The sequence below is a fragment of the Homo sapiens genome, chromosome 6 (assembly GCF_000001405.40).
Source record: "Homo sapiens chromosome 6, GRCh38.p14 Primary Assembly".
Taxonomy (NCBI): domain Eukaryota; kingdom Metazoa; phylum Chordata; class Mammalia; order Primates; family Hominidae; genus Homo; species Homo sapiens.
In genome coordinates this window covers 150,137,492-150,262,136 of record NC_000006.12, presented here as the reverse complement: position 1 = coordinate 150,262,136, position 124,645 = coordinate 150,137,492, and the positions used below count along the sequence as shown (strand labels likewise).

General features: G+C 44.0%; 1 protein-coding gene and 1 non-coding gene across 2 annotated transcripts, besides 8 other annotated features; both read right to left on the bottom strand.

Annotated features, from left to right (window-relative positions):
* Positions 1-11,744: 11,744 nt before the first annotated feature.
* On the bottom strand, positions 11,745-119,093 carry PPP1R14C (protein phosphatase 1 regulatory inhibitor subunit 14C). The gene is made up of 4 exons (NM_030949.3): positions 118,639-119,093; positions 47,310-47,393; positions 45,281-45,313; positions 11,745-13,391 (listed from the first exon to the last, which is right to left on the bottom strand). Exons 1-4 carry the CDS (start codon positions 118,942-118,944, stop codon positions 13,317-13,319), a joined length of 498 nt encoding a protein of 165 aa, NP_112211.1. The 5' UTR covers positions 118,945-119,093; the 3' UTR covers positions 11,745-13,316.
* Positions 32,050-32,344: a silencer, noted in NCBI's record as "tiled region #12981; K562 Repressive DNase matched - State 8:EnhW". NCBI's record gives its function as "represses a minimal TATA promoter and a strong SV40 promoter by Sharpr-MPRA in K562 cells {active_cell/tissue: K562}" and the evidence as "EXISTENCE:reporter gene assay evidence [ECO:0000049][PMID:27701403]".
* Positions 35,709-36,691: an enhancer, noted in NCBI's record as "NANOG hESC enhancer chr6:150546582-150547564 (GRCh37/hg19 assembly coordinates)". NCBI's record gives its function as "activates a minimal SCP1, AML or CMV promoter by ChIP-STARR-seq in primed H9 embryonic stem cells {active_cell/tissue: H9 hESC(primed)}" and the evidence as "EXISTENCE:reporter gene assay evidence [ECO:0000049][PMID:30033119]".
* Positions 36,869-37,370: an enhancer, noted in NCBI's record as "NANOG hESC enhancer chr6:150545903-150546404 (GRCh37/hg19 assembly coordinates)". NCBI's record gives its function as "activates a minimal SCP1, AML or CMV promoter by ChIP-STARR-seq in primed H9 embryonic stem cells {active_cell/tissue: H9 hESC(primed)}" and the evidence as "EXISTENCE:reporter gene assay evidence [ECO:0000049][PMID:30033119]".
* Positions 64,690-64,984: a silencer, noted in NCBI's record as "tiled region #9319; HepG2 Repressive non-DNase unmatched - State 20:ReprD, and K562 Repressive non-DNase unmatched - State 19:H4K20". NCBI's record gives its function as "represses a minimal TATA promoter and a strong SV40 promoter by Sharpr-MPRA in HepG2 and K562 cells {active_cell/tissue: HepG2 | K562}" and the evidence as "EXISTENCE:reporter gene assay evidence [ECO:0000049][PMID:27701403]".
* Positions 72,181-72,386: a silencer, noted in NCBI's record as "fragment chr6:150510887-150511092 (GRCh37/hg19 assembly coordinates)". NCBI's record gives its function as "represses an EF-1alpha promoter that drives an FKBP-Casp9 reporter gene in an ReSE screen in both phorbol 12-myristate 13-acetate-treated (for megakaryocytic differentiation) and untreated K562 erythroleukemia cells {active_cell/tissue: K562 | K562(+PMA)}" and the evidence as "EXISTENCE:reporter gene assay evidence [ECO:0000049][PMID:32094911]".
* Positions 83,672-86,590: an enhancer, noted in NCBI's record as "VISTA enhancer hs1922". NCBI's record gives its function as "enhancer in: heart[11/13]" and the evidence as "EXISTENCE:transgenic organism evidence [ECO:0001131][PMID:17130149]".
* Positions 91,868-93,067: an enhancer, noted in NCBI's record as "CDK7 strongly-dependent group 2 enhancer chr6:150490206-150491405 (GRCh37/hg19 assembly coordinates)". NCBI's record gives its function as "activates an origin of replication core promoter dependent on BRD2, BRD4, P300/CBP, MED14 and CDK7 cofactors, with strong dependence on CDK7, by STARR-seq in HCT116 cells {active_cell/tissue: HCT116}" and the evidence as "EXISTENCE:reporter gene assay evidence [ECO:0000049][PMID:35650434]".
* Positions 93,718-93,767: a silencer, noted in NCBI's record as "silent region_17676". NCBI's record gives its function as "represses an Ori minimal core promoter by ATAC-STARR-seq in GM12878 lymphoblastoid cells {active_cell/tissue: GM12878}" and the evidence as "EXISTENCE:reporter gene assay evidence [ECO:0000049][PMID:35858748]".
* On the bottom strand, positions 97,451-97,553 carry LOC124901527 (small nucleolar RNA U13). Its single transcript, XR_007059958.1, has one exon. It is a non-coding gene; the product is annotated as a small nucleolar RNA U13 (small nucleolar RNA).
* Positions 119,094-124,645: the final 5,552 nt, after the last annotated feature.

Below are 124,645 nucleotides of genomic sequence, written 5' to 3'. Positions count from 1 at the left end.
GGCCCATCCTAGCATTGTGTCAGGAGACGCCAACGCATCCATCCGGGAGAGATTAGGCCTCTCCCTTAGAACAGAGAAGGTGGTCACAATGTTCAATACAGAAGACTCACATGTAAAAAGCAAGGTGCTCAGGCACATAAAGTATGATACTATTTTATGAAGTTTCAAATGCATAGGTGTGGACCCTTCAGAAGGAGTAAAAAAAAAAAAAAAAAAATGCATGGTAAGGATTCATATCAACTTCAGGTTAATAGTTACCTCTATGGAGAGAGAGGAAAGGGTCAGGGACAGGTACCAAGAGGTTTCTGTCTCATCTATAATGTTTCATTTCTTAAGTGAAATGTCAAGTAGAGAGAAATAGAGACATCTTTCAATATTATTTCCTAGATTTTTCTGTACATCAAAAATATTTTATTATAATAATTTTTAAAAAATTATTGCTTGCAGGCACAATGGCTGTAGTCCCAGCACTTTGAGAAGCTGAGGTGGGAGGACTGCTGGAGCCTAGGAGTTCGAGACCAGCCTGGGCAACATAGCCAGACCTAATCTCTAAAGAAACATTTTTTAAATTAGCCAGGTGTGGTAACACGTGCCTGTAGTCCCAGCTACTCAGGAGGCTGAGTGGGGAGAATTGCTTGAGCTCAGGAGTTTGAGGCTACAGCGAGCCATGATCATACCACTGCACTCTGGGCAAAAGACCAAGACCCTATCTCTAAAAAAAAAATTACTGAGTAATTTTTAGCTCTTAATTGCAGGAAGCTGGAGTCTTTTAGGGATAATATGTGGATTGCTGGAAAGAAGCTCCACATTTTCTGGTGTCTTTTTAAATGATTATGCATAAAGTGATGAAGTTTTTTAAAATCAACTGACTTTTGCTAATTGATTTGGAGGAAGGGTCAACAGGGGGGAAGCATCCTCTATCTCTTCTGCAAGACCTCCTCTTATATTATAGGAGGGAACATCACTTCCATAAGGTCTGGAGGACCGGGAAATGCCAGTCAGCATCTTTATTAAATACCATGGACAGGTGGAGGCAGATTCAGGGGAAAGGTAGAATATCCAGGGGTGGTGAGAAGCAGGCGGTGGTGATTTAAGAGAGAAAGCAGACTCTGCACCTAGTAGCAATCTCAACAACAAAGACACATCAAGAAAGGAAAAAAATATGCACCCTGAGACAGCATGGGAAGAAACAGTAGAGCAGGTGCTTCCAGACAAAATGAGCAGATTATAGCTAACAAAGAATGGTGAGACCTGCAAATAAAGCCTCAGGGCCAGGAGCAAGAATTCTGCTAATTGGAATACAGAATTTAAGAGGTGAACACAGCACACAGCCCCAAAGGGACTGACTACAGGTTTAATTAAAGATGATCTTCCATAACCTTGTCCTTGATTTAACAAACAGTGTCTCTGAGAAATGCTTGAAAAAAAAAAACATGTGTGCCTCCGTAGGTGGGTTTCTTGTCCTCTGAATCTTAGATATGGTGGGCCATTTTCCCACCTATAATTTGGCCCTCTGGGATGGCTATTGGATTTAGGATTCTTGCTCAACTACCACTCCCACTCCCTGGCCAAATATGACCCCAAGAGGGAGAAACAATAAAAACACATTTCAATATCAAAAAGTAGAAAGTGTAACACAGAGACGACAAAGATACTTTAAAATTTTTTATTTTTCCAGATCCTTCAAACTCTTGACTATGGAATGTGAGAGCTTGAGAATTCTGGGGTACAGACACTTGTCCTAGGGGACAGATGCTCTATTCCTGCTTCTAGAGACATCTAATCATGGCGTCACAGACTTAAGGTGTGCCGTCAGCTTCACTGAACTTCTGCTGGTTTCACACTCATGGTTTATCAGATCAGATGAATGATAGAAACAGCCCCAGAAGGACGAACAGGAGAAAAAGGAAGAAGGTCCTTAGTGGTCATTACTTTTCAAACTGGATATGAGCAAGAAAAGTATTCTAAGTAACTGCATGCAGGATCTTCCTAATTAGGTAAGAGTAGTAAGGTGCTTTATGTATCTATGCACTTATATACACATGAACTCTAATCTTGCTGTTGTTTACATTTTACAGACGAAGAAAACAAGGGGCAGATACCTAAGTCAGCACTGGGAACCACATAGAAAGTAAAAGCAGAGCTGGAGCTAGATTCAGATTTTTTTTTTTTAAAGATAGAGTCTTACTCTGTTGCCCAGGCTGGAGGGCAATGGCATGATCTCAGCTCACTGCAACTTCCACCTTCTGAGCTCAAGTGATTCTCCTGACTTAGCCTCCCCAGTAGCTGGAACTGCAGCTGTGTGCCATGGTACCTGGCTAATTTTTGTATTTTTGGTAGAGATGGGGTTTCACCATGTTGCCCAGGCTGGTCTCAAACTCCTGACCTCAGGTGATCCACCTAACTCAGCCTCCCAAAGTGCTGGGATTACAGGTGTGAGCTACCTCATCCAGCCCTAGATTCAGATTTCAAGATCACTGCTCTTGACTGACTGACTGATCGACGGATTCATTGATTGGCACCACATCTTTGTAGCTACTTAAGTTTCCAGACTAATGAACATGACCTTTCCCCTGTATGTGTTCACACTGTGCCAAACCTTTTCACATTAATTGCTCATTTGAGCCCTTCTACTCTGTGGAATTGTCAGGGTAAGTGTTCTTAAGTTTATAGATAAAGAGAATCCCAAGAAGGCCAGACAGATTAAATCACTTGCTCAGACACCAGGCTGGGCTATAATAGGCCCAAGTATTCTTTTCACTCTGTCAGTCTCCCGTAGTCCACTAGAGCCCCACAGAAAATCACAATGAAGACCATACCCTACTCCCCTGCCCCTAACCCCCTTGCAATGTGTTCTGGGCAAGACCCTTCCCTGCAATATATTTGCATGGTTTGATTAATGTGTTCTGTGGAGGAAATATTCAGATCAGTGTACCTGAACCACAGACTGCTTAATCTAGCACCTAATTTAGGGCTTACCTTAATACATATATGATATATGGTTTGGCTGTGTCCCCACCTAAATCTCATCTTGAATTCCCACGTGTTGTGGGAGGGACCTGGTGGGAGGTAACTGAATCATAGAAGCAGGTCTTTACTGTGCTGTTATCGTGATAGTGAATAAGTCCCATGTGCTCTGATGGTTCTATAAGGGGGAGTTTCCCTGCACAAGCTCTCTCTTTGCCTGCTGACATCCACATAAGATGTGACTTGCTCTTCCTTCCCTTCTGCCACGATTGTGAGGCTTCTCCAGCCATGTGGAACTGTAAGTCCATTAAACCCTTTTTCTGTATAAATTACCTGGTCTCAGGTATGTCTTTCTCAGCAGCATGAAAACAGACTAATACAATATACAAGATAAAATAAGAGGCAAAAGACATGATCACCCATGCCTCCCTATCCCAGGTAACAGTCTAACTTGGAGTCTAAGTTCCATGTATAAGCACTAGCTATACACAGTTTAGCAGAATTGGCTTTGTAATCAGATCACTGGCCTTGAAATAGAAGCTTTATCATCTACTGAATGTATGACCTTACAGTACTTACTCTCTCCAAGCCTCAGTTTCCTTATCTATATAATGGGAAAGACAATCCCCTCCTGAGGCAAGTGTAACTATGAAGATTCTGTGGACAATAAACTCAAGTGCACGGTACGTGGCACGGTAAGCGCTCAATAAAAGGTAGCTGATGGCCCCATTACTTGCGGTTTGAGCTTGCAGATTCTTTTCTTTTCCTTTCTCTTTCTTTTCTTCTTCTTCTTTTTTTTTTTTTTTTTTTTTTTTTTGACAGGCTCTCACTCTCTCACGCAGGCTGGAGTGCAGTGGCGCGATCACAGCTCACTGCAGCCTCAACCGCCGGGCTGAGTGATCCTCCTAGCACAGCCTCCCAGGTAGCTGGGATTATAGACACACACCACCATGCTGCTTAATATTTCATATTTTTTTTGTAGAGAAGAGGTCTTGCCATGTTGCCCAGGCTGGTCTCAAATTCCTGAGCTCAAGCAATCTGCCCACCTCGGCCTCCCAAAGTGTGGGACTATAGGCGTAAACCACTGCCCCCGGCTGGGAAGAGATTCTTGATTAAACCTGTGTGTAGTCATGTGAGCTGGACAGGCTGAATGGGTGCTGCATGGGGTCATCCAAAATTAATAGTAAGAGGGAGACTCCAGCTCTTCCTGGGCCTGTTCTTGCCACAACTGCTTTGGACCATTCTGCAGAGAAAAACTAAACCCGGCCCTTTTGTCAATATATTACAGAGGGAAGCCAATTCCACCCCGGCCCCTCATTCTTCAACATATTTTTATGGGTGTATTTACCACTCCACACTGTCAAGGGCCACCCTAATCCTTCCTGCTGGGGCTAGATAGTATTTTTGTCCAATTTTTTCACATTCCCCAGAGCCACCCTTGTAGATCAAGAGATTGGGTTCCCAGAGGCTGCACCTCAAGCCCTGTGGCTACTAAAACCTCATCCTGTGGGGGCCTGCTGACTTCATCACTTCTAATAACCTGAGCTCATTTCCTCAATGAGGAAAATCACTGGCACTACAGCTTGGCCTTGGGACCACAATTTAAGAAGAGTCGGGGCCAGCACTTTGGGAGGCCAAGGCAGGCAGGATTGCCTGAGTCCAAGAGTGAGACCAGTCTGGGCAACATGGTGAAACCCTGTCTCTACAAAAAATAGAAAAATTAGCCAGCATAGTGGTGCACGCCTGTAGTCCCAGCTACTCAGGAGGCTGAGGTGGGAGGATTGCCTGAACCTGGGAGGCAGAGGTTGCAGTGAGCCATGATTGCACATTTGCACTCCAGCCTGGGTGACAGAATGAGACTCCATCTCAAGAAAATAAAATAAAATAAAATAAAAGTCGGGAGAAAGATGGGGCTGCCACAGCATTATTACAAAAACCTGGAATGCGGCATCGTGGGCAAGCTTCATCCATCTCCTTGAGGAGACTCCTCTCTGACAGCTACAGGTAATTTGAAAGCTTTTATGAAGCCTTGGCTGGAAAACCAATGAAGCTTCCAAACTCAGGCAATGCAACAGAAGCGTCTAAACAGTTAGTCATAAAACATTCTTTCCTAATCCACAGAAGACATTAACATTTATTTTTCCAATTACCAATGAATAATCCTCAAGGGCTTTTCCCTAAAACTGACAACACAAAAATAATTACTCTCTTAGTAATGAAGTGGGTATCCAAGGGAGATGGTTGGGTTGATGAATGATGATCATTTTAAAGCTCCTTCATTTCTGCATGGTTTTTGCCGGATTAATCGTCATTGAAGGAACACTGAGTTTATTTGTTGTTGGCAACAAAATGGGAAATTCAGCTCTTGAAGGGTTTCTGCCTTCAGGCTCTGGCCTCATTAGAAACATGGCTTTCTCTGTTTCATCATATGGTTGAGTCATTCTTCATCTCAGGTGGTGAAAGGGTGAGCGGTACTTAAGCAACAGCAGTTTCTGTTCCTAAGGTTAAATGTGCAACCTACTTTCTCTGTACAATATCCCTAAGAAGTATCGTTAGTGTTTCTTCCAAATAAAAAGCGTAAGTTAAGGAGCAGTATCTTGGATCAAATGACTCTCATGATAAGACACGAGGAAAAAGAGCAACTGCCTTCCTTCTAAAAGTTATATTTTAAAGATTTTACATTTCCAGCCCAAATAAAATGCAATAGCTTTGTTTCCTTGCACAGCTATGACACAATAAAGAATGCACAAAGTGTTTTGTTAAGGAACAGGGCATCATTCTTACTCTTCCCGCCTTCATTTCTTCCTGGAGATAAGACGACAAAATATGGACTTTCCTCCCATCCATTGCTCTGTATTGCATGGCAGTATTCACATGTCTGTCTTAATTTGTTTGTCTGATAGCCTAAACAAGATGATGGAAGCATAAGGGAGTGGGTTAGGGCATTGGCAATTGAAGTTGACGTGATGCTGAACGGGTTGGAGGCAAAGTTACACCAAGGGCTTGTAAGCATGAGAACCCACAGGCGAAGCAACCCAACATGGAGTGCAGGGAGGAAGAAGAGAGCTGGAACCCACCTCCTGAACAAGCCAGTGTGTGCCTGTGAGCGGGTGGGGATGGGCCCGTGCAAGGCTCGCTGCCAGGCAGGCTGTTACTTGCTGCTGGGGCGGTGTCCTGGGGAGAAGTGATCATCTATGGAAGGAATTCAGCAGAGTGGATGATGTGGGAATGAAGGAGACCAGGAAATCCGATCAAGGTGAAGGCTGAGCCTGAGGATGGGAGGCAGAGCTTGACCCTGGCTATTCCTGGGACACCCGAGCCCTGGCTCCCTGGGTGGCTGCAGTCTCCTGTGGGCCTGGGCTCCAAGGCTCTGGGTCCTGGCTCTTCACCTGTTCGAGGTATGGACACTTTGAGACCCCAATGTGGCATGGACCCTCCCACACATGCTCATGCCTGTCTGCTACTCTCTGGCTCTCTTCATTCCAGCATCCTGTCTTGGGATCACCATCTCTCTCTGTTGCTCTATGTGTGGCTCACCTCAATCTGTCTCTCCTTTCTAAGTTCCATCTCCTACACAGTTTCAGAGATTATGAGGACCTCACTAAGTCCACATGAACTATAATTTTAAGACATCCTAGATTAAAGATTTAAGTAGCGAGTTTCCCAGCTCTCAAATAAGCACAGATGTTTCAGATAGAAAATAAGATTAGGAGAAAAAAAAACTATGCATTTTTTTTAAATCAGTTTGAGAGGTTTTGGTTAATTCTCTCATTACCAATTACAGAAAGAGGTGATTCTCTATGGCTCTGGGGTATTCCGTGAGGATGAAACACTATAGATTACACATACTGATTCCCCATGTTGAGATTACAGCCAAAAAGAGCAAGGTGCTACCCTAAGTGCTGTAGAAGGATATTTAAGAAAAGACAAATAAGCTTATTTGTCCCTTATCCATGAGCTATCAGAAAGGAGGTCTGAGTTAGAAATGTTCCCTTTTAAAAATCTAATCAACACCAAAGGAGTAATTTTGTGCTACTAATAACAGAAAACCAAATAGTAAATCACTCACCCTCAAGCATCTTGTGACCCGGAGGGTGTGTTGGGTTACACTTTATGTGAATCATTTAGCGACCTGAATAGAATCAATCTGGTAGCCTCAGATATTCCCTGACTTCAATTTCTATTTTTGGTAACCACTGGGTGGGCCGTGATACTGCAAGTAAGTTCACAAAACTGCTTCTAGAGATTAACTGGGGAATTTCAAAATTGCCAGTGATGATGCACCACTCATATTATGTAGATACATATTTTAAACAGAAAGATTCGAGGCAAGAATCTTTGCTTGTCTTCTCTGCCTCACTCTACTGGGTAATTTTGCTGTAAACTCCCAGGACAGTCCATCTCTCCATCTCTCTTTCATGAGTCTTTTCACCCCAGGCAACATTCGCTTCACGTTACCAACAACGAGGAAAAGAAAAGGTGGCTTTTGTGAAATTAAATTCCTTCCACAGAACAACCACTTCCAGGCATGAAATCTCTTTAAAGGAAACTTCCGACCCTATGCATTTGAAAATGATTAATCAATCAGAGTCTAAATATAAGAAAATGTCTATTAATGACAAAAATGATTCAAGTCCTATTGAAAGAGACCAAGACAACTGACCATTGTCAAGACTTGTATAGGGTCTAAGGTTTTACATTACTGTAAGCTAACAAATTAGCCTGTCAGTTTCATAGATGCTGGTAGAAGATGCTACATTCCTGAGTCAGAGAGGAAGGACAGTTACAGCAATAGCAGTGGCTAGAGTAGTGGCACTTCTCGAGCCCCAGTTCTCCTAGGGTGTTGCAAAGAAGGACAGATGACGCCCGTGCATGCAGTGGGTCGCATCCCAGGAAAGGGGCTCGACACTTAGGGAACCCATATCTTTTATAATAGACAGCTTTGCTCTGCATGGAGACACTATCTCTAACTTCCAAGACTGTTTGCTATACATATAAACGTTCTTGAAAAAAGGGTCTGGAACAAAGGCAGTCTCACTCACAAGACATGCAGAAACATGAGAACCATGTAGAAATGTCTCCTAACAACTTGAACACTGAATTACAATTAAGTCTATACAGCGCCTATGTTTAGAATGCACTCTTCTTTACCCCCTGTGCTTGCTGGAACTAATTACCTCCTAGAATCCACTGGAACAAGGTGAGCCCAAAGAAGCCCACCCCGCTAGTTTCATTTACACCCCACCAAGGAGACTGAGCATGAAGAAAACACACACCAGACACTAATCTGCCCTTATTTATCCAATTGACTCAATAAAACAACAGAAAAGCAGGTTTCTCAAGGACTTCGTTTGTAGCTGTTCTAGTATCAGTCTTATTGAAATGTCTGCTAATGTGTTGTGATGGGAACACCCACAGAGACACGGGAGGCAGAGAACAATCCAGTCTTAAAAGAACAATCCATCCCCAGGCAAGATGTTCCAGTCAGCAAGAGAGAACTGGTTGGCCTTCATGGCCGCACAAGAAGGCTATTAGTGAAGCATTTCCAGCATTTGTTTCTGAGTGGGGTTGGGTGGGAACTCCATGAAGCCTGCACTGTTCTTTCTCACTCATAGAAGACTGAGAAGCCACTCCATTTTCACAGGCAAATTACAAACACACAGTGGGTTGTACCCCAAGCCCTCAAGGAAATGAGACTAGTTCTGAGGAATAATTCTCCAGGACTATTTGGGTTAAAATTAATTCAAGCAAAGAGAAACCAGTAGGGGAAAATAGTGGTATGCTTGTGTCCAATTTGAAAATGGCTTTCAGAAAGTTCCAACTACCCGATAGGAGTTTTGTTTTCTTAGACAACAGACAAGGGTCCCTGCCACCCACAGCACTTCTCTCTTAGGCTATGCAGCAGCACTGAAGCGTGCTGACTCCTTGACTCTGAGCACCCAAAGACAAGAGTCAAAGGAAGTAGATAGGGGCCATAGAGGGACAGATATGACTCATGACTACACAGGCTCACTCTCAAAGTGGCTAGATTCCAGGAAAGGTTCCCAGGAAGCAGAGGGAAGCCCCAGAACCTTTCACTCAGAGGCAAAAATAGGGTGGCTGAGTAGGGATGGGGATGTGTCCAGTAGCTGTGGACCTGCCACTCTCTTGCTAAACAGCAGTCATGTCAAAAACAGCTTAGGTTTCCAAAAGCTGATTTTGCACAGCACACAATCTTTTATGGAGACTTTAGGTGATTGTCTTAGGCTGTTTGTGTTACTATAAAGAAGTACTTGAGGGCAGGCAATTTATACAGAAAAGAGGTTTATTTGGCTCGTGCTTCTGCAGACTGTATAGGAAGCATGGCACCAGCATCTTCTTTTGGTGAGGACCTCAGAAGTTTCCAATCACGGCAGAAGGAGAGCCGGCTTGTTACATGGCAAGAGAGGACGTAAGACAGAGAGGGGAGGAGGTGCCAGGCTCTTTTTAACAACCAGATCTAGAGGGAACTAAGAGTAAGTACTCACTCAATCCCAGGAGAATGGCACCAAGCCATTCATGAGGGGTCTGCCCCCATGACCCAAACACCTCTCACCTCCAACACTGGAGATCAAATTTCAAAATGGGATTTGGAGAGGACAAATATCCAAACTATGTCAGTGATAAATAAGTAAAAACCTGTTTAATTCCTGTGTTTCAGGAATTGAAAATCACCTTGTCCTGAGCTGCTCTTTCTCAGGAAACTGATGGCTGGATACTCCTTGCTCAGCTGCTAAGCCCAAGTCCAGGAGCTTTATGTTATGGGGAAAAGGCAAGAGGACTCTGGATAAGGAGGGCCAGCATCACAGGGCCTGGCTGCACTGCAGATGGGGAGCAGGGAGTCCCTCAGTTCCCAGGAGTGAGGAAGAGCCCCACAGGTGGCTGGGATCTCCTCCATCCACAAGGCCTCCTCCCCTACCCTGCCAGCTCAGGGACCTGGCTCACTTTAAATGTGGCTTCTGGGGTTCACTCTTGTGAGTGGGACTAAGAGTAATTCCCTAAGAGTGGCAAGAAAGTCTAATGGTTATGGGACTTTGGAGCCAAATAGGTTTGGGTTTGAATCTCAGTGTTGTAGCTGTGTGGACTTAGGTAAGCTGCTAAGCCTGAGTTTATTTTCTTATCTGTAAAATGAGAATGCCACCTGCCTCATAAGGTTAAGGTCAGGATTAAATGAGATAAAGCATGCACTTAGCACAGTGCTTTTATTATGATCGTTATAAATGGAAGCCACTCCATGAAGTTTACATTGAGATTTCCCAATGTTCAAGTGAGCGCGGCACTAGAAGTTGGATAATTTGGAGCCATTGCCCTAGTGAGAAGACTCTGTATGAGAAATAGTGAGTGTGCTAATACCACAGCTGCCACCTGCTGTAATAGCATAAACATGGAGAGCTGAGGTCAGGCTAATGCATCTGGCCATCCAATGGCACAAGAGTGACCCAATGGCCCAGCGATGCGCAAGCTGGAGAGCTTGAAAACAAACACCCCAGCTCTTGTCCTGGAGACGCTGATTTAACTGGTCAGAATTGACTGAGGCCTAGGCTTCCATTGTTTTTAAAGCTTCCCAGTGATTCAAATGTACACTCAGATCTAAGAACCACAACTCTAGCTGGGAAGAAAACAGTGGAGTTTTCTTGAATCTTTTGTCATTTTCATTCAACTGGCAAACACACAATCTCTTTGATGGGCCAAGCCTAGGACCAGATGCTTGGTGAAGTCCAGATTCCCAGCCTCGAGGATCCCAGATTCTAACAGAAGACACCAACAAATGGATAGGCAATAATGATACTGTGGATGCGTCTATGACAGAGTATAGGCTGGAGCTGAGGGGGAACACACCTAGGAGGGGGTCTAACCCAGCTCTCTGGATACAGCCTGTTGGCAGAGGGGGCGTTCTGGGCCAAGGCAACAGATTTTACAAAGCACCAGAGAAGAAAATACATAGAACACGCCAGAAACTCCAAGGAATTTGGCAGAACTGGGCATGAGCACAAGGCCAAAAGATGAGGTGGGAGAGGCAGAGACAACATTTCTCATAAGGCATGCAGAGGGTTCGGGTTTCAAGCAGGGGGTGGAGTCGTCAGACTATTCTAGCAACTGGGTGGAGGATGGATCAGAGGGAGACAAGCCTGGACATGGAGAATCTGTTCCCAAGGTGGTGGCAGCAATCCAGGAAAGTTGGACATGGGATAGGTTTGAGAAGTATTCACAGAGGACAAGCTGGGTGACTGGGAGCATACTGGGGAGTCAAGGAAGAGGCCCAAACTTCTTGCTGAAGCACTCACGGGGATCAGGGCAGGAGGGAAGGTGGGGAGGAAGTGTGTGGTGGGAGCAGAGGCCTTTGGAGGAAAAGTCAATTCTTACTTCATCTGAGACCATCACATGGGCTGGTCAATTAAGCCTAACAGAAATCCTGCCCATTCTGTATTTTTCCGACTTCCATGGTGCAAGGCATTCTAACAAGTGGAATAGTTTACTAATTTGAAATGTTTTTGAGGGTTCTTGTAAGATGGCAAAGAGGAGTTTTAATTAAATGAAAGGAGCATGGCCTAGGACAGTGCCAGGCTGAGCACACAGAGCTCGTCTTCTTTCTCAGCCCAAGAATGTGGCCCAGCTCCTTTGCTTTCACCACCTGATCTGAAGATGCCTGAGGAGAGGGCCAGGATTACATGCCTAGAAATCCTTGAAAATGAAATGAAACGAGGTGAGGTGCTTGGTCCTCACCTCTGCAGAGAAACTGACACAGCAAAACCATCATGTTAACGTGTTGTGCAAGCCACACATGTCAACAGGCTTGTAAGCAGCTCCATTTATTTGAGTAAATATCTTGTAAATAAATCATTGGTAAACAATACAAAATTAAATACATTTTCAAAAGCTTGCCAGTATACGCAAAATTCACAAACATAGTTTTTTTAAAAAATAAAATATGTTCAGAGCACCCTTGATATAAAATGCCTGACCCCCATCCTTGGACAAGGCCACCTGAAGACATCTTATGGTAGGTGGGTTTCTGTGGGAGTCAGCGGGGGCCTCCTGGAGGGAAGGGTTTCTACTCTCACCTATTACCCATCCCACATTCCATCTGAATTTTGATCCTTCTCCAAAGAGCTGGTAACTGAGAGGGCTAGAGCACGCCACCAGGCCTAGCTCCAAGCACGGGGATCAGGGTGCACAATTAGGGCCAGGAGCACCCAGAGTCCTCAACACAAGCCATTGAGAGAAGCCAGAAATGCAATCTCCACACTTCCAAACCAGCAACTCAGCTCCTAGAGCAACTGTCTTGAGAGAATGTGAGGCTTTCTCACCTTGACACTTAACACTCGGTTTACTCCCACTGGTCTGATACTACCCAGGCACAGAAGCTACCAGAACCTATTTCTAAGGAAGAAGACACTCGATCTGCTAACTTTCTTTTGATCTGCTTTCCTGGAGAGAGAATAAACACAGTACTCGGTGGAAAGCAGACAATTCACTGCTACACAGTGCTTCCTTTTTCCAATGCAAAATACCACTGAGATAGTGTGGATATTTCTCTAGAAATCAAGTTAGTTCTTCAAATTAAGGGTTCATACAACTTTAAAAGACTACAAAATGAGACAATAAGCACATGACCTGGCAAAGCATCCCAACCAATGAAATAATAGAAATTCCATAAATTAAGCCCTTGACCAACTTAACATTTCTGTGGTGTAGTGCATTAAAATAACGGATACACTGAATTCTTTCACTTTGGTGCATAAAGTGAACGTTGAAGTCAGCAGCACTCAGTGAAGAATGCCTAGTGGCCTCTTGAAAACACATGTGCTGGGACCTCCAGTTAAAGGACAACCACAAGTTTATTCCATCCATGTGAAATAAAACTCACATCAACATTTTAACTTAGTTGTGTGTAGATATATACAAGTGTGAGAAATTTGACAGCTGAGTCAAATGTACAACTTAAGAAAAAAAATATTACCAAACTACTTGTAAGAAAACTATCTTCCCTGTATCATAAGGTACTGAACATCTGAGTCCTTGCAGGAAACGCAGCCTGGCGTGGCCCTTCCTTGAGTGTCCACCTCCTTTGATAATCCTTGGTTAGGCTGTGGCTAGAGTCATGATATCTTTGCTATTAAAATATTACATTAACAAAAACCTTTAAAACCAAAAAAAGAACGCTCTTGAATAAATGTCTAATAGACCCCCCCACCTTCACACCAAAAAAGAAAAAAAAAAAAACAAAAACGTTGTTCATAAGGACACCTATTCTTTCACAAAAGTCTTCATGAAGTACAAATCCCAGGACTCTTTCTTCGTCTCTGGGAGAGTTTCACCCTGTTCCAGAATCATACACTCTTCTTCTGCGGAGGGCTCAGTTTCCTCATGCCTCTTATCCGAGAAAGCAGCTCTTTGATAAATTCCTAAAAGAGATCAGAAGAAGTTAATATGAGGGTCACTATTAAAATTCTGTGTTTAAAAATCTGCTTAAAGTAATTGATGTCAACTGCAGTTAACCTTAGTTGATGAATTTGGTTGAATGTGTTAACCCCCACTGGTATAATACAGGATTTTTAAAAACAAATCAAGAATACTAAAACTTCACACCACAATGCCTTCTTATTGTTCTACTTTCTTTACGGGGGAAACCAGGCTACTTTCACTACTGACATGACCTACTTGGCCCCTGAGGCATTTGTGTTGAGATCAGAGCTATTTAACATTACCATGCAAATAAATTAACTGGTGATCTCACAGATTCTGAGTGAGCCTGTCCAGGTTGGGGTCTGAGATTCTGCATTTCCAACTAGCTCACAGGTGATGCCAGTGTTAGTCCTTGAACCTCACCAAGAATGGCAAGGCTGGACTAGTGTGCCTCAAATTTGAGTGTGCATCAGAATCACCAGGGGGACTGCTATGGTTTGAATGTGTCCTCCAAATTTCATGTATTGGAAACTTAATCCTCAAATTAATATGTTGATGGCATTTGGAGGTAGGGCCTTTGGGAGGTAGTTCGGATTAGATAAGGTCATCAGAGTAGGGCCCCCAAGATGGGACTGGTGACTTTATAAGAAGAAGAAAGTCCTGAGCTGGCACACACTTGTCCTCTCACCATGTGACAACCTCCACCATGACATGACGCAGCAAAAAGGCCCTCTCCAGATGCCAGTGCCATGCTCTTGGACTTCCCAGCCTCCAGAACTGTGAGCTAAATAAACCTCTATTATAATAAAATACCCAGCCTGTGATATTCTCTTACAGCAACAGAAAATTGACTACTAAGACAGGGACTCATTAAGGACCACACAGTGCTGGGACCCACCACTAGTGTTTGTGATTCAGTAGATCTGGGTGGGGCCCAATAAGGTACATTTCTGACAAGCTCCCAGGTGACACTGATGCTACTTATCACTGGAGAATACTGCACACCACTGGTGTAGATCACACTAAGAGTCTTTGAAGTTTTTTGACAGCAAACTATAGATAAAAAAACCACACCAAAACAAAAACACACTTTATGTTACAATCCGGTACCTACAAACACACATCTGAAATTAAAACTTACAGGATACTTACTACATGCCATGCACTCTGGTATTTCTATTCTACTCTAATTTCATTTACAAAGTAATGCTAGGGAAGACTCACTAAAAGGATTTCATGACCTGTAAATCGATCAGAACCTAAAGACTGAAAAATGATCCAGAATGGTTCCCACTTTACACAATCAGGAATCTCTCATTGTTGCCTCCTGTTTTAAAATGTTTGGCCACCAGATAAGTCATATTTATTAGGTAACAACTACCTGGTCTTCCTGTTTTATATTTGTCAAATACAAAGCTAACAGCCAATCAGACTTTCTGATCAGCAAGCGACAGTCAGTAAGTGACAGAACTGAGCACATCAGGGACTATCTGAGAGCAAAAACACCGAGGAACTTTGCTGTCCATGGAGCCATCTGAAAAACAGCTCTCAATCTCCCTTATCAATTATAATCCTCACTCATGAGCTCCCAGACTAAATGAGCCCTGCACTACTCTCTGGCTATAAAGCACAGTAACCCTAAATATTTAATATTATATTAGCACCAAAATTTATTTTATGAATAATCTTTTCCCTATTATAAAAGTAATATGTGTTTTTTCTAGAAAACCTGGAAAATACAACCAGCAACAATGCAGTCCTCAGAATTAACTGCTATTAATATATTTTCTTCTATGGATATTGAAGAAAATATATTGTTTTCACCTAATTAAGATCATACCATATAAATATATCCTTTTTCTTCACCTAGCATTATGTCAGATGCTTTTTCCCACATTAAACAATCTTCCTAAAAATTAATGTTAGTGGTTATATAATCTTTTTGTAAGGATGTTATACAATCTGCTTAATTCCTCCCACCACTGGATATTTGGATGGCTCCTGACTTTTCAAAATTATAAAAAATGCCATAACTAATGTCTTTGTACATAAATTTTTGTCTGTAGCTTGGATTATTCCCTTTGGAGAGCTATCCCAGAAGAATGTAAAGTGACTTAAATATTTTAATCACCACCATTTCTGAACTTGTACAGAATGAAATACAAGTGAAGTAAAATGGAGGCCTTATTTTAATTTTCTGAACACTGTCTATTCTGATTTAAATAATTTTCTAGGATAAAATCATGCCACATTTTCCTATTTATATTCAATTTTCATTTTGCAAATGTAAATGCATTTCCTATTGCCTCCTGTGTTATGTGGTTTAACCAATACATAGTATTCTGCACATACAGTTTCAATTCTGTTGTTTTTGGAATCTGTTATGCATATGACTACTACAAAAAGTTTCAGTATTTGAATGTAAGCTTGTTTTTTTTTTAAAGCAAAGGTCAAAAATCACAAACCCTATAATTTATTTTGTTAATAACTGGTAATTTTTCTGCACTATTTTAATAACACATTTTCAAAAGTAAAGACTAAAATTACATAAGGAATAATCGACCCTACAGACCCTTTCTCTTCATGACAATCAAATTTAAATTTGGATAATTGAAATCAAATTTGGTAACCTAAATCAAATTCAAACTTTCTCACAAAGCTAACCATGATGTACATAAATTTCAGAGATTAAAAAGTTTAAATAAATGCTATTTGCCTTGTGCATATGATATATTCACATTAATGAAATACTCTCATTTTAAATTTTATATTAACATAATTTATACATCTATATCTTAATACACTATGTTGTGCATAATATGCATATTTTAAACTGCTCATTAAATTTGCATAATGGGGTGCTCAGTCGAGTAAGTTAAAAAATAGCAAGACCAATATTTATTCTCCATACAGAAACTTGGCAGTATCACTTGCACAGAAGGATTTTGTTGATTACAGATGATTTGCAAAGAAAATTCAAGGATCTCTAGTCAAGAATACTTTGATGGCTCTTGGCTCCTATTACTCAAAAGCACTCTATTTCAGTAACAATGTATCTCATTTACTCCTAAAATACTATCACTCCAACTTGGGTTACAGACACTGATTTAGTCAGAGAAGTGCTGCTCCTTTGAGGAAATCACCTCTGAGTTAAGACGAATTAACAGAGAGGGGCCATCTTGGGAAGATCTGGCGGGCCTAGGTCACAGCACATGTGCAGAGCCCTGAAGATAAATAAGCAAGGAAGTGGAAGTCCCTGGCACAGAATGGACAGGGTGACTGTGGCGGAGGGCTGGGCCCAGTCACCAGGGCCTCATAGGCACAGTAAGGTGACAACAGAGCATCACGGTGGAAAGCTCTTGGAGGCTCTGGAGTAGGGCAGCAGCAGCATCTGATTTATGGCTTTGGAAGATTCCTTTGGCCACTGTGGGTCTTATGAAGATAACAGTGAATCACAGACCAGTTTAAAGCTACAGCAGTACTCCAGGCAAGAGATGCCATGGGCTTAGAGTATGTTGATAGAAACCCAGATGGAAACAAGTGGGTAGACCCGGGACCCATTTAGGAGGCAGAGCCAGTAGACCTTGCTGCTGGACTGAGTGTGGGAGTAGGGTGTGGCGGGGAGGGGGAACAGGAAAGCAGAAAATTAAGGTCACTGTTCCGCATCAACTGGAGGAAAAGATAGTGCCATTTGCTGAGGTGTGGGAAAACTGGAGGGAAAAACACCAGGCTTACAGATTTGTGATGAGATGTCAGGATGACAAATATGACTTTGGGCCTCAGCTCATGGTTGAAAACATTAACATGGACATTACTGGCATCTAGATCAGTGCCTTTCAACTTACATACAAAACCAAACCAAAAAAACAACTATGTGTGAGCCCTGGAGATACCAGCCTGAAACAAATATTTTGTGAAAAATAGAATTTATTTTATTCTGAAAAAATAAAAGTCAAGACCAGCAAATGTGTTCCCACCCACAGTTTGTAAACATACAGTGATCTAGACCTGGACTATTCAATACGGTAGCCACTAACCATATGTGGCTATTTAAATTGAAATTAAATAAAATAAATAAAATTTGAAATTCATTTGTTAGTCACGCTAGCCACATTTCAAGTACTCCATAGCCACAGATGGCTAGTGGCTGCCATGTGGACAATGCCGATAGGGACTCTTTCTATTATCCCAGAAAATTCTGTTGGGATGTACAGATGCTGCTGCTTTAAATTGCAGGACTAGGTGGGATAACGTTGGAGCTGAGTAGAGTATAAATAGAGAGGAAGATAGGGTCAAAGGTGACCCTAACAAATGAGGTTTGCTAGAGGACTTGGAGCCACAAGAGCTAGGGGAAAAACCCAAGAGAATGTGCTGTTCAGAAGCCAAGAAGGAAAAGTGTTTCTAGCAGAAAGAGGTGCTCACCTAAGTCAAGTGCAATGAGAAGTTAAGTAAATCAAGGACAGAGACAAATATAATGGATCGGGCAAGAAAGGGCCAGTGTGTCTTAGATGAGAGAAGTTTGAGTAGAATGGTTGGGAAAGAGGCTACAAGGTTCCCAGTGAGTTTTTTTTTTTTTAGCAGCTTTATTAAGGCATAATTGAAATGCCATAAGCTGAACGTATTTAAGGCAGACAACAACCACAAGCATACTATCTGCATGATCTAACATCATGGAAACATCCAACACCTCCAAAAGTTTCTTCTTCATGCTTCTGTGCAATCTCCCTCCTCCCATTCCCAGGAAAAAATTGACCTGTTTTCTGTCACTCCAGATTAGTTTTCCTTCTCCAGAGTTTTACATAAATGGAATCATAACACTGTACTTTTTAGTGTGGCTTCTTTCACTCTGCACTATTATTTGGAGATTCAGCTACACTGCTGCATGGATTAATAGTTCATTCCTTTTCTGTTGCTGAGTAGCATCCATCATAAAGATGTACCACAATTTATCCATCCACCTGTTGGTAGAAATGTGGGTTGTTTCCAGTTTGGGGCTATTATAAATAAAGTTGTTTAAAACATTCATGTACAAATCTTTGTATGGAATATGCTTCCATTTCTTTTGTGTAAATATCTCTGAGTGGAATGGCTGAATCACTGATCTATTTATTTGTCTATGTTTATACCCATACCATATTGTCTTAAAAAGTACAGATTTATTTATAGTAAATCCTGAAATCAGGTAATGTTAGTCTGCCAACTTTGTTGATCTTTCTCAAAATTGTTTTGGCTATTCTAGGTCCTTTAAATTTCCTTAAGAGCTTTAGGGCTGGGTGCCGTGGCTCATGCCTGTAATCCCAACACTTTGGGAGGCCGAGGTGGTTCAATCGCCTGAGGTCAGGAGTTCAAGACCCGCCTGGACAACATGGTGAAACCCTGTCTCTACTAAAAAAATACAAAAATTAGCCAGGCATGGTGGCAGGTGCCTGTAATCCCAGCTTCTCAGGAGGCTGAGGCAGGAGAATTGCTTGAACCCGGGAGGCGGAGGTTGCAGTGAGCCAAGATTGTGCCATTGCACTCCGGCCTGGGTGACAGAGTGAGACTCCATCTCAAAAAAAAAAAAAAAAAAAGGAATTTTAGAATCAGCTTGTAAATTTCCCTGTTGGGGTTTTGACTGAGATTGCCTTAAATCTGTAGATCAATTTGGGGAGAACTGACATCTCAACACTAATGAATCCTCTCACCCATGGACATGATTTATCTCTACTCTCAGTTAAGAACTAACTTATCTCAGCAATGGTTTATAATTTCCAGTGTACAAATATTGTTCATCTTTTGTCAGATATATTCCTATTTAATATTGTTGATGTTATTGTAAACAGTATATTTTTATTTCCAATTGTTGCTGGTATAGAGAAATACAATAGATTTTCATATATTTATCTTGTATCCTGCAAGCTTGCTGAACTCATATTAGTTCTAGGAGATTTTTTTGTAGATTCTATTGAATTTTCTACACAGTCACATTGTCTATCAATAAAAACAATTTTACTTCTTCCTATTTAGAAGCCTTGTATTTCTTTTTGGCCTAACTGTACTGGCTAAAAGCTGCAATACTGTGTTGAATAAAAGTGGTGAAAGTGAATACCCTGACCATGTTACTGATCTTAGGGGGAAGCATTCAGTCCTTCACCAGCAAGTATGTTACCTGTAGGTTTTTTGCAGATATTTTTTATCAACTTAAGGAGGCTCACTTCTATTTCTAGTGTGCTGTTTGTATCAGCAATAGAGGCTGGGTTTTGCCTAATGCTTTTCCATTACTGACATGATTAGAGGGGTTTTTCCCCCTCCTAGTTTTTTAAAGTGGTGAATTACATTGATTTTCGAATGTTAAACTAATCTTGCATTCCTGGGATAAACCACACTTGATCATAATGGCTTTTTTACATATTGTTGAATTCAATACTTGTCTGTACATTTCTTTTCTTGTAATATCTTTATCTTTAGTATCAGGGTATTGCCAGCTTCATAGCATGAGTTGGGAAGTATTCCTTCCTTTTCAAGTTTCTGGAAGAGTTTATGTAGAGTTGGTAGAATTTCTTTCTTAAATGTCTGGTAAAATTCCCCACTGAAGCCATCTGGGCCTAGAGGGTTTTTGTTGTTGTTGTTGTTGTTTTGTTTTGTTTTGTTTTGTTGTGTGTTTGAGGGGAGGTTTTGAAAGGTTATACCTATTAAGAAATTTTCCTGTATGAGACAGCAAAAACAAAACTCTCTTTCCTACTCCCACACTCAACACAGAATACCTCATGTCACCAAAATGTGGGTGGGGGGTTTCCCCACATATCAAGTAATTCTCCAGAAGACATCAACAGAGTGTCCTACGATTCAATTCAATTCTGACACTTTTTTTTTCTTTTGAGACAAGAGTCTCACTCTGTCACCCAGGCTGGAGTGCAATGGCATGATCTCGGCTCATTGCAACCTCCGCCTCCCGGGTTCAAGCGATTCTTGTGCCTCAGCTTCCTAAGTAGCTGGGATTACAAGCATGTGCCACCATGCCCAGCTAATTTTTGTATTTTTAGTAGAGATGGGGTTTCGCCATGTTGGCTAGGCTGGTCTCGAACTCCTGGCCTCAAGTGATCCGCCCACCTCGGCCTCCCAAAATGCTGAGATTACAAGCGTGAGCCACTGTGCCTGGCTGATTCTGACACTATTTACCTGGAGCTGGCGTTAGAGTTAGATGCTACGGGTTAAAGTCTCAGGCCCACAAGCCTGACTCCAGCTTCAGATGCCAATTCTAGGTTCCAGGTTGTCAACCTATACTTCTGGCTGACCAGCTATGAATTGAGGTTCTCATGACCCTCTCTGAGGGTACAATAATTTGCTAGAGCAACTCCCAGAACTCAGGGAAACACTTATATTTACTTATTACATTAATAAAGGATGTGATAAAGGATACAGATGAACAGCAGATGAAGAGACACACAGGTCAGGGCTTGAGGGAAGGAGCATGGAGCTCTCGTGCCCTCTCTGGGCCCCTCTCCCAGCACATACATATGCTCAGCAACCCAGAAGCTCTCTGAACCCCACAGTTCTTCAGGGATTTTTATGTGGGCTTTATCATATAGGCATGATCAATTATTAACCCTATGTCCAGCCCCCTTCCTCTTTTTGGAGGATGGGGGTAGGGCTGAAAGTTCCAAGTTTCTAACTGTGGCTTGGTCTTTCTGGTGACCAGCACCCACTTAGGTGCCCACCAAGACATGCCTCATTAGAACAAAAGACACTCCTATCACCCAGGAAATTCCAACAGATTAGGAGATCTGGGTCAAGAACTGCGGTCAAAGATGAAATATTATAACAAAAGATGTACATAGCAACTGATTGCTCAGGAAATTGTAAGAGTTTTAGGAGTTCTGTGCCAAGGACCTGGAGCAGAGAGCAAATATGTATTTCTTATTATATTACAATGTTAAGGCAGGAGAATAGGGTCTGGAGGCAGGGAAACTAAGGCTGGTTTGCACAGACTGACTAGAAGTGAATCAAAAGGAAAACCCTAACTTTCCACACTCAGGTAACAAAAGGATCAGAGGCTGTTCTCTTTCCAACCCTCCTCACTTTCTGCATTGCAGATGAAAAATGGAAAGTACTTCTGATAGGTCCTCTCCCGCAAACAATCAGACTGGTCACAGGCCTAGCCTTCATCTGCACAGGGGTGTAACTTTGAAAATTCACTTCAGCCTCTGATTGGTCACCTTCTGCAACCAATCAGACTGGTTGCAGGCCACTACTTCATTTACATAGGGTCTAACCAAGTAACCAATGGGAAACCCCTAGAGGTTTCTGTAACCAGCACTCTTGAGCCACTTGCTCCAGCCCACTCCCAGTCTGTGGGGCGTACCTTCGTTTCAGCAAATCTGTGCTTTCATTGCTTCATTCTTTCATTGCTTTGTGTGTTTTGTCCAATTCTTTGTTCAAAACGCGAAGAACCTGGACATTCTCCACTGGTAACAATATCAGGCCTATTTCAACTAAGTTGTTGGATTTACTGGCACAAGCTTGTGCATAATATCTATAGAATCTGTAGTGATGTCACCTCTCTCATTCCTAATGTTAGTAATGTGTCTTCTCTCCTTATTTCCATTTATCATTATGGCTACAAGTTTATCAATTGTATTGACCTTTTCAAAGAATCGGCTTTTGTTTCACTGATTTTCTTTATTGGTTTTCTTTTTTTTATCTTCTTTTTTTGAGATGGAGTCTCACTCTGTCACCCAGGCTGGAGTGCAGTGGCACAATCTCGGCTCACTGCAACCTTCACCTCCCAGGTTCAAGTGATTCTCCTCCCTCAGCCTCCCGAGTAGCTGGGATTACAGGCATGCACCACCACGCCCAGCTAATTTTTTATATTTTTTGTAGAGACGGGGTTTCACCATGTTGGCCAGGCTGGTCTTAAACTCCTGACCCCAAGTGATCCACCCGCCTTGGCCTCCCAAAGTGCTGGGATTACAGGCGTGTAATTACACTGTGCCCAGCATGTTTTTCTGTTTTCTATTTCACTGATTTCTGCTTTTATCTTTATTATTTCCTTTCTCCACCTTGCTTTGGGTTTAATTTGCTCTTCTTTTCCTGGTTCCTAAGGTGGAAGCTCAGGCCATTGCTTTGAGACCTTTCCTGATGCAGACATTTACTGCTATATGTTCCCCCACCCCCAGCAGCACTAAGCATTGCTTTAGTGGCATCTCACACATTTTGATATGATGGGCTTTTATTTTCATTCAGTTTAAAATAGCTTCTAATTTCCCTTTTAATTTCTTCTTTGGACTGTGGGTTAGAAATGTGTCATTTAGTTTCTAAGGATTTGGAGATTTTCCAGATAATCTTTCTGTTACTTATTTCTAATGTAATTCCACTGTAATCAAAGAACACACTTTGTATGGCTTGAATCTTTTTAAATTTGAAAATTGCTTTCTGTCCCAGAATATGTCTGTCTTCATAAAAGTTCTGTGTACATCTTATTAAAAACCAGGCTGCCTCCAAGCTGATGTTTCACCACTACCTTTATACAGCCTCCTCCCATGTAACTTGTACGTATATTGGACATGCTGAAAGAAAGGATGAACACGAGTGTTCCCCTGTTGCAGGATATTCAAGTGAAAATGATATGTTATTTAAGGCAATTCTTTAACCACAACAGACATGATCTTTTGCAATATTCTAAAAAGGGAATCCATTCTTTTTTGAAGTTTCAGTCCCTGGCTAATAGGATGGGTGAGGATCAATGAGGAACTCCCTGGTGGATGTGGTTTCTGTATGGGGATCTGACACTGCTTACGCTCGACCGCCAAAAAAAAAAGAAGGAAACCCTGATTGAAGGCCTCCTCTATGTGGCCTCTTTACATGGTCCCGTATTTAATCCAATGTAGTAGAGGTTTTACAGTTCAAAAATACTGATATTCTAGTTCATTACAAGTCACTGCCTACGATCACCAAGCAAATGTTTGAATCCAGGCTTCTTGATGCCAACTGAATTTGATAAGTATGTACTGAGCCCATGCTCTAATCTAAGTAGAGTCTATGCCAGACTCTACTCAAGTGCTGAGATGCAGAGCAGAAGGTGGCAGAGGCCCTGCCTTCCAGGAGCTCCCAGGCCAGCTGGGAAAGAAGACACAGAAACACAGGCCCTGCCAACATATGGCATGAGCTGCAGCTGGGGGTGAACGGGTGCCCTGCGGGCAAAGGACAGCCCCTGTCAGGCCAGTTCAGGCTCCTCCCATGCTGCCTCCCACAGCCAAAGACTGGAGAAGGCAGCCAGAGCTCTGAGAGGCCTCGAAAGACCTCTGTGTTCACTGAAAGGCCACAGAATCCGGAAATGACTGCTCTGGAAGGGCCAGCTCCCTCCCTTTCCTTCCTCCCACCCTCTCCTCTCTCCTTCCCCCATCACTCCTTCCGGGGAAATTTTTATTAACTGACTGCCTCTCCACCAGTTTCTAAGATCTGGCCATTCTAGTTTCCTAGCAGTTGAAATACAATTTCAGCTAACTGCCATAATTTTTAAAAGACAAACAAACATTTGCCTTGACCTAGCTTTCAAGACAAGCAGTATCTATTTTCTACACTGCCTCAGTAGCTTTTGTCCAAATATGTCTCAAAATACTACCTAAGAGATCCTGGGTCCACACCTTAGAATCTACCTCTCAGCAGAAGCATTCTCTGTGGGCTGTTGTGCTCAGCCCTGGGCAGGGACAGAACAGCAGGTGGACAAATTGTCGCATGTACTGCTTGTGATGAGGCTGGGGCCGTGTGTCCTGAGGACTATGGATCGTATAATGATGCAAGAAGGAGAGAAACAGAAGAAAAAGGTTTGGCTTACAAATATAGAAGAACCCTTTGAAACAGATGCCTAAAAAAAACCTAATGGGCTTGTTCCTGCCAGAAAGGAGTCACCCAATACATACCACACATGGTAAGAAGCAGTGTAGCCACATGCCTACGAGAGGGACTCTAGAGTCAGATGACTTGGGTTCAAATCCTTCTGCACCACTTAGAAATGAATCATTTTCTCCATGCCTCAGTTTTCCTCACCTATAAATAGGAGCAATGACAATAAGACCTCACCTCAAGGATGCTGTAAGGATTAAATGATGAGATGAATTACTGTATGTTACATGTTTGGAAAAGTGCTTAAAGAGTAGTAAGTGCTGTACAAGTGCTTGATACTGTCATCATCGTTATCATCATCATCATCAGACTACACTGAACTTTCCAGTCTACAAATTCAAATCAAGAATATGCTACTCTGGGCCAGGCATGGTGGCTCACGCCTGTAATCCCAGCACTGTGGGAGGCCGAGGCAAGCAGATCACCTGAGGTTGGGAGTTCGAGACCATCGTGACCAATATGGTGAAACCCTGTCTCTACTAAAAACACAAAATTAGCAGGGCATGGTGGCACATGCCTGTAATCCCAGCTACTCCGGAGGCTGAAGCAGGAGAATCACTTGAACCCAGGAGGTGGAGGTTGCAGTGAGCTGAGATCACACCATTGCACTCCAGCCTGGGTAACAGAGCAACACTCCGTTTCAAACAACAAAAAAAAAGAATATGCTACTCTGACCACACTAAGAAAAATGTAGCTTATATCCCCCCTGCCCCACCCCCGCCCATTTTCGCCATGGGAAAGGTTTGACATTGAAGACAGAGGAGAAGTATGTTGTGTGACACCAAGTGAGACCATGGGTGCTCAGGCTGGGGCATGGATGTCAGGCTGGGCGCAGCACACATGTGTTTCTTCTGAGGAAGCTGTCAGTGTTCCACCAGTGTTTCTCCCTCAGTGATGGTCAGTTTTCCCAGCTTAGACAACAGAGACTCTAACCGCTGAGAAAATCCACAGCAGGCTCTCCGTCCTGCCTGGCCAAGGGCCACAGTCCCTGTAGCTCCTTCCTCAGATTCCTGCCTGGGACCGCTCCTCCCCACAGCCTGAGCAACAGCCCAGGACCAAAATCAGCCACTCCAGAGCCACCCAGACTGTGCGACCTCCCGTCTCAAGGGACTACAAAGGAGATCGTATTTATTCTTCACATCATGAAGTGCTAGAATTGCACTTGAAAACATTCCTTAGGTGGCATTTCCCAACAGCTCCCTCCTGGCTAAACACACACACGCGCACACACACACACACACACACACACAGTGGCACCAACCACCTCCCTCCGCTTTCAGCTCCTCCTCCTCATGCTGGCTCCTCTGAGTCTTTGGATGTGGCCGCTGTCACACTGCAGGTGAAGTTTTACCCTCTCACGGAAAACAATGAAAAGGTCCTGTCTTCAGTAAACTCCTGGGCCCCTACCTCTCATCTCAGTCCTGGGCACTATTTTGGGATCTGAGAATGCACCGCATGGACCTTTTTAATGCATTCACTCACCCGAGACTATTCTTTCCTATGTGTGTGCATTTCTAGTTTGCTTGGCACAGTACCGTGCTCTCGCGGGTACTGAGTATCTGTCAGGGACTCAGATACAGCACATACTTACTGGGCACCTTTCATGTGACAGCCACTCTGTTTATTTTCACATACTGTCTCATTTGATCATTACAAGTATTATAAACCAGGCTCACAAGGGTTTAGCGGTTTGTCTGAGGTCACACAGCAGCTCAATGGTCAGACCAAGATTCAAACCGTAGGTTAATATAAAGGCCAAAGGGACCTGGGATGATCACCACCCTGGGGTGGAGGGCACAATTCCCTTTGCACCATGCTGCCTGGGGTGAGAAGTCTTTATTATTAAGCAACCGGGTTAGGTAATTATAGTCTAATTACAAACTAAACTAAAATGACCAAAAATGTGTTATGATAAACACAACAATCCTTTCATTTTCCAGTATGGGAGGAGGGACGAAAGACATGCAAAGGTCAGTGTCCACAGCTAGACTGGAAATTCTCCCCTGAGTACGACGAACCTTTTCCTCCAGTTCTGCCCGTAGCCTCTTCCCAAGGGGACAATAAAAATCTCCAGAGCCCTCAGTATCTCCCTCCTATTCTAGCTGTCTTATAAATTAGAAAAGAAGAATTTAAGAAGGAGGCAAAGCAGGGAAAAAAAGAAGAAAGAGGAGGGGAAGGAGGAAAGGAAGAATAGAGTGCGTGGAATGCTGACTTTTCTGCCCACTGAAATTCTACCCAGGCAGCCCTCAGAATCATCAAGACTCTCCTCATTGGCACGTCCAGTGCCCCCAGCCAGGTCCCTTGACACTGCTAAGGACCCCTATTTTTCCTTTTCTCTTTAAGTTATCAACTTCATTGAGGAATAAGTTAAGAACAATAAACTGCATCTATTTCAAGTGTATCACTGATCAGTGGTGACAATTGGTTACACCCAGGAAACCACCATGACTATCAAGATGCAGCACATTTCCGTCAGCTGGGTGTAGTGCCTCACACCTGCAATCCCAGCATTTTGGGAGGCTGAGGCAGAAGGATCACTTGAGGCCAGGAATTCGAGACCAGCCCAGGTAATAAAGCGAGATCCCATCTCTACAAAAAATTTAAAACATTGGCTGGGTGTGGTGGTGCGCACCTATAGTCCTAGCTACTCAGGAGACTGAGGCAGGAGGATCATTTGAGCCCAAGGATTTCGAGGCTGCAGTGAGCTATGATCGTGCTCCTGCACTCCAGCATGGACAACAAAATGAGATCCTGCCTATTAAAACACAACAAAGAAAAAACATTTCCATCACCACCAAAGATGTCTTATTCCCATTTAGAGCTCATCTGGTCCCAAACCCAGTTAATCTGTCACTATAAATTAGTTTGCATTTTATGTAAATGAAATCATTCCTCTTATGTATTCTTTTTTACTTGGCTTCTTTCACTCAATATTTCTGAGATTCACCAATATTAGATACTATTGTGTGCGTCCGCAGTTTGATTCCTTTTTTTTTTTTTTTTTTTTTTTTTTTTGAGACAGAGTCTCACTTTGTCGCCCAGGTTGGAGTTCAGTGGCGCAATTTCAGCTCACTGCAACCTCTGCCTCCCAGGTTCAAGCGATTCTCTTGCCTCAGCCTCCTGAGTAGCTGGGACTACAGGTGTGCACCACCATGCCCAGCTAATTTTTGTATTTTTAGTAGAGACAGGGTTTCACCATGTTGGTCAGGTTGGTCTCAAACTCCCGACCTAAAGTGATCTGCCTGCCTTGGCCTCTCAAAGTGCTGGGATTACAGCATGAGCCACCATGCCCAGCTGGCTTGATCCTTTATATTGCTGAGTAGTACTCTACTGTATAGCTAGACTGCTATTTGTTTATCCATTCATCTGCTGATAAATGTTTGGGGTTCTCGTCATTGCAAATAAAGTTGTTACGAATAAATTGCACAAGTAATTTTATGGTCTTTTTTTTGTTGTTTGTTTCTTTTGAGCCCATATTCAGTAATGCAATGGCTGAGTTGTGGAATGTGTATGCTCAACTTTTTCTAAACCGCCCCCCTCCCCACAGTTTTCTAAAGTGATTGTACCATTTTACACTCCCACCAGTGGGGTACGAGAATTTCAGTTCTTCCACATCTTTCCCAACACTTGGTGTTGTCAGTATTTTTCATATTAGTCATTCTAGTGAGTGTATAGCAGTACAATTTTGGGGGGAGTTTTTCAAGGAGCTTGCCTACTTCCCTCTGCAGCAGGGCCTCCAAGAACATTGGTTTGTTCCACATTGTTTTGACATAAGGTTGGGGAAAAAAAATAGACTCCCCCACAGAGCCACTGTCTGCGTGGGAATTCGCACACTCTCCCCATGTCTGCCTGAGTGTTTTACCAGTCCTCTGGCTTCCTCCCACATCCCAAAGCTGTGTGTGTTACGTGAACTGCCATAGCTACAACGTTCCAGTGTGAGTGAATGTGGGTGCAGGTGTGAGCATGCCCTGCAATGGGGTGCCTTCCTTTGCAGGGCTGGTTCCTGCCTGGTGCGTGCTCTGAGCTGTCAGGATGAGCTCCAGCCACTAGCCACACTGAACTGGAAAAAGAGGGGTGGAAAATAAATGAATACAAATTATTATAAAACAAAAATCATAAAGAATATGATGATCACTCAAAGGCATGGCAATCAACAATGCAGTCCGAAAGTGCCTGGCCAGTCTCCCACACTGGTTACTGATTATTTTGGAACCATGTGATGGGAGGGGGGCGCTCCTTACAATTTTCACTTTGCACACATTTGTTCCTGGATTTAACCCACTGCCACTATGATCACTATCACTCACAGATTCACCACAAACGGGGTGACTAATTATCAAATTTGATTTTATTAGTCTTTCTTAAATGTCTATATAGCTCACATTTATTTCAATGTTTAATATTAGAAGTGTTTGGGGGTCTTTATTTAGAAGTTTGGAAATGTTTTTGAGACCAGAAATATGCCGTAGGAACTTAACTCTCGTGTATATCAATTAGCCTATGGTCAAATTGGTTTTGTTTATATGTAGTTTCATTTAAAATCTCAGTTTCCAGGAACCTACCAATGATGTGAAGTGAAGATTTGCTGTACTTTCTCCACCTGGGTCTCTAACCGCCCCTCCTCACTCCCCTTTTTGCACTCCCACCCACCACCTGCTGATTAAATGCTGGCCTCCAAAGCTCTGTTCCCAGGCCCCTTGGGGCACTCTCTTTTACCAGCCACACTAGTGACTCAGATCTCATCTTTAGCTCTGGTTTCACCCTGAGATCCAGACCCACATTTTCTGGGGCTACCAAAGATCTCCATGAGATGTCCCATGGGCAGATCAGTCTCAAATGACCAAAAGTGAACTAACTCACTGTTACCCATCTGTTCCTACAACCTGTCCCTGCCCTTCAGGAAGTTACAGTGTCCATTTTTGTGTGCCCTGAACAAATCATCATCGAGATCTCTTCTCTGGCCAAATTAACCTATAAATTTAATGCAATTCTAGTCAAATACAAATATTCAAGAATAGTTAAGACACTTTGAATAAGGAATTGTAGACTTATTGGACCTTTATTAAGAACTTATTCTAAAGCCCTAGTAATTGAGACAAAATGCAGGGGTAGACAAATAGCCAGAAGTAGTCCCTACTTATAAGGAAACTTGACATACAACAGAAGTGGATTACAGAGCAGTGAGGGTACACTGAACTGACTGCCCAATAAATGGGACTGGGACAATAGGCCAAAACATAATTAGATCCCTACCTTACACCATATACAAAGACAAATTCAAGAGGGTTTGAATACCTAGGTGTAAAAAGTGAAAGTGAAAGCTTTCAAAGCCAAATACAAGGAAGACTGTATTTAAGACCTTACAGTCACGAAAGATTTCTTAAACAAGCCTTTTTTTAAAAAGCACAAGCCAAAGATGTCATTAATAAATTTGGCTTCAATTAAAATTTAAAACTTCTGTACACAAAAGATAACACAAGTGAAAATAAGCTCCACAGTTTGGGAAAATAACTTTGCAACCTATATCAAGGTCAAAGGATTGTCATCTAGAATATATAAATAACTCTTAAAAATCAACAAGAAAAACACCAACAACTCAAAAGAAAAGTGGGCAAAGATTTCAAAATGGAAATTCCCAGAGAAGGAAACATGAACACCCAATAAGCAAGTAGGAAAAAAAAAATGTCTCAACCTTACTAGCAGTCAGGAAAAATTTTGTTGAAACAATGAAATAGCATCAGTTGGCAAAATTTTTAACACTTAGCAATACCAGGTGTAGAAATCATGAGTTCAATAGGGAATTCTTATATCCTGTTGGTGGGCATGCATGCTGGTGCAAACATTTAAAAGCAACTCCATTTCTTATATATTCTTGGAGAAAGTCTTGTACACAAGGAAGGCAACAGGCCAATAATAGTTATTTTATTGCACCACTGTTCATAATAATGAAAAACTGAATACAGCCTGAGTATCAACAGAAGAATGGATAAATACATTACAGTGTATGAACAGAAAGAAATACTATACAGTAATAAAAATGAATGAACGACAGCTTTCTGTATTAACAAGGATAAGTGTCCGACACCTAATGTTGGGCAAAATACACAAGCTGAGAAAGAAAATTTGCAAAATATTCTTCACACAGTTACAATGCATACAAAATAATCCATGTGCATACTTGTCACCCCCACATGATTCCAAAAGTCTTACTCATCTTTGTCTTCCTAGCATAGTGAGTGCATAAGAAATAAGAGGAGCTGCTCAAAGTTTTGCAGAGTAAAGGATTGTACAAATGAACTGATTAATTCCTGTAACTCTGGCATAAAAGTGAAGAAAAAGAGAGAGGAGACACTGAAATCTTTAAATGTCAACTGAGTGAGGAAAAAACTAGACAAAGTGTCAACCGGCCCAGGAACTATGAAGGCTCCAGACATGCCCCTTCGAGCACTGGAAGCTAGCCAGACTTGGGGTGTGACGGAAGACACAGAGCATTAGGGGAAGGGTGGGCCTTGGATGTTCCTTTATACTCACACATACTAATACAGAGGAGACATCGAAGAGGCAATAGAAAGACAAGCAACATTTCCAGGGAGCTTGGAAAACTGACTTTATACAACATGCTGCTGAGAGACTTCTAAGAAAGAAAGAAGTCCAAACACGTTTCGGAGGGGATGCGGCAGCGGCCATGAAAACACAAGGTCCTTTCTCTCCCCCTGGAGTTTCTACCACATGGCTCTGTCACAGGGGCGTGGTATCACAGTGGCCACCCTCTACTCTGAGCTCTGCGCCCTGCACTAGTCCGTCTTGGGGCCCATGACTTTCATATTCCACCCTCAGCGCCCCACCTGCTCTAGCCAGTACCAGCAGCAGCAGATGGACACACATTTTGTAATTATCACCACAGCCAACTATCTGGTAGCCTTCCCTAGTCATTCAAAGTAATTCATCTGTTCCTCTCATTGATGATAATGTGCTGCTTTAAAAAGATGGGCCCGTTGGCAAGTAGGAAAAGGGGAAACTACAGTATCACTGCAAATCCCTGTTCTGTGCATTACCTATACTTATGTCCTTCTTTTAAGCATTTTGAGCCATTTAAAAAGCTAAACGAGATAAATGGATATTATGCAGTGGCCCTTGGATTGGAAATATTTCCTGACAAAAGAAGAAATGCTTAAAATCCCTGCTCAGGAAACAGTCTCACCAATGGCAGTGATTGTATACATTACGCAAGCTCTAATAAAGGGTGCCCAGAAGAACTGCGGATGCTCACCCAGCTTTTCCAAAAACAGACAAACAAACAACAACAACAACAAAAAAAGACCCATCCATTCCCTACGCAGAGGGTGGGGGGACGGGAGAGAAACAGCAGATGAGGATTCCAAAGGCTGGGATCCACATGGGCCATGCAACTCCCCACGTGTTGCCTCCTCTTTGTGCCCCTGATCAGTTACTTCCTTCAAGGTGCACATTCACAGGAGCCATCTGCCCTGGGCCTGGGGGCTGGCTGCCAACTTACAGCAAATTGAGTCAACTCCATGGTGAGTTTCCTGTGAAGCAGCTACCCGACACTTCTTCCAAAAAGCCTGACATTAGCAGATGGGTGGGAAGCAGGCAAAGTGTGAAGCGGGTGGTGGGAAGGGAAGAATTTCCAGATGCCCAAAGTTTAGATGAGTGAGGAAAATGGGCAGGTGGTGTGTGCCTCTTGGAAAAGGTGAGGATAACACCTGCAAATTGTTCCAAATGGCAAAATGTCCTCACCCAAAGAACCAGCTAGGCATTTAAAAATCACACTGAAAACTCCTGGATGAGGGCAAACAGGCAGGCAGTTGAATCAGTACTGATGAGCTCAGCTTTGGGGTGTTCCCCAACTCAGTGTGACACGGGGATTTGCTCCTGGAAGTTACAGGCATGAATCAGCTCCACAGCAAGCCCTCTCGCCCACCATCACTCACCACTGACACATTTAATTTCCCCCTTCTTTTTGGGGGGCAGGGGTTGTTTTTATCTTTCGAGAGGTTCATTTGCTGGCATGGCGCACCAGAACTGATCCTATTTTTCATTATCTGAAAGGAGGCTTATGGATCTGTTATGGGTAAGGGTTTGTGGCTGCTGTTGTTAAAATGACTTCTGTCAACATAAATTCCTGAAGGTCTTAACTACATCCTGTTTTTTCCCCCTCCTTTAACTTAAAACCACTGACACGATGTTTGTCCACTTATTTTCTAGACTATCTGCCTTTAAATAGTAATTTGTTCCACTGTGAGCGAAGTCCCATTAATCTATTTTATAGATTCAGTCCATTGTTCTTGGGCTAATTTATTTTTTTACCCAAATCCCAACCTCTATTTGTATGCAGCAGAACAGTTCATTAACCCTCCCCTAGATTCAATCTTACAGCATTTAATTCTCCCCTCACTTACTAACTGGTGTCTCAGAATCTTTACATTTTCAATTTGGGCAATGTAAAATAAAATTCACATATATCATCCAGTCACAGTAAATAATCAATAGAGTAAATTTGGCAAAATTATAATCTCCGACTTTAAAATCACTGAGGAACTAAAGTATAAATAACTTCACCAAGATTCTCATTCATTGTCAATGAGGGAGTGTATTATTTGCTACAAATAACTGAATTTTGCCTAAATAAAAGAAACCCATTTCCGGGCTTTTGGGGACTTTTGATTATAACTATCTCTGTTATAGACATAGAAATTAAAGTCATGTGTCACATTGTCTTTATTTTATATTCTTTCTTTTGTCTAGATAAGTCTAAGCATAGGAAGAGAGTGTAGAGCTGTTTCTAATACAGGGTTGGCCATTCTCAGTTTAATGAATAAGAAAAGGCCATAAAATCACAGTCAATCATTTGAAAATGCTAATCGGGTCCACTGCCCTTTAAAGCTTGTGCCTCCTCTATCGTGTCTCTTATAAAAATAACAATTATTAATTATCAAGAGAAAGAAGGCACCCAAAAGCAAGGCCCACGTGGCTTTTCCTACACTGCCATCTAATTTCTTCTGATCACTATTATTATTATTGTTATCATCACCATCTCATGGTCATCCTGCTTCTAAGAGTGTATAGTGAAAAATTTAACCTGCCCTCACCTCCTGAGAGGTGAGCTCTAAGCCCTTAGAATATCTGCCTGAAAAAAAAGCATCTTCGTATACTTGGGGTACGGTGCCAAGATAGATAGTCTAACGATGTGATTTAGAGTAGACGCTTTGAGTCATGTGGTATCAGCTGGAGACAAGGTCAGCCACATGGGTAGTCAACTATGTCTATGTGATTAAGCCCCAGTAAAAACTCTGGACTCCCAGGCTCAGGTTAGCTTCTCAGATTGCCAATACTTCCTGCATATTGTCACACATCACTGCTAAGAGAATGCTGTCCATTCCACAGGGAGGAGACAAGTGGAAGCTTCACATTTGCCACTTTCCTGGACTCTGTCCCCTGTGTCTCTTCCCTTGACTATAGCCTTTCCCTGTAATAAACCAGAACCATGAGTATAAAATATTTGAATTCTTCTTGCAAATTATCAAAGCTGAAGTTGGTTTTGAGGACGTGTGAACTTGTGATTGGTGCCAGAAGTGACAGCAGTCTTTTGGACAGTTCCCTAACTTTACAAAGAGTGCTGAATGAAGTCCAGGAAATAAATGCAGAGTTTTGCTTCATGACTGCATGTCTTCAGCAAGCTTACCTAACATTTCTGGGTTGATTTTCCTCAATTTATAAATCTTAATCAGCTTTATAAATATTCTAAAGTAGAGCTTGTGCTCAATTCATAAAAATTCAGGAAAAGGCAGTGAAGAGTTGACAGAGCATAGGATTTGGACTCAAATGTGGGTCCTATTCCAGCTCCAGCACGTACGGCTCTTTTACCTGGGGCAGATGAGGTCTGGTGCATAGAATCCTAATGAAAGTATGTGAGCAATTGTAATAATGGGACCAAAATCCTTTGGGCTATTAAGTAAAGCTACACATGTTTCTGGCTAATAAACCCCAATCCTTTAATACTTGCCTGCCCAATGACACTAAAACATTATAAGGCTTTTGTAGCCAGTGGCTACAGCCACTAAAATGTAGTTTTCATCTGATTCTGGTCTGTCCTTCTCAATTCCTTCTCTATTCAGAAACATTGTTCTAAACGTGACAACTTTTTAAAGGTGTCTTTTCAACTCACCAATCTAGCATTCAAGCTCTGTTCCTCATCCCAGCCCAAGATTGCCGTCTTTTTCGAGGAAACCCCATGACAGCCAGATGAAAAGGGTCTGACATAAGAAAGGAGTTCCCTGCCTATGGACACACACTCAGACCCATTGAAATGAATAATGTGACTGCTTCCTCTAGCAAGTGCAGATGCCCTAAAAAGCACATTCTGTCAAGCAATTTGGTTTCTAACTTAGAGAACCATCGAATAAGCTCACAGCCTGACATTTCTGTCCTTTCATTCCTAAATGTTCTTTGAACATTTAAATTTCCACCATAGTTTACTGTGGCCTTCCAAGAGGTTGCTTTAAAAATGGATGTAGAAGTTCCCTGCCAGGTCTCAGTTCCTAGATTAGTTACAGGCACACAGATATTCGATACACATTTGTTGAGCAAATGAATAAAGAAAAGATTGTAAAACACCAAGCTGTGTCTCTTTCAGTCATCACATGGTTTTCCTGTATTGTAAATACCACTTATATTCTCTCTACACTGTAAACAGCTCAATGCAGAAGGAATGTACTTCCATGTATCCATAAACTGAACAATGATTTTAAAAGATCAGTTTAAATGCTAAATAAATGATTGACAATGGCCATCACCAAAGCTAGTCTGAAAGTCAGTTACCATGAAATCATGGTAGAAGGAAACTCTGCCTTCTTACTGCCAATATGAGAAGAACAGCAGAGCAGGCCTGCCTTTTAGAAAACACTGCTCGATTTCTACTCACAAACCAGATCACACATGGCTTTCTGGTACCAGTGTGTGTCCATGACATTTCCATTACCTGGTAGATTACTGGAACCCAGAAATGCCTTTTGCCACCTACTCTCGGACTTAGTTATCCTGGATGAATGGATGCCTATCAATGTATAGGCTTTGATATCATTGTATAATTTGATACAATGATAGGTTCTATCAAAACCTCTAGTTCAAAAAAAAAATAAATGCATGGAAAGAAAAACCTGATGTTTATCAAAGAGCAATGGCATAGGTATCTTCAGCTATAAAAAGAGATTTTTTTAAAAAAGCTCATTGACTAGACAACTCCCCTAACAGACGGTAAGGCAGATGCCCTCAAGCCCACATTAAATGCATTTTCTGTTCATCCTCCCAGTACAATGGAGGTTCTATTTTGTAATCCCAAAATTGGAAACTGTGCAAAGATAGTGAGAAAAAGGAGAAGCAGCTCCTCCTAAGTCTGGCTAGCAGGCTTCCAGACCCCCATCTCTGATTTTTACCATGTCCACTAGGCTAACACTACTGATCATGCAAATACAAGTAATATCCAAAATAAAATTACTTTTGCCTCTTGCATTATATGGAAACATCCTTTTGCTACCTGTAAGTCAGATCTATTTTAATATTCACTACATTAGAAATGGCATTTACTTAAGGAAAAAAATGAAATCACCATTCTTACTAATCACTCACTCATACATTAGTGAGGTGCTCACAATTATACTGCTGTGTTTCCCAGCAGTCAGGAAGATTTACATGACAAGAGTCCGCAGACTGAATATGAATCAGTCAGGTCAGCTATGGATTTGGGGGGGGAATGAATATGAATCAAAATGGGGGCACACAAGTCCTTTCCCTATTGGCCAGTGGCCCATATAGGATGAAGCCGTAGACCCAAAGTATATGACAGAAGGTGACACACCAAAAACAATATCACTTCTGGGAAATTAGAAGATTCTTTAAAGTCAACTCTTTAAATGTAATAATCCAAGAATATCATTATTGGCAAACTTGGACTTCTTGCATATTTAACATGTGATAGGCAAGCATTACTTTATACAGAATAAGATTCAACTAGCATACTAAGGGCCTAATATGTGTGAAGCTTTATGTCATGTGCTTTAATACATAACCTGACTTCTCCGTTCATTAACTGTGTGAATTTAGGCAAATTACAGAACACTTCTATGCCTCAAATTCCTTAACTGACAACAATGGTGTCAATCTATTAGCTTTGTTGTGAAGATTAAATGAGACTTCCTGTTTCCAGTCAGGTATGTAAGAAGTTTGGAAATTGCCATCCCATCCTAACAAAAGTAAAAAGCTGAACAAACTCAAAAATCCACAACTCTTTTTAGATCCACAAGGGAAGTGAGGTCACTGAGCAAACAAATGCCCCCGAAGTAGAGGGACTCACAGGTGAATACAGAAAATCACAACTGCCTGGAAGAGAAACTCACAAGGAACAACCTTTGTGGGAACCAAAGGATGAGTAGAAAAACTTGAACTGGAATTGACAAATTGCTAGTCTCAGAGTGGACAAGTTTTAGAGATAAAAATTCCATGGGGATCCAGTCACGGGCAGAGGTAGGAGCATACCTTTGTACGAGTCTTACCTCTAAGAATTCTCCCAGGTCCTCACAGTGAACACTGGAGAAAAATTCCCCTGAACTTCCAGCAGGACGAGATAAAAAGGAACCATTTTGAAATACACCGGAGCATTCTGTTCTTCTTCTTTTTCTTCTTCTTTTTTTTTCCCCAAAGTCTAAAAGTTTATTTAACAAGATCTGTCCTGAGGAGAAACTAACCAGAGCCTAACCTGACAGGGTTTTAGTAGAGCCTGAGTGACCTGGGGGAAGGGAAATACCAAACTCCAGCTGGCTCTAGCTATCCATTCCACCTAAAGGGGCATGGGGGCGACCGAGAAGCACTTGTGAAGTTCACAGTTCAAGGACACAGGCTCCCTATATGACTGAGAACTAATCACAGGACTATGGATGCTTCCCCTCTCCTCACACCTTACTACCACACTACTTAAGGCCCATTTACAGCAGTTCCTTTTACCTAATTCATCATATTCAGATATCAAAAAAAAATTATAACACACAGTAAAAGGCAAAAAAATTTGAAGAGACAGAGCAAGCATTAGAACCACTCAGATACAGCAGGAATGTTGGAATTATCCATCCAGGCATTTAAAACAACTCTGTTTAATACGCTAAGGGCTCCGATAGATAAAGTAGACAGCATGCAAGAACAGATGGGGAATGTAAGTAGAGAGATGGAAATTCTAAGAGAAATGCTAGAGATGAAAAATACTATAACAGAAATAATGCCTTTGATGGGTTCATTAGTAAACTGCACACAGCTGAGGAAAGAATCTTTAAGCTTGAGGATATCTCGACAGAAATAATTGGAGAGGTATTCTATGTTCATAGATAGGAAGATACAATATGGCCAGTATGTCAGTTCTTCCCAACTTGATCTACAGACGCAATGAAATCCCAATAAAAATCCCAGGAAGCTGTTCTGTGGATAAAATCAATAAACTGATTCTAAGGTTTATATAGAAAGACAAAAGACCCAGAACAGCCAACACAATGTTGCAGGACAAAAATAAAGGTGGAGGACTCACACTACCAACCTCAAGACATACTTGAAGCCACAATAATCAGGACAGTGTGGTATTGGTGAAAGAATGGACACGTAGATAATTGGAATAGAAAAGAGACCCAGAAACAGACTGACATAAATATCAACTGATCTTTGACAAAAAAGCAAAGGCATTCAAAGGAGCAAAGGTAGGCTTTTCAACAAATGATCCTGAGACAACTGGAAATCCACGTGCAAAAAATGAACCTGGACCCAGACCTTACACTCTTCACAAAAATTAACTCAAATGGATCGCACATGGACCTAATGTAAAGTGCAAAACTATAAATCTCCCAAAAGGTAATGTAGGAGAAAAATCTAAATGATCTTGTGTTTTCCAGTGATTTGTAGATACAACACAAAAGGCATGATCCGTGAAAGAAAACATTGATAAGGTGGATTTCACTAAAACAAAAATTCCTGCTTTGTGAAACACCCTGTCAAGAGAATTAAAAGAGAAGCCACAGACTGGGAGAAAATATTGCAAAGAACATGTCTGATAAAGGCCTATTATCCAAAATATTCAAAGAACCCTTAAAATTCAACAACAAAAAAAAACAAACACACCCAGTTAAAAGATGGACCAGAAAACTTAACAGACATAGTTAACATCTATAGTTATATAGATGACAAATAAGCATATGAAAAGTTTCTCCAAATCATACGTCACCAGAGAAATGCAAATTAAAACAATAATGAGATACCACTACACACCAATTAGAATGGTCCAAATCCAGAACAATGACAACACTAAATGCTGGTGAGGATGTGGAGCAACAAGAACTCTCTTTGCTGGTGAGAATGCAAAATGGTACAGCTGCTTTGGAAGACAGGTAAGCAGATTCTTACAAAACCTAAACACACTTTTCTTACAATACAGTAATCCTACTCCTTGGTATTTACCCAAAAGACTTGAGAACTTATGTTCACACAAAAACCTGCTCAGGAATGTTTATAGCAGCTTTATTCATTAATTGCCAAAACTTGGAAGCAACCAAGAGTATTTCAGTAGGTGAATGAATGGATAAACTCTGGTACATCCAGATAATAGAATATTATTCAGCACTGAAAAGAAATGAGCTATCAAGCAATGAAAAGACCTGGAGCAAACTTAAATGCATATTACTAAGGAAAAGAAGCCAGTCTGTAGCTGCTAAATGTTGACATCACATTTTTTAAAAGCCATTTTGGGCTGGGCATGGTGGCTAATGCCTGTAATCCCAGCACTTTGGGAGTCTGAGGTGGGCACATCACCTGAGGTCAGGAGCTCAAGACCAGCCTTGCCAACATGGTGAAACCCAGTCTCTAGTAAAAACACAAAAATTAGCCGGGTGTGGTGGCACGCGCCTGTAATCCCAGCTACTGAGACTGAGGTAGGAGAATCACTTGAACCTGGAAGGCAGAGGTTGCAGTGAGCAGAGATCGTGCCACTGCATTCCAGCCTGAGAGACAAAGCAAGACCCCACCACAAAAAAAAAAAAAAAAAAAAAAAAGCCAGTTTGAAAAGGCTTCAAATGTTCATGCTATGGCTATTCTGAAAATAGAAAGGCTATATACGGTTAATTCCAAAGATATGACATTCTGAGAAAGGTAAAACTATGGAGACAATAAAGAGATCAGTGGTTGCCAGGGGTGAGTGGGGAAGGAGAGATGAACAGGCAGAGCACGGAGGATTGTTAGGGCAGTGACACTACTCTGTATGATGCTGTAGTGGTGGATACATGTCATTATGAAATCAGTCAAATCCATAATGTACAGTACCAAGAGTGAATCCTAATGTTAACCGTGGACTTCGGGCGATAATGATGTGTTAATGTAGGTTCACCAGTTCTAACAAATGTACCTCTCTGTGAGGAGATGGTGACAATTGGGGAGGCTGTGTACATGTGTGAGGTGGATGGGAGTGAGCATATTGGAAATCTGTACCTTCTAGTCAATTTCACTGTGAACCTAAAACTGCTCTAAATAATAAAGTCTACTTAAAATTATCTTTTAAAAGCTATGAAGAATTTAACAAATGTCAAGATTTTTCTGAAAAAAAAGATTAAATCTGTTAATACATGAGATGTGACTAGATCAGCACCCGGCATCTGCTAAGTGCCTAGTGATCTTTTAGCCATTATCATTGCTATCGTTACCACCACTAAAATTATCATTGTGGGTCAGGCTTGGCGGCTCATACCTGTAATCCCAGCACTTTGGGAGGCCCAGGCAGGTGGACTGCTGGAGCTCGGGAGTTTGAGACTAGCCTGGGCAACATGGAGAAACTTTGTCTCTACAAAAATAACAAAAATTAGCTGAGTGTGGTGGTGTGTACCTGTTGTCTCAGCTACCCGGGGGGCTGAGGCAGGAGGATCGCTTGAGCCCAGGAGATTGAGGCTGCAGTGAGCTAAGATTGTGCCACCACGCTGCAGCCTGGGCAACACAGTGAGACTCTTTCTCAAAAAAAATTAAAATAAAATAAATTTTAAAAATTATCACAGCAAATAATCCTTACCAATATGCAGAGACATGGTTATTATTACCTCCATTTTATAGAGGAGGAAAGGGAGACTCAGAGAGGTTGAGAACATTGCTTGAAGTCACACAGTTAGTGCTAGCATTGGCATAAGACTTTTGACTCAAATTCCAGTATTCTTTCCACCACTCACCCTACTTCTGCAATGAGGGATTATAAAATAAAAGTATCTGAATCAGCAAAGACATCTTCCTCACATTTCTAACTTCCAAGTGGCATAACAATTTTAAGTAAAATAATTTTGATCAATAACAGCACCTCTAGAGATCCCTGCTTAGAAAAGAACACCATTAATTGATAGGCATTTAGTTCAGACAGGGCAAAGTCCTATAAAGTTCTAAGCCTCTTGCTGAGTCAAGTAGCTTAGGAAGACTGGCAGATTGGAAAGAAAGAGCACAAGATCAGGTGTCAGAAACTCGGGTTGAGTCCTGACTCTCTTGCTCACTGCTCTGACATTACGGGCAAGCTACCCAAACCCTGTCTACTTAAAGTGACAATTGTGAGGATTAAATAAAGTAATGTATGTTAGTGCAATGTGAACTACAGAGCTCTGGAAAAATATAAGCTATTAATTGTCATTATCACAATCCAGATGCCAGTAAAATCTGTTTCCTGTGATCATATGCTCAAAGGCAAAAGTGTCCAGCCTTTTTGAAATGACCCGTTAACAGATAAGTGAACTTGAATGAAATTCCTCAGCATTTTACATCATTTCTCCATTCCTAGAAATGGGAGCTAAAAAAAGAACACAGGGATGTTCAGTTAGAGACTCCAGCTCCTTTTTCTGCTTTTGGAACTCTGAAGAGTGTTCAAATAATACATTCTTTCATCTCCTGACCCTCCGTATAGAAACCAGATGAGAAATATTTTTGCTCTGGAGGCAAGACCCACCATTTTCATTGAACAGCATGGCTCCTAACTAGTGTAAATATTGGTTCCCTAGACATTATAAAACCTAGGGAGAGAACGGGCTCATTTCCATGAGAAAATGCAGTGCTTTTACTGCATTTCACTGTTGGCTGCGAAGCCAGGCAAAAGAGAAATCTGCAAGTCCAAACTCTCTCACCCAAATAACCAAAGCATGAATTTCTTCACTTAGGTGGAGAACTGAAGAAAAAGGGATTGATGAAATTAGTGAATGCGTGTCTGCAGCGACCAATGGGGCCTCCTCTCTGCAGCAACCCCTTCCACTCCCATATTACATGTTCATTCATCTACATCATTCATCATTTTTCTTGACTACAATTCTATTTTTCTTGTCTAACCCATCACACAATTTAAAATCGCTTTCCTATATTAATTCCCCAACTACCTATAAATAAAGAAGCTTTAGTCCCCAAACAGCTAAATGGTAAAGTCTCCTGCCTTCTCCTCTCTGCTTCCAGAAAGCCTAAAGTCAGACCGTCAACCCTCACATAGGGAATTTGAGGGTCAAACTCTAAAAATCCTGAATCTCCAGAGAAAAAGAACCAAACATTGACATTTTTGAGGAGCCATCCCCTTCCACACATAACAGATTCAGAAGAAAAATCTGGCTTGCAACTTGGTCACTCCATAGTGAGACCCAGCAATAGCCAAACAGTCTTGGCCGGGCGCGGTGGCTCTTGCTTATAATCCCAGCACTTTGGAAGGCCAAGGTGGGTGGATCACTTGAAACCAGAAGTTTCAGACCAGCCTGGCCAACATGGCAAAATCCGCCTCTACTAAAAATACAAAAATTAGCCAGGCATGGTGCCCCATGCCTATAATCCCAACTACTCAGGAGGCTGAGGCACGAGCATCGCTTGAACCCGGAAGGCAGGTTTTTCAGCGAGCCTACATGGCGCCACTGCACCCCAGCCTGGGGTGACAGAGCAAGACTCTGTTCAAAAACAACAAAAAAACAAGCCGTTCTTATACACACAAATGCAAATCAGTTTACTGTCTCCCCATATTAAAATGTGACTATGCTACCAAAAATCAGCAAAGACATGAAAATAGGCAGAAAAAGGTAAGATTCAGAGAAAACAGAGACAATGCAGAGAGTAGAATAATTTAAAACATAAACACAAAGAAAAACTTCTCCAGATTGTTGTATAGGGGCTCCAGGAGAAAAGTCTGGGGGCAGAGGGATGGTAATGATGTGATTGAACAGTCAGGAAATATGTTACATGTTTGACAAACACACTGGAGAGTTCAACAAAAAATACCAATTGGTATTAGACAAAACCAAAGACAAGCGTTATGGCCGGGCACAGTGACTCACGCCTGTAATCCCAGCACTTTGGGAGGCCAAGGCAGGTGGATCACTTGGGGCCAGGAGTTTGAGACCAGCCTGGCCAACATGGCAAAACCCCATCTCTACTAAAAATACAAAAATTAGCTGGGCTTAGTAATCCCAGCTACTCAGGAGGCTGAAGCACAAGAATCACTTGAACCTGGGGGGCAGAGGTTGCGGTGAGCCAAGATTGTACCACTGCACTCCAGCCTAGGTGACAGAGCGAGACCCTGTCTCAAAATAATAATAATAATAATAATAAAGGCAAGGATTGTCAACTCCAAGAGAAACAAAGGGCTATACAAAAAGGAACCATGATCATATTTACTGTTAGCTTAACAGTGAAAAACATTTGTTTAAATCATAGTATTATAAACCTTGACTACTAATTTAACAAAATACTGTTAAATAACTGATGAGGGTATAGATGAAAAGGAATTGTGTGGAGAGAGAGAGAGTGATCATCTTTCTCCTAAAGTCAATAAATGAAAAAAAAACAGTAAATGCATATTTAAGAATAAAAGAATAAGTAGGCCAGGCATAGTGGCTCATGCCTGTAATTCCAGCACTTTGAGAGGCTGAAGCAGGAGGATAGCTTGAGGCCAGGAGTTCAAGACAAGTCTGGGCAACATAGTGAGACCCAGTCTCTATAAAAAAATAAAAATAATTTAGCTGGGTGTGGTAATGCACGACTGCAGTACTAGTTACTCAGGAGGCTGAGGTGGGAGAGTTGCTTGAATACAGGAGTTCGAGGCTGCAGGGAGTTATGATTGCACCACTGCACTCCAGCCTGGGTGACAGAATGAGACCCTGTCTCTAAAAGAAAAAAAGAAAGAAAAGAGCAAATAGCAGGGAAGGGAAACAGCCAAAAGCGCAAAAGTGTTGCTTATGAAAATATAGAAATACAATACATAAATATAATATAAAATAGGAAAAGGGCCTGAAAGGTGGAGAAAGTCACTGTTACCTTTTTAAAATAAGCCTCAGAATTTTTTTTTGGGGGGGGGGGTTCAGATGTATTAGTATTACATTAATTTAAATATATACATATAATATTGTTTTCTTTTTTCTTTTTTTTTCTGAGACGGAGTCTCGCTCTGTCGCCCAGGCTGGAGTGCAGTGGCGCAATCTCGGCTCACTGCAAGCTCCGCCTCCCAGGTTCACGCCATTCTCCTGCCTCAGCCTCCCGAGTAGCTAGGACTACAGGCACCGGCCACCACACCCGGCTAATTTTTTGTATTTTTAGTAGAGACGGGGTTTCACCGTGTTAGCCAGGATGGCCTCGATCTCCTGACCTCGTGATCCACCCGTCTCGGCCCCCCAAAGTGCTGTGATCACAGGCATGAGCCACCGCGACAGGCCAATTTTTTTTTCTTAAAAGACGAGATCTCGCCATGTTGACCAGGTTGGTCTTGAACTGCTGCACTCAAGTGATTGGCCTGGGATTACAGGTGTGGGCCACCAAGCCTGGTCTAAAAGTATATATTTTGGTGGCTAAAATTAAAATTAAAAATCTCTATGACTGCAAGATGTAATCAAAGCTGGAGGTTGGAAGCATAAAGCTCAAATAGGTAACTAGTCCCAAACCAAGTCATTGAAATCAGACACTTGTAAAAGCATGCTTTCCTCCCCCCTTTTAATTAGACCTCTTCAAAAATCAGAAGTCTTATCACCATTGCTTTGATGTTACAAACAGACTTCAAAACATCTGACGGATCTTATAATTTCTCCAATTTATCAGAGGAAGAAAGTACTTCTCTTGCTAATATTTTCATAACTGATTAAAACCTTAATTTCTACTATGTGCTGTCAGTCATGAGAGTCTACATGAAATGCTTTAGTCTAATCACATTAATGCTCATTTTTATGATAATGTTTATACATTACACTTGATAAATATCTAAACAAAGCATAACATTTTTTCCCAATAAAGGTAACTCTTTGGAAAGACAGACCTGCCTTTACGCTTTTAAAAAATACATACCGATAGGCCGGGTGCGGTGGCTCACACCTGTAATCCCAGCACTTTGGGAGGCCGAGGCGGGTGAATACCTGAGGTCAGGAGTTTGAGACCAGCCTGGCCAACATGGTGAAACCCCGTCTCTACTAAAAATACAAAAATTAGCCGGGCGTGGTGACGCACGTCTGTAATCCCAGCTACTCAGGAGGCTGAGGCGGGAGAATTGGTTGAACTCAGGAGGCGGAGGTTGCAGTGAGCCGAGATCACACCACTGCACTCCAACCTGCGCAACAGAGCGAGACTCCGTCTCAAAAAAAAAAAAAAAAAATACATACCAATAAACCAATAGAATATATAAACCAGTTATAAACCTAAAACTTTTACTAAAATGATTCCAAACCCTTTCACAATTTCCTTTGAAGTTTGGCTTTTATCTAACACAAGCAACACACTCTGCTCCATTAATTTTAAGTATCTCTGAACTAGACATGTTTAGGCTTAGAAATAATGAAGTTAGAGCTATTCAAACATATGCACTCATGGATAATAATTGCTAATTGGTATACACACACTCAAACCTACTTATTGTGGTTTGCTTTAAAAATAGACAAATTGATTTAATAAAAACCAGTTCAAACATGGCATTTAGGAAAAGTGATTTGCTTACCTCTGTTGGTTTGTAGCAGTCTACAAGAGCTTCCTAGAATTAAACACACAGAAAATCAGTTTTATTATTTTAAAATTCAGCATTATTTTTAAGGCAAAATTAAAAATCATTTTATATTCATAGTATTATTTTATAATGGTAAATCAAGATTTCATACTATCTAGAAACGCACTTCATTTCAGCACCAGTTGGTAGTCTGAAGATAGAAAACGTTTAACCTTCATAAATTCTTCAGCCTGCATACACATGTGCTACATAGAAGTTTTTTGAACAGGAAAATATTTATTTTTTTTTTTTGCTACCATAGCATTGAAAACAAAATATAACCCTTGACCAGTTTTGTTTGTTTGTTTGTTTGTTTTGAGACAGAATCTCGCTCTGTCACCCAGACTAGAGTGCAGTGGTGCGATCTCAGCTCATTGCAACTTCTGCCTCCCAGTTCAAGTGATTCTCCTGCCTCAGCCTTCCGAATAGCTGGGACTACAGGTGTGCACCACCACACCCGGCTAGTTTTTGTATTTTTAGTAGAGACAGGTTTTTGCCCTGTTAGCCAGGCTGGTCTCGAACTCCCGACCTCAGGTGATCCACCCGCCTTGGCCTCCCAAAGCACTGGGATTACAGGCGTGAGCTACCATGCCCAGCCCCTTGACCAGGTTTTGAATGTCTTGCTGAGGAAAAAAGCTTCTTTTAAAAAAGGACAGGGATGCTCAAGCATCCATTAGGTTGCAGACTTCAGAGAGATGTGGACTAATTTAGTAGCTCAAATCCAGGATGGCCTTCCACAGGAACCAAATCCCCCTTTCCGGTTTTCCTTCAATTAACTGGATATAACCCGGCAGGATCCAAATGGTTTCAAACCCACTCCTCTGGTCAATGACTTTTTACCTCCTCTGTATGCACACGCGCATGCACACACCTTTCCTTTGGCTGCCAACTTGGTGGATATTCAAGTTGAGCCAGCCTGTGCAAGATGGTGGCACCCACACTGCACTCAGGAAGCAAGGGGTTTAAGTGCAATGCAGCCATAAACCAGCTTGGGTCCTCACCTGGGAACTGGGGGGTGCGGGGTGATGATAGCTTAAAAACTCCTCTCAAGTTCTCAATTTTAAGAAAACTCTGTTATGTCATTACATTTTCTATAGAACTGATACCTGCGTTATCTTTTTAAAATTTTATAACTAGGATGCTATTGTCTCCCAGCTAAATCTAGCAAGAAGAAATAATTGTCATAATTGAGACTGTTCACCACTCAAGGGATGCTAGTAATAACTAATGCATTAAACACATTAATACATTCAAATGTGCCCTTTGATTGCCGTAGTGGCCATTTGCCATTTGTGGTCACCAACAGTCATTAACAGTAATTATCAGTGGACATTAAGAACAATGGCAAGTCAAAAGTTAATTGGTTTTAGAAACTCCCAAAAGCAGATTTAAAAATGATAGATTTGACCTCCTGTGGGAAGGGAAATAAGTACTGTACTTTATTGCTGTCCACTAAGGAAATACTAGACATCTCAATATCCATCGTTGTACTGGAATGCTATGAGGTGAGCACTGTCTATGAACAGATCGTCTACTAAATAGAATTATGTCATAAGCAATATTTAGAAATTAATTTCATGAATGATACAGTCCACAACTGTGAGACCAGAGCTCTAGTCTTGGATATTCCAGTGCTAGCTCAGTCCCTCTCTTTCTCATACAACTGTGGGGCATCACTTCCCTTCCCTGGCAAGTGGATCTTTGGAAGCAGAATCAGCTGTTTCTCCCAAGAAAATGGGGCTGGAGAAAGTTATACCCATAAGGCGCTTTGAAAATGGACTATAGTCAAGGGCTGCTTTATCCTCAGAGAGGCAGTTTAAGAGAGTGAACACTTAGCAGCCCATTGCTTTCCTCTCTGCAAATGGCCCAGGTCCTGGTGCCAACACCACCACAGGGCGGAATCAGTTGATGCCAAGCACTGAAGACCCAAGTAGACTCTCAAGTGTCCATGATTAGAAGGTTCTCAATTTTGGAAACTGCTTACCTGTAATTTTGAAGCTCTCTCTTCATCACTGTCTGCATCAAGAAGATCATCAATGTCAATTTCTACCTCTGGCATTTCTTCTTCCTGGGGGGCAGTGGGAGGATATGAAGGCATTTAATTTAGTAAGAAACCTGACTGTACCCCACCAGTTAGGTTAAGTTGAACAAACAACTAGATCATCAATTGAGAAGGGCTGACAGATAAGCAGGGGGAAGGAGAGGCTAGGGGGAGAGGAGGGAAGGAAAGAGAGAAAAGGGGAAACAGGATGAAGGGGTAAAGAGGAGAAGAAGGGAAAAGACAGGAAAAGGGAAGGAGGGATGGGGACAGATGAAGAAGGGAAATGAAGGAAGGAAGGAAAAGGAGAGTAGGGGAAAAGAAGAGAAGGAGGAGGGGGAGCAAAGGAGAATTAAGAGTCACAAAGCCATAAAAGTAATCTTTCAAAAAATGAGAATTTTCTACTTTCTAGCATTAAGCTGCATCTGTAAGTATATAAGGGGAGACTGGCAGATGATAGAGCCGGGAGATGACAGTTTCCTATCTGACAGCCACCCTTTGCTGGGTGATTACCCCAATCTTTATTTGGGGGTCCACATCTTCCTTCACAGCTCTGGGTCTATGGAAAACCTGATTCCACCATGGGATTTGGGGCATCAGTATGGCTTTAGCCCCAGTTACTGATTTAAGAGAAGACACGTGGTCCAACTAAGAACTAAGGGGGCTCTGGGAAAAGGCGCTGTTTTTACAAGAACGTCCCCTTCACTCCCTCTGAACCGAGGAAGTGTGGCACCGGAAATTACCGGTGGCTACCATACAACCCTGAAGAAAGGCTGTTTTGGATGAGGCTGACTCCACGTTAGGCAGAGCTGAAGAGAATAAGAAAACAGGGTTCTAGATAAAGTCACCACATCCCTGTGTCAAACCACCTCTGAAGCCTGCCTATCAGTGAGTGAATCAACCTCTTTCATTGTTGCAGCCAATGTGGGTCTAGTTTAATATTCCTGCCACCAAAGACCTCTAGCCCAAAAAGAGGGAAGAAGGGCCAGATGGATTTGGTGAAAGACCCCACTGATTTGGAATCTGAACTTCAAAGGAGATCTTGGCTATTTCTCATCTCTTCTGTTACCTAAGTCTTCTCTATACCTCTCAGAATAGCATTTTAAAATGTCAAAATAAAAGAGCATTTAAGAGAGTCCTGCAATTTTGCATTTCATCAGGAGTCATGGCAGCCCAACTCCTTCCAGCCACAGGGATGGCTGAGAAGCATCTGCAGGAGCTAGAGAGAAAGGTGTACATGGGGACACTGGGGACACCCGGGCATTCCCTGGGTGTGGCCTCTCTGTGTCTTGGCTCCAAGAGCTGTTTGTCTTGGCTTCCCAGAAGAGGCTGACTTTCTGAATGTTTCCTTCCTACTAAAGTGCATTTATTCAGTAATAGTACTCAACCTCTTGTGTGTGTGTGTGTGTGTGTGTGTGTGTGTGTGTTACAACACAAAAGTGAGGACCCCAGTATACTGAGGAAGTCAAGGAATATGATACACTATCCTCGCTGACATTAGCTCCAAGAACAGGCCCTCAATGGGCAGGAAAATTCCAGAAACAACCTCTCTAGTGATTTATTCTTGTTTCTGTGGAGAATTTCCGTTTTGATCCTTTGCTTGGCTCTTAAGGGGAAAAATCCACTTCAAAAGCAGTATTTATCAATGTGAACGTTTTAGATCTCATCTGTGCGGTTCTGCCTAATGGAAGAAAGATTTTGTACTCCTCGACATAATTTTCATATTTGTACTTAACAATCATGTAGCTATTAATAGAAGCAGATGATGTAGAAACAGGAAGTTGAAACGCTTTGATGATAATAAAGCTGAAGGATGACCTTTCGATGGCTAGGAGCATCGTTGGGCAAACATCACAGAGTGAACTTACACAAACCTAGATGGCGTAGCCTACCACACACCCAGGCTGTATAGCACAGCCTATATTGCTCCTAGGCTGTAAACCCGGACAGCATATTACCATACGGAATAATGTAGGCAACGGTAACACAGTGGGAAATATTTGCGCATCTAAACATAGAAACGGTACGTTAAAAACAGGGTATTATAATCTTATGGGACCACTGTCATATATGCAGTCCATTGTTGACTGAAATGCTGTTATGCGGTTCGTGACTGCACTCGCCAGCTATACCACTGTGGCTCCTTAAATCACAGCTAAGGGAGCTTGGTGTCTGCTATTTTTAAAGGAAATGAGAGAACAATTAGTAACTAATGCCCTCCGCAGAACAGCACAGCAATGGGTTTTTCTGCAAATATAATTCAAATAGTTTTGACGCCAGCCAAGTTAGGCCAAACAGGCTTTGACTTGCATAGCAGTGTAGAGCCTCGCCCTACACAGTAGGCATCTTCAGTTAGGCATCTTCCCCTTAGGACTGTGCACGGCTCTCTGTTAGGTATTGCACTGACCCATTTTCCCCAACCCCTGAGATCTGGGCTGTCCCATATGGTAAGCATATGTGGTAAGCACATTTGAATACATTAAAATGAAATACAACTCAGTTCCTCAGTCGCAATGACCACATCTCAAGTGCTCAATAGCTACACGAGGCAAGTGGCTACTGTGCTGGAAAGCACAGATGGAGAGCACTTGCATTGTAGCAGAAAGCTCTATTGGACAGTGCTACCCCAGAGTACACTCGCCCTCTGGCCCAGAAGTTGGGAAGCAAAGCCCCTTCCCCTCTCAAAGGGGCTTGACAGGAGTAAAGAAAAAAATGCCAGGCATCTCAAGGTCACTCCTACTACCCAAGGGCATGTGATGAGAAACCCTGAGCTTGGTTTTACCAGCCAGAAAGCTGATGCAAACAAAGCCCAGATCTCAAGGGTTGGGGAAAAAACCTCAAGTGATTGAGTCATCGTTAACAGCCATTAGGCATCTGCGCTTTTTACCAACCTATGCTGCTTCTCAGAAATCCCACCCTGATTTATCAGAGGCATAGGAAGAGAAAGGCATCCCGCTCCCAGCTCAGCATGCGTCCCGGGTGTTCTGAATGTCAGTGAAGCTGAAACAAAACCCAGGTGAGAAGAACATAGAGACCCAGAGGCTCTTGAGGGAGAGTCCTGGGAAGCAAAGACAGCACCTAGTACCAAGTAGAGAATCCTGTAAATTGGTACTTAATATTCTTAATGAGAAGTATGGAAATATTCTAAATTTGATTGAAGTCCTATTTAACTTTATCTTCTGTATGCTGATCTTAGAGCAGTATCACTGAATGACCTTAGTGATAGATCAAATCACTTACAAAGGAGGGAACATGCCCATGGCCCACCATGACGTCCCAGAGCTTAGTTGTGTTTGGGCATTTTCCCACATTAAAGGTGTGTCCCTAAACAGTGGCTCTGGTGACAAAAAGTGAAACAACTGTCTTCACAGCTGCTGGGGAAAGTTATCAGCTACTCCCTGCCCCACATTAGTGAGAGGCCCTCCTGTTGGTACCCATAGCACGAGGCCCTGGATCACCTCTACACATCTTTCTTGTCGTACATTTGTTGAGAACCCAGAGTCCGCAGAGTGCAAGGCACTGTGTGTCAGCCACAGTGAGGCCCTGGCACTGGGGGACGGGCTGTCTAAACACAGCTCTGACAAACACAATGACATGCAATGGCCCCAAAGCCACAGACAAACCTGAAGCGCTTTAGTGATTCAGGGAGAGAGAAAACTCCGCCAGGGGCAGGCAGGGAAGTTGCACACAGGAGGGAGGAGGTGAACTGACCTTGCGGAATGACAGGATTTGAACAGGTTTAGAGGGAAGGGAGAGCACTCCCAAGAGGCAAAATGGTAGCAGGAGGCAAAGAGACAAGATGAATTCTAAATGTGGGTGTAGAAAGGTCCTTGGCCAGGAAGCCAGTCAGCTCTGGGCTGCAAATATGCACGTCGATGGGGGCCAGACAGGTGACAGAAATGGAGCAGGCTGAGGGGCTATACAGTAGAGTGAGGAGTGCAGCAAACTGGAGAAAACATGGCCTGAGGGAAAGCAGCAGGGAACACGCCATTCCCACCTCCTGTCACCTTCTAGGAATATGTGCTCAGTGCTGCTGGATTTTCTACGTTTTCAGGAATAACTGAAAATAGAGTTTTTTAATGTAAAAAAATTCCAATTTTTAAAGCTGTCCGTCAACTTCTTAAAATATTGTGTAGGATAAACAAAACCCATTGGCCCATAGGCTGCCGGTTCCCCTTGTCCTGCAGAGACTGTCACACTGAAGGCTCCATGGCTCCAGAACAAGACAGGGGAATGACAGAAGGAAGAGATGGCCCCACTGCGGAGCCCGGGATAACAGGGAGGAGGCAGGAGGCTGTGGGAATGTCATGTATCAGGTGCGAAGCAACAGGGCTTGAAGATGATCCTGGCAAAAATAAGATTTTAAAATAGTGATAATAGGGAGGAATAAACAGATGGAGTTTGGAGATGAACTGGATGAGGGATCGGGGGAAAGAAAAGGTAAAGATAAGATCCAGGTTCTGAGGCTGAGAGGTTTTGGAGAAGGACAGTAATGACGGGAGCACACCGGGGCTCTGAAGACACCTCACAAACCAACACACAGTGTAGGCTTGGCCATCACCAGCCCCCTTGCCCCAACTTGCAAGCAGCAGTGGGACTCCGCATTGCCACTGCACTGGGAAGCGCTGCAGAACCTGGCGCTGGGCATGCCACGGATGAAGCTCAGAACAGGCTCAGGTACCAGGATGCAGAAATGCAAGCAAAGCAGGGTCCTGAAACACAGCTGGCCCGCAGTGACAACACACACACACACACAAATATATACACAAACATACACAAATATATACACAGACATACACACACATGAATACACACAATCCACACCACTCATACACACACATGCACACACACATACACAAACATATACACATACACACAGATGAATACACTCCACACCATTCATACACTCACATCCACACACACACACACACAAATATATACACAAACATACACACACATGAATATAAACACTCCACACTACTCACTCACATGCATGCACACACAAATATATATACAAACATACACACACGAATACACACACTCCACACTACTCATACGCTCACATGCACACACACACACACAAATACATACACAAACATACACTCCATGTGAATACACACATGGATGAATACACAAACATGAATACACACACTCCACACCACTCACATGCATACACACACACAAATATATACACAAACATACACACAGATGAATACACACACTCCACACCATTCATACACTCACATCCACACACACAAACACATACACAAACATACACACACATGAATACACCCATTCCACACCACTCATACACTCACATGCACACATACACACATACACAAATAAACACACAGATATATACACACACTTCTAACTAGCCAGAAAGTTTACACTGTCAGCCCTGTCTGATGTCACATTAGCTTTTAAAAAATATAAACGTTCACCCCTGCCCACAGCAGTGAAGGGAGCAGGCAGGAATGTTCAAGCTAAAACCTCACCTGAAGATGGATCATGGTCTCCAAGCTCTAGGAGACATAGCTTGGCAGCTTCCTGGAAATGACTGTGGCTAACAGCTCTCATCCGTCTCCATTTCAAAATAGGGATGGCAACGTAACACGGGATTAAACTCCTGTGCAAATTGTGGCAGCTGATGGAGAAACGTGGGGTGGCAGGGGTGGGGAGTGGCAAATGTCAGCTTATTATGGCCTGTTCAAACACTCATCTGAACAATAGCCACAATTTCTTATAGCTCATCTTTCTATAGGCCTATGGGAGCAAACTGGCATAGGAAGCGTATAAAAAGAACTGAATCCTTGGGACTATGTGAGCTGTCTATGAAAACATTTACATCTCATGTTTTCATTGTAATGACAATCCAAAATAATTCCTGTAAGCAAGCACAGTCTAAGAATAGTCTGGACAGCCGTGCTATAACCACGCTGTGCCGGGCTGCTCTGTGTTTACACATTGGCATCAAGCAGAATTATGTTAATTGTTGTGGCTAATGAGAAAAAAGCCACAGGGTAGATTTAATATATAAATGACTCATTCACGCCAAGTGAAGCCAAACGCTATCACTCAAAGGACACTGAGAGACGGCAATCTGTACCTAATTCCAGTGACAAAAGGAGTGAAGCCAGCCATCACAGCAAAGGGATGTTGTGCATTTGAGTTTCATTAGCTGGTACTTTATGTTTAATTTGCAATTTGGATGTGATTTTTATAACCATAGCATAAGGAATTTATACCCAGTTTTAAGTGGTATGTATTTAAATAATATAACATTAAATATTTAAATCAGCCCTGGAATCTGCAAAAAAAAATGTTCCCACTTAACAAGGGGCCCAACCTACCCTATGACACATCACTATATAATGTCAGAACACTGGGGATAAAGGGAGGATCCTGGAAGCTTTCAGAAGAAAACCAGGCCACACATGGAAGATAGAGAATTAATGTCAGTGGGTTTCCCTATAGCAACAGAGCATGGAAGCCAACAGCAAATATTCCAGAAACCCGAGAGGAAACCATTTCCACCCTCAAGGCCTACATCCTCCCTGCTATGGTTTGGATGTGGTTTGACCCCTCCGAAACTCAGGGTGAATTTGGTCCCCAGGGCAACAGTACTGAGTGAGAGGTAATGGGAACCTTCAGAGGTGATTAGGTCATGGGGGCACACCCTCATGCGTGCATTAACACTGTTCTCTAGAGACTGAGTTGGTTCTCATGAGGCGCTGGTTGTTATAAAGTGGATCAGCCCCCTTTGCCCCATCTCTTTTTTCAAGCGCTTGCCTGCCCTTCCAGTTTTCTGCCATGCTATTACACGGGATGAACGCTGTCACCAGAAGCCAACCAGATATGACCCCTCGACCTTGAACTTCCCAGGCCTTGAGGTTGGAAATTGGTTCCTCTTGGGATTCTGGAATCCCTGCTCTTGGCTTCCATTGGGAAGCCTGCTGACATTGATTATCTTCCTCCAGAACTAAAAGAAATAAATTTATTTTCTGTATACATTACCCAGTCTGTAGTCTTCTGTCACAGCAACAGAAAATGAACTAAGACATTCTCAGACTATCTATCAAGAGTAGAGAAAAAACCATAGACATTTTAAGACATATTAGGTCTTACATCTTCATGTATTTATCCTGTTTTGGGAAGGAGTGCTCCAGAAAAATAGAGAAATAAACTTTGATTTTCTTATATCCTCTACAGTTGTGGCTCATGAAGGCCAGAGGGCATGTCCCCAAATCCAGATTGAGGAAGGTACATGGGATGCCGGAGTGAAGAACGAAACAGATGGAGGCTTGACAAGCTGGGGAGCACGCAAGGCATGGAGATGAGCTTGCCTGATGCGAATCGAGGGCCCAGCCCCACCGGGCACCCATCTGCACAGGTGGCCAGGCCATTTAGAGTGGCTGGGGTAGGATGGCCTCACCTTGGGCCTTAGACAGAAGTAGCATGGGTAAACAAGCATATGCCTTTCCAGTGGGATCCTATATTACCAGTATTTCCCTAATACACATTTGTTTTTAAAGTTAAACCAATGGCTAAAGCTTGCTTAGAGCCAGAGAGCAAAGTCCTCCCAAAGCCCTTTTTAAAAACATCAAAATAGGCCGGGCACAGTGGCTCACACCTGTAATCCCAGCACTTTGGGAGATCGAGGCAGGCAGATCATGAGGTCTGGAGCTCAAGAACAGCCTGACCAACGTGTTGAAACCCTGTCTCTACTAAAAATACAAAAATTAGACGAGGATAGTGGCATGTGCCTGTAATCCCAGCTACTCAGGAGGCTGAGGCAGGAGAATCGCAGGAACTCGGGAGGCAGAGGTTTCAATGAGCCGAGATCATGCCATTGCACTCTAGCCCGGACAACAGAGCGAGACTCTGTCGCAAAAAAAAAACAAAAACAGAAACAAACAAAAAAAAACATCAAAATAGCCTGACTGAACCTGACTCCATTGACTCCATGGTGAAGTGAAGGAATGTTTTACATAATATTTACAGGAATCGCCTTTCTTGTCACCCAGGAGAGCAGGTCCTGACCTACCTATATCCTACGAAGGTTCACTTCTGGGGCACTGACGCAGATGCAAATGACAGCTGCGGCAGAGAGGAGAGCTCCCGGCAGGGACCATCCTCATGCCCCGTGTAGAACGCCTCCCTTTCCTCCTGCTCATGAAGACACATTCCAACACAAGTGAACAGGAGTGGCATTGTCTCACAAATCAACACTGTAAAACAAATACCAGTGCTCACACATGAAGATGCACATCACGGGTTACGTCAGATTATTCTAGAACTAGGCACATCTACATCAGGATCTCAGAACACCAGGCAAACCCCTGCAGCACCGATTTACTGAGCACCTACTACCTGCCAGGCACTGTCCTAGATGCCAGGGTTAAGGAATAAACAATTGACAAAAATATTTGCTCTCGTGGGGATTAAACTCTAATGGGGGAAGACAGACAATAAACAAATAAGTACAATACGTACAGTGGCAAAGATTGATAAATATTTTGCAGAAAAATTAGGCAGGGGAGACAGGGAGTATGGGGGCTGGAATTTTAAGTCAGGCAGTGACAGGGTAAGGCTCAGCGAGAAAGGTATCTGATTAAAGACACAGCATCAAGGGAAAACACGTAATGCCAGGCTGTGTCTAAGAAGCTGCCAGGAGCCCGGGGTCACTGTATCAGAGTTGGGGCCATGGTGGGGGAAGGGACAGAGCATGTGGAGACTCAGAGGCCCCTGTAAAGCCTCTGACTTGTACCGTGAGCAAGAGAAAAGCCATTGATGGGTTCTCATTCTTTCAGAGGCATGATGGGTTATGGTTTACCTGTTAGAAAGGAGGGCATACGCGAAAAGACCAGTTAAGAGGCCACAGAAATAAGCTGGGAAGAGATGACACTGGCTTTAACTAGGGAGTAGCATGATATATATATTTCTTTTTCTTTTTTATTTCCATTATTTTTTTTTTTTTTTGAGACGGAGGCTCATTCTGTCGCCCAGGATGGAGTGTAGTGGTGCTATCTCGGCTCACTGCAATCTCCACCTCCCAAGTTCAAGGGATTCTCCTGCTCAGCCTCCCAAGTAGCTGAGATTACAGGTGCCTGCCACCACACCCAGCTAATTTTTGTATTTTCAGTAGAGACGGGGTATCACCATGTTGGCCAGACTTGTCTCAAACTCCTGACATCAAGTGATCCGCCCACCTCAGCCTCCCAAGCATGATATATATATTTTGTTCTTACAAACGAACTCTTATCTGGGTCACTGCTGATCCAAACCTCAGAGAGCAAACTGGTATCTCAAGAGCTCCATCAGGTACTGTAGTTGGGTGAGCCATTTAGCACTTTGCAAGATCACAAGTACCAAGCTCACACCTATGCAACAGCAGCAGCAGGCCAGTGTGATGGGTGTGTGAGCCACTGACGATGCAGACCAGGTGGTAAGAGAAGTACCCAGGGGCTGTTGGTCCCAGAAGTTCAGTGAGGCTGCTAGACACTGACTAAGCCCAGGCTGAACTGCCTGGGGGCGGCGGCAAAGCAACAAGGAACTAGGCTGAGGAGGTCTTTTCTAGGTCCTGAACCCACCCACCAGGCAGGTTTCTCTTTCCCACCCACCAGGGAAGTTGCCAGTATCACTGGCACCCAGGGCAGGCTTAGTTCGTGCCCCCAAATCTCTCCCCTACATTTAGCAATTCATTTTAGCAAAAATGACTATCTCTGGAGAGATTATCAAAGTGCTCCAGACACAGTTTAACAAAAAAAAAAAAAAGACTCTGAGTTGGAGCAGAGGTTGTGTTCTATGCCCAGCCTTGATCTCAAAGGGCTCAAGAGGCCACTTCCTCCTGCAATGGGAGGACCCTAGGGAGTCTGGTGAACAGAGCACAGCATGGGAAGAAAGCGACTGAAGCCTCCGACTTCCCGTGTATGCCCCAGGCTGCCCTGCTTCTCAGCACAGAGTCGGTCCCTTGGGTAGGGGCCAAGTGGTGTTGTGCCCAGAGCATGGAGTTTGGAGAGAAGCAGACCCAGGTTTCAGTTTCATCTCTGCCTCTGACAACCCGTGAGAGCTGGGGCAGGGTAACGCATCCCCTAACCCTTAGTTCCCACACCTGTAAAATGGGGACTGCTAGCTAATTCTCGGGGCTGGATAGAAATCGGGCACAATCATGCCCACGCACGTTGTGCAAACTCAACAAATGGTGACAGGACCTCAGTGGGTGCTAAGTTGACTGGGCACATCCGATTCCTCTTCAAATAAATAAATATTCCATGTAAATGTCTCTTCCAGGGAATCGTGTACTCCTGATGCCTGAAAATCGTTAAGTGAAGACTTATCACATTACCGATTTGTTCAAAACCACAGCATTCAAAGAGAAAAAAAGAAAAGAAAATGTCAGCAAAAAAACCCAGATGCAGAGCTTCCTGGAGACAATCACACTTTGCTCTGCTTATGAACACTAAACACGCACAGCTGGTTGTTAACAATGCCCCCGTGACGAGAAAGTCGGCAGGTTGGTCCTCGTAAGACGAGTGAAAATAAGTGACGGCTGAGACAGTTGCTAAAGATGGCAAGGACAATCTTCTAAGCCGTGGCATAAACGAGGACACTGAGAACACCTTGAAAGCACTGGACACAGTGGCCAGGCGGCCGCCACCCTCACGGCTCCTGTGCCGACAGCAGCCTCTCTTCTCAGGGCCCTTCTTTCTCCGTGCAGCACCTACATGAAGATCCCCGGAAGGGAGAGGAACACCATGCGGAAGCTACAGGCTTGGCACTGGTCCTGGGCTACAGGCAATGGATAAGAAGACTGGGAAAGAATAAAGGAAGGGCTGGCGCCACCCAAGGACAGAGCAGCAGCAGTCCAGCCTGTCTCTAAGAAGTCACACCTGTCTACGTCTTGCTTGCCATTAATTTAGGGATTGAGCCTGAGCTGTCTCTGATAGAAGATGGTCCACATCCAGATTTGCAGTGGAAAGGCTTAGGGCCAAGCAGAATTCTCTTAGACTGGAAACACTCAAATTACCCGATGATGGAATAAAAGCAGTGGGCAGAAGCCCGTTCTAGCCAATTCTTGGAGAGAAGACGGTTCCCCTGCACTATCAACTGCTCATGACTGAGGCATTCGGGGTTGCTGCAGTGTTAGATTTCCTAACACAGAACACGAAATCCAGACCGTTTCACCTCCTGCCTCGGGAAGGCTCCTAGATCAGCAATGGCCAAATATGTCCAGTACGGGCAGGTGCACAGAAGCCTGAGAAGATGATACGGAAAAGCCGCTTGGAAGACACTGAGAGGAAATTGTGAATCCCATCGCAAGGCCTCCAGCCGGTGAGCAGACACACTGCACTTGGAGTATAAAAGACCATTGCTGATATGGGCCATCAAGCATGAAAAGACACGAAGGACCTTAAATGCAGATCCATAAGTGAATGAAGCCAAAATGGAAAGTTGCCATACGCATGATTCCAACTACAGGACGTTCTGGAAAAGACTAAAATATGGAGATAGTAAAACCATCAGGGATTGCCAGGGGCCAATGAGGAAAGAGAGATGACTAAGGCAGAGCACAGGGCAATTTTCAGGCCAGAAAACCTGTGTGATCTTATAAGGGTGCATCTATATCATCACACATTTGCCAAAACCCAATTAGAGGAAAATGACACACAACCCCAGAACCCACAGGATGTACAACACAAAGAGTGAGTCTGAATGGAAATGATGAGCTTTAGCTAATAATAATGTAGCAAGATTGTCTCAGCAATTGTAACCAAGATACAACACTAATGCAAGATGTTAAGAAAAAGGACAACCGGACTGGAGGGAGGAGAAAGAAAGGGGTAGATGAGAATTCTCTGTGTTTTTGGCTCAATTTTTCTGTAAATCTAAAATGCTTTTAAAAAATTAAGTGATTAAATTAAAACAAAACAAAACAAAAGACCAAGACTAATGTGTTGGTGGTGGCTGAACCCAGGAAGGTGAGGGCCAGGCCTTCCTGTGACTGGCTCTGCTGGTTCTTCTTACAGCCGAGGGCTGGGCAAAAGGTCCAGGTGTGAGTCATACAATGACCTTCAGCCAACTGAGGCACACCCAGGTCCTCAGCTTCAGCCCTGAGACCAGGCCAGGCTGTGTGGGAGGGCACCATGGGGACCCTCCCAGAGAAGAGCCTGCAGGGCTGTCCCGGCGGCAAAGGAGCGGCAAAGTCGGCCGAAGCTTCTTCTGCCCAATGGGGACTCCAGCTCCTGGTTGAGAGGAGCCAGGGTTGCTGCTGACAAGACACGGGCCTGCCCCAAACCTAAGAACGGCAAGGGTGCCAATGAGAAAGGGACAAACCTAAGAACAGCAAGGGTGCCAATGAGAGAGGGAGAAGCAAAGCCAGACACCAGGACAGCCTGAGGCAAGGAGGTGTGGGCTTGATCTGGGAAAAGCCAGCCGGAGCCAGGCAGTGCCTCTTCCGTGGGACCCAGCCTGCGTGACAGAGTGGGGGTACAGGGGAGGGACACAGAGATTAACAGAGACTCAAGGCTGGCAAGCCTTGTTGTGGGGTGGGCACCCACCAGGGATGTTCTGCATGAGGATGAGAAACTTGCTAGAACATTCCTTGCACTACCTTCCTCACACCACACAGCAGAGAGGCGAGAGAGGAGCTCACGCTTGATGCAAGGCTACACCAGGGTCAGAGGGCAGGCCCCCGGGGCACACAGGCTCAGCTGCCTTTGGTCTTAGGGAATGAGGCCAGTCCAAAATAAAAAGTCATTTAACCAGAGCTGCCTTGTGAAATGAGCAGAGCAAAGGGCATGCTTCTTTGTAAATTATTACCATAATCGTTTACCTGTAATGCATGTTTATGCAGGCAATGTGACGGTTCATGGAATACTTCACTCCTGACCCCTCCTCTCCCTGTCGCCACCATCCAATCCATCACCATAACTGTCAATTCTATGGCTTACCGTCTCCTGAACCTGCACTTTGTACCACCTCCACTGCCCCCCTAGTGAAAGCTAAATCATCTTTTGCATAAGCTATAGCAGGAGCCTCTTAACTGGCTTCCATAAACTCACCCTCATGCCTCCGCCATCCCAGTTTCCACTCTGTAGCCAGAGTAGCAACTTTAAGAACACAGATCTGTCATTCACCAGCTTAGAACTCACGGGTGGCTTCCTACCAGTCTTAGGACCAACAGTCTTACCTCTGCCTGGAAGGCTTCCCCTGCTGGGCTCCCGGCCTCCTCTCCATTCAATGCCTCACCCCAACTCCCTGAGCTCTAACTCCGCTGGTCTCCTCCGATCCCTCAGGACACTCCCCAGCCAGGCCTCCACAGGGCCTTTGCACGTGCTGGGTGCATGTGTAGGACACTCTTCTTGTTATCTCGTGTCAGCCATCACTTCCTAAAGCAAAATGTCTTCGCCAGACTTGTGATGAGGTCAACCTCCCAGCCCTGGAAACTTAGAATGCCCTGCACCTCTCTTTCGCTGCACTTTCCACACTCTTCCAATTCACATTTCTCAGTCTGCCTCCCCATACTGGAGGACCAAGAGCAGTGCCTGGGATAGCGCCTGACACATGACCCCGATAATCATTTTGTAAATAAAATAACAAACAATTCCCTGAGGTGAGTATTATCATCATCTCTATTTACAGATGGAATGTCTGAGTATCCTGCCCAATAGGGCCGATCGCTTCCTTAGTTCCAAACCTGGACAATCTGACCTCAAAATGTATGGCCCCTACAACTTGTGCTATGTGCCTTTCAGGATGCAGCATGGCTGGGGAATGATTTCTCCCTTTTGACTTCCGTGACTTTTGGAGCAGCAAGGGAGGAGAGCAGAGCCCTTCAGACATGCGGCTCCAGGCACCCAACACATTCAAGCCCTGGTATCCACAGCCAGCTGGAGCCCAGGAAACTCCATGGAAACTTAGAGGATGACGACAGCTTTCACACACTCAGGGGACCACACTCCTTGTGAGGCAGATATGAATGGATTCAGGCTCTCAGTGAAGACTTGGAGGAAAGAAGCAAGTTTGGGAGTAACTAGCCATTTCTGGAGAACATGTTAATCCCCCAGCTGGAGGTCTGGGCCTCTCCTGTTACAAATGTAGGGGATATGGCTGCTTCTAATCTTGCTCTTCTGCAGACCTGTTACAGAGGAGGCCACAGCTGCACCTAGGGGTGTGTCCAAAGGGAAGAGAGCCAGGGGCAGGGCCATGAGACGCATCACTGTGTCTCCTGCTCCAGTCTCTGCTCAGCAGTGGAAAAGGAGCACTCCCCAGACTGAGAACAGGAGCTGGCTGGTTCACCTTAGGGTGAGGACAAACCTAAGTCTGCAGACTTGGTTAAGGAAGGGTTGGATGCAAGATCACAAGGGAGGGAGAAAAGGGAGCTGTCCCAGAGAGGCGAGTAATTCGGACCCCGGCACCATGAGGGGTAGCCGAGACTACTGCCAATCTCCAGGGCTCAAATAGAGTCTATTTAAAATCCTGTACTTCAGAAAGTTAACTGGTTTTTCATTGTACATCCTACAGGTATGTGTGTATGTGTGTGTTGTGTGTGTGTGTGTTGTGTACATGTGTGTGTATGTGTGTGTGTATATATATATATCCTATAAAAGCCCTCAAATATTAATATATCAACTGGTTTCAATAATGCTACCAAAAATGTAAGGTGTTCTTCAAGATTAATGTTAAAGAGTACCAAGGGGATTACACGAGGTGTGACAAAAATTAAAGTGTGAAGCACCCCAGGTGTAAGAAAGTGGAAATGACACAGAGTTACCTTCCTCGTTGTTTATTCCCCACTTGGAAAATCCATTTCCAGAGCGTATCTGACTTAGTCCATCTGCACTGCTCTAACAAAATACAAAAGGCTGGGTAATGTATAAAGAACAGATTTTTTTTTTTTTTAGAGACAGGCTCTCGCTCTGTCACCCAGGCTATAATACAGTGGCACAATCATAGCTCACTGTAACCTTGAACTCCTGGGCTCCAGCGATCCTCCTGCCTCAACCTACTGAGGAGCTAGAACTGCAGATGCGTGCCACTAAGCCTGGCTAATGTTAAAAATTTTGCAGAGATGGCATCTCACTATATTGCCCAGATTGGTCTTGAACTCCTGGGCTCAAGCAATTCTCCCACTTTAGCCTCCAAAGAGCTGGGATTACAGGTGTGAGACACCATGCCTGACCATGAACAGAAATTTTTTTCTTGGTTCTGGAGTCCAAGATGAAGAGGCTGGTGGGTTTATTGTGTGGTGAGGACTAGGTGTCTGCTTCCAAGATGATGCCTCCTTGCTGCACCCTCCAGAACACAGTGTCCTCACACAGATCAGAGGAAGGTGAAATGGAATGCTGCATGAAGCCTCTTTCACAGGGGCCTTGATCTCATTCATGAGGGAGGAGCTCTCAGAGCCTAATCACCTCTTAAAGGGCCACCTCTTAATATTATCATTTTAGCCATTAAATTTCAACACCTGAATTTTGGAGGGGACACATTCGAATGATAGCCGTGCCTCAGCTGAAAGCCTGTTCTTTTTCAAGTTATGATTCACATTCATAAAATACCTGCCCCAGAATCACCCCCATGAACTTGTAAAAATGCAGATTCCTGAGAACCCCCTCCAAAGCCACTGACCCGTCATATCTGAGTGAGGTATCACAAGTCACCATAGTTGGGAGCCACAGGCATTAGCCTCTGAGAGCCAGTGCTTCCAAAGGTGTTGAGTTTAAGTAAAGGATGCCATTCCATTATAGATGGTGACAATAAAAAAAAAAAAAGAAGAAGCCTACCACTTCTGTCTGGTCACTGATTTCTGCACATCTTTTGGAGAAAACAATCGTGCATGCTGTGCTTCCTGGCTATGTTACCCCTACTGCAGGCAGGGCACTGTGCTAGGTGCTGAGGATTCAAAGATCTGCAAGACGTAAGAACTACCACTTGGCAGGTAAGACAAAATCATCACAACTGATGATGAGCGAGGCAGATGGCTGCTACAGAAAGACACCCTTTTCCCTGGCTGTGGAAGCCAAGCTCAGCAGCATAAGTGCCAGCGGGGCTGCCCGGACTATGTCAGCGGCACCATTCCTCGGCCACTGCTCATCTTTGCTTCTCCTGAGCCCCTCTGAGAACAGATGGCATTGCTGAGGTCCCTCAGTGTTTCTCAGCACCTGCTGGCACCTCCATTGCAAACAAGACCGTCAAGAAAACCATCTTCCACAACTTTTGTAATCATCCAGGTCTTAACCCATAGAATGTGGCAAGACTGGTCAAAATGTCAAGGAATGGGACATTCTGGCAGGGGAACAAGCCATGCACACCCTCCCTCAGCAAGGGGCAGCTCTCCCCTCCCTGGAGAGGATGGTCACCTGACAACCACGCAGCCACAGCAGGGACACACAAAGCCGGGCATCCAGGCCCTCCTCCACCGTGGCGGCCAGGGGCACACAAAGCCGGGCATCCAGGCCCTCCTCCACCATGGCGGCCAGGGGCACACAAAGCCGGGCATCCAGGCCCTCCTCCACCGTGGCAGGCAGGGGCACACAAAGCCGGGCATCCAGGCCCTCCTCCACCGTGGCGGCCAGGGGCACACAAAGCCGGGCATCCAGGCCCTCCTCCACCGTGAAGGGCAGGGGCACACAAAGCCGGGCATCCAGGCCCTCCTCCACCGTGACGGGCAGGGGCACACAAAGCCGGGCATCCAGGCCCTCCTCCACCGTGGCGGCCAGGGGCACACAAAGCTGGGCATCCAGGCCCTCCTCCACCATGAAGGGCAGGGGCACACAAAGCCGGGCATCCAGGCCCTCCTCCACCGTGACGGGCAGGGGCACACAAAGCCGGGCATCCAGGCCCTCCTCCACCGTGGCAGGCAGGGGCACACAAAGCTGGGCATCCAGGCCCTCCTCCACTGTGGCGGGCAGGGGCACACAAAGCCGGGCATCCAGGCCCTCCTCCACCGTGAAGGGCAGGGGCACACAAAGCCGGGCATCCAGGCCCTCCTCCACCGTGGCGGCCAGGGGCACACAAAGCCGGGCATCCAGGCCCTCCTCCACCGTGGCGGCCAGGGGCACACAAAGCCGGGCATCCAGGCCCTCCTCCACCGTGGCGGGCAGGGACACAGATGTCATGGCCAGATTGCCTCCACATTGGAAAACAGGAGGTGCTTTCTCTCCACCCCGCTACAGCAACCTGGATACCCACCACCAGCCTTCCCACGGCAGCCTGGAAATCAGCAATGTGCCAATCTTAAAGCATCCCATTAGCTTTTACGCCACCTGTTCCCTTCTCACTAATCTCACCGACCCCAGGCCGGCAGCGAATATTCAGTTCAACTCAAACATTTCTTACCTCTCCATGCAAGACAGGTGCCCTCTGGAGCCAGAGCTCTGAGGCCACCTCCAGGGAGTGACTGCGGTGGGTAAGAGGCCCACAGTTTAACTTCCTAGACCAACGACAGTGGCTAGAAAGTCCAGCTGTTCCCATGAATTGGACCTGTGGCAGGTGCAGGGAAGTGCCGCAGGCGGGAGCAGAGCCTCTCACACTGGGCTCCTCCCTTAGTTCTTTCCTCTTCCACAGACTCCCTCATCCCCCACCTCTGGGAGGCCTGAGGTAGGCAGGGGCAGAGACAATCCTTGTAACCTTCTCCAGTCCTTCAACAGAGACTCCAGCCAGTTCCCAAACTCGGGATCTATAGAGGTGCAGCAAGCAGCAGCTGGAGCCTGAGGGGAGGGTGGAAGGTTGTGTTTACTGGAGGGAGGGAGAAGGGAGGACAAGTACATTCCAGCCTTCCTGAGACCCAGGAAGTTCTTGGCATCTTCTGCAAATGCCATTGGCACTGATTAGGCTAGATTTTCACCTTTACAACAACAGCTTTGTAGCTTAGACTCCAGACAAGTAGTGTAGAATAAAATTCCAATTAATTTTAAAAACTCCAACTGTGTTATTCTGACTCGGCCATGAAGTAAGTTTCCACTGAGGCAGTAAATTGTTGTCTCATCTACCTCTGCTGCTTCTGCTACTAGAACAGACACTCAAATCAGATCACAAGTCACAGCAGATGGACAGGGAGAAGGAGAGGCCATGCTTTAATTTTAACAAATGAAGTGATTGAAACACATCTTTACTTTTCAAAGGAAAAACGGTGGCAAATACTAATGGGACAAGTTCTTTATGCTGATCTATGTTTCCATTCCCAGAAAGAGGTGTTAAATGGTACATGATTAAATGGTTAAGCCTCTCCCCAGAGCTTTATTTTCTCCTGAGCAGGGAACAATTTGGATTGAGGAGAACATACTCAAAACAACCTTAGAGATTCAAAAAAAAAAAAAGTCCTTAGAAGAGAAACTAGATTCAAGAATTGGATGCCTTGCTACTACTTCTGCTAAATATTGACATAAAAGAAAGGAGAAACAGAATGTCTCACACCTAGTGGGCGGTCCATAATTATCTGCTGAGTGACTGACTGAATGATTTACTTTGAGTCCCAGTGGCTCTGAACCAGCAAGCTTACACAGATGCTATAAAGGCAAGCAGGGCTGAAGATTTATTGTTGCCCAGTTGCCCTCAATGACCATAAATCTTTGCCAGTTTCTAGGCTGTTCCAGGCAGTACAGCTAGAAGCTCAGAAGGCTTAACAACAGTGTATTGCAATGACTTCCTTTGGAAGGCCCCATTGATGCTCCTATTTATAGAAAGGGGTGAGAGGTCTAGCAGAACTACGGTTTTAGTCTCTCTGACACAAGAGAGGAGAATCCCAGTCCCCCACTCACTGAGACAGGTTCTTCAGCCCAGACAGCGACCAAGCTGCAGAGTGGCAGGTCTTCAGTCCTTGGACACAGCAGAAGATGGGCAAGGGGCATTCAGGCCAATCACTGCCCATGACCTGACACTGCCTTAGAACTGGGAGTTTCCTGTCCTCTGGCCTCCCATAGCTCTGTGGTCCTAGGCATATTAAAACCCATCAAGAATGGGCACAGTGTCTCAGTTTGGGAAGATGAGAAAGTTCGGGAGATGAATGGTGGGGATGGTTGCAAAAAAAAATAGTAAATGTACTTAATGTAGCTGACCTGTACACTTAAAAATGGCTAAAATGTTAAATTTTATATTATGTGTATTTTACAACAATAAAAAAACAAAACAAGGGGCTGAGCATGGTGGTTCATGCCTGTAATCCCAGCATTTTGGGAGGCCAAGGTGGGCAGATCACTTTCAGCTCAAGACCAGCCTGGGCAACATGGTGAAACCCCATCTGTATAAACATACAAAAATTAGCCAGGCATGGTGGTGGGTGCCTGTAGTTCCAGCTACTCAGGAGGCTGAGGTGGGAGGATAGCTTGAGCCCAGGAGGCAGAGGTTGCAGTGAGCCGAGATAGCACCACTGCTTTCTAGCCTGGGCAATAGCGACACTCTATCTCAAAAACAAAACATGTCAATCCAGATGTGTATCAGTTGTCTCCACTAGCAAACTAAGAGCTCCTTGAGGGCAGGAACTGCATTTCATTTATTTTTTTAGCCCCCATGTATAACATGGTATCCACACACACACATATACTGCAATTTGTTATTGAGTGAATAAACCGGAGCTCTCTGCCATGTAAAATGCTTAGGCTTAAAACTACCATAAAACTCATTTTCTGAAATGTTCAAGTTAAGAATAAGAGTAACCCACATAATTGCATGAGTAACCTCCTCTTGAAATTGAGACAGATTTGAAGATGGTCATACAGGTTATATTCAAAAGGCTATAACTAGTAACTGCTCTAGGTATGTAAGTAAAGTACAAAGCAAAAGCAGACACATATTCTTTTTATAACTTTTGCCTTTATCAATTTATTCCAGACAGAATGCCTCCTGGATCAACTGTCATATTTATGAACTGAGTCAATCTCACCTTTAAATCAGTGTCAATAATTGTATTCAACATGTGTAAGTACTCAAACAAGTAGACTTCCCCGGTACTCACTGAGATGCTAAAGAATAACAAACATCAACCCCCAAGCAGTGGTCAAACAAAACAGGGTCTTAAACTATGCAACAAATTATAAGAGCCTCTTTTACGTTTTATAGCTGAACAAGCAAATCATTTTATCAGATTCACCAAGGACAGAACTGTTTGTGCTAAAGGCGAGGTGAGTTAGGAGTAGTCAGAAGCCAAGGTGGTTTAATAAAATGTAAAATATTTTAAATAAAACACTATTTAATCATTTTTGCATCCTACTGGTAGATAATCAAAGAGCTACTCCTTTAATTAATGGAAAAGCATGATTTATAATTGGCATACAAATTGTAGTAGAACATTATTTGGTTCTCTTCACTAAATTACACATGCCACTTAAAATCCTGTTTACAGTATCATTTTGTACATACTCTCAAGAGACAAAACAAACAGGGGTTGCCAAAGAAAGATAAATCTTGGCTCAAGCTGTGTCCAAATCCTTATAAGTGTTTTGAATTTGTTAAGTAACCATTTCTTGGGATAAGTGGAAGGTAACAGAAATGGAAGAGGGATTTAGAGAAAAAAACAAAATAAGAAAACCATGCCCACTGTATTAGTCTGTTCTCACGCTGCTGGTAAAGACATACCCGAGACTGGGTATTCATAAAGAAAAAGAGGTTTAATGAACTCACAGTTCCACATGGCTGGGGAGGCCTCACAATCATGGCAGAAGGCGGAAGGCACTGCTTTCATGGCAGCAGCAAGAGAGAAATGAAAACCAAACAAAAGGAGTTTCCCTTTACAAAACCAGCAGATCTCGTGAGACATTCACTACCATAAGAACAGTATCAGGGAAACCGCCCCCCATGATTCAATGATCTCCCACAGGGTCCCTCCCACAACACGCAGGAATTATGGGAGCTACAATTCAGGATGAGATTTGGGTGGGGACACAGCCAAACCATGTCACCCACATTAGGCATTCAATAAATGCCTGCTGAAGAAGTGGATGGAAGCCAGGATAAGGAGGCTTAGGACAGGGGGCTCCAGAGCTACATCCTATGAATGGTAGAAGGAAATGGGGAATGAGCTTTTATCAAGAGCAGCTGTTCAAAATCAGAATGGGCTTCCTTGCAAGGACATTCCAGATCTGAGTGACCCAGCAGAGGCAGATGTCATCCCCTCCCTCCTCCAGATGTATACAGCTACCTCCCACCCCTCCCTCCTCCCCTTCTCCCAGCCCTGGCCCTCCATCGAGGACTTCAGCATTTACTCATTATCTGCAGGATGCAAGCCAAGTCCATCTTCTCATTTCCGATCTCTTTCCCGTCGTAGCTCTCTTCTTCTTCATCTTCCTTTCTCTTACTCACTCCTGGAAATTCTTTTGAAAATGCAGACTCTGATACAGACATCTACACACTCCAATTCTAATAAAGAAAATGTACTTTTTTTCTTGTTTTCCTGTCTTTCTGAGTAGTGTGGCATTTGGGGACCACTGACATAGGCAACTTTCCATCTAGTGTAGCAGTCTCTGAGATTTTCTCACATGTGAGACATCCTTGTCTCTTCCTCCTCTTTTTCCTCCTCTTTTTCTTCTTCCTGTGTCCTGGAGATGCTGATTAAACAAGCCTTGAGTGACTTTTTAAAGCTCCCTCGGTGATTTGGATAATCAGGAGATTTGGGAAGCACTGGTCTTGGTAACGTCTAAGCTTCCTTCTCTCTATGAATCAAAGCTTGGCCCATATCTGCCAGGAACAGCCTATACAAAAAATGATTTATACTCTGTACTTAAACAACAGAGTAAGAAAAAGATAACTGGGAAAAGAGAACTGATCACTCAGAATATTCCAGGGTCTATCTCCCTCCCACTAAAAGGTCAGCCAAATGTGTGACTGTGCCATGTCATCCTCTAGCACAGGGGTCCCAAGACCCAGGCCATGGACTAGTACCAGTCCCAAAAGATGAGAGGCCCTGAAAGATGAGACACTGTGTGGAAACAGAGAGGGCAAGAAGCCAGACCTGTAGGTGAAGGAACCATCGTGGAAAACCAGCCCAGTCCAGTCTTCGGATGATTCCAGACCCAGCCACCATCTGACTCCGGCTGTGTAAGAGAGCCCAAGAGGGAACCATCCAGCTGAGTCCTATCAACCCCCAGAACCATGAAATATAATAACACATATTGTGTTAAGCTACTGAGATTTGGGGGGTGTTTTGTGGCATGCAACAACAGATACCTGGAGCAGATAGGTAATTTGCCAGTCTGAATTTCCTTTAAAGCACAGTGGTACTGGTCCATGGCCTGTTTGGGACCAGGCCACACAGTAGGAGGTGAACATGGGCAAGAAAGCATTACCGCCTGAGCCCTGTCTCTTGTTGATCAGTGGGAGCACTAGATTCTCATAGGAGTGCAAACCCTATTGTGAACCACGCACGAAAGGGATCTGGGTTGCATGCTCCTCATGAGAATCTAATGCCTGATGATCTGAGATGGAACAGTTTCATCCCGAAACCATCTGCACCCAACCCCCAGTCTGTGAAAAAAATTGTCTCCCGTGAAACTAGCCCCTGATGCCAAAAAGGTTGGGGACCACTGCTCTAGCAGACTCAAGTACAACACAAATAATATGGGCCAGAATTTAGAGACAACAAAATAACCAGGCAGCCCAGGCGGCATCCAAATCAAGCCCACAGAATGAATGGGAAAAGTCAAAACGGACCAGCCTAAACCTGCAGCCAATCAAATCTCATGCATGGAATTTCATGCTGTGTGAGGACTCCGAGAAGAGGATTCAGTAGTATCCTTTAGGGAGACATTGAGAAACAAACAGAATCTGGAATGGTGCTCATTCCCAGACACTGAGTCAGCAAGCTCCAGCCTCTGTGCACACAGTAATCTGTACCTGGAACCCTCTTCTTTCCCTATCTACACCTCAAATCCCAGTTCAGAGACCACTCCATTGCCTGAAACCATTTCCTTCATGAATAGTCAGCAGGGTAAGGTCTCCCTCTTTTAAAGTCTCACCTTTGAATTTCATGTCAATAACCACATTCAATGTGCATAAGTACTCAAACACGCAGATTTCCCCTATACTCTCTGAGATGCTAAAGAATAGCAAACATCCACTACCAAGCAGTTAAATATACAGGTACTATATTGCCTCCAGCATAAAAGATGACTTGACACTATATTGCAGATGAGACCAGAATATTTCCCCAATCTTCCACAAGGAGAGCAGAGTGTTTTCCAGATTCAATCAAGGATCTATGGTGCTTAAATGAAGATTCTAAGAGCAGGTGTTATGGTCCTTGCCCTCTGTCACACTGCTGCGGATGCTCTGAGAGACATACACACATCTGATGTACTTGTGTCTCTCCCAATTTCGAGAACTGTTCTTTGCACACAGTCAGTAAAAAACATCTGGTGGATACAATCACTCCACAGATACTTATTGAATGTCTGCTATATGCCAGGCATTGTTCCAGATGCTGGGAATAGAGCAGGAAACAAAATTGACAGAATCTTTGCACTCCTAGCTTTTAGATGTGCAAAATAATGTTAGCAGGAGATAAGTGCTACAGGGAAAAGCAACGCAGGAAAAGGAGCCAGGAAGTATGGAGGCTGCTGCCATTTCAACAACAGTTGATCCTGGAAGGTTCACTGGGAGCCTGACGTATGATAAGGTCCTGAAGGTGAGGGAGGGAACCATGTAGAAGAACGTTCCAGACAGAGGGAACAGTAAGCTGCAGAGCCCAGAGGAGAAAACATGTGAGGACCAAGGAGGCCAATGTCGGGAGCAGAGAGAGTGAAGGGCAAAGAAGTAGGGGATCAGAGAGGTAACCGTGTGGGTAGGGTGGGGGAGTCAGATCACACAGGTGGTACAGACCAGTGTAAAGACATAGCCACTGTACACCATTTGACTTATATTAACGGGATCACTCTGGCATCCGGGTTGAGGATAGGGAGCAAGAGAGGAAGAAGGGAGGGCAGGTAGGGGCTGCAAAAGTAATACAAGCAAGAGAACTTAGTGGTATGGACCAAGGTAGAGAAGGACAGACTCTGGGTCTATTTTGAAGGTAGAGCCAATGGGATTTGCTGACAAATTGACTACAGAATGCAAAATACGCTGGGTGTGGTGGCTCACCGCAGTAATCCCAGCACTTTAAGAGGCCGAGGAGAGTGGATCACGAGCTCAAGAAATCAAGACCGTCGTGGCCAACATTGTGAAACACCGTCTCTACTAAAAATACAAAAATTAGCTGGGTGTGCTGGCATGCGCCTGTAGTCCCAGCTACTTGGGAGGCTGAGGCAGGAGAATCGCTTGAACCTGGGAGGCGGAGGTTACAGTGAGCTGAGATCATGCAACTGCACTTCAGCCTGGTGACAGAGAGACTCCATCTCAAAAAAAAAAAAAGGCAAAATACAGAGATCTAGGATGACTTTAAGGTTTCTGCCTTGAACAACTGTTAGGATAAAGTTGCCATTCCTAACATGCATAAAGTGGGGAGGAAGTGCCGTGGAGAAAAGTGGGGTTGAAGATCAGGGGCTGGGCTTTGGGCATACTAAGGCTGAGCTTCTTACTAAGTGTTCAGGTGGAGACATTGAAGAGGAAGTTGGAGATATAAGAATAAAGTTTCATAAACGCGTCCAGGCTAGAGATATACATTTGTGATTCACCAGTATATAGACAGCATTTTAAGCCATGAGACAGAACCTCAAAATATAGCATGCAGAAGGATAAGAAAGGTGACATGGTTTGCCCTGGGTCAGGCATCAAGGGAGAATTTGACCAAAATCATCCTTTTCTCACCTTTAACTTACAAGTTGGAATCAAGGGCAGGCTACGCACCTAAGAAAGCCTTGCTGAAGGGTGACCATCAGCTTTCACCCTCCTGTAGATGCCTGGAGGGGTTCTGTGTTGGGGGGTTGGGGGACAGATTTATGTGACCCATTTAAAAGAACAGAAAGGTGAGTAGAAGCTGCTGGATTCAGTTAGAACTACTCAGGGTCAAGATTCCAAACTGTGGCTGTTGGTGCCAAGGAATCCACAGTTTTATCCAGAGGTGTGCTTGATAATAAAGCATTCTGTATCAGTCTGAAGAAAGGTTTCGAAGGTTTCAAATGGGAGCAATCCTAGAATATAAAGTCAGAAATGTTCTCTACCGAAAGAAAAGCAAAAGCAATCAATATCAAAATGACGAGTTTAGCCATCAACAGAAAGCCTCCAACATAAAAGATGACTTGATACTATATTGAAGATGAGACTAGAGTATTTCTCAATCTTCCACAAAAAAAAAAAGCAGAATGTTTTCCAAATGCAATCAAGGATAGCCAGGTGTCTTCCTTATCCAATCAAGAGGCTAGACTCTCGCTCAAATCCAATAACAGTGGCCCTGAGAAATGGGACTAGAATGTAGAGCAAGTCATGAAGGAACACTGACATCTGCTCTATTGCATTATGATCCCTGTCTGGGGTGGCGCTGTGTCAACAGAAATAGATTAAGAAATGGGGTGTGAGGGGTGGAGAGTGCTATCAAATAGTTTAAATGCATCACCCTTCACCTGGTGCTTTCGAGGAGAAGGGAGTACACAGACCCTCACGGATTGATCTCAGTGCTGTCCAGAAAAAAGAACTTACAAGAAGGAGGAATTTAGTGAGTGAACAAAGGTTAATTACAACATCCTGTAAGGGCCAGGTGCGGTGGCTCACACCTGTAATCCCAGCACTTTGAGATGCTGAAGCAGGCAGATCACCTGAGGTCAGGAGTTTGAGACCAGCCTGACCAAAATGGCAAAATCCTGTCTCTACTAAAAATACAAAAATTAGCCGGGCATGGTGGCGCACACCTGTGATCCCAGCTACTCAGGAGGCTGAGGCAGGAGAACTGCTTGAACCTGGGAGGCAGAGGTTGCAGTGAGCCGAGATCATGCCATTGCACTCCAGCCTGGGTGACAGAGCAAGAATCTGTCTAAAAAATTAATAAATAAATAATAATTAAAAAATTAAAAATAAAAAAATAAAAAATCCTGTAAGAAAAAATGTCCCATAAGAAGGTAATTCCTAGCCAGGCGCAGTGGCTCACACCTATAATCTCAGCACTTTGGGAGGCCTAGGCGGGTGGATCATGAGGTCAGGAGATCAAGACCATCCTGGCTAACATGGTGAAACCCTGTCTCTACTAAAAACACAAAAAATTAGCCGGGCGTGGTGGTGGGCGCCTGTAGTCCCAGCTACTCAGGAGGCTGAGGCAGGAGAATGGCATGAACCCAGGAGGCAGAGCTTGCAGTGAGCCGAGATTACTTCACTGCACTCCAGCCTGGGCAATAGGGCGAGACTCCGTCTCAAAAAAAAAAAAAAAAAAAAAAGGTAATTCCTGTTCTTCTGTTCCCACACCGATCAATCTTCCGCAGGACCCGCCCATCAGGAAGGCATGCCCTGAGCACAGAAGGGTCTTTTTAAAATTCCAATTCACCTTCAATCTCTTCTGAACAAAATGTATGATTTTAGAATGTGTTGTATAAACATTTGTCTGATCATTTAATTAAGCTATTACCAAAAGAAGATTCATGAAAATACATTATTTCACCATCAAACCAGCAAATCTAGAAGAAGACTAATTAATCCAGAAGACTAATCTGTTCTAAATTAGAGATCCTTAATGTTTTAAGCACATAAATACAAGGTTAAATTTTGACAAAACAACAAATTAGAACAACCACCCAATAAAATAAAGAAACCCTGATAATAAACAGACCTTTCTCCAACAGTGACTAAAACTATGTTAGAATATAATATTCTACTTCAGTTTTTTTACATTGTTGAGTCTTCTGTGTGAGTGAAAAAATATTGAAAAGGATCAGATTAAATGTGATGTGGTTATTCGGTGTAACATATATCTTTGGGATTAAAACAAATATTGTGAAAACCAATCAGTTGTAGAAATACAAATCATGCCAAGAAGTAAAGCATGTAAAAAATAAAAAACAATGACTAAGTCAAGTACCATTTAACTGTGGTCAAGGAATGTAAATCTTGTCAAGATCCTGTAGTCAAAAAATATAAATCGTTCTATCATAAAGACAGTGCACATGTATGTTCACTGCAGCACTATTCACATTAGCAAAGACATGGAATCAACTTAAATGCCCATCAATGATAGACTAGATAAAGAAAAGTTGGTACATATACACCATAGAATACTACGCAGCCATAAAAAGAAAGAGATCATGTCCTCTGCAGAAACATGGATGGAGTTGGAGGCCATTAACCTTAGCAAACTAATGCAGGAACAGAAAACCAAATACCACACATTCCCAAAAGTAGAAGCTAAAAGATGAGAACACATGGACACACAGAGGAGAACAACACACACTAGGGCCTTAAGGGTAGAGGGTGGGAGGAGGGAGAGGATCAGGAAAAAGTAACTAATGGGTGCTCATCTTAATACCTGGGTGACAAAATAATCTGTACAACAAACTCCCATAACAAAAATTTACATATATAACAAAACTTCACTTATACCCCGAACTTAAAAGTTGAAGTTAAAAGCATGCAAACACACACACACACACACACACACACACACACACACACACACACAGAGAAAGAGAAAGGCCAAGGTGGGCAGATCACCTGAGGTCAGGAGTTCAAGACCAGCCTGGCCAACATGGTGAATGAAATCTTGTCTCTACTAAAAATACAAAAATTTGCTGGGCATGGTGGCAGGTGCCTATAATCCCAGCTACCCAGGAGGCTGACGCAGGAGAATCTCTTGAACCCAGGAGGCGAAGGTTGCAGTGAGCCAAGATTGCACCATTGCACTCCAGCCTGGGCGACAAGAGTGAAACTCCGTCTCAAAAAAAAAAAAGACTAAGTCAAGCATAACTTAAAAGAAAAGTCAAACCTGACCACCCCACACCACTGCTTCCATGGCTCCTCACTCAGCTGAAAATTCTGACTCCCTGGCTTGGCCCACAAGGTCCTCCTGGTTGGACCCCAGCAACTTCTCCAGCTTTGCCTCATTCTTAGCAGCCACCCCCAGCTGGTATCCATTTCCTGAACTTTCTCCCCCTTTCTTCCCCAGGCTCTCAGTGCTCAGTCTTTGAGTCAGCCACCTACTGGTCCAGGCCGTCCCCAGCTTCAGGTCATCCCCCGCCTCAGGCCCTGACCCCACCTTGGCCTCTAGCAAACACTGTTGGTTGGCTTCTCCCTCTCTGAGCCGCCATGATGTTTATCAACCACTCTGGAGCCCCGGAAGCCCAGGTCCTGACACAGTGTGCAGAGGCGCTGCTCCCCAAAGCTTTTCCAGCTTCAGATTGTCAAAATCAAGTTGACAGGATGTGGAGCTCACCTATGCAATGACAAGCCTATGGATCAGTCAGTATTGAAGGTCACATAAAGTCCAAACACACAGCAGGGCTCAGCAAAAGCCCAGTGGAATAACTGAGTTTGCTGAGGGGACTGTCCGGTAACACACTCCCCTCTGAGGCCCAGCTCTAAATTACGCAGGGCATTTGCTCTTCAGACCAACAGTGGAATTATATCCTTCAAAGTGGATGGGAAAATTGCTCCTGAGGGCTTTTGAAGACCATACCTAGAGGAACCGCCTGTTTGCTAAGCTTCCTGGAATTAATGTCTTTTCTCCCTGATTAAATAAAACAATTAATTATCGGAACTGAGGGTGGAGATGTGGCAAGGGGCATTCCTTTTTAGAAGCCCTGAGAACAGTGGGGCCCCACTCCATTTATCGCAAACCCATCCTTGGTCACGGGAGCATCAAAGACCAGGCACGAATATTCTGGTGGCCTCCTTCCAGCGACAGGGTAGGGCTGGGCTTTGCTGCCCCTCTGAAGTTGGGTGTGACTAAGGGACTTGCTTTGCCCAGTGAACTCTGATGTGAAGTGATGTGTGCACTTCCTGGTAGAGGCTTTAGGAGCCGATAGGTGCCACGCCTGACCCTTGCCTGCCTTGCTAGTCATGGCCACATGTGTCTACACAGAGCCTCAGCAGCCTAGGTCCCTGAGTGATGGTGAGGGTAGAACCCCTACATCAGCCAATATAAGCTACACAGCACGAGTGAGAATATGACTTGCTCGGTTTAAGCCACTGAAAGTTTGGGTCACTCCTGAGTGTAACATAGCCTCGCCTATCCTCACCGACACACAGAGCTGATTTGTCACTGCTTGCTGGAATAATAAATGATCATCAGCTTCCTAATACAGACAGGGAGGCCGCAGAGCTATTATGCAGAGGTAGCCTTCACTCTGTGGAGCCCTGAGCCCTGCACCCAGCAGCCAAGGGTAGGCAGAAACACAGCATCTTCCAATCACACACATCATCTGTCAGACTCTATGCTCAGTGCTAGGAATATGGTAGTGGACTGTTGCTGGAAATTCCTGTGGTTAATGCAAGGATGGTCCCCATGGCAAGACGAGCAGTCAGGAAATCGATGAGGTAGCTGGGAAGGGCAAAGAGTAAAGGGCAGATTGCAGGAGCCTTGCAGGTCTGTGTGACTTTCATGAGACATGGTCGGTGTCAGGCTGACTACTGCTAGGCACTTCTCTAAGGGTTTCACCTGCATTTAACCCCTTCATCCTCACAACTACCCTGTAAGAGAGGCAATACCATTGTTGACATGTTATAGATGAGGAAATCGATAAAGAAAGAAGTTGAGTAAATAATGGACCCGTTGCAACCCAGTCAAACTGAAAAGCAGGAAGTGAGAATGCTACTACATCAGAAATAGAGGATAGTTAATAACAGCCGGAAATTAAAAGGGGGAAAGACCTGTAACTAAATGTGATAGCCAGGAGCCAACAACAGATGGTATGTTTAGGTGAGAAGGTCCTGGCTGCCCAACCATGGGCATGAGGGAGTGAAGGGAGAATTAGTCAATCCCACTGCCAACAGATGAATAAAGCCATAACTTCATGATCAAGCATATCTCAGCCAGGCTATACGGCTACCCATGTGTGTCCAGCTTTGGTTTGTTCAAATAGATAATTTCATTCATTCACCAACTCATTCACAAATCTTTCTGGGCACCAGCCCTGTGTAAGGCACTGTGTCTTACACTCCAGGACACAACAGTAAACAAAATCATGCGGTGGCTGCTCTCAAGGAGGCTTTCAATCAAGGGGAGAAACTAGACAGACTGGGAGTAAGGACCCACTGAGGGCAAAAGAGAGGCCACTTGTCCGCATTTTTGGCAGAGAGAAGTCCAAAATATGCTTAAAAAGTGCTGTCTCCAAGATATAGGTATAGTAACGACAAAACACAACATGTGGCCATGAAGAGGATGGGGTGGGGGAGGGGACAAAAGGGATATGTTCTGAGAAATGCATCCATAGGTGATTCTGTCATTGTGCAAACATCACAGAGTGAACTTACACAATCTAGATGGTACAACCTACTCCATGCCTAGGCTGTAGGGTATGGCCTATTGCTCCTAGTCCACACACCTGTGCAGCATATGACTGTCGTGCCAGATACTATCTACCAGGAGGTGGCTGGATATCCCCTTCCAAAGGAAGTTAGGCTCGCCTAGGAGCAAGAGGAGGTGGTATGATGGAGACGGCCCCTCCATGCTCCATTTGTGCCTTAAAAGCACAAAGACATGATTGGTCACAGGCTGAGTCCCTCCTATGCTCTCATCACATCCTACCTGGGATACTCGTTCTCCACGCGCACTTGGATGTGTGACTACACCTGCAAATTAGTTGCTAAGGAACCCACATATTAACTTCTGAATCTATGACAGAGAATAAAATAACATTCAACTTGCCTGATTAGCTCACGGGGTTGTCACAACTAATCCTTCTTCAAAAACCAAAAGAATCACTCACCTACCATCAATAGGAACTCCTTAAAACTTGGGAAATATGTGAACTGTCGGAAAGTAAGCGTTACACCATAGCAAGTCTCTGCTGTTTCTCTCAGATGTTTAAAATAAACATGCTTATAAATATACATCAACATGAGATTCTATATAAACCACTGAAACTTTTGTTTCACTTGCTCATCTTAAGAAATGTCCCAGTTTGGGCCGGGCACGGTGGCTCACGCCTGTAATCCCAGCATTTTGGGAGGCTGGGTGGATCACGAGGTCAGGAGTTCAAGACCAGCCTGGCCAAGGTGGTGAAACCCCATCTCTACTAAAAATACAAAAAACTAGCCAGGTGCAGTGGCAGGCGCCTGTAATCCCAGCTACTTGGGAGGCTGAGGCAGGAGAATCGCTTAAACTCGGACAGTGGAGGTTGCAGTGAGCCGAGATCGCACCTTTGCACTCCAGCCTGGGTGACAGAGTGAGACTGCGTCTCAAAAAAAAAAAGAAATGTCCCAGTTTGGTGACTTGGTAGAACCCGCAGTCAGATGTTAACCAGGTTCATAATAACTTTCTCTGTACTACGACATTTGGAAGCATTTTTCTGAACACTGAATTTCCCTGAAGTCCTAACACAAAATATGTTTATTTTTTATTCTACTTCCTTTTTGTACAGGTGGAGCAATAAAGTTGAATTTACATACCCGTTTTGACCAACTCATTTCCTCTTTATAATTTCAGGGATGATTGTACTAAAGAAAATTCAAGTAAACTTTATGACTAACATCAGCCAGAATTGCTTGCTAACAGTCCGAGATAACTCACTAAAAAAAAAAAAATCCCCTTCAAATATGAAAAGTCTAATTTGCCATAGCAATCATGAAAGATAGAATTAAAAAAACAACAGAATATTTGTACTATTTGTGCCAAGTGGATATTTATGGATTTCCAGCATAATAATATTTCCACCAACAGTGGACCACATATACAGCAGTGGTCCCATAAGATTAAAATACCATATTTTTACTGCACTTTTTCTGTGTGTAGATGTGTTTAGATATACAATTGCTTCTATTGTGTTACAACTGCCTACAGTATTCAGGATGGTCACATGCACAGGTTTGTAGCCTAGGAGTAATAGGCTGTGCCATAGAACCTAGGTGTGTCGTAGGCTGTACCATCTAGGCGTGTGTAGTTCACTCTATGATGTTCACACATCAACAAAGTCACCTAAGGATGCATTTCTCAGAACATATCCCCATCACTAAGCAAAGCATGGCTGGCTATTGTACCTACTTGGTAACAGCCACTATACTGTGCACCTCACATGTATTATCTCATTTAATCTTCACAATAACGTTATAAGGTAGGTCCATGTCTTTATTATCCCCATTTTATAGTTAAGCAAATAGAGAGTGCTACTATGGACTGAGTGTTTGTGTCCCCCAAAATTCACATAGTGAAGCCCTAACCCCCATAGTGATGACATTAGGACGTGAGACCTTTGGGAGGTTATTAGGTCATGAGAGTGGAGGCCTCATGAATGGATGATCTCTATCTTTCCATGTGAGGATACAGCAAGATGACAGCCATCTGCAAACCAGAAAGTAGGCCCTCACCAAATACCCAATCTACTGGCATCCTAACCTTGGACTTCCCAGCCTCCAGAACTGTGAGAAACACATCTATATTGTTCAAGCTACCCAGGCTATGGTATTTTGTTATAGCAGCCTGAGGCAATTAAAACAGAGAGGTTGAATAATTTGTCTCACGGTACACAGCTTGGAAATAGGGAGGCCAGATTCAAAGCCGGCAGGTCTGGATACAGAGTGCATGCCCATGACCACTACACAGACTAAAGCTGTTCTGCTGACCATAACATGAAAATTATAAATGCATACCAATTTCATGAAAATGGCTGAATTTAGTCAAATGACAAGATTAAGTTTTATGGCTTTTAAATATCCTTTACACACAAGTTAGTTAGCTATATAGTCAATTTGAAATTTGGCATATCCAAAAAAAACTAATTCTTATTCCACCACTGAATCCTATTTCCCACTTCAACTAGCAGCTGCTACGGACGAAGAAGAAGGGGATAAACATACTGCAAATCATTTACTGCAGTAAGTAATTCTATTTCAAGGCAAATTTGAGAAGCAATGAAAAAGAAAACCTGTCGTAGATCAAAATCATAAATAAATCAAGTCACATTTAATGAAAGATCTTAACACATATACACAAAAAGTATGCTATGTTTGTCAAAAAGATGGCTCACACACACTCAAAGCAAACCTAACAGCTTAGCTCTGCAGCAAGTACAATTAAGGGGAAGGACAAAGGCATCTTACTATGTTTAGAAACAAGAAGGCTAAGCGCAGAGCTGACATTTTCCCTAATTAAGATATCAGCAAAAAATTTTTTTAAAAAAACATTATGTGCAAGGAGCCAATTTGAGAAGTGGATTACTTGGGGAACAAGAAATAAAGTAAGCGAAGAGACAGGGCAGCAGAAAAGAACATTGATAGCTAATAATTAAATATTCGAGAACTTTTTTTAATGTTCTACCAGATCATTAGAATTTCTCCTCTAAGGACAACCTGAATCCCAGAGCAGAAATGCCCACCACTGTCCACCAGCTTCCTGAAAAACACCCTTGAATAATAATAACCTCTACAGAAAGATTAGCTGGGTGTGGTGGTGTGTGCCTGTAATTCCAGCTACTCGGGAGGCTGAGGCAAGAGAGTCTTAAACCCGAGAGGTGGAGGTTGCAGTGAGATGAGATCGCGCCACTGCACTCCAGCCTGGTGACATAGTGAGACTCCAGGCCAGCTAATCCTTACCAAGAACACCTCATAGAATGCCAGCCTAACCTGAAGCTCCCAGCCACTATGGATAGACAGACTAAAGCGGGGATAAATACCACACTTCCAAAGGCAGCTCCACTAAATTTCACATTTTAAAAAAGACATCAGTAACCACTCAATTTAAATCTGACCTGAGGGAGGAGCTGTAGTTTCTCTACCTTTCTCTCATCCAGTTAAGCCTACACTTTGACATTGGGTCCTTATTTTGGATGCACTGTAAGAAGAATGTGGACACTAATTTTTCCAGCAACTATGCAGATTTGTACCAGATTGTCTCTTATTTTGTCTAGAGCCCCTGTCAGACCTGCTGATGTAGTCCAGGGTCATCATTCAGCAAGAAAAATCATCTCTCCAAACAACTCAGCTCCAGGCTCCCTTCAAAGTCACACAATCTGAGGCTTTCACCCTTCACTCCGCCCCCACCCCAGCCATGCTCTTAGGGAGCTTCACAGACTGCCTCTCCTGTGTCACCCACTAAAGTGACCACAGGAAGGACCTCAAGACACATGCCTAAAACAACTCTTCCAAGAACAGCTATGACAACACTGACATCAGAGAAAACAACAGGAGGCAAACTGAGGAGCTCATGAGATGTACCCACATGTGCAGAGTTCCTTATATAATGCTGGATGAAACATGGAAGCATTAAATCTTACAGTGCTTAGATTTCATTAAACTACTTTCCCCAAGCCCTGCCACGTATAGCTCTCACAGCCACTCTTTCATGCAGATGCAACTAATATCCCCATCTTACAGATGAAGTAGCTGAGACTCGGGGTTATTTGCCCACAGTCACACAGCTAGAGCTGAGGCCAACACTTGTACCAATCCATACTATACTGTCTCAAACATAATAATAGCTAACATCCACTGAGTGCACCCTATCTACCAGACACTATGCTAATGCTTGACTGCATGAATCATCTCAGTTAATTCTTTCTTGTTTGTTTGTTTTTTGAAATGGAGTCTCACTCTGTCACCCAGGCTGGGGTGCAGTGGCACAATCTCGGCTCACTGCAACCTTCAGATCCCAGGTTCAAGTGATTCTCACGCCTCAGCTTCCTGAGTAGCTGGGATTACAGGCACATGCCACCACTCCCGGCTAATTTTTGTGGTTTTGGTAGAGACAGGGTCTTGTCATGTTGGCCAGGCTGGTCTCAAACTCCTGACCTCAGGTGATCTATCCCCCTCGGCCTCCCAAACAGCTGGAATTATAGGCCGGAGCCACCGTGCCTGGCCCATCTCAGTTAATTCTTACAACATCCCTTTTGTTATCTGTTTCCCCAAAACACACCTTACAAATGAGAAAAACCAAAAAACAGAGTCTAAGTAACTTGCCTAAGATCACACAGTCAGTAATGTGGCAGAGTTGGGACTCAAACTCCTGTCTTTCTCACTCATTCTATGCATGGATATAATTGCTCAGTTTTGTCACAGCTGTATTTGGAAAAAAAAGTTATTTATGTCACCTGTGTAAGAGAGCCTTCATGGATATTATCCCCTTTTTTTTTTTAACAGCCCATGAACCAATGGCAGAGATTAAACATGAGAAAGATGTTTGGGGATTCAGATTCTAATGAAGGGCAGGTCTGCAGAGTTCGTTTCCATTTAAAAACATAGGCCAACGTGGAAAAATCGAGACACTTATCTGGACTCTCTACACCTGGGCTGTCTGTTACCCTCGCTATATAGATAAAGTCTTCATGGCCGACCCTCCCTCCCTCCCTCCCTCCTTTCTTTCTCTCTCTCTCTCTTTCTCTCTTTCTTTCTGTTGGTGTCTCACTCTGCTGCCCAGGCTGGAGTGCAGTGGTGCAATTATAGCTCATCGCAGCCTTGAACCCTTGTATTCCAGCAAACCTCCTGCCTCAGCCTCCTGAGTAGCTAGCACCACCACACCTGGCAAATTTTTATTTTGTATAGAGATAGGGTCTTGCTATGTTGTCCCAGCTGGTACTGAACTCCTGGGCTCAAGCAGCGCCCCTAGCTTGGCCTCCCAAAGTGCTGGGACTACAGGTATGAGCCACCATGCTTGGCGACCACAGTCTCCTTCCTCCCTGGGTCTCCCCAGTGCCTTCCCAGGTTGGTTCCAGGCCTCCCTTCCTCCTAAAAGGAAAAGCATTATAAGGTGTTTTAGGAAGTAGAACAGGCTTCGAAAAACACTTCCATATTCGTAGTGACAGGGAGAGTATAGAAAGCAAAAAAATGCAGCCATCAAACTTTCCCTAGAGAGCTCCCTTCACCTCCAGCATCCATGTATTGAGCTGGTCATCCAAGAGCTACACAGATCCTGTTTATTTCCTCCTCTGCAGATGAAGAAATTTGTCCCCTGTGAGATCTGAAAATCTACACCTAGATGTTTCCCTATTTCAGACAAACCAAGTCCATCTCTTCACCTTAGATTGTCATTTTCATTCCAAGTAATGAAATAAACAACAGTATAAAGACCCTGGTTACTATTTCTGATGCAGTATTTTATGTCATCATGACAGTTGTAATGGCTGGGAGTAGTTTTATCTTTAATGATTCCAAAAAACAAAAGGAGAAATAAAATAGAGCTATGCTTAGGTTGGAGATAAACATCTCTTTGGTTGAGATACTTCACATAGGTCTATAGGTCTAGAAATCAATCGTATTGACTTTACCTGAACTGAAGAAATGAACTTCAAAGGCTGGCCCTGCATATTAGGAGAGGGACACAACCTCACCTGCTGTGACCGCCCTCCTCTCCAATCACACCCACCATCCCCTGACATGCTCCAGCTGGTCTCGCTCCTTGGTCGGCCCACAGAGCCAGCGTCCACTGTCCCCAGGGGCCTCTGTGACAGACTTCTCTGCCTGCATTCAGGGTTTCCTCCAGCCTCTTACACAGGCTAGGTTGTGGGAAAGACCCACTGGACCCCTAGGTCCAGACCTACTACCACTGTTCCCAGATGGGCCCAAGAAAGGTCACAGTAAACCCTGCTGAGGTGGCGCCAGCAACTGACGACAAGATACAGATGGAGTAGGAGGGCACACACAAGGGCAAGGCTCTGCACAAAAGGCCTCGCGGAGGCTGCATGGGGGGTGAGGGCCAGCCGCGGCTCCAGGAGACACACGCACAAGCCCTCTAGGAGACTGTAACTATGACACACAGCTGCCTGGGAACAGCACATTCTTGTGCGAGGTAAAACATTAACCAGTGAGCATCTGGACAATATTTATATCCCCGCTGGGGCTAACCACACAGTGATGAGGGAAAACACACATGCCACAGGGAAGCCCATCTTTCTTGCCTGACGACGGGGCCTCAGGAGATGAGTCTGTCCCGGCCTCTTGTTGGGACAGTCACTGGGGTTCTGCTGCAGTCCGGACTGGCTCAGAGAAAGCGGCCCAGGTCCCACTCCCTGCCTCCCCGACAGCTGTCCTGAGTTGAACCCCAGGCCTCACAGGGTGCTGAATCCAACTGGTCTCCGAGAAGGACAAAAGACTGTGGGACTTTGGGGACAACAATGAGGGAAAGAAGACTGACTCAGAGCTGCTCATGTATTTGCACCCACAGATATGTGTATGTTGAACCCTACCGGGGAGAGAGAGACAGAGAGGGACTGAGGGGGGAAAGGAACAGTAAGGCTATCTGTGACCACCGGATCTGCATGGAAGCTCCACAGGCCCCAAGGCCAGGCCTGAGAACGTGCTACACATGACCCTTCGCTTGCCTTCTCTGCTGTCAACAGACAGGTCCCAGCCTTTTGGTCACACCAGCAAGAATTTTCACTTCTTATCTACCAAGATAGTTTCCTTCCCAATATAAATCTGGCCCCAACACTCACTCCATTAAGTGAGGCCCATATATGGCTCTGAAACTATGACTTCATTTTTTCCCTCTCTTCTCCCCAGATCCTTTCACAGAAACAACAGGTAAAGACAGTCTACCTTAGTTTTTTTGGAGTTGTCAAGTGCACCCCTGTTTTCAAATGGCCACACGGTGCAGGGAAGATCTGTGCTGCTTCCACTGACAACAGAGACTGGCTGAATTGTGCCCAGAGAGCCGTTCACTGTCTACAACATCCACCACAGAGCTACACAGCAAGACATCTCTCAGGAACCAGGGCCAGGCTGAGCCGTGGATATTAGGATTTCTGGTATGGGGAAGGCAGCAAACAGGACGTGGAGTTAGGACACAGGCAGCCAGAAGGTAGGGAGAGACACACAGGGGGAGGCCGGATCACTGGAGGGTGGGACCGGCCCTAAATAACTAGCCCTTCCTCGTGATCTCTCCTCCCTCTTCCTTGAGTGGCCTCATCCGTATAAAACCCATCTCCTTGCCCACAGGGTCTCCCACACGATGAACAGGATTGTCCTGTTTGAAGCCACTCCTTCAGGCCCTCTGCAAACCCAGACACCTGCAGCCACGGCAGGACACTGCCCTTACCTGGGCCTCACTCATTATAACAGCTTAAAGGAAAAAAATCTCACTTCTGTGATCCAAAAGGGATTTGTTTGAATGTGGACTATTTGAGGATGATAATAAAACTCTTCTGGACCAGGGACGCCAATCCACAAATCCACCAAAATAGCAGTAGAAAGACACAGATCATGAATTAGACTAACAGCAGTTCCTTCAAATAAGCTAAGGAAGGTCTCACCTTTATTGAACCCTGAACTTATCTGGTATTTCAAGTAAGACAGCAACAAGATGTTCCTTCTCTGTCCTCTCTTTGACGCTGAGACATACAATGAAGGGGAAAGTTCAGCCTAATCCTAAAGGCATTGACTGGAAGCAGGAAACAAGACAAGAGGTAGTTGCCAAGGAAGCCAGACACAGATTGTACCACGGGCACCCCGCCTCCAACTCGATTGTTAGAAGCAATTCCCAGCTTGGTAACTCATGGAAGCCACGGGCACTCCCGTTGAGAAGATGGGAATCCTTCCAGGGCTGGCCTGCCCAGATAGCCAGTAGGGCTGGCTCCAAGCGCTGCCTAGGTTCTACTGCAATGCCCCACACTCCCTCACCCCGGGGTGCCCACTAGAGCCCTCCTGTTCACCCCAATTATAAGAACACTCTCTCTCCAACAGACAGGTAATTAATCAAGGGATAACCCCCAAGAAAGGGAAAATAACACAAGATCACATCAGCTCACTGTTCTAAGTATCCCCAGTGGAATTCTGAATTCCCCTTTAGTAGAGTCACTTATGACAGGTGTGGCCGGTTTAGAGATCCTGTTACCAGGGAGAGAAGTACAAGATATTCAGGGCCTGCTGAAGAAGACTGGCCAAGCAAACAGTGTTATAAAACACCACGGGTAGATTGCGCTTGTGGTTCAAACTGCATTTTCCCAAACAGGCCAGATTGGGATATGACATCTAGGTTTTATTTTAACTGGTTCTGCTGAGAAAACACCAGCCTCATACCTAGCACAGTCAAGAGCCATGGGTTATGTTATCCAATAACACTGGGTTAGATACTGTCAAATGATTAAGCCTTTGACTAGGGAAATCATACAAAGCAACAGTTCTGGTAATTACCCACCGTCTGTACCTGGGCACCACCAGGGAGATGTCAAAGTAACTTCCTTGCATTTGGAAATGCCCTCACCAGCCCCATGCTCAAGAGTTCACTTTTATTGTTGAAGTAATATTTTACAAAGGAAATTACTAACTAGTCATAAAGAGCAGAGAGTTAAATATTTATAAGGACTCACAATATTAACAGATTCACTTTCCCAAAAACATATTCAACATATCAGAGCTCTGCATCCTTAGTAAATGACCACTGTGATTTTACACAGAAAAAGAGGGAAGCACTGGGTCCATGTGTGACCTCTGCTAAGAGATCCCACTGAAGCAGATCCAAGAGACCCAGCTCAGAGTGGGGGCCCCTTCCAACTCCACCACCTTCTCCACGGCTCTCAGCAAGTTACTGGACTTCTTCCTGCCTGGTTCCATCGCTACAATGGGACCAGAAATAGCATCCACCTCACAGGTTTATTAAGAGGATGAAAGGAGTTAACATGGGCAAGCCTTAGAACAGCCCAGCACATAATAAGCACTATGTGAGCTACTACTGTTATTGTTGTTTCTGGTTTTATTATTTGGTCAACACGGATTAAATGTCATAGTGGTATCATAAACAATGTTCAAGCCAATTGATCATATGTTTCAAATATGAGAGCAAAAAAGAAACATCCTCTTCACTACTTTTTTTTTTTTTTTTGAGACAGAATCTCCCTCGGTCGCCCAGGCTGCAGTGCAGTGGCATGATCTCAGCTCACCGCAACCTCCGCCTCCCGGGTTCAAGCAATTCTCCTGTCTCAGCTTCCTGAGTAGCTGGGATTACAGGCGTGCGACACCATGACCAGCTAATTTTTTGTGTATTTTCAGTAGAGATGGCGTTTCACCGTATTGGCCAGGCTGGTCTCGAACTCCTGACCTTGTGATCCGTCCACCTCCACCTCCCAAAGTGCTGGGATTACAGGCGTGAGCCACTGCGCCCAGCTTTCACTACTTATTATTAAATGATATTCCAGGAAATTATATTTATTTAAAACACACCGTTGAACACTGAATATCTGCCAGGCCTTCCAGAGGACAGAATATATTATAAGCCAATGTTCCTACCCTCTAGGAGCTTACAGTCGAATTGAGAAGATAAAAATGCACACACGGCCAGGCGTGGTGGCTCACGCCTGTAATCCCAGCACTTTGGGAGGCCAAGGTGGGCGGATCACAAGGTCAGGAGATCGAGACCATCCTGGCTAACACGGTGAAACCCCATCTCTACTAAAAATACAGATTACCTGGGAGTGGTGGGGGGCACCGGTAGTCCCAGCTACTCAGGAGGCTGAGGCAGGAGAATGGTGTGAACCCAGGAGGCAGAGCTTGCAGTGAGCCGAGATCGCACCACTGCACTCCAGCCTGGGCGACAGAGGGAGACTCATAGCATTTCTTTGTAATTGATTTATAAATACCAAGAAGTATGGGTAAGTTAGTAAGTGTTCTCACAATTTAGAAAATGGTAAGTATGTGAGGTGATGAATATGCTAATTAGCTTGATTTAATCATTTCACAACGTATGCACCTATCAAAGCATCATGTCTGTACACTGCAAGTATATATAATTATTATTTTTCAATAATACCTTAACAAATCTCGGGGGTGGGGGGGAGGGAGAGGTGCCAAATAAGCAAATTGATTTCAGCCTAAAACAAAAGACCTCATGGAGACGGGGTTCAAGTTGGGCTTTGAAGGATGGGCAGGACTAAGACAGAGGAAGCTTTGAGGATGGGGGATCCTGGGAATGGCGTGAGCAGAACTCACGAGGCTATCCTGAAGTTGAGATGAGAGATTGGGGTGCTTAGGAGCCTCAGGTCTGCAGTCTTGGGCTCCCATGTCCTGGCTGAGTGACCATGGGCCAGTTCCATAAGCCTCTGCGGGCCTCCATTCCTAGCGCTGGCTGGCATCGGCATTATTCTGAAGACTGAACAAGATAAAGCACGTTAGGAAAACACAGTGAGAACCAGGCATCCTCAGGTATTAAACAGAGTTAAAGAGACTCATCTGTCTGCCAAGAGACCCACCTGTCTGCAGAAGAAGGCTGAAATTGGAAAGTAGTGCAAGACCAAGTTGGAAAGTTACAAAGGAGGGCTGTAGTGAGCTCAGACTTCATTCAGGGAGAGATCTGAGCCCCCTGAGAAGAGTCATTTTTACAGTGGCCTCTCCGAGCAGCATGTATACAGCAAGGTGGGAGAATCTGGGGAAGGGAGTCCAGGAGAGGGTGCCAAAGGCTCCACATGAGTGGAAAAGGCTGGGCCCGGGCACTCACCATAGGGATGGAAAAAAAAAAGGGTAAGGATAAGAGACCAGATTAGGTGGTGCCAAGTGTGGGAGAAAATGAGAGGAGCTGAAAACCAACTCCACTCATGCAATGTGGTTTCCTAGAAGACATGCTAGAAGAGACAGGGCATTCGTGGAAAAAATGGGGAGATCTCAATAAAGATTGTCATTAGCTACCTTGTACCATTGCTGATTTCTTAGTGTCGAGAAATGCACAGGAAAATGTCAACATTGGAGGAAGCTGGGTGAAGGGTACATGGGGAAAACTCTGTGCTTTCTTTGCAAATCTGTAAATTAAAATTATTTCAAAACACAAAAAAAACTCCAGGTCTATTTGGGTGGCTCATCACATCATCAATGAAGAGGGAGGCCAGGCAAGCAGCAGTTTGGAGGTGGATGGGGAGTTGACTGAGTGGCTTATAAGGCAGCATGGCTGATGGGAAGACCAAGGCCTTGCTCACACCTTGACTGTGAGAGCGACCTTGTAACCTACATCCAGCCATGTGAGGCCTCTGGATGCATCTGGCCTCCTGGGGAGGAGGAGTCATCTCCTGTTACTATCCTCATTCTTTGTCCCCAGTCGGTCTCCCCACATCAGTTACAGCACCCCTCAAACCCCCTGCTTCCAGTTTCAGCAACTCTGCCCACCAGGAGAAGTGTCAGATGGCACTTCCAAAGAACTTCATTTTCAGGCCAAGAAGCTTCTATTCTGAGGCCCACAATAAACCAAGGCTTCATAAGAAAAGAAAGAATATGCCTAACATCAGCTCTCAATAGCTAAATGATGAATTGAGTAAGTCACACACCCAGTGATGCTCAGAGCTGGGGATCTGCACTCAGCTGTACCTCGCTCTCTATCTCTACCCGCCTCCCCACCTGCACCACAGGGCCTTGCACAGTAGGCCAGGAATGGTCTGGTGCATTAACACACACACACAAAAACACAGCTTTACAAAAGAGCTTCACCTTGTCATAAAAGCACCAATGCTGGGGGTTACAGAGATCTTCTAAAAAGCTGTCTAGTCTCCCTGGCCTAGGGAAGGAATCTAATATTTCCCATCTAGAGTGACTTTAACCATTAGTTCTGAATGTCAATGCCATATAATGAATAGAGAGATTATCTATAACCCGTCTAATGATGAATTACCCATCTGCAAAGGGTTCCCAGCTATAACCACTTTATAGATAGGTGATGAATACATAACATAAATTCTTCAGCAAAGAAAGGGAGAGACTCTGGGCCGGGTGCAGTGGCTCACACCTGTAATCCCAGCACTTTGGGAGGCCAAGGCGGGCGGATCACTTGAGGTCAGGAGTTTGAGAACAGCCTGGCCAATGTGGCAAACCCCGTCTCTACTAAAAATACAAAAAAAAAGAGCAGGGCATGGTGGCGGGAACCTGTAATCCCAGCTACTCAGGAGGCTGAGGCAGGAGAACCATTTGAACCCGGGAGGCAGAGGTTGCGGTGAGCCAAGACCGCACCACTGCACTCCAGCCTGGGTGAGAGCAAGACTCCGTCTCAAAAAAAAGAAAAAAGAAAAAAAGAAATGGAGAAATTCTGAATGCTGATAAACATTTGTTGATTTCACTTAATGACATGGTTCTGTGATCTTTAAATTCATCCCTACTTAAATAAAATATGTCTTGTGCTAAATTATGAAATCAGAAATCAGGCTGTTTGCATGAGAATAAAATTAGAGAAGAACAAGAGAAAGAGACGAAATTCCAGTCCCAGTTTGCAGCCTGAAGAAAATCACTTAACTTTCAAATGTGTGCGTCAATCACAGATTCTGTGTGGAGACGTGAGAAATCTGAGCAGCAGTGGCCCTGAAAGATCCTTTTACCATGCTATAGATGGAATCAGTGTGTCAGGCAGAAAGGTCAGGACAGAAGATCTCTCGGGTCTCTTTTAAATGTGAGCTTCTGGGATTCTCCTTATAAAAGAGTTAGATTGTTGTTATGCTCAAACAAAATTACAGAGAATCCCTCAACTATAAGATATTAGGTATGTACAATGGTGTGCTGAATGGAGCTGGCTTGTACCAGCTCACTAGAGACCACTGTTAAATTTTCAGGAATTTTATAAGCCAGCTGTCAAACACAATAACGAGAGAATGTTCAGGTCAGTGGAACTCCTCTGTAAACTACCATGGTGGGTACATGTCATTAAACATTTGTCCAAACCCATGGAATGTACAGCACCTTGAGTGGACCCTCATGTAAACTATGCACTTTGGGTGATAATGGTGTGTCAACGTAGGTTCATCGATTGTGACCAATGTACCGCTCCAATGGAGGGTCACGCCGGGGGAGTTGGTGGGGAGGCTGTGTTGGGGGACTGGGCAGAGAGTACATAGGAAAGGTACCTTCCTCTCAATTTTACTGTGAATCTAAAACTGCTCTAAAAAACAGATTTAAAATTTTTTAAATGTATTTTGTAAAAAAATGTTAAATAAAAGTTAATTTTATAGTCATAAAAAATAATAAGACCATATCACTTCCCTGCATAAAAGCTATCATACTCAGGAACAAAATTCAAATTCCTTACCATTAAAAAAAAAAAAAAAAGAGTCGTACTGTAACCTACAAGGCTCTGTTTCTTCTAACCTCATCACGTATCACTCTTCTCTCTCATTTCCCTAGAATGTAAAACCCACAAGGAAGGGAAGTGATTTTTGTCTCTTTGGTCTACTTCGATATCACGGGTGCTTAAAAGGTAACTAGCAGCCGGGCGCAGTGGCTCACGCCTGTAATTCCAGCACTTTGGGAGGCCGAGGCGGGCGGATCACGAGGTCAGGAGATCAAGACCATCCTGGCTAACACATTGAAACCCCATCTCTACTAAAAATACAAAAAAATTAGCCAGGCATGGTGGCAGTCGCCTGTAGTCCAGCTACTCAGGAGCCTGAGGCAGAAGAATGGCGTGAACCTGGGAGGCAGAGCTTGCAGTGAGCCAAGATCGCGCCACTGCACTCCAGCCTGGGAGACAGAGTGAGACTCCATCTCAAAAAAAGAAAAAAAAAAAAAAAGTAACTAGCACATGACAAAAGTGTAATGAGTATGTGTTGAATTCAGTTCTCATCACCCATATTTTCTTATTCTTTCTTGTGTGGCAGATTGTATTTTCCAAAACTGGCTTCAACAATATTTCCCATTCCACTTCCCTTCCTCACAAGGTGATCTCACTTGACTTTCCTCCCATCAGAAGGTAAAATCTATGTTCCTTTTCCTTGAAGCCTTGTTAGAACTGTGATTAGAACAGAAGCAATACTATGTGACCTCCAAGGCAAAGTCATTAAAAGCAATACAACTTCTTCCTGATCGTATTGAGATGTTTACTCCAGAGCCCAGTCCCCATACAGCAAGGAAACCGAAATAGCACATGGAAAAGCCTGTATGCTGAAGAGCTGACACAATGGCCCATGGCCCCAACAGTTTGCAGAGTAAGTCATGTTGAAAATACATACTCAGGCCCTAAGTTTGCCACATCAATTAATTCCCCATGAGGCAGAGATGAGTCACCCCCAACAAATGATGCACAAATCAGATTTGCAAGCAAAATAAATGATAGTCATTTCTTAAGCCACTAAGATGTGGGGGAGTTTGTTGCATGGTATTGGTAATTAGTAAACCTTGGTTCATTCTACTTTCAGCTTCTTCCCGCTTCGGCCTTTTCATGTTCGATTTCATCAGCCTAGAATTTTCTTCATTCACAATTCACTTGTCCTGTGCCTTCACCTTATGCAGGTCTCTGCTTTTGACACCTTCTCTTTTACTCAACCATTGGGTTTAGCAGCATCTAACAACAACGACAACCTTTTAACAGCAGTTTGGAGACTAAATATGATTTTTTTTCTGCCATATACAGAGAAGTCCAACATAGTTGGATATTGGCATTTGTTCAACAGTTCAAAGACGTCATATGTAAGTTCTTATTTTATTGTTTCTATTTTTAATTTTTTTTCCTCTTCTACTTACATTTCAGGAAGTAAGGAAAAAGACAAGTTTCCCATGACAACAGAATCAGTTACCATTAAATTATTATTCAAAAACTCCATGCAGTGAATTCATTTCACTGGTCAAAATTTGTCATAGGATCACCTCTAACTATAATGGAAGGTTAGATATTTTTAAGGAGTGTAAAATATCTTATTGATAATTTTATATTGAGGCTGGGCACGGTGGCTCACGCCTGTAATCCCAGCACTTTGGGAGGCCACGATGGGTGGATCGCCTGAGCTCAGGAGTTCGAGACCACCCTGGGCAACATGGTGAAACCCCATTTCTACTAAAGTACAAAAAATTAGCTGGGTGTGGTGGCGCGTGCCGATAGTCCCAGCTACTTGGGAGGCTGAGGCAGGACAATGACTTGAGCCTGGGAGGCAGATGTTGCAGTGAGCCAAGATCGCACCACTGCACTCCAGCTTGGGCTACAGAGTGAGAATCTGTCTCAAATAATAATAATAATTTTCTATCGATATGTTAAAATGATAATATTTTTGATACATTGAGTTAAATGTTACTAAATTTTTAAATTAAATTATATAATTGTATAAGAAGAGTAATTATATAATAAAGTTGTAAATACTCAAAACATGACTTTCTGATTATTTGGTGTTATCTGCCTATTCTTACGCTCTTAAGGTTACTTCCATCTCCTGCATCTGTATGGAGGAAGTACTTGTCCCTGCTCCTCCCCAGGGACTTCACAATGGTCACCTGAAATCAACCATGGCGAGGACTTACACTAAGGAAACTGGGCTGCTGTGAATCAAGGGTTTTTTTGTTTTGTTTTGTTTTGTTTTGTTTTGTTGAGACGGGAGTCTCGCTCTTTCGCCCAGGCTGGAGTGTAGTGGCGCTATCTCGGCTCACTGCAAGCTCCGCCTCCCGGGTTCACGCCATTCTCCTGCCTCAGCCTCCCAAGTAGCTGGGACTACAGGCGCCCGCCACTACGCCCAGGTAATCTGTATTTTTAGTAGAGACGGGGTTTCACCATGTTAGCCAGGATGGTCTCGATCTCCTGAGCTCGTGATCTGCCCGCCTCGGCCTCCCAAAGTGCTGGGATTACAGGCGTGAGCCACCGCGCCCGGCCGAATCAAGGGATTTTTTTCTCCCATGAGAGCCAGTTGTTAAACTTTCACCAGCAACTCACTGCATATATGTGAACCTCAAAGACAAAAAAAAAAAAAAAAAAAAGGGACGCTGTATTGTGTTAGGGAGAAGGAGTGGGGGAGGGAAGTAAAAGGGGAAGTGAAAACGGAAAGGGAGAGAGCAAGGTGGGAGGGGAGTGGGGGAGAGGAGAGTCGGGAGGGGAGGGGCCGCAGAAAGGGTGGGAGGAAAGCAAGGGGGAGAGGAAGAGGGGAGGAGAGAAGGAGAGAAAGAGGGGAGGAGAGAAGGGGAGAACGGAGACATGGAGAGAAAGGGGGAGTTCTTTTATGTGTTTAGTATCCCAAGGAAAACAAGGGTTCTATATATGTAAATTATTTCAGATAACTAGTATTCAACTCTTTTTCTTCAAATCTCTCTAAGGGATTCCTCGTGTGCCTGCCTTTGGGGTCTGAATGGCTCAGGTCACTCCTGTGGCCAGGCGTCCTGCCACACTGCCTCTCGGGACACGCTCCAGGCTGCAACAGGCTCAGAGCTCTCTGCCTTATACAGTATATAAGACAGCTCTGGTCTTCCGAGCTTTTTATAGATGCTCTGTCTCCTCCCTTACTGTCAGGCTGTCAGCTGTCACTTCTAGATGTTCTCCCAGAACGTATACCTAGCAGCCTAGTTTGTTGCTTCTAAATCTAGTGAACTAAAAAAGCAGAAAACCAAACTTGTTAGAAATGTGGCTAAAGTAAGAGCACAGAAGCTCTACATGGAAGCCCAAGGACCTCTGTAATAAATCAAGAACATACCCCAGCATACCCCAAAATATCGTATCTCTTTAGGGTCTCAAAGCTACTCTTTCTGCTTTTTGTTTTTTTCCCCCCCGAGACGGAGTCTTGCTCTGTCACCCAGGCTGGAGTGCAGTGGTGCGATCTCGGCTCACCTCAACCTCTGCCTCCTGGGTTCAAGCAATTCTCCTGCCTCAGCCTCCTGAGTAGCTGGGATTACAGGTGTGTGCCACCATGCCCAGCTAATTTTTTTGTATTTTTAGTAGAGATGGGGTTTGCCATGTTGGCCAGGCTGGTCTCAAACTCCTGACCTCAAGTGATCCGCCCGCCTCGGCCTCCCAAAGTGCTGGGATTACAGGCGTGAGCCACCGCGCCCGGCCTAATGTTTGTATTTTTAGTAGAGATGAGGTTTCACCATGTTGGCCAGGCTGTTTTTGAACTTCTAACCTCAAGGGATTCACCCGCCTTGGCCTCCCAAAGTGCTAGGATTACAGACGTGAGCCACCGCGCCTGGCCTCTTTCTGCTTTCCTTTAGGTTCCTTCACTCGGTTCCAAATGACTGGAGTTACAAAATTCCTGACTTCAAGGTTGGTGAGGTTTCACTAAATATATAAAATATTCACCTGAGACAAGCTGAAAATGAAATTGGACATGATATTAACTAAATAAGAACGAGAATCACAGTCCCATCACGGAAGTAACATTCACAAGCACCAGCCACCCTGTTCCCTTAGCAATCTGCTTCCTCCTCCTGAGGCAGGCCTGCTAGGAGGCTGCCTCTCCCAGTGGCCTCAAAAGGCTTCAGAGCAGCTCAAACTGCAGCCACCAGACATGGGCAGTGGTGGACAATAAGTGCTGGCGGAGGCAGCCCCATTTTCCAACAGCTACCGCCTGGAGCTGGCCCCAGTTTGGGGATCTGCTTGTCCCCTGCCCCTCTTTGTTCATATCCCCAGAGGAAAGGAGGAACAAAGAGACCCTGGGACATAACCCCAGCCCCTGGTGTCACCAAGCAAGATGGTACCATGGGAGAAGCCTCTAGGGCTCTTTTGTTCCCCAGAGGGCAGTTACCAAGAAGAGCAGCATTTGGCTGGGCGCGGTGGCTCAGGCCTGTAATCCCAGCACTTTGGGAGGCCGAGGCGGGTAGATCATGAGGTCAGGAGATCGAGACCATCCTGGCTAACATGGTGAAACCCCATCTCTACTAAAAATACAAAAAATTAGCCGGGCGTGGTAGCGGGCGCCTGTAATCCCAGCTACTCAGGAGGCTGAGGCAGGAGAATGGCATGAATCCGGGAGGCGGAGCTTGCAGTGAGCCGAGATAGCGCCACTGCACCCCAGCCTGGACAACAGAGGGAGACTCAGACTCCGTCTCAAAAAAAAAAAAAAGAAGAAGAAGAGCGGTATGTGGCATGTGACACATGGTATATGGCACGTGGCCCACTCACAATGCGATCTGGTGTACTGGCACTGACTGGCACATCCAGAGTCCACACCAACCTCCTGAAAATGCATTCCTCTATTTTTCTAAACTTGGTCTTTGGTCTGGCACTAAATTTTGAAAATGAGAAAAGTACTTAACTTCTCGCTGAATTCACTGTGTGAAATACTGCACTTCACATTTATTTTCATCTCTTTTTCTTTGTAGGGTTTTGTTTGTTTTAAAATAGTCTGATAGCAACATAAAAGCTCTAATTCTTAGGCCTGTTGCCTGTTTATCTAGGCTGTCACACACAAAAATTTTAAATAACTATAACAGAACAATAAAGCTACCCTCAAAATAGAGGAAAATTCTCAAAATTACCCTCCTTGCACTGAGTGTTTAACTTGTAAAGAAAGAAACAACAAATGTTCTAAAATTAAAAATAGAAACTCTGGAAATAATCCTATTATTTTAGTTCTACTTTATGCCTGCCACATAGTAGGCCCATAAAAGATATTTATTGCATGACTGGCTGGATGGTTAAATAGATTCATTACTGCCAACTGGACAACCTGAGGTCAACCAGCCTTCCCCAAGGACTTTAGCCAGCAGAACTGGTCCAGAAACATATTTGGGCCTAGAGAAGAAATGTAATTAACTAGGCAAGTCAAGTCTTCTCTAACACAAAATCTGAGTATCTTTTCTTGGACTGGGAGCCCAGATATTTTAAAACTCTTGCCTAAAGGCAAGTTCAGACCTGTCCACCAACCAGCTGATATTTATTGAATATTTACAGCACAGGGGCCACTGCCAGGAAATGAAGATGGAGTATAGTGAGCAAGACAGAAAGGCTCTACCTAATATTAGAACATACTCACTAGAATCTATATAGAGCCAAACATACAAGGTCTCCTGTCTTAGTCAGTTTGGGCTGCTTTAACAGACTACCACAGACTGGTGGTTTAAACAACAGAAATATATTTCTCACCATTCTGGAAGCTGGGAAGTTCATCAAGGTACCACACAGATCCTATGTCTGGTGAGAGCCAGCTTCCTGGTTTGCAGATGGCTAACTTCTCAATGTGTCCTCCCATGATGGAGTGCAGAGAAAGAGAGCTCTCTTGTGTCTTTTATAAGGGCACTAATCCCATTCATGAGTGCTCCACCCTCAGGACATAATCACCTCCGAAAGGCCCCTCTCCCAATAGTATAATACTGGGGCTTAGGATTCCAACATATAAATTTTAGGGGGATATAAACATTCAATCTACGGTATCCCCTTATTTGTAACTACAGTGTAGTGAGGGAAGATGATCTTTAAATGAATGGTGCTGGGTCAACTGGGTGTTCCAAATTCAGGTCAGATGGGTCATGTGCCAATGTTGTAACAAGGTTCAAGGCTGGCACATTTCACACATGCATGTGAACACCCAATCATCATGCTATGAACTACAAAAGGATCATGAATCGTAATCTCTACATTATACCACACATAAAAATGAATTTCAGATGGATTACAGATCTATATATAAAAGGTAAAATAATGAAGCATCAAAAAGGTAACACAGAAAAACATTTTCATGACCTTGTAGCAGACAAAGTTTTCTTAAATAGGTTGAAAATGTACCAAATATAAAGGAAAAAGCTGACAAATTGGAAAATATTAAGATTAAGAACTTCTGTGCCTCAAAAGTCACCATTCAGAGAGTGAAAAAGGCAGTTCACCAAGTGGGACACATATTTCTGACAAAGGACTCATATCTAGACTGTAAGAGATCAATGTCCAGGATATATAAAAGACAACCCAAACCCAAAGTTGTTGTTTTTTCTCTTTGAAATGGGCAAAAGAATTGAACAAGCACTTCACAAAGAGGATATCCAAAGGCCAGTAAACATATGAAAAGGGGCTGGACTTGACTAGCCATCAGGTAAATGTAAATTCGAACCATAATGCAACACCACTATATTACATAACAGACGGCTAAATGAAAAAGTCAGAAAATAACAAGCGTAGGTAAGGATGGGAAACAATCAGAACTTTCATATAGTGCAGTGGGCATGTAGATTGGTGCAATTACTTAAGAAATCATCTGACAGTACCTAGCAATGCTGAATATACACGTACTCTATAAGCCAGCAATTTTGCCACTCTGTATATAAGCCAACAGAAATGCAGACATAGGTTCACCAAAAGACATACGCAATAATATTCTCGGGAGCTCAATTCAGAATAGCTCAAAACTGAAGGCCTCCCAAATGTCCATCAAAAGTAGAATCGATAAAAAAACAACTGTGGTGTATTCACACATGGAGTACTATGTGGCAACTGAAATGATCAAACCTCAAATGACATGCAACAATGTGGGTGTATCTCACACATCTAATGTTGAACAACAACAACAACAAAAAAACAGACATAAAAGCTTTTAAGAAGGTAAAATTAATCAGATGACCTTGGAGGGAGGGAAGGGGGCTGATAATGGGATAAGCACACACGAGGGACCCCTGCAGTGCTGGCACTATTCCATTTCCTGATCTGGAAGGTGGGTGGGTTCAATTTGACAAAATTCATCAACTGTGCACTTACACTTGGGTTTTGTGTACTTTGTATGTTATACTACAATAAAAAGTTTTTTGTTGTTGTTGTTGTTTTTGAGACGGAGTCTTGCTCTGTCGCCCAGGCTGGAGTGCAGTGGTGCGATCTCCGCTCACTGCAATCTCCGCCTCCCAGGTTCACGCCATTCTCCTGCCTCAGCCTCCCGAGTAGCTGGGACTACAGGCGCCCGCCACCATGCCCGGCTAATTTTTTGTACTTTTAGTAGAAACGGGGTTTCACCATGTTAGCCAGGATGGTCTCGATCTCCTGACCTCGTGATCCGCCTGCCTCGGCCTCCCAAAGTGCTGGGATTACAGGTATGAGCCACCGCGCCTGGCCTACAATAAAAAGTTTTTAAGAAAATACTCTCATTCATGTCTTTACCTCACAGTACTTTCTGTTCCTAGTCCCTTGGCCATGCCAAGATTCATCCTGCCAGAGGGTGTTTGCATTAACTGAGCCCAGTATGTCCCCCCAGGGCTTTGCACACCGCTGGTGCCATCTCTCATCATGCAGGCTCAGATACAAATGCAATGAACTTCCTCAAAGAAGCCCTTCCTGGCCCCACTAACCTGGCCACAGTCTCTCACTCATTATCCTATTAGCTTTATTTTTTTCCTAGCACTACTCGTGAGCTGAAGCCATTCTGATTTATTCATTTGCATTTGTTTTTAAGAGCACAGGGACTCTTTCGCTGTTGTATCCTAAGCACCTGTGTCCCTAGCACCTAAAAGTGCATGTGGCATTTTGACCTCACTAATTTCAAATTTATATCCAAACAAAAGTCCACCCACACGTGTTTATACCAGGCTTTCTCATAATCATCAAAAACTGAAGCAACCAAGATGTCCTTCAAGAGCCAAGTGGATAAACTGTGGTACATTTGTACAATGGCATCTTATTCAGCCATAAAAAGATGGAGCTATCAAGTCACAAAAAAACCACGGATGAATCTTAAATGTATATTGTGTAGTGAAAGAAGTTAGTCTGAAAATGCTGTATACTGTATGATTTCAATTATATGACATACTGGAAAAGGCAAAACGATAGCAATAGGAAAGAGATCAGTGGTTCAGGAAGAAATGGCAGAGGTTGGCCTGGCACGGTGGCTCACGCCTATAATCCCAGCACTTTGGGAGGCCCAGGTGGGCAGATCACCTGAGGTCAGGAGTTCGAGATCAGGCTGGCCAACATGGCGAAACCCCGTCTCTACTAAAAATACAAAAATTAGCTGGATGTTGAGGCGCACGCCTGTAGTCCCAGCTGCTCGGGAGGCTGAGGCAGAAGAATCACTTGAACCCAGGAGGCAGAGGTTGCAGTGAGCTCAGATCACACCACTGCACCCAGCCTGGGTGACAAACCAAGACTCCGTCTCAAAAAAAAAAAAGAAAAAAGAAAAGAAAATAAACGGAGGGGGGTAAATGGATAAAGCACAGGAGATATTTATAGGGGGTGCAACTGTTCTGTATGATACTGCAAGGGTGGATACGTGACACTCTGCATTTGTTAAAGTCCATAGGACTGACTACACAAAGAATGAATCTTAATGTACAATGTAAGCAAATTTAAAAAGTCATTTAGGAGATTGGGGGATCCCAGGATGGAATGCAGAATGTGACAAAACAATCTATCTATATTACAAATGTATGCAACAACCTCACTGAAGGGGATAGGGGAAAAGGGTACTGACCTAAGTAACTAGAAATAAGTAGAGTCTGTTAAAATCAAATGTAAAAGGAGTGCATATAAGCGCCATCTTCTAGTTGATAAAGTTGTTTCCCATAGGGATTGAGTTAACAATTCTGATATTGCTGTACATATATACTACAACTGAACAATTAAGGGAATGGATACGGATGGTGGGAACCACAGGTTTGTCTCTGTTGGAGTAGGAGTTTAAAGACAGGCAAAGAAAGGGGGCTAGTGCAACCCATGTAGTAATGGATTAGAATCGAAGACATCAAATGAGCTGATGTTTAGCTTGATATAGATGCTGATGGTTACAAATGGAAATATTTGTAGATATGTATACGCCAATAAGAATACACACATATATTTTCTTGCTGTCATGTGAGAGATCTTAGAAACAATTACATTTCAGTAGCAACAAGTACACTTGGCATCCCTTATCTTGGTTTCTTTTCTTTTCTTTTTTCTTCGTCTTTTTTTTTTAAACAGTCTTGCTCTGTCACCCAGGCTGGAGTGCAATGGCATGATCTCGGCTCACTGCAACCTCTGCCTCCTGGGTTCAAGCGATTCTCCTGTCTCAGCCTCCCGAGTAGCTGGGATTACAGGAGCATGCCACCACGTCTGGCTAATTTTTGTATTTTTAGTAGAGATGGGGTTTCACCATGTTGGCCAGGCTGATCTCGAACTCCTGACCTCAGGCGATCTGCCCTCCTTGGCATCCCAAAGTGCTGGGATTACAGGCATGAGCCACCGCACCCGGCCATATCTTGGTTTCTAATACCATTCTCTAATAAAAGGAATCAGCGTTCCTTGGAGAAATGGCTGACTCTGAATCTGGGGCAGGAAACATACAAGATAAGCCTAGAGTATTTTGTAGTGCTAGAAAGTAAAGTAGTATTAAATACATACACACACACGATCATGGGGGTATGTCAAAGAACACAGGAACCAATCGAAACAGCTCGCAATAGCCAAAGCTGGAATAATATGGGCCATGAAATAAAGTAATAATTGAATTATAATCCAAGACAAACAATAAATATACGTGAACCATACTGACATAAATAAAGCAGACTAAATAAACCAATGAGGAAGAAGAGACAAATCTCCCACGCAAAAGAATTCCATATAAATTATGTAGCTACACAATGAGGCAGAACATAACTTCCCATTACTTAAGAATGAGCTACTGGGCGCGGTGGCTCACGTCTGTAATCCCAGCACTTTGGGAGGCCGAGGCGGGTGGATCATGAGGTCAGGAGATCGAGACCATCCTCGCTAACACGGTGAAACCCCATCTCTACTAAAAATACAAAAAAAAAAAAAAATTAGCTGGGTGTGGTGGTCGGCACCTGCAGTCCCAGCTACTCGGGAGGCTGAAGCAGGAGAATGGCGTGAACCCAGGAGGTGGAGCTTGCAGTGAGCCGAGATCGCGCCACTGCACTCCAGCCTGGGCGACAGAGCAAGACTCCGTCTCAAAAAAAAAAAAAAAAAAAAAAAAAAGAATGAGCTACACATAGTGATTTTCTTCCAAAGAATATAGTGTGGAAAGGGAGGGAGTAGCTGTACAGTGGAGAAGCCTGACAGACAGTATCTCAGCCAGGTGCTCAAGGTGAATATCAACAGTAATAAGCCACGTTGACAGGATGTACCTTCACAGAATGTGATAAAAGTGTTTCTTCACCTTTTGGGTCTTCCTCCCTCAAACCCATAAACGCAGTCTAATCATGAGAAAAACATCCGACAAATGCCATGTGAGGGACATTCTACAAAATACCTAAAAAGTACTCCACAATACTGTCAAGGTCATCAAAAACAAAGGAAGGCTGAGAAACTGGCCTAGCCAAGGGAGTCTAAGGAGACATACCAGGTAAATGCAATGTGGTGTCCCAGATGGGATCCTGGAACAGAAAAAGGACTCTAGGCAAAAACTAAAGAATCCGAACAAAGTATGGACTTTAGAGAATAATAATGTATCAATATTGGTTCATTCATTGTGACAAATGTATAATTCTAACATATGTTGCTAACAGGTAAAACCTGTTGCAGAGTATATGGCAATAGTGTTCTGTCTTCGCAATTTTTCTGTAAATCTAAAACCATCTAAAACATAAAGCTTATTTGTTTAAAAAAAAAAAAAAAGAATGCCTGGCAGAGACAGACGAAGGGACTGGTGGGTGGATATTGGAAGGAGGGACAGAAGGACAGCGCACTGGCTGACAGAAGGATGGACGGATGCTGGGAAGGCTGATGGTTGGGTAATTGATAGAGTGGCTTAGAAAGCCGAGAGCACACAAGATAAAAACTGGAATGGGCACTTGGAATTTAGCAACATGGAGGTCATGAGCCTTCTGGGTGGAAAAGAAGGACAAGCCACACAGCAGTGGCTAAGAGGGGCACAGAAGTTGACAAAATGCGATCAAAGGATATAGACAATCTCTCTGTCAAATCTGGCTGAAGAGAGGAAGAGAAAGACAGAAAGGCTTTTGTGTGTATTTGTGTTCTAATACTTTACTGAGATATAATTTACATATCCTAAACTGCACAGATCTTCAGTATACGGTCCATGACTCTTGAAACAAAGGAATGGCTGATGATACCGGAGAAGTCAGCCCCTGAGCAGGTGGAAAGGGCTGGGCTCCAGAAGGAAGTTGAAGAGTGATTCAATCTTCCTTTTACCTTTCCTTCCGTCCTGTGGGTAGTGGTACCATCCTCATCCTCAGAGACTGTCTTTCCTGCCCCCCCAAAAATGAAGACACCAAAGGAGTCTTCCAAAGTGTTACGTGTTCTATCCAAAGTGCCATGTGTTCTATCCAAAGTGTTATGGCTGCTTCCTCTGAAAATATAAAGAAGCTAATATGAACAAATCTACTGGCTTTTTTTTCCTTATTTATAATTTTTTAAAAATTTAAAGCCCATCTTCCTCAAAAAGAAGATGGAAAAAACACCAATTGAGCTATTCCAAACATTGTAAAGCCCTGTGGCAGGAGAGGGCTTGTGCCCCTTTCTTACCCATGACAATAAAACAGTGGGATACTCATGCCCACCCCTTCTAAAAAACAACTTTGAAGTTATTCTCTTATAGGAGAAATACATGTGCATTGCACAAAACAGATAAACAAAATAAATTACCCATAATGATACTAAAAAGCACTACTGATAGTTATCATGTATCATCCAAATCTCTTTTCTAGGTACATATAAAAGATACCCTATGAAAAAAGAGTTTTACCTAGAATACATGTTATCTATTATCACTTAACTCAAATGTGATAGAGCTCCCATTGCAGAAAGGTAATTCTCTTGAAGCAACCCAACAAGATTTTCCATTCTGGAGTGTTGATTAGATTCTGGAGTGTTGATTAAATTATTCTATAGTCATAAAACCTGCTGTGTCACCAAATTTGCAATCAAGGTAGAAACTCCACCAAAATTATTCCATAATAAAAAAAAATCTCATAAGCCTCTGCCCCCCATTGGGTCAAAGAACAACCTTTAATTTGAATACTAGATTAACAAGGCAGAATTAGTTATAGCAAAAGCATAGTAGATGTTGCTAATAATACTTTCATAAATATTCTGAGCTTTTGGGGAGATGGTTTTTCATATTTATTAATCCCCAAAATTTCTCTGAAAGGATTAGATAATTTAAAAGTGGAAATTAAAGTTAGCCAAGTATGATGACTGAAATCACTCTTAATAAAGGTAGGTAGTGGGCAGCCTGCTCATCCTTCTAGATAGACCAAGCCAGCTCCCCCAGCCCAGGAAGGTGGGAGGGTCTATCTTAGAAGGCAATGTCTCTGCTATGGTTTGAGTGTCCCCATCGAAACGCACGTTGGAACCTTAATTCCCAGTGCAGCAATGTTGGGAGGTGGAAACTTTAAGAGGTGGAACTTAATGGGAAGAGCTTGGGTCACAGAGACTCCGCCCTCTGGGCCTAGGTGTCTTGGTGCAGTTCTCACTACAGTGAGTGAGTTCTTGCTCTTGTGAGACTGGATTCATTCTGGAGGTGACAGGTTAGTTCCCTCCAGGGCAGGGTCTGTTTTGACCCTTCACCTGTGTCCACTTCCCCTTTGACCTTCCATCATGTTATGACATGGCATGAGATTCTCCCTAGAAGCCCAGAAGCCAACGGATGCAGTGCCATGCTTCTGGGACTCCCCAGCCTCCAGAATCATGAGCCAAATAAGGCTCTTTCTTGATAAATCACCCAGTCTCAGGTATTCTGCTACAGCAACACAAAATGGACTAAGACATCCTCTCAATCAGGGCATAAAGGATGTGAAAAGAACCTGTGAGTATAACCAGTAGGCATCTCTGAAATGAGATAATGAGACAAACTGTTTCCCACCACCAGTAAGAAGCCATACTTAGAAACTTTTCTGTTTGTTTTGATTTTGTAAAGTGGGGCTAGAGTTAGGAAGACATTCACAAGCATGGATTCCTAGAGCAGAAGGCTGAGGTCCACACCCACTCCACCCCTCCTGTATAGACCACACTCTCTCACATCCTCGGAGTTGTGGTTTTAACAGCTGACATGAGAATTTCATTTTACTAAATATTTTATACATTATCTGTATCTCATTCTTTGCCTTCCTTCAGAGTTTATAGTAAGGTGTCAGTAGTTAACTAAGTAAATTCCTCATTTTGTTCTTCTTCAGAGTGATGAGTTAACTCAACCTTGGGATCATTCACCATTGAATGCAGCCCGTCACCTCTTTGAAACCCCAAAAGGGTTCTTAATCTAAGTCTAACATGGGATGTTCCCAAGGTTTAAGGCATGACTGGCAGCTAAATGCTTTGGAGTCTCTGGCTAGTTCAGGTGACAACCTTTCCATTTACCTAAGTACAGACAAGTTTTCATTATCTAAATATCTCTCCATGTAAACTGCTTCTGGTATAAGATTAGTAAATGCTGAACCATCTCGCATGAAGAAGAAATGGAATATCTTAACATAACAAAAGGCACTTGTCTAACAGAGATAGTACGTGTTGTTTTTTAGTTTTAATATTTCTAGGGTGCTTTCATTATAGCAAGCATAATCATGTTTTAGCACCAAATCAATTACTCATTTTCTTTTGACTTGTCAGAGAGCTGCCACACCCCAACACAAACATGAGAAAAACCAGTTGACTAATTTGAATTGTTATGTAGAGTATTAGCTCATAAGAACCAAACAGAAAAGCTATCTCTGCCAATCTGAAAACTCAACACCTCACCTACCTGGCTTGAAACAGATTTAATTCCATTAACATTAGCAGAAATGAATGAAATGGCTTTACCAATGTGTGCGCTATTGACATACAAATATAAGAGAAAAATATTAACAGATGATTGGCGGCAGTAGCTAAGGACTTGAGTGAAAACATCATTTAGCATAAGCAAACCAAGTAATTAATAGTTTTTTACATTGTATTTAGAAAAAGCATTACTTCTACCATGTCAATGATAATATCTGCTGCTTTCAAATATGTAAGATAAAATATATACTCTGTATCCCTTGCCTTATTTAAAGTGAGTTTCTAACTTTTAACCTCAAAAGAGATTGAGCATGGAGTCAATTCCATCTAAATAGATAGACCAAGAGTGCAAGGACTCCATGACCAACGGCTCATGCAAACCTGGCAAAGAAAGAAAGAAGTAGCTCACTCACTGGGGTGTCTACTTCAGAGATAATGGATTTGAATTTTTCTTTTTCTTTCTTTCTTTTTTTTTTTTTTTTTTTTTTTTTTTTGAGACAGAGTCTCACTCTGTCACCCAGGCTGGAGTGCAATGGTGCGATCTTGGCTCACTACGGTCTCTGCCTCCCAGGTTCAAGCGATTCTCTTGCCTCAGCCTCCTGAGTAGCTGGGATTACAGGTGCCCACCATCACACCTGGCTAATTTTTGTATTTTAAATAGAGACGGGGTCTTACCATGTTGTTCAGGCTGGTCTCAAACTCCTGACCTCAAGTGATCCACCCGCCTCAGCCTCCCAAAGTGCTGGGATTACAGGTGTGAGCCACCGTGCCCAGCCAGGATTTGCATTTTTCTTAAGAAATGGCTGACTCCTGTAAATGGTTCACTTGAGAAATAACAGAATCCTGTAAACTGTTCAACTAAGATGAAGCATATTTGAAAATGTATCAAGTAAATCAAACAAAAAAGATTTGCTCAGTGTATTGGCCAAACATGCTAGAATACATGGAAGGTATCTGGGGGGAAATGGTGCAACTGATGTTCACAGTTTCCAGGAAGCAAGTCTTCCTCTTGTTACTGGCAGTTTAAACTTGAGCATGTTACTAAGACTCTTGGAGCCTCCCCGTTTTCTCATTTTAAAATGGAGTAGCTACTTATATCACTGAGTATTTATGTGGGTCAAATGGGATTATCTGATGGTGCTTTATGATTCTATCATTATACCAAATAAATAAATATTACAAAGAATAAGTTCTGCTTTTCACTTCCTGCCAGAACTGTCCATAAAAAATCTTAAGTTTTTCTTGTTATCCCATCCTATTAGTCCTAAAACTAACTATAAAGAGACATTCCAGGAATAAACTCCCCAACAGAAAGTAATTTGCTTAGTATAGATTCAGTCATGCTCTTATTCAAGCTAATTTGTACATTTCACCTTGTTAAATTTCACTTCTGAAAGCTGCTGTGATTTTCCCTCTCAGATGCTCATTTCATATCTCAAAATGAACCTCCCTCAAGTTAAAATAAATACCACCATTAGTTAATTATGAGGTGCCAAGATAAAGGACAAATAATAAGAACAGAAAAGCACCCCCCAAAGCCAATATTATAGGTTATATGCCTAAAAATCTTAAGTCAAACATGCCATTTCTTAAAAGTTAACCCAATTAAATGCAAAGAAAAAGCAGCTATGGTGGCTGTGAGTGTCTGTGCTGTCAGATTCCAAACTTAACTTGAAAGCCAATAGTTAAGGAGAGGTTTCAGAGGAGGAAAAGATGATTTAAAAAAAAAAGTTATTAATCTAATCCTTACGTTCTAGTCCCTACCCAAGCCACTCACACAAGACATCATGCCCAGTGCAGGATGGATACGCTCCCACTTCAGCTACAGGAAATTAGCTCTGCAAATTCGATGGCCCTTTGGTGAACTAGTCTAATCCTTGTCTCAGGTTTGCCTTGAAGGGGAAGACACTTCTATTTCTCCTGCTTTCAATATCACCCTTTCTTTGATACATCTCACTTTCACCAGTGCAGCCCTGGCTTTAGCATAGAACATCTAAAGGTTAGAGCTAGAAAGTCCCAGATCTCCCTCATTTTTTTTCAAATCAAGAAAGAAAACCTGAAAACAAACTCTGTTGGTGAAAATGACTTGCCAAGCTCATCTAGCTGGTCAGCGGTGGCCCGACTAGGACGGAGCTCACAGGCAAGGGCCATTCCCACTACCTCACACTGGGAACAGCCGACAGGAATTAATCTCATAGGTGCCAGCAAGGTTCCCACAGCCACAAAGCATACATCCTGCCCTGGCTTATTCATTCCTGAAGCCCAGCCCTTAAGAGATTACTTTCTCTTACTTAAGATCTGACTTCCTATTAAAATGAAAGATAAGTAAGTTGTTTTTAGTCATTTGCAATCTAATGTCAGTGAATTTATCATATCCTTTCCTGAACACAGACTTTGAGTAAAGAAATATGCAGCCACTATGTACGAAATAACTGTGTGGAATATACTAACACAACTGTGAACAGGACAGAGTCCCTGCCCCAAAGAGCTTTCAATCATATGGTCTCCTCCATTCTTCTGCCATAATGTGAAGTGTTCGTTCCTTTACTTTTTCTACTTTTTCCCTTACACAGTTTAAAAGGGTGAAGCTTTTTATAACCCCTTTCCTGCCCTATGTTATCTGTTGAACAAATAAATGAATGAGTGAGTGAATGAATATTCCAGCCCTCCACAGCTCCTTCCACAGATTTCCCCGTGGATTCTTTCAAAATGAAGAAGCTGTTTCTTAATCACTTTATTCCTCAACCATAAAGTGATGATTTAGAGACCCACCCACGTTCTGGTCTTCTTTTTTCTAAGCTTTTACTCAGTGGAACAGATTTCCAAAATGCCAGTGCTGACTAAGAAAAACCTAGTGAGAATGTATTGGCCCCAACCTTTTAAGCAGAGGCAGGAATCCAGGCTTTCATTCTTGTTCTGTGAAGACTTGTGTGAGCCTGTTGCTCCAAGTCTTATCCACAGATGGAAAAGCACTTGCTACTTCCTTGCACAAGCATTTCTACTCACATAGAAATAAGCAATTCCTGTGCAAACAAAATTCTTGGACATGCTGAAGACTTAAAATTACAGAGAATGGCAGTAACTCGTGATCCCTTTCTTTGAAGACTTTCATTACCCCATACATCTGTGCCTTACGCCACAACTTCCTTTTAGTTCAGAGGTTCAAAGGACTCCATAGTTATAATTTATAACCAGGAAAAAGAACCATAACTTCAAGTTGACAGTGAAAGAGCAGGTTTTCAATACAGGCAGAGCCAAATTATATTCATATGCTTAATTTTGGGAACACATTTCTGAAATGCACATCATGTAACCAGAAGATGCAGCCACTGTCACTCACTGACAGTCAAATAAATAGCACAGACTGAGTGGCTCAACAACAAGCATTTCTGTCTCACAGTTCTAGAGGCTGGAGGTCTGAGATCAGGGTGCCAGCATCCTCCTCCTGGTCTACAGGTGGCCGTCTTCCATCTTCTTGCTGTGCTTTCACGCTGTGCCCTTGCATGGCAGTGAGAGCGAGCTCTGGCCCCTTCCTCCCCTTTTAAGGGCATTAATCACATCACAGGACCTCCACCCTCACGACCTCACCTAACACTAATGACCTCCACGAAGTCCTCCCTCCAAATACCATCACTCTGGGGACTAGCGTTTCAACCTATGAATCTGGGGAGACACAAACATTCAGTCCATAGCAGAGACACCCAAGTGCAGCCAGGTGTGTGAGAGTCACCAGGGCTGCAAAGGTACAAGATTCTGCCTTCAGGAGGCTGCAGTGAGGGTGGGAGACAGGATTACAGAAAGAGGGACCCTGGAAAGGCCACAGAGCCAGCCTGACAGCAGGAGATGGATCAGAGAAGCTCCTGGGAAGGCACTGCCAAGTACCAGGCTAAGAACAGGTGCAAGCTAGACAGCTAGGGAGTGGGGGCAGGGGAGGGGGTGGAGGTGATTATGGCAGAGGGGCTCCTGCTGAGCTGCCTTAGGGACTCAGCTGATAGCTGAAACAGCAGGGCTGGGGGTGCCTAGAGACAAGTCCAGAGACTGGGGCAGGGAAACCCCTGAGCCCTGGTCACGTGCTAAGGGGCTCCTGCTTTATCCTGAAGGCTGTGCGGAACAAGATCCCACCTGGATTTTAGAAAACACACTAGCTGCAGCCCATGGAGGTGGCTCTGAAGCACCGTGGGGAGCTGGAGCAGGGACAGAGCGGGAGGCCCAACCCAGGAACCAGAGACCCTGCCACCTGCCCGCCATGTGGCCTCTGACGGAGGCCTGCAGCTCAAACTCCCTGTACTTCAGTTTCTTCACCTACCTTGCAGAGTTACTGCGAGGATTAAATTAGCACCCATGAAGGACAAGGTTTGCAATCAGCACTTCTTTTTTTTTTTTTTTTTTTTTTTTTTTTGAGACGGAGTCTCGCTCTGTCGCCCAGGCTGGAGTGCATTGGCGGGATCTCGGCTCACTGCAAGCTCCGCCTCCCGGGTTCACGCCCTTCTCCTGCCTCAGCCTCCCAAGTAGCTGGGACTACAGGCGCCCGCCACTACGCCCGGCTAATTTTTTGTATTTTTAGTAGAGACGGGGTTTCACCTTTTTAGCCGGGATGGTCTCGATCTCCTGACCTCGTGATCCGCCCGCCTCAGCCTCCCAAAGTGCTGGGATTACAGGCGTGAGCCACCGCGCCCGGCCGCAATCAGCACTTCTTAAATGGAGCTACTGGGAGCAATGGGAGCATCATAGCTAAGTGACTTTGGAATCAGTGTGAACTTGGACAAGGACAAGGGACAACTTCTCAGATCTCAGCTGCTTTCTCCAAAAAATGAAGAAATGAAGATAACACCATCTCCTTCATAAAGTTGTTGGGAGGATTGATGGTATGAGGTAAGATGCATAAATCTCCTGGCTGTCACCTGAGAGCTGGGTTAGTCCCAGCAGTAGTAGAAACAATAGCAGCAGTGGTGGAGGGTGCAGTAGCAGAAAGAGTGGTTGCCGTAATTTGAAAGAAACTGGACTACAGTGACCATTGCTATTATACAGGTGAGAAGTTACAAGGAGCTGGATTAAGGCAGTGGCAGGGACCAGTGGGGACTCATATTCCAGAGCTGTAGGAGCATCAACAAGACTTTGTGACTCCTGGGTGTGACAGCAAGGAGGAGGCAAGAGATAAGCATGCCACGTAATCTTGGGCTGGGACAACTGTGCACAGCAGCGCCTGCCGCCCACTGAGGGAAGTGAGGAAGAGGAGCAGGTTTCCTAAGGAAGATGAGAAACTCATTTTCAGACCAGTTGAATATGAGGTTTCTCTGGGGTACTAAGTGGCACTGTCCATTTCAAAGTTGTCTGAATACATCTGGCACTCAGAAAACAGATCAGGGCTAAAAATACAGAGTCACACGTTGTCCGCATATGGACAGCAATTAAAGCCACAGGAAGGGTCTTATCATCCAAAAACAGCACGCAGGAGTGAAGGAAAAAAAAACAAAACAAAACAAACAACAAAAAAAACAGAGAGCCAGGGCCCGAAGACAGAGAAATGTCATCACTGAAGAGCAGGCAAAAGAGGAAAAACCCAGAAAGGGAAGGAGAAAGACGGAGCGGCATGTGCGGTGGGGGAATACAGGGCGGAGGAGGGGAAGGTATTTGTGTGGTAGTGGGGGATGGTGGTGGTTTAAACAGAAGAGAGAGACTTCAACTTGTGTATATGCTGAAATGAATGGGCCAGAGAGGTTGAAAACTCAGCCAAGAAAGGGGTGTCGTGAATGAAGTGCCTGGAGGGTGGCTGGTCTAGCTTGCAGAGGAGGAGACTGGGAGGGCAGAGAACAGAAGAGGTGCCTTGAAAAGACAGGTGAAGGCTTGAACTAGCCCAGTGCAGGAAACAAGAGCAAGAGCATGCACTACAAAGTAAACCATGTGGCCAAAGCATGTGCCACATGGAAAATAAAATTCAGATTTGATTCTTCCCTCCATCTAGAAAGAGACTTCTTGACAGAGAGCTGTGGGCTAGGCGAGGGAGACCAGGGGCTGCCAGGTTGTTTTAGGCTGAGAGGAAAAGGACAAACAGAAGACAGCAAAAGCAAACATGTACCCACAGAGATGAGAACAGCAGGCAGAACTAGTGTAGCAGGGGCACGTTAGGAGCAAAGGAAAAGACAGTGGGTGGGACTCAGGGAAGATCACATTTGCAAAAGAATTCTGTCAACCTAAACTTCAAAGTCAATTGGCTACCATTACCACCTTTCAGTTCCTGTTTGGAGCAAGTAAGTCAATGAAGAAAGGTGTATTTTCCAACAGCACTGACATAAAGCTGTAAGGATGCAAGAATGTGATATGACTACAGTAACAAAAACACAGATTGACTTTTGCCCTCGCCATGTCTATGATAAAGGAATATCACCAATTAGTTCAGATACAGAAACATCAATGACTTTTAAACATTTGCTGAACATTGATCCTTTTTCATTCATTCAAGCAAATGCTTAAATGTTGAAGAATTGTGTCCCGCTATGAACTTTTAAATGATGAAAATTAAGACAGTTCCTTGCCTTCAAGTTGTTACAGTCTAACTTCCCTGCACATATGTAAAAATCCACCAAAACATAGAGAATGAGGAAGGCTCTAGAAACAGGAGGAACAGTTTAGAGAATATTTGCCCATGTTCAAGTTCAAACATACACCAACACCCCTGACCCTAAAGTAACCCTATACTCTTCTCCAAATTATTGCACCAAATAGATGTGAATACCTTGTTTTCTTCACCCCTTTCCTCTGTCTCCATCATAGAGAATAACCAACAGTTAGTGGCAGCTTGTGGCTCCAATAACAACACTGACATGCTATGTCCTAAGTACTATGCTTGGTGTCTCACCAATCAGTCCTCCTGACAGCCCTGCAAAGGCACCAGGATGATTTCCTTCAACATACAGAGAAAGTAGCCGGGCGCAGTGGCTCACACCTGTAATCCCAACACTTTGGAAGGCTGAGGCTGACGGATCACTTAAGCCCAGGAATTCGAGACCAGCCTGGCCAACACAGTGAAACCTTGTCTCCACAAAAAAAAAAAAAAAAAAAAAAAGAAAAAAAAAAATTAGGTGGGAGGATCACTTGAGCCTGGGTGGTCAACGATGCAATGAGCCGTGATAGCCCCACTGCACTCTAGCTAGCCTGGGCAACAGGAGTCAGACTGTCTGAAATATACACACACATACACACACACACACACACACACACATATGTATGGAGAAAGTGAGGCTCAGAGGGGTGAAGGAAATTGCCTAATCACATATACCCACTGAATGACAGGGCCACATGTGAATTCAGGTTCATCGCACTTCAAAGCACACATTGTAACCACTGCTTCCACCCCGCATTTCCCTAACCACTGTTCCAAAGGGAATGTGTTAAGCAGTTTTCTTTCCTTCCTTTGGCAATTTAGAATTCTTTTATCTACTGACTTTTTTTTTTCTTTTTATTTGAGGCAGGCTGTTGCCCAGGCTGGAGTACAGTGGTGTGATCTTGGTTCACTGCAGCCTTAACCTCCCCGGGCTCAGGTGATCCTCCCACCTCAGCCTCCTGAGAAGCAGGGACCACCAGCGCATGCCACCATCTTTGGCTAATTTTTGTATTTTTTGTAGAGACGGAGTTTCATCATATTCCTCAGGCTGGTCTCCAACTCCTGGCCTCAAGCGATCCGTCAGTGCTGGGATTACAGGCTAGAGCCACCATGCCTGGCTTTATCCACTGACTTTTTGCATGTGTAATTTATTCCTTAGTAGTTGACAGGTTGAGTTTATGGAGTTCAGGGGGTTTTGTTGTTGTTTAAAAGCCTGTCCTCAAATACCTGAACAAATGGTGATTTACCAAACAATCCACAAGACGAGTTCTAAGTAGCAGTTTCTACCTTCCAGCTTGAGCGCTAATAAAGTAGCAAAGCCGGCTGATGTGATACTGTACCTGGAAAAGTCTGTGGAAATCCAGGATCTGCATGTAAAAGGAGAGGCCTCATCCAGGTGCAAGAACTAACCCGCTAACAGTGGTGTCCTCCACATGCACTCACAGTCCATTTACAAGGTATAACAGCAGCATCTGGGAACAGGCAAACCATGGGGTTCACATAGGTGCCAGGCTCTGCCCTGTCTCAGGAGGCAGGACAGGCCATTTGTTAAGGTGTGCCTGACTCCCTGGCCACAGCCTTGTTCTGTCACATCCCAGCTGAGAGTCCTGGGGCAACTTCTTAACTTCCCTGTGCCTGATTCCACCTCCACAAAATGGGGGTCTCAGAGTTGTTGCCAAGATTACATGAACCTTGCCTAGTACGTGCTAAGTACTCGGCCAGTGTCTGCTAACTCTATTACACATGTTTAGGCTTCTCCCTTTCAGAAGCAGTACTTTTAAAATTGCAGGTCACAACTCATAAATGCATTATGAAACAAATTTAGAAAAATAAAATCATTTTTCAGAAAGTGAGGAATAAAACATGGTATTTAAACACTAATGACGTTATGTTTCAGATTACTTTTATAATATTTTTCCTTAGCATACAGTAAGATTAAGTGGTACCCTATGACTCTCTGTTTCTCTGTATCCATGTGTCAGGCAGCAATCTATATATCCAGATGTATCAGGCAGCAATCAACAGGGTATTTCTTTCTGTGTCACCACCATCTCTCAGAAGACAGTTTTTATAAAATGGGGGTAATGGGGAGTCAGGGAAGACTGAAAGGTATAATAAGTCAGGAACCATTTTATAAAAAGCAGACACTGGAAGCAAAGGGAAAGACCTACTAAGGTGACAGTCAGAACAACACAGCAAGTACCCAAGGTACACAAGCCTGTTTATGGCTAGGATGCTACGGGCATTGCAATCATCTGAGCTTAGCAACATGTTTTTATTTCCAAAGCAAATTGAATTGCAAAACTGGAAGTACAGATGTTATCTTGATGCTGGGCAAACTTGGAAATATTCATATGACTTATCCAGTAAGTCATCTTGCAGTACTTGTTAAAGTAGATATTATGCCAGATTTCAAATGCTCTTAAAAACCACCAGGGTTGGCTGGGCGCGGTGGCTCATGCCTGTAATCCCAGCACTTTGGGAGGCTGAGGCAGTCGGATCATGAGATCAGGAGTTCGAGACCAGCCTGGCCAACATAGTGAAACCCTGTCTCTACTAAAAATACAAAAATTAGCCGGGCATGGTGGCACGCATCTGCAGCCCCAGCTACTCAGGAGGCAGAAGCAGGAGAATCGTTTGAACCCAGGAGGCGGAGGTTGCAGTGAGCTGAGATTGCGCCACTGCACTCTAGCCTAGGCCACAGAGAAAGACTTCATCTCAAAAAAACAAAAACAAAACAAAACAAAAAAAACCCACCAGGGTTTGGAAGAGATTAAAAAAAAAAAAAAAAGGTCTTTAAACAGAAATCCTTAAATGTGGATGTAGATGTAGATTTAGTCTAATGGTTACATTATAATCAAATTCCTAGCTGAAAATGTACCTGTATAAGCCTTCCCAAGAGAAGATGAGATGGAAAAGAACTATAAGCACATAACAAATCATTTTGGAATCCAATAAAAGCACTTATCTACGTATTCAAAAGGCTATTTGACGTGGTATTTTACAGTGCTGCCCTTAGACTGGGTAAGAGGGGACCACATCTCCGGGCCCCACTCCTGCCATAACCTGTCTTCCTGAAGACTTCCTAGGACAAAGTGGACACATCTATCCAGAACCAGTGCCCCTCCACTTGGTTTTAGTCTGTGATCCGGGTCCCCAGAATTCCCTTCTCAAATCCCAAGTAGCTTCTAGGGCATGAACAAGCTCCTCCCAGATCTGTTCTGGCCTAGGGGGACATCACCACTGGTGTGTGCAGAGGCATCATGGTCAAGGAGTGGCAGGTGCATACCAAGACTGGGCGTGCGAGTGGACACAGTGTCCTTTACCAGGTGGGACTGTACCAAGGATGGGAAGCAAAAGGGAAGAAACCCAGGCCAGGGCAGTCTCCTAACTGCATTTCAGTTCATGACTCTGGGAAGTAACATTTTGAATTCAAAATGCAAACCTAGACTTCAAGGTCATTATGAAGATGTAGCTGTCAAGATCAGTGGACAGAAGAAATTTTATACAAATGTTGTTAGTTTAACTCATAAGTTTTAAACATTTAGACAGATGTCTTGTAGACCTACATTTGCTCTCTTGCACGGTACAGACAGGCCTCATGGGTATACAGTGGACTCAGATTCCAGACTGGGTTCATCCTCAACCCCAACCCACCCACCAGCTACATGAGCTTGAAGCAGCCTTTTAATCCTCTCTGAGTCTTCACTTCTTTATTTACATTTAAACAAGGATAAAAAGAACATCTTCTTTATAGGGTTGTTATGAAGACTAAATGAATTAGCCCAAAGTACCTAGAAGAGCACCTAGTCACCTAGTAGGTAGGTAATAAATTCCCCTATGACATTATTCTCATACAAAACTGATTAGTCACTGCACACTTCCAGAAAAAAACACAGACAGAAAGTGGTTCTGTGTATTTCTTCTTTCCTCTTCCTCTTTCTAAATACATCACTTTACACTGCTCCAAAAGATTATTTTCTATTCTGAAAAGGTCAAGTCATCTGATTCCTAACCTGCTTGGGTCAAGTTCTTCTGAAATTAAAGATGTGTTCATATTCTACCCCAACTCAGCAGATAACTCAAGCCTTTGGCAGGTTTGAGGTTTGAAGGCTGGGAAATTGGCTGTGTCACTTTCATGGGCTAAACATTTGAAAGAATTACCACTTTTAAGTATAAAAAGGACATTTCCTAATCTTCGTATGCATGAAGTTCGGAGCTGTAAGCTAGGGTGCGTCCTTCTTGATTCACAAACCAGAGGCTGAAATACTTGAAGCTATCAACAAAGAAAGGTTACTCAACAAGAGAACCCAATGCTAAAAATAGAGCACTATCAGCAGAGAAATAGATGCAAAGAGACAAGCCTTTATTTGGCTACTTATTTGCCCATGTTTCTTTATTATTAAATGGAGGTACACCACCAGCATAGTGATTACAAATTGCCAACAACCTAATTATTTCTCTTCCTTCAGCCTACAATGACTGAACAAACAACTTGAAGAAAAATACTTGCCACGTTAATGACATGCAGGCAGCATATAGAGCATCTTGAATTATTTCACCACAAAAACCTCCCTTTCAAATGTCTAGCTGTTTGCTACGGGTTGAAGATTTAAAACCCAAGAAGAAAAGTACAATACAAGGAAAAGATTCAAGCTCATGTTTACCCTTTAAAATATATACCTAACCTACATGTTCCACACAGGAAACAATCAAACCTCCATTTTTTCTAATTATTCTGAAGTATTTTTTAAATATATTGTTTATCAGGCTACTCAGTGGGTAGAGCTCTTTCTAGCTTCCCAATCTAAGCCTAATTAGTCTCCCACAAAAAGAACCATGCTGGTGCACTGTTAATTTCAACAATGCTTTTTCTATTAATTCGAATCTTTTCCAAATCCCAAATGGAGAAAAAAAAAACAGTATGAAATAAATGAAAATTAACTGGATTCTACAGAGGCAGGACTGAGCACATCCACTCATCCAACAGTAATCCCATCTACATCAAATAATGTTTCTTTACAGAGTTTTGCCAACTTCCTATAAAAATCTCATGAATACTTCTTATGTTTGCCAGTTTTTATTTATGCAATTAAATTAGCTTTTTGTAAGAGCTGGACTGGAGAAACAACACATTTTTACAACCCCATTAGTCATACAGTCAAGCTTCATTATATTATAATCATTTATCAGTAGTCAGTAACGAGTATGCTGTTTTCTTGTGCAATGAGGGTGTTTAAGAAAACGTGTCTTCACAACAGGCCATGAAATGTGTCAAATACAGAACACCCGACATTAGTGGTAAAGCCTGTGAGTTCATCTGGTTGTCATCTCTGTTGAAGAGCACAACAGTTGAATGAACACAAACCTAGCTTTAGCTTAGAAGCCACATTCTTAATTATTAACCCCTTCATGCTTCCACCCTTTCCAAACTCCACTCCCTTAAGAGGAGGTCACTTCATTTAGAATTAATAACTGTTATTCAAGATGCTCATGAGAGATCATTTTGGCTTCAGTCGTTTTGCTGCAGTTTATTCTACATATTTCTCCCTAAATCAAATGTATACACGTCCCTGAGACTTGTGTATGACCTTAGTCCCTGGACCTTGGGAAGTCACGATGTCGTGGAGGAGAGGGGAGCTGGGAGCCTGAAGCTGACAGATCCCGGGATCCCGCAGGCCCCCCGCAGGGCTCCCGCCCTTCCACCGAGGCACCCGTCGAGGTTGCCCCAGATGCTCATTCTGCGCCCATCAATGGGAGTAACTGAGCTTAGAGAGGAAAAACTACGGCTTCAACAAAGCACAACGTGTGCAGCTCTGATAATGCAGGGCGGAATTATGGAGACACCGTCGGGGCTGGCTGGAAAGCGGAAAGCGTTCCATCTCAGGATTTTCACGGGGAATTTCAAGAACCAAGGGGGCCTCTGAGATCCCCAGAACCTCTCCTTTCCACGAGGCAGCTTCCTTCCTTCCCTGCTCGTTCTCCACAAAAATCAGGGCTGCCCGGATCCCAGCAGTGAGCGCTGCTCTCTTTGGCTGCTGTATCCCCAACCGCTGCTGAGGCGCAGCTGGAGTGAGCCCCTCCGAGCCCCGCTTTGCGCAGCTGCAGCTGGAGCCCAGAGGCGCCCGGAGCTCGGAGAAAAGCACTGTGCTCCGCGGGACCCAACCCTCCCCACGGCCACCAAGGGGGCCCGCAGATCCCCGGGCACCGGCAGCCGAACCCAGACAGGGGCGTCCCAACCGCTGAGCCCGACGCCAGAGGGCACCGCGGGGGAGAGAAGGCGCCGCGCCTCGCTCCTGGCACTTGGTCCCCGGGAGTCAGGGACATGCGCGCCCCGGAGCTGGAGCCCGGGAAAATTACTGCGCGGGCACAGAGGAGCTAGAGAGGTCCCCGACCCTCCCAGCCCCGCGCCCAGGTACCTCGCAGCCGTAGAGCTGACCCAGCTGCTCCACGATCCATTCCTCCAGCACCAGCCGCTTCCGAAGCTCCTTACGATCGTATTTCACTGTCACTTTTCCCTGCTGGTGTCGCCGCTGCTGTTGCTGCTGAACCTGCCCTGCAGCGGCCGCCGTGGCCACGGGCGCCGAGTCCTCCCGGGAGGAGCCTGAGCCGCTGCTGGAGCCGGGGCTGCCACCGGCGCCACCCCGGGGGCTTTGGAAGAAAACCCGTGCGCCGCCGCCGCTGGCCCCGCCGGCCGTCTCGCTGCTGCCCGTCGCCACCGACATGTCCCCGCGCGCCCGAGCCTCAGTGCGGCCCGGAGGAGGGGCGGGCGGAGCGCGCCCGGCGCCGCTACCACCTCCGGCCCGGCAGCCGCATGCGAAGGGCTCCCCGGCACCTGCTCTGCGCCGCGCGCGCCCAGCCGCCCGGCTGCTCTGGGAGGGCGGGAGGAGCCGCGGCGAGAGGGAGGAGGGCGGGGAGGACGACGGGGCGGGGACCGCAGCCTTAAAGAAGCCGCCGAGGACCCTCTCGGTCCAGCCCCCAGAGGCGGGATCTGGCGCCTGCGGCAGAGAGGGCCCGGGGCGTGGGAGTCTCCGCGGGGCGGGAAATGTGTGCGCCTAGACACGGGAGGTCGCCGATGTGTAGACTCCGGAAGGACGGGCGTGGGGCGGGGTGCCAGGGGATGCTCCTGCGCGGGTGTCCGTGGCCTCTAGTCTCGGAGACAGGGACTCACGCTTCTCCCGCAATCCCGGAGCGCAGGAAACGCGCCGCCTCTCGGGGCCTCCACCTGGCGCGGCCCCGGGCAGGACCCGCAGCGAAGGGGACACAGGAAAGGACCGCGCCGCAGGCTCCCCCAGGAGGTTTTCCTAGCCCCACCGTCTCCTCTGTTGGCTGGGTAGCGTCCCCTCCCCTCCAGCCCCGCCCCACGGCTCCAAACACACATTCCTATTCATGCCACGATGGATGCCACTTCCTCTCTGGATTGTGAGAAACATCGAAGAGGCGATGTTTGTGCAATAAGGCAGTCACGGCGCTTGAGAAATTATTTCCAGACCAATGTTTTCTTTCCTTACTAAGCGTCTGCTTAATCATGGGCACAGCATTCGGATATCTTCGTATCCAAAGGGCAGAAAGCGTGACGGCGCTCAGGCAAGGCGTCTGGGGGCATCCAGACAGTAAACATTTCTCTAAGAGGGTCGGCGACAGGGTCCTGGTTTCACATTTCTAGTGTTGCGTCCCGTGCACTGCCAGCTTTCTCTCCATCCCATTCCAAACAGCCCCTTCCACCCAGGAGGGCAACAGCACTGCCTGACTCTACTGCAAAACATCACAGCCTAGTAGTTACACATGAAGGAGCTTCTCAGAAGGGTTAGGACAATAAGGTGGGGAGGGAAGTTGTAAACAGAAAACTGCATGTGTAAAATTAGGGAGACACTAACATATTCTTCTTGTACACAACAATACATTCCTGTTCAGGAACTGATAGAAACCACAGAGACGTCCGAATGAATACAAGTAAGCGGCTTTTAGTAACGGTTTTGTTTTGTTTTGTTTTTTGAGACGGAGTCTCTCTGTTGCCCAGGCTGGGGAGCAGTGGCGAGATCTCGGCTCACTGCAACCTCTGACTTCGGGGTTCAAGCGATTCTCCTGCCTCACCCTCCTGAAGAGCTGGGATTACAGGCTTTCGCCACCACACCAAGCTAATTTTTGTATTTTTAGTAGAGACAGGGTTTCACCATGTTGGTCATTCTGGTCTCGAACTCCTGACCTCATGATCCGCCCGCCTGGGCCTCCCAAAGTGCTGGGATTACAGGTGTGAGCCACCGCGCCTGGCCATGAACTTTTTTTGTTTGTTTGTTGTTGTTGTTGTTTTTAAATAAAAGAGCCCTAAAGGTTACTGGCAGCTACTCAAAGAAGTTTCTCAGAGATAAAATAGATACCAAGTCAAATTCCTCGGAACACTTTCCTATGATGGAGAAGATCCTGTGTGGGGTTCTAGACTGACACTACAAAGACAAAATAAAAGTAACCAGCAGGTTTCTCCTGGCGCTTCAGGCTCTGCGATCCACCAGCGCCCAGCTCTGCTCTACCCAGGCTTAGGATCCATTGCCTTTGTACCCTCAGTCTGGGGTTTTCCAGTGAGAGCCTGAATAGGGATTTTCCCAAAGTGTTCCATGCCTGCGGCTCTTCACAGGGACATGTCAAGCCTCACAATGTGAAGGGGAAGGATCTGCGGAGATTGAAATAGGGTGGCTGGTGTGGGGCCCTGGACTCCTGCCATAATTACAAAGGGGTCAAAGCTGAACGATCTCTGCCCCGCTAGAAGAGGCCAGCTGCCCTTTAGAAGATGGGTTTTGCACCGAGCCTATCAGGGACAAGGGAGATGAATTACCTTGATTGCCCCTAGAGACCGATGACCAGTCTCTGCACCACCTCTGCCCCTCTGCCTTTAGGGTGGGTCACTGTAAACCCCGAACACACAGCCAAGAGAGTGACCACCTCAAAATGGAACTCTGTCTGCAAGGAGGAAGGGAAAGGAGGGCAGGAACCAGCCCCAGCATCTCCCACACAGAATCAGCTTATATGGCTCCAGACATCTGGCCAAGTCCGCTAGCACCAGCTTTGACCAACTGCACTAATCAGGAGAATGCAAATCAGAACGAAAACAGCTTAAATGTTATTAACAAAGGAGAAACTACATAAAATCTCTACCTCATTCTGGCCCTGGGACCTGACAATACCTATTGTGCCATCCCACAGTTTGGCAAAGTCTGGGGAATTCCAACTCCTTTCTTTAAGTCTTTGGACAACGAAATCAGTCATTCAAGGATAACGTCAAATAATTTTAAAAAATTCACTAAGTTCTTTCTGAGAAATTCTGATGTCAATTTTTTTCTCACAGCATAAGATGCTTTTTCCTTTATGCTTAAAACTCAATTTTCCCTTACAACTCCAAAATGACAGATACTAAAAGACATGGGTTTTAAGCATCTTGACTCACAGAAGAAAATCCAGGAAATAGTCTCTTTCCACAGGTACGCTGGCCTTCAGATGTTCAAGTGAGTCACCTTGACTGGCAAATAGAATTGAACCAGGGTTCCTCTTTCTTTAAATCCATTTGCTCCACCCAGTACGTAATTTATATTCAAAGTGAAGTCCATATCATCTCCTCTACCCCCAGACACACACACTTCATTCCAGGTTTGAATAATCAAAACTTAATGGCCTCATTTTGACAGATAGAAATACTGCTTTTGCAGATTTCAAATATTGAAGCCAAAATATTTAGGAATAAAGGAATTTTTCCTAGTCCAGAGACCCTTTACATAGCTGACTATTTAAATTCGGCAAAACCAGTGGTATTTCTCATCTACAAAACCAATAATATATACATTTATTCAAGGAAAACATTTTTATTTCTAGCCTATTTAGTCAAGTGTTTTTAGGTGCTGGTTAATCTAAGACAGTGAATAGCTTTCAGTGAATTGAATGGTCCGGAATCAACTTTTACCTGAAGGCAATTACTCCCTGCTATGAGAGGGCAGCCTAAGGATGTTTCATTTGAATCTTTTTCTTCGTAGTTTTGTGTTTTCTTAGCTTGGTTATGTTTTACTTGCTTCCCAAATTGGACAAAGTTTTTTGTTTGTTTGTTTAGGAATTATATAGGTCCTTTATCTCTGAATATGATCTTTATGCCCAAAGGTTGTTAGACAGGATGGATGACTTAATCAGGAGTCCTGGAACTTTTGTCACCCCCCAGGAAAATAATTAAATACACATGTTTATACTCAGATGCAAATTTCCTTAAACGGCACAATAATTATGCAACACCTGGTAATCTACTTTGACAATGTTATAATTGCATCCTGGAGACCCACAAACCTGAACATAATCTTCTTATCTTGAGTAATAAATGTCAAATGATAAGATGCCTATATCCGAATCCTCTCCAAGATTTGATGAAGCAAAAAGACAAATTAAAAATTATTTTCAGTCTGGTTTTCATTATAAATGTTGAAGAAACTTAATCTGTCTTTCAGGATTCCATTGGTTACCCACAGCATTTTCCATTTTCATTCCAATATTTCATTGTTCTTTACAGAGTGATAACAGCACAGCTGTTGACAGTATATCAGTGAAGTTTTTCTTTTGGCTACTGTTTCACTCTCCACTTTTTCTCCTTCTAATTCTGGACCTTTGATTGTATCAGGCTGGGATCAATTTAGGATCGTAATTCCAAAATAATTTGGCCGTTGCTTGCATTAAAAAAAAAAAAAGCAACAGCAATCATTGTTGCAAGTCTAAAATTTTGTCTCAAAAACTAACGTAAGTTCTCACCTCACTGTTCAGACATGATGAAAAATGGGTGAAAAAAAAACCATAGCTTTGTCCATCCCTTTAAACAAAAATTACATACCTCTGCCCATTTCAGTAAGCCTAACATGTGGGGTATATTGTCTCCTTCTGAAAAACTAGGTTCAAATTTGTTTCTAGAGGAGCAAATTATCCTCCCTTCTAGCCAATGGCCTCTTGTGCTCCTCGCTTTTACCACCAAACATTCTGGAGGAAGTGTCCCTTCCCCCACGTCTCTAGGTCTTCCCATCTCATCGTGGAGCCCTGCGCCCTCACTGAGGTCACCAGCCAGCTCTGTGTTGCTCAAGCACAGGTGCGCGTTTCAGCGCTTATATAACTTGACCTTCTGCCACATTTAACAATCTTGAACCTTTCCTCACTATTCAAACTCTCTCCTGTCTTGGCTCCAGGTACCAACACCCTCCTGATTTTCCTCCTACCTCTTTATCTATTGCATTACAGTGAGTGTTTTTTGTGGGCTCTTTTTCCTACACCCCTGCCCTCAAGGTAGGTGGTTCCCAAGTTCTGCCCTGGGCTCTTTCCTTACTCATTCACAGCCTCCCCAGGTGCTTTTGCTAGAGCTCCAACTTCCTGCAGCTTTGACTCCCACCTACCTGCCACAGACCCCTCAAATCATTACCTCAAGCAGATCTACGGCCAGAGCTTTAGATCTGCAGCATACCACATACAGTGCCAATGCACTCCACAATTATCTTTATATTTAAAGTATATCAGTACATAGCTACAGCAATTCATGAGAAAACAAAACATTACAGTAATTACTGTACTGTAATTACAGTACAGTAATGTTACTGTGCTGGGTGGCCAGCACAGTAAATAGTACTCAAGCCCAATGTTTTTCAAACATTTTTTTAACTACAAACCACAATAAATACATTTTATGTCATGACCCATATATATATCCACACACATACACTTACCCATTGTATTAGTCTGTTCTCACACTGCTGTAAAGATACTACCTGAGACTGGGTAATTTGTAAAGGAAATGGGTTTAACTGACTCACAGTTCCGCATAACTGGGGAGGCCTCAGGAAACTTACAATCGTGGCAGAAGGGGAAGCAGGCACCTTCTTCACAAGGCAGCAGGAGAGAGAATGAGAGAAGGAGGAACTTGCCAAACACTTATAAAACCATCAGATCTTGTGAGAACTCAATCACTATCACAAGAACAGCATGGGGTGAACCACCCCCACGTACCAATCACCTCCCACCAGGTTCCTCCCTCAACACCCAAGGATTACAATTCAAGATGAGATTTGGGTGGGGCACAAAGCCAAACCATATCACCCATATTTCATGTGATACACTCTGACACTTCCTACTCAATCTACTCTGTGTCTTTATGTTTAAAGAATGCTGGTCCCAGCATACTAAAGTTAGTCCTAACCCACTAAAGGATTGCAACTCATTCTTGCAAAAAGCCCACTGTTCAAACCACTGCTGGCAGCCATCAGTGCACCTATGAACATGAATCCTGGTTCTCCTTCATCTTAATGGCACACTCCAGGGTGGTTATTGATACGTTTGACATTCTGGGTTTTTTTCTTTTTAATTTTTTTTTTTTTTGAGACAGGGTCTTGCTTTGTCACCTAATCTGGAGTACAGTGGCTT

Bases quoted from the DNA above. Each gene is read 5' to 3' on its own strand.
- PPP1R14C (NM_030949.3), bottom strand. From the start codon at position 118,944: ATGTCGGTGGCGACGGGCAGCAGCGAGACGGCCGGCGGGGCCAGCGGC. The intron at 47,394-118,638 runs GTACCTGGGCGC...ACTGCCCCCCAG, and splicing joins GTCAGCTCTACGGCTGCGAG to GAAGAAGAAATGCCAGAGGT. The intron at 13,392-45,280 runs GTAAGCAAATCA...GATCTCTTTTAG, and splicing joins ACTGCTACAAACCAACAGAG to GAATTTATCAAAGAGCTGCT.